The sequence below is a fragment of the Callospermophilus lateralis genome, unplaced genomic scaffold (genome assembly GCF_048772815.1).
Source record: "Callospermophilus lateralis isolate mCalLat2 unplaced genomic scaffold, mCalLat2.hap1 Scaffold_137, whole genome shotgun sequence".
In the NCBI taxonomy this organism is placed as follows: domain Eukaryota; kingdom Metazoa; phylum Chordata; class Mammalia; order Rodentia; family Sciuridae; genus Callospermophilus; species Callospermophilus lateralis.
In genome coordinates this window covers 2,048,431-2,192,609 of record NW_027512527.1, presented here as the reverse complement: position 1 = coordinate 2,192,609, position 144,179 = coordinate 2,048,431, and the positions used below count along the sequence as shown (strand labels likewise).

General features: G+C 37.0%; 1 pseudogene; it reads left to right on the top strand.

Moving 5' to 3' along the window:
* The first annotated feature begins 54,572 nt into the window (after positions 1-54,572).
* Positions 54,573-122,651, top strand: LOC143389235 (uncharacterized; annotated as a pseudogene).
* Positions 122,652-144,179: the final 21,528 nt, after the last annotated feature.

Here is a 144,179-nt window from a genome sequence, read left to right as displayed (position 1 = left end):
CAAGTTACAAGGGATCTTCAGAAGTGTGTGCTGCCTCTAGAGGGATCTTTATTTCATACCTTTTTACAGATGTTTTTTCATGTCGTTAATGGATAGCTTGAAAGCTCAAAATTTATATAGTTTCTGAGAGTTACAATCTTTTCAGACATATATTAATTACCTAAGCTATTGAATATATTGTTTAAAATATTTTCCTATAACATTTGCCAATCATGATTAAGCTTTTATATTTTCACCTCAATCACTAGACTACACAACTGGACTGCAGGTATCTTCATCTATTATTAATTTTTAACTTTAAAACATACCTATAATTATATCATTAACCTTTAACTTTAATGCATACCTATGATTATTGGTAAGATTTCTTACTTCTAAAGTCCCAATATAACACACTTCAAATAGTGAAATCCTATTACTCTCAAGTATCCACTACTATGATAACTTTAGTTTAATTAGCCTCGTATTTATGATTTTTAAATTGCATTCTTAAGAATAAAGTCTTGCAGATTTTATGGTTAGTAGGAATTATGTTTATTTCCCTGAATCCCAGAATCTGGTCTGTAACACGGTCCCAAAATTCTCTCCTTCAGGGTAACTTGTGTTCCCCTTATGAACATTATTTTGAAACTGCATTTCTCCTGCACATAATAGTTTGATAAAGAATGTGACACAACCTGTCCAGTTGATCCAGAAAGGGTGCAAGTAAATTGCTTCTTGGAAAATAAAGCATAGAATCAATGTGTCGGGCCTATTTATTTATTTTTTTTATTGTACTGTGTGTTGAAATCAGAGCTAGTCAACCATCGAGCTACATCACCAGCTCCTTTTTTTATATTTTATTTACATAAAAGACTCATTGATTTGCTTAGTGCCTCACTGATAAGTTGCAGAGGCTGGCTCTAAATTCATAATTCTCCAGCATCACCCTCCCAAGCTGATGGGAGGTATGTGGCATGTGGCACCATGTGCAACCTACAATTTACCCTAAAGGTAATTTAGTTCTTTTACCATGTTCAGTGAAAAATACTACAATGAAAATATAAATGTAGTGTTTTCTATGATGTAATTACTCCAATATTTTTAGATACATACCCAGAATTACTAGTACTGAATCATATGGTATTTCCTTTAACGTATTGAAGAACCTTAATATCATTTTTAAAAATAGCTTTATACAATTTATATTCTCACCAGCATTTTTAAAACTGAGTCTTTATATCCATGCTCATATGTTCTGGAGTACATACTATCTTTCAGATTTTCATTTTTGCTACTAAATATTTTTTATTTGTTTATTTATTTGTCATAGATAAATTACTTTTATTTATTTATTTTTATGTGATTTTGATGGTTAAACACAGTGCCTCCCATGTCTTAGGCAAGCACTCGACAACTAAGGCAGAACCCCATCCCCAATCTTTCAGATTTTTATCATAGGTATTCTGACAAAACTGCACAGGGTGTAGGAAATTTTTCATTTCACTGATGCATTAAATTTCTGATGTAACTGTTTTATATTATAGGCTGTCAAGTAGCCTGAGGAAGAGTGTGCTGTGAATATTTTCTGTGATGAAATAGGAATCGGTGATTTCTAACACATTTTTACACTACTGCTGAAAATTTAATTTTTGAAAGTAATTACAAACAATGTAAATCCAGCTGTTCATAATGTCTGAATATTTGCACAAGCTGAGTCTCTATTGGTTATAGAAATTGGAAGTTAAAGATACACTCCCTGGAACAGAAGTCCCTATTTTTAGATGCTCAGTACATGGAGAAAGTCCTTCTGAAAACAATTGGTAGGCCTGGAATTATGACTGGGGTGAACAAGGGTAGGTCAGGGTTCAGAAAGCGCTCAAATCTTAATGAGTCTATCAGTAGTTTGCTTAATTTCCCCTTTTGTAACTATAATTGAATCGAGAGAGAAGCAATTCTTCCCACAAGAGAAGTTAGCAAAACCACTGGTAAATCTCTTTTTTGGGACAAATTGACATCTTTGATATTGAACTTCACTGCCCTGACTTCAGGTTGTGAAGCAAATGAAAACACACCAAATAGAAGATGACCACTGTGTCCTTTGTATACTTCTATATTATTTCTTCTCTCATCAATGGATAAATTAAGAAGAAAATCACAGAAATTTTTAAAGTCAGCTTATATATGATCTCAATCTTTCTTTATTTAAGGTGACCCCTGACTTTAGGGGGATTTTTTCTCAAATATCTGGCACTTTACTCAACAACTCAAATGCCTAGGTGTATCCCAGCTATTTCCACTCATTTTGATGTAGGTATTGTTTTCAATTGTCCAAAGTATCTAAATCTTAATTTTCCAATGTATCTGAACTTATTGATGACTTTGTCAAAGAATGACCCGTAACATGAGTAGATGTGCCATCAATGTATCAGTAGAGGGAGGGAGGATTAAAAGCCTCATATTCTCCTATATTTCTGTCATGGTCCAGTTGTTGGTGTCCCCCAAAAGCTCACATGTGAGACAATGCATAAAGGTTAGGAGAAGAAATGATTTAGTCATCGCCTTAACCGCATTAGTGAACTAATCCCTGAATGAATTAACTGTGGTAAATGAAGTGATAGTGTGTCCCTGGAGGAAGTGGAAATTGTGGATTTGACTTTGGAGCATAAATTTGTATATTCCCCCCAAACACAGTCTCTCTTTGCTTCATGGTCACCATGTAAGTTTCTTCCCTCTGCTACACCTTTCTGCCATATTCTGCCTCACCTTGAACCCTGAGAAATGGAGCAGTCATCCATAGACTAAGACCTCTGAAACCCTAAGTCTGCAAATAAACTGTTGTTCCTCTACTATTTCTATGGTCAATTTATTTAGTCACAGTGGTGACAAAGACTGATTAAAACAACTTCTAACTTTACCTCATCTGAACATCTGCTTTTTGTGATGAATTTGAATGCAGTACCTTACATATTCTGCAAGCAAACTCTCTGGGAACTGTGACCCAAGCTCAAACACCTAACTTTAAATTGTATTGTATTATCCACTTACTTCTAGTGTTATTTTGGACATGGATAGGCTTAGACTATTCAATTGCTCTTAATGATACAAAAAAATTTACATGTATATGAGTTTATCTTTGTGTTTGGTTCATACTATAACTCCTTGCTCTTCATTATTGTATTAGAGTTTTATAATATACATCAGTGTCACTTATTGATGCTACTAGTTTACTTTCTTCTCTGAAGCAGAGGTTTTGGGGGTATTTCATATATACTTTTCCTCCAAAGTATTTTTTTTTTCTTTAGTCTCTTTCCTTTAAAAGAGAAGCATGCTAAAATCTCTTTGTTAATTTTTTTTCATAGTTGTAGTTATAAATAATATCTTTATTTTATTCATTTTTTTATGTGGTGCTGATGATTGAACTCAGTGCCTCCCATGTGGTAGGTGAGCACAATACCACTGAGAAAAACCCCAGGCCCACATGCTAAAATTTTAATGAAAAATTTTACAAATTATATTCATGGAAAATTGTTTCCTTTCTAATGATGAGTCATATCTAAAGACATGTGTGTAATTGGGCCTTTTGTGTCCTTGTTCAAGTTTTTATTTTCTGATAAATTCTACATATTTTCTTTTAAAACATATATGCACTTGTGTAAAGTAGTATACAAGTGTGACATTTATATCATACTGATGTGGAGTTTTGTCCTGCTGGTTAGGCTGAATGTAGTGTGGACAAAATATGTGTCCACCTTAGAAACCATTTTACTCACACTTTATTATTTGTATCTTCTCATGTGTACATTATCTTTTCCTTCACCTTACAGATCTCCACTATATGGACCATTCAGCTCTACTTTTATATGTATTTTGTCTTAAAAGGGCCATCCGTTTTCTATTTTAATCCTACTGGCGGGTAGAATCCTGTCCTTGAATAGGCACAATTTTTAGCAGAGGCTTCAGCCAGGCGCAGGCCAGAGGTGAGTGCGAGGCCCAGCGTGTAGAAGGGACTCAGGCGCGGCCTCCACTGGAGGAGCGAGTGGCTGCCTACCAAACCAGTGCGGGGTGGGAGAGAGGCTCCTGCTCTCCCCAGAGCAGCGGCTGAGCTGGGCAGGTGACTCCTTCCAGAAGGTGCATTCTTTAAGGGAAACGCTTTGCAGCTGCAGCACAGGTGGGAGGCGGTGAGAGGAGGCAGGACTCGGGAAGTGATAGGGGTGTGTGGGGGTGAAGAGGAGGGTCCAGCCGGGGGCTGAGCCTCCAGGAGGAGGAGGTGGAGAAGAGGCAGAGGACAGCCCTGGCCCATGTCAGCGCCTGGGGCAGAGGGTGAGGGGTGCTGCAGGACCCGGGCTGATGGGAAGGAGCTGCTGCAGGCAGGGCGGCGGTGGCGCGCTTGGTCCGAGCTGGCCAGGCCATGGAGGGGGCGGGGAGGCGGGGCCTTGTCCCCGTGGGGGCGGGGAGTCAGCAGGCCGAGCTGCAGAGGGAACGCGGAGCCAGGGGGCCAGGCCATGGTGCGCAGGGGAGCAAGGGACAAGACTGAGGTGGGGGTGGGGGCAGGGTCTCAGTGTGGGCTGGGAGCTGGTAGGGCCTTGGTAGGGTGGAGAGCCTTGCGGCCTGGCTCCAGTGGGGGGCGGGGAGTCGGGGGCGGGGCCGCGGTGGGAGCAGGGAGCCAGAGGCCCCCTGCCTCGGTGGGGGCGGGGAGGGGGTGGTGGTGGTGGTGGTGGCTGGGAGCTGGCAGGGCCGCGGAGACGGGGCCTGGCCGTCGTGGGGGTGGGGAGCCAGGGGGCCAGGTCGCAGTGGCGGCGGGGAGCCGGGGTCTGGGCCGCTTTGGGGGCGGGGAGCCAGAGGATCGGGTGGTGGAGGGGGCTGAGAGCCCGGGTAGGCCCGCAGAGGGGCCAGGGAGCCGGGGCAGGGCTGCAGTGGGGGCGGGGAGCCAGAGGCCTGGCCCAGATGGGGGCGGGAATCCAGGTGCCTGGACAGGATGGGGGAGGGAATCCAGGTGCCCAATCGCGGTGGGGTCCGGGGTCTGGAGCTTGGTCATGTAGGGGGCAGAGAGCCCGGATCAGTTAAAGGAGGGGGCGGGGAGCCTGGTCCTGGCGGCATTCGGGGCGGGGAGCCGAGTCCTGGTGTGGGAGGGGAGCTAGCAGGGCCACGGTGGGGGAGCAGGGCACGTGCCCAGCAGCCATTAACTCACCGAGGCTCCATCAAAGTCAGCACACTCATTTCCCGTACCTTCTACAAGGCACAGGTCTCCCTGGAGACACAGGACAGGTGACAGGAAGGATCCTGGGGGCAGACACAGTCACCGAGAGGACACAGCGGGCCATCTCAGCCTCACACCACCCACAAACCACAGACTCGGACACCAGTGAGGACCCAACTCACAAGGGTGAGGACACCACCTGGCCAGGACGTCCTGCTGCAAGGCACGTTCCTGCCCAGAGGGGACAGGGGACAGGCCAGTCCCCCTGCCCCACCCCTGGACAGACCCCTCAGGCCAGCAGGGATGACTGGGCAGGCTGGGCCCCCCCCCCCCCCCCCCCGCCTACGGGGAGGCGGGGTCAGAGGGGGGATTCACCACTCCCCGAGCCCAGCAGCCCCTACGCTCAGGAGAGCAGGGGACATGGTGACTCAGGACTGTCACCAGGGAGGGTGACGTGGAAAGGGACAGGCGGCAAAAGAGCCCTGGCAGCAGAGAACAAGGGACAAAGAACAAAGCTAGGGCCCAGGGCTCAGGAGAGGGGACAGTGGAGCCCAGACACAGAGGCCCGAGAACACAGAGCTAGGACCAGGGGCCCAGAGGACACCAAGACGACACAGCGGGCCATCTCAGCCTCACACCACCCACAAACCCCATACTCCACACCAGTGAGGACAGGCAGGTAGGGCAGGAGGCAGCCCCTACAAGGATGTGGGGGAGGGAAAGGCCAGAGGGCACCAGGGGGATTCTGGAGGGAGGGAGGGAAGGGACTGGGAGGTCGCAGGAAGGGGAAGGAAGGGGTACCAGGGTCGGAGGTGGAGGCCAGGGCTGGGTAGGGTACCCCCCCCTCACCTTGGGGACAGGGTCCTTTTATCCTGGGGACCCTACGTAGCCTGGACACCTGCAGCCAGGACTCTGCATCCACCCTAGTTTCCACACTGAGTCCACTTCCCAGCAGGGGCCTGGCCCAGGACTCAGGGGCCCATAACAAAGGTGGAGGCTGGCCTCCCTGGAGCCCTGGAGGCCTCTGGTTCCCAGCTCAGCAGGCCCGGGGCATTTGCATGATGCCACACCCTGGGGGATGCTCATGCAGGAGGTGACCTGCATATATTTGCATATCCCTGGGTAATTAGGCCCAAGGGCTTGGGGGCATCTGGGCTCCCTGTCTCCCAGCAGGCTCTTAGGGCTGCAGCCATATCCTGGGGTGCCCTGGCAGGCAGTTTGACCTGGAAAGATAGACTGTGTGTGTCCCCCACCATGAGGCCACTGTTCACCCCAGGTCTGGGCTAGTGGGTGGAGATCTCCAAAAATGGGGTCTGACCTTTCTCATCCTTCCATGGTTTCTAGAATCTCAGAATAAAGGCTAAAATTCTCCTGTAAACACAAGACCAACCCCTACCAGTCCCTGGTATCCGCTCTCTCTCCATCACCACCCACGGTGGAACTTCTTCCTTGGAGGACCCACTCAGCAGGCTTCTGGTCACCACAGGAGCCTTGCACATGCTACCCCAACGGCAGTCTTGCACTTCCCTCCTCCTGTTCACTCCCTTACAGATGGTTCATCCTTTGGATTCCAGGGAGAGTGCCACTTCCTTGGGAAGCCCTCCCTTTCCTGTCTGACCTCGTGCTCCATTAGGCCTCAGCTCCCTGGTAAGGGAGAAATTATCACGATGACGTGGAGGAGCTCATGCCCACTTCTCCCCCACCAGACTGTCAGACTTCACTCCTCTCCTCACTGCCCTCCTGGGTCCTGCCCTGTACCCAGGGGTCCCAGGCAGGTAGAATGAATGGATGGATGGATGGATGGACAGATGGATGGGTGGATGGACGGACGGATGGGTGGATGGACGGACGGATGGGTGGATGCACACGAGGACCATGGCTGCCAACTCAGGCAGTGCCCAGATCTTCAGACCCTGTCAGCTGGGAACCAGCCACATTACTGTGCATGAGCCTCATCCTGATGACTCCCTGAGGTGGAGGCATGGGATCCTGTGCACCTACAGATGAGGAAGAGACTCCAGGGAGACTCCAGAGTCTAGACCATGCGGTGAGGAATTGGCAGACTGGGAGGCCACCTCAGGGCCATGTGGCCGGTCCCCAGCCCATCTGCGCACATCGCCAGGGCCCTCTGGATGGTGAGTTCACTGGCATGCACACAGCCTCGGCCTCGCTGGGCCACACCCCTGCCTATGTGCACCACCCTGGCCTTCAGTCCTCGTGAGCGCGTGCACACACACACACACACACCAGCACCCAGACTCTCGCTCAGTGATTCACCAACATCTCACCTGCATCCGCTCTCTGTGGCCTCTGGGCCAGGAACAGACAGGGCGGGCTCTGCCAGCCCCCTCGGACTTTCTCCGGGGGACACACACCTGACTGCCACTAACACGAACATCGCTTCCCTAGAGCAAAGCTTTCTGCTCACACAAGAGTGGACAGATGGTCCAGGTGCAGTGTCGCACACCTGTCATTCCAGCAACTCAGGAGGCTGAGGCAGGAGGATGGCTCGTTCAAAGCCAGCCTCAACCACAGCAAAGTGTGAAGCAGCTCAGTGAGACCCTGTCTCTAAACAAAACACAAACCAAGCCTGGGGATGGGGCCCAGTGGTTGAGGGCTCCTGGGTTCAATCCCCTGTACCCCCCACAAAAAAAAGGAAAATGAATGAACAAAGAAGAGTTCACACTGATCCTCCCTGAAGTTCCCCACCCCGCTCCACCCACAACATCCAAAAATGGCCTTAATAGTCATTGCAGCCACATTGATGCAGCACCTACTATGTGCTAGGGACTGCTCTGCATTAAAAACAACCCCATGAGACACACCAGTACCTCCATTTAAGAAAGAAACTGAGGCACAGAGAGGTTAATTAACTTACCCATGGTCACACAGCTCAAAAGAAGCCCAGCAAGGTTTTAAACCCAGGCAACTTGGTTTTCACCCCAGACCCCTCAGACCAAAGACTCAGTAAGTGGGAGGAGAACATCAGACGGATGATCCACCTAGGGCAGGAGAAGACTCGGGTGAGTGGAGCCTTCCATGATACAGACAGTGTCCCCCCCTCGGGGGCTACCTCACCTGGTCCTGAGAGGCCCACTTGGCCTGGGGGGAGAGCAGAGCCCCCTTCCAGCCTGTTGGTTTAAGAGAATATTCACTTACCTGAGCTGCAGAGGAGGCGGGGCCATGTCTTGTCAGAAATCCTTAGAGGTGACCTCATTTTAAGGAAACAAGCCTGTGGCCCATGGTCCGAGATTGATTACGTCAGGGACCAACACAGGCAGCCAGCAGAGGGGACACCACTGCCTGCTCCAAACACGCTGCCTGCCCTTTGTAGAGATGACCCAGAGCAGGGGCATGGGACACGGTCTGGGCACAGACCCGGTGGCTCTCAGCTGACATCCTCCCTGTCTGGGAGCAGCAAAATCATGGTGATTTTCAGGTGCATGGGTGGAAGGCACTGCTTGCTCCGGTCTCAGGGTAGGACAGGGAAGATTTCAGGCCTCATCAGACTATGGGCATAAGCAGGATGGTGGCCGGGAGGGGAGGACATCAAGGGCCTTCATCTCACAGCAGTTTAAGCATTGTTTGTTTAGCCCCTATAGTGCATCATGTGGATGTATCTGGAAATTGGATTTTTAGCATGTGCAAAGGACCTGAGGGAGCAGTGGGCTTGGTCCACTTGAGGCTCTGTGGAGTTGAGACTGGCTGAGCCAGGATGTGCCTGGGGATAGCTGCACCAGATGAGGCAGTTTGGGAGCTGATTAACTTCTTTCCCTTGTGTTCCACCTATCGAAGAAGCAAGGCACAGAGATGAAGCTCTTTCACATTACAGATGAAGAGTCTGCAGGTCAGAGTGGTAAAGGCATTTCCAGGTCCCAAAGGTAATACATGGCAGAGCTGGAATTCTAACCCAGGTCTGCCTCTAGAGCAGTTTACCTGTACCTTCTAGCATGACTTTCTGACAAGTCCAGACCCACCCAAACTCAACCTCCTGTTCCTAGTTTGGAGAGTCCCAGGTACATGAGTCATATAAGGCCCTGATAAGTCCTTCTGCAAAGGAAGTTTCTAATATTTCTTTAACCCAGCACTTCCAACCTTCATTTGAACATGAGATCCTTATAAGTGTGACCAGAATGAAGACATTTCAGAAGTGACCTTGGGAGACACTGGTCTTCCTGATCTTGGGGAAGAGAATTCTGGATATATTTTGGAGACTCAGTAAGATGGTGAAGGCATGGAGAGAGATTCAAAGCACTAAGGGGGCTACTTCAGAGCAGGAAGGGATCCCTAGGAGGACCCTAAGAGGGACTCTGGAGACATTTCCTTCCTCCCTCCAGAGAAAAGAGCCAGGGCCTGTGAGGGGAGGAAAGGGGTTGGAGACTGGACCTGAGATGGGCCATCTTGGTTGGGAGTGAGCTCCCCACCACCAGCAGTGTGCAGTTAGAAACTGTTGCATTACACTGCTGAAGGTCACTTCCTCTAGGATTCTGGGCTTCAGGGAAAGAAAACGCAACCCCAACTCATCCATGCTCAGTCCCCTTTCTCTCCAAAGTGGGCACAAAGAAGCCAGGTGTGGCACCTTCATGACATTAGGAAAATTCTTAGGAATAAGATAGTTACTATGAAAGCTGATGAGCTCTCCACAGTTCAGCACCTCTCTACAGGAATATAGCCAACCCCGTGATTCCAGTGTCACCTCCTGCCATGGACTAGAGGAAACACTCATTTTAAGAAGTATAACAAGAAAAGTGAGTGACAGTCTATTGAAATTTTAAAAAGTGTGTGAGCAGGAGCGGGGCGTGACTGCCTGGAGAGACCCAGAGACAGGAGGAGAGAGGAGCCACATCTGTCCCCTCCATCTCCACTCAACCTGGAGGGCTAAGGATCCTCCGTCGCCCAACAGCTGCGGTTTGGTGTCCCCTCCACCAAGAAGGAGGTCGAAGTAAGAAGGGGTGGGCAGGGGGCAGACCACGGGCCTGGGGTGCCCCGACTCCTAGGTCAGGGTCTCCCCTGGCTGGGCTCTGGTGGCTATGTGGGACTGTCCTGGAAGGGCAGGCTGGGAATCTGGCCAGTGGCGACCAGGGATCCAGGTCCCCTCAGCTTTCCAGCAGGCTGCGGGCTCAGAGACACACATGGACCCCACCTCGTGCCCGCCCCACTGCCACCTGCCCCCCTGGAACTGAGTACAGCCCAGAGTGGGGTGCAGCGGTGTGGGACGGATGTCCACGGAGACTATTCTAGGGAGGACCTGGGGCCACCCCTGTGCCCTCTCCAAGGCGAGGGGCGAAGGGGCTGGGCCCGGGGACTCCCTGGTCACCGACAGGTACAGTGCCCTCGGGATTCTGGGGCCTCCACCGTGACGGCCTCTCACCCTGCCCTCCTAGTGCAGCACACGCGCATGCACGCACACACACACACACACACACACACATGCGCGTGGGCCAGCGCACACTCATGAGGTGGATGTCACCCACCTGAAGTAGCATCAGCGCATGCACAGGAGGGGCTGTCAGGGGGCGGTCCACCTGCAAATGCGCAGACAGTGTGCACCCACCCTGTGATGCATGCACCCCCCACACACACACACAACCATTCCGTCTTATGCACGTGCACACTTATGTGCACACATGGGGACAGACCCTCGTTCTGGCCCGCGTCCCACACTCCCAGACAGGTGCCCGTCCAGCAGTGCCAAACCCACGGAGAGTCATACACGAAGTCACGGTGGCCTCCCCACCTCCCGGGACCCCACCTCGTGGTGCCCCACTCCATGATCAGTGTTTGCACAGCTGTCCTGTGTCCCCTGAGCGCTGGAGGAGCAGGCCACGGGTGGCCTCGATGGAGAATGTCACCCTCTCCAGCCCCTCCTGCCCTGAACCCGCCTTTGTAAACCAGGACAGCACTCAGGGGACCCTGCTGTCCTGCCCTCCTATCTGGCTTCCCTGCCAGGGGCCTGGGCAATGAGTGAGCCTCGGCGTCCCTCCTTGCCCCATCACCCCTGCCCAGGCCCTATCAGTGGGTGTGGGTGGAGAGGACAGGGGTTGCCAATCGGGAGGCCTGTTCTAGAAGCATCTGCCCGTCCCTCCCCTTCCTCTCCACCCGCCCAGCCACTCACATCCGCTGGTGGCCCCACCTCTCAGCCTTTGTCCAGGCTGTTCCCCGCCCCCAACTCACCCCTTAGCATGGACCCTTAGCCTCCCTCTCCAGGAAGCCCTCCCGGTTCTCTTCCCTCGTGGCCTCGAGGCTGCCTGCACCTCTTCCCTGGTCCTCTCTCACCCCAAAATGTCCATTTCTTGCTCCCTGAACATGACCATGGGATGGGGAAGAGTGGAGTCATGGGGAAGGTGTACAGCTGGGCTCCCATCATCCTGGCACCCCCAGAAGTGTGGGGGAGCCCTGGCCAAGTGCTAGACCTCTGTAGATGGACGGTGGACGCTTCTTATCCATTAAGCACATGGCAAGGCTTTAAACTAGGTTGAACTGGCTGTACCTGGACTGCCTCTCAAAAGGTTTCTTGGGGCTTAGAGAGCAGCTCAGTTGCACATGATTCCAGGATTCTTTTTTTTTTTAAGGGGGGCGAGAGAGAGAGAGAAAGAGAATTTTTTAATATTTATTTTTCAGTTTTTCGGTGGACACAACCTCTTTATTTTATTTTTATGTGGTACTGAATATCAAACCCAGCGCCCTGTGCATGCCAGGCGAGCACGTTATTGATTGAGCCACATCCCCAGCCCAATTCCGGGATTCTTACAATCAGCTTTCCTTAATTTCTTAAACTTTTGATTATACTAGATATTTTTTTTGAGAGAAAAATTAATCTTCACAATTCAAAATAACTTCAGGTTTGATGAAATACTCCTTGCCCTGCTCATGGCATTCAGATACATGATCACAGCCTCTTTGCTTTCCTTTGATGTGTTATTTCCTTTTTTTTTCTTCTTACTTTTCTTTGTAGAACTATTTATTGGTAATGAGATTGTTTTATGGAATGTTGTTTTTATTCCTCTTGTTACTGTCAAGAGTGAATATTTCATAACCATTTCTCTCTCTCTCTCTCTCTCTCTTTCTCTCTGTCTCTGGTCATTCTGTAAGTCTCTCTCTCTCTCTCTCTTTCTCTCACTCTCTCTCACACACACACACACACACACACACACACACTAATTTTTTTTTTATTTTGTCTTATCTGACTTTTTCTGAGTTCTAATGTCTTTTTTTTTAAATGTGGTGCTGATTTTCAAAATCAGTGCCTCACACATGCTTGGCAAGCACTCTACCACAAAGCTACAATCCCAGCCCAATCCAACTGTCATGATCTGAGAATTTTAGTATGTTGGCCTGGAAAATTCTGCCATCATAAGTCATATTCTAAGCCTTGTATACAGCAACATAGATTATTTCAGAAGGAGAATTTTAAGACATTCTTTTTGGGGGTGGAGGGCAGGTATGGTGGATACCAGGGATTGAACCCAGAGCCATTGGGCCACTGAACCCACATCCCTAGCCCTATTTTGAATTTTTATTTAGAGACAGGGTCTCGCTGAGTTGCTTAGTGCCTCACTGTTGCTGAGGCTAGCTTTGAGCTCAGGATATTCCTGAATTTTAAGACATTCTTTTAGGAAATTTGCTTATAAAATGTGATAGGTATTGTATTACAAAAAGAAAGAAAAAAGCCTGTGATCAGAATCTGAAGGCTAATTATACATTTAATAACATCAAAGAAAAACAAATGTGAGATAATTTATGCTCTTGTTATATTTTTTCCTATAAAAGTTGAACAACCCATGCTTATCTGTAGCACCATCTTCCATCTTTCTTAAATACAGCATTGATAGTTTCTTATTTTCTGGGTTTCATCATCATAATGAAAGACTATTTATTTGTCTCTCCCACATATATAGTTAAGTCCTATACAATATACTGCAAAATGTATAGATGTACACACACATATATACACATACACACATATGATATCAATTAATTTATAGGATGGTATCTGTATTTATATAATTATTTAAAGATGGAATTTTACTACATTGCACTGGCTGGACTAGAACTCCTGGGCTGAAAGAGTTTTTCTGCCTCTGTCCTCTTAGGAGCTGGGAATGATACATCCTGCACCTGGCATGTGGGATGGTTGCAAATTACTAGTTCAGTCTCTTAATCATTGTTAACATTTCACGCAATATAGTTTGTGTTCCATAAACATGAATTTCTCCCTTAATCTCATCTAATTTTCTTACCTTAATCATTAGATAAAAGACTTTAATTTATTGCCTTGACTGGAGCAAAAAAAGAAACCAAACAGAATTAATCATAATGTTTAGATTTTTATAGTCATTTTATTAATATAGATTATTAAAGCAATTATATCTTTATACACCAAGGATAGCATATTTTTACTGTGAAAGGGGGCAACTGGTTGCTTATACTCTTCAGAGAAAATAGAAACAAAGATTTTGTCTAGATGTGAAACAAAAAAAAAAGACTTAAATGTCTCAATTCAAGGGAGTAGGCAATATAATTTTTTAAACAAATTGTTTTCAGTCTGATTTCATTTGTCATTTTGCTTTTGCCTGGATATTTAATATTTATGGTTTTCATGTTCTAAAACTTTTTTTTCTTATTTTATATTAGTAGAAGGAGCTGTAATTCACATTTTATGGTCACCTACATAGTAGATGAAAGAACTAAGAATTTGAAAAAAATTTCAAATCTTTTAAGGTGGGAAAAATGCTTTCTGGCTTATAGTACTTATTTTTTATATTTTATACACTCTTGTCTTAGTTTCTTCATTTAGTGCAATAAAATTTTATTTTTTAAATCATATAATATTGAATATTTACAACATTGCAAGATACTATGTTTTGGGAGAGAATAGTGCATTTGTTTATAAATCTACTGAGCATAGCAGCTATATAATCTAGTACATAAACTACAAGAATTCCGGTTTTGTATCCTCAAAATAAGCCAAGTTGGAAGCACTTAGTAGAAATTTAATGAATTCTTATTGAATGTATAAATGAAGATTTATGCCCGTGGGGGATTTATAATCTGGTTGGAGATGAGATGAATCATAAACACTTGAAAAATTAAATGAAAGCAAGAAAATAATTACATAGTAATCCTGGCTTAATGAGATTAATTATATAAAGTGTTTAACAGAGTGCCTAATACATAGTAAATATTTGAAGTGCTTATTTTCTTCCCTTTGGAATAAACACTAAAAATTCCATAAAATCATATTTACATGCAGAGATTTGTTTTGTTTTTAAATGATAATAAATGCTCTTGTGTTTCAGAGCGATTACTATGAGCTGAGTGGGCTCGAATTTGAATATTGGTAGAATATGAAAAGAAAAGGTGTTTGGGGAGGATAGCAGGAAGAGGAAAAAGCAAACAGCAAGTCATGGACCTGGAAAAGTTCCGTTCTATCTGAAGATTCATTGCTTCAGTTGAAGCACAGAGTGTGTGTGTAGGGATTATGAAATGTGAGGCTAGGAAGACTAGTTTGGGACAGATTGTGGATATCCTTGTTCTGCTGGGAAGAGTCTGGTGCCGCAGTCTGGCTGGGCACAAATAAGAGCCGCCACAAAGCCTTGTAGATTCAAACAGCCATTCTTTATTCCACAACTCTCACCGGCACTGCCCACACCACATGGGAACCACCCCCTCAGGCAGCAAGAGCCACCTTACTGCCCGAGAGTAAAGGTCAAATATACAATACAATGAATCCAGCATCACAGCAATTATATATAGCTTAACTCAAATCTTCATCTCAATGGTTCGCTGGCTCCACCTTTCAACCATTCCATCTGGTCTGGCAAATGCCAGGCCGTGGCTCTCAATAGGCTGGACTTTATATGCCACCTGAGATTTGTAGGTTTATACTTTATACATAGAGAATGAATGCTTTAAATATAGAAAAGTAGGCCCCTTGAAGAATGCTACTTTAAGGATTAATGTACATATCAAAATAATGTTATTGCTTTATCATCTGTTTAGAACCCCTTTGGAGCCATAAACAACATCATACATTATAGAAGACTTGCCATTTGCATGCATGCTTTCTGAGACCATTTCAAATCCTCATATTTTAACATTGTAAGATTTTTGTTCAAATCTTTACTTGCTCTGACTGTATTTCTATTGAGTCTTATGTTTCTTGTATATGCTACTATTCTACATGTTAATATTCTTTAAAACATTAGTGAATGTTTTATTTTACTTTATGAATTATTTTTGCTCAGGTTGGAGTATTTGGCGAATCAGTTCAATAAATTTTTTTTAAAAATCTCAAACATTTGGTGGACTTGTTCACATTCATAGCTACAAGTTGTTACCAAATGTGATAATCTGTTCCTTTTCAGGTTAAGAGTTATCATTTTTTTAGTCTTTACATTTTTCCTTTTTCCAATATTGGTATTAATAGTTTGACTTTCTTTGGTGGTAATGAGGAAGACATTTTTTATGAAGAAACTCAGGGGGCTGGGGTTGTGTCCCACTGGTAGAGTGCTTGCCTAGCATGTGCAAGCACTGGGTTTGATCCTCAGCACCACATAAAGATAAATAAATAAAATAAAGATAATATATCTAACTGTTAGACCAGGACTCAAGAAAATACCACTGACTCCAATTAAAATCAAATTAAAGCAAGCTTATTATTTCGACTGGCCAGGCTGCCTCTCCCTCCCAAAATGATGGGAACAAGACAGCAACCCCACCTTTCCTACACCCAAGCTTTATAGCCCAGAAAGTTACACAAAAGGGGGGTTACAGATAATAGAACTCTGACAAGCATCACACTAATGGTAGTTTACATTTTTTTTTGTTTGCTGGCCCCAACATCAGAATTTATGAGGACCATTAGAGCCTCAGAGAGGGTTGCTGTCTGGCCAGGGAAGGTCAATATTTGTGAGGTGTCACTAAAGTTTCAGAGAGGGCTGCTATCTGGTCAGAGAGCCAGGCATGGGTGAGTTCAAGGCATAGGCAGGCATTCCAAGCAGGTTCAGAATTTGCAGTAATTTATAGTAAAGCCAAAATTATCTTTTCATGGCTTTGTGGCAAGATGGCTCCCAATTTTAATAAAAGATCAGGTTGGGTCTATCATTCCCCCCTTTTCTTATGTGTCCCTTTCAAATCTTTGATAGGGTAGGGGAAGAGCACTGAGGGAATTTTAATCCTTCAGGTACCAGTCTCCAAATTTTTAGAACACACCCCTAACTGGTCTCCCTGATTTTACCTGACTTAATTAATTACTTATATTGATAGTCTATTTATTTTTGGCTCCATTGTTGTAAGAAGAGAGGCGTCACTCAGTTTGGCTTCTTCTGAGCTGAGAGAGGGTGATGTGAGGGGGCATGGTGTGAGGCACATGAGTTGCCTTTTAGAAATCAGTTGAGGGAAATGAGTTGCCTTTTAGAAGTCAGTTCGGTTTGAAGTCTGGTTGGGGAAGAACAGGTTGTAAAGTCAACTGGGGATGGGTGCTTCTATGAGAGAAACAAAAAACATGAGTACTGAATAAATGTTGCAGCAGCTGGAACATTTATCACTGTATAGAAGTTCCCTCACCAGGCTTTAACATCCCATTATCAGGACTGTAAACTTAACATTTAACTTTTAGTGTTACAGTTGTTCCTCCCCATAAGAAACAGTTTAATAATTTAATGTCATCTGATCTTGCAAAATCCTTTTACTAGTATGACCTCTGTGTCTAATAGAGAAACCTTTAATTCTGTTGCTCAGGGCTGGATAATCATAGTAGCGAACACAAAGTCTACCTGTGTAGGTTAGGAATATCTGTAGGCCTTAAACTAAAAACTTCTGTCTCTGGCAGCTCCTCTTGATAGTCTCTTTTTATAGTTATCAGGCATTTCTGTCTGAGAATCCTTCTTTGTAGCCTCCAGTCTTACTTATTTTGGGAGGCTAACATAAAGTCTATACCTTAAAATATTATTTTTATTATTAATATTATTAATATTACTATTATTATTATTATTTAAAATGCCCAGGAATGGCTGTATTTTGGTTTTAACTGTCTTTGCTAAGTGTTTAAGATGAAGCAGTCAAACTGACTTTTGTTTCTATCTATTGTTAACAGTCAGCTGAGCTTTTATGGGAGTCATTACTGGGGAAATTTGAGAGCAGCTTCTCAGTTTTGCTAGTGCCATTTGCGCTAGGATGAGTCCAGGTCTTGCTTGACCATGTGGCTTCCCTCGGAAGCATCAGGGATGTCTCTCTTCTCTGATGACACTCCTCTTCATCGCAAATGCACTGTTTGGCTTTCTGTTCTCCAGTGGTCTCATTTAACTTTAATTTTAAATTCTAATCTAAAACATCCAGCAAATAAATTTTAACAGTCTTATATTAAGAGTACTGGGCTTTAATGTCTATAACTTTATAATTATTTATCTTTGTATTAATTGGGATCTGTATTATTCTGTCTGTCTTGTAGGGGATGACTTATTATCTTAAATTAACCCATGTTGTGTTCTTAAAGCAACACTTCTGTAAAACACTAACAGGAAATCTTTAGATCACTTATAAGGAAATTACAAAATAAAATTAACAAGAGTGAAAACACTTAGTTCGTTTAATAGCTACCCTGAATTTTTAAACTGAGTGATACATTATATCCCCTGTTTGAGATCCTAGTAATCTTGACAGAAAAAAAAAAAAAAACAACTTTTGAACATAACTTTAAATGAAGTAAAATGTGGCCTACTTCTTTCGTAGTCATTCTCACATGTAATAAGATGGGACACAGAGCCTTATTTCAGGTAAGGCAGGGCTCTTTATAAATCTTAAGTGTTTTAGTTCTAAAGCTGATCTTTGTTTTTTAAATATCATTTTACAAAGATTACATAAATTGTTTGAGGTCACATGAACATTAGGTAACACCATATGATATCACATTTAAAACATGAAATAAAGAAAGGCAGAAAGTTTTTAACCTTTACATAGATTAGGCTCTCATTAACATAAAAATACATTTAAATTGTTCCCCAATGTAAAAAGTAACATAAAACTTTACACATTTATAGATAACATGTAGATAAATCCCCAGTATATTTTACCATACAACTTCAGAACACCAGCTTGATATAATGCTCTTTTAAAGTTTCTACCTTACAGATTTGTATACCTGGAAGATATGAGCACATTAATAGCATTACAATTACATTGATGTTTCTACATTAACCAAGTTTAGCTTTTAAAGAAATGGCAGTACAGTGCTCTAAAATAACAGTTCTTATTTTTGTTTAATTTTTATGGTTGCTTGCTCTAGAAAAAAATAAAACTTAATAAACACAATGTTATGGGTAAACTTATGTTTTAAGAAATTTTTGTCTCTTTAACACATGACTGATTTTTACAATCTTATACAAACTTTAGTACAAACTTATACAGACCTTAGTAAATCAATCAGATATCTAACAAAAGTACTCATTAATGAGTAATTCCATATCAAATTTACTTTACTTATTTATCAAAATATTAGACAAATGTATTGAACAGTGTAAACCATTTTTTTGTTGAAGGAAAAATCCTAGAACAAAGTCATATTAGACATTTTATAGACATTAATATTTTATTAGATTTTTGAACACCTAGAAAAACTTGTAAGCTTAAATTTAAAGACATTTATTTTTATCTGTTTATCCAATTTAAATTGAATCATTTAAATCACGTGAATTAAAGATCTTTGGATCCACTTTTTAAAATTTATTTTTATAAGTGCTCCTTATATATGTTAATTTGTATATCATATATGATATATGGATATATATATATCACACATAACAATAGTAAAGGCCTTGTAGCCTTTCTCAGGTGAAATCTCCATTGCAATATTTCAAAAACTCCACAGTTGGTCAAAGATAGAACTGATCAGAAAAACATTAACATAGGTCTGTAGGATAAAAATGATGAGTTCAAAAAAAAAATAAAAAATACAGAATCTAAGGAAAAAAATAAAGACTCCTAGAAAAAATGACTTTCCAGTAATTAGTAAATACCATACAATTTACCTTTTTTTCCCTTAGGCCTCAGATCAGTCTCCTACTGAGCTTGCAGGCTTCTTTCATTTGCATTTCAACATAAGTCCTGGCTGAGGTCTGGAAAGAGCAGGGAAACACTGCTATTCTGAGCAGACACCTAAGGCCTAAGGCATTTTAACTATAAGTCATAATTTTCAGGTTCAGATGTTGAAAATTATGATACAAGTTTAAGATACAATTCACAAAATTTTATATCTTTACATCTTGTTTTGTCAACAGATACCATACTATGATTTACTATCCTTGTCCAAATTAATGCACTGGTATACACCGTGATATTTTCCCAGGCTACCCAATTCAAAATTGGTGAAAAAAAAAAGACTGAATGATTGGGAAGTTACTTGCCAACTTGGAAGTAGAGTTCTTTAGTTTTCCATCCTAAGTATTTAAGTTCTCTGGCATGAATTATCTGAAATCATAAACTAAACAATTACCTAAACCCAACTTTTAACTGCAAGATTGTGCAATGCTTCAAAAACCCATTCATATACCAGATTGTTACAATAAAACATCATCATTTAGACACACATTCAGCTAAGATAATTCCCAAGAAACAATTTATAATATCAACAGATTATTGCACCTGTCTTAAAGGGCCAGAAACAAAGACACAAGACAGACAGAAAGGAGCTCCAGACTATGGCTGACAGACAGAAGCCTTTAAAATAGAGCAGATAAGAGAAAAATCTCCTACACCACTGGCACCATAGATGTCCCCAGAAGGGGGACAACCTGTAATGTAAAATCACAGAGGGGCAACCTGAAATGTAAAATCAAGGGTCTCCATGGTGACTTTACTGCATTTAGTGTCCCCTTTTTCTTTTTCTCTTTTTTAAGAAGACAGAGGTGGCAAAATCCTTACAGTGCAGGGAAGGAAGGAGGGAATTCCCCAAAGCAACAGGGTTTTGGCAGCTGCTGGGAGTCCCTCAGTCCCTCCTTTTACTGACAGGATTAGCTCCTCTGGTTCGGTTCCATCCCAAGCACCCTCCATCTCCTAACATTTCAGTAGTCAGCTCTCAAAAAGTTCCGGGGGGGGGGTACCAAAATTTGTAACTTAACGTTCAGTTCCTGTCCTTGAAGCCAATTAATGTCAATTTAATAATGAGGACAGGGTTTTGAGAAAAAGAAAAAGGGAGGTTTATTGTTTTGCTAACAAAGGAGAAACACAGGGGACTCTGCCCAAAGGTTGATCTGGAGGGACAAGGGGTTTTAAAGGAGTCTCACTTGTTAACCTGGGAGATATTCAGTTCTTAGATCCCCAGCAGGCATTGCCCTGTGCAGTGGGTGTGCTCCAGGCAGCCAGCTAGGGGCTTCTCTCATCCTGCTTAACAAAGGAGGGTAAAGTTCATCGCATTCCTTAAAACACAGTCCAAAGGGGTGTCAGGCTTACTTGCTTTATTACCCATTTTCACGTTCAATATCCTTAAGTTTTTATCACAGAAATCACACAACAAAATGCACAAAAACAAACAAACAAAAAACATATAGAACACAGAACAAAACACCAGTGCTAAAACAGAAAAACAGAGGAGCAATGAAACGTCTTGCTAAAGCTCTGGGGTAGGAGCGCGTGCAAGCCCGTCGGCACCTCTCTATCCTTCCAGAGGAATTCCCTACAGAACAGAACAGAGGACAGAACGATTTCTCATTACTGTCCTGGACAGGAGTATATGTGAGCCTCGCCAGGCCACCTCTCTGTCATCAGAAGAGATCTCCCTTAACCGGATACCAGATATTATAAAGGCGCCAGTTACCTATGGAGGCCTCCTCGACCAGGTGCTTGCTGATAGTTTTAGTGCAGCAGTTCACTGCAGTGCTCTGGGGATCGAAGGCTCACTCCGAGGCCTTGGAATGTCTCAAGTAGCGCACCCACTATGGTGGCTCTCCAGCCCAGAGCCCTGGAGCGAAGGCCGGCTTTAGAATTTCCAGCAGTCTGGTCTTGTGATCTGGTTGGGCAGGGTCATCTCGCTGGGGCATCCAAAATGTTAGACCAGGACTCAAGAAAAGACCACTGACTCCAATTAATATCAAATTAAAGCAATTTTATTATTTCGACTGGCCAGGCTGCCTTTCCCTCCCAAAATGGCGGGAACAAGACAGCAACCCCACCTTTCCTACAGCTCAGCTTTATAGACCAGAAAGTTACACAAAAGGGGGGTTACAGATAATAGAACTCTGACAAGCATCACACTAATGGTAGTTTACATTTTTTTTTTTTTGCTGGCCCCAACATCAGAATTTATGAGGACCATTAGAGCCTCAGAGAGGGTTGTTGTCTGGCCAGGGAAGGCCAATATTTGTGAGGTGTCACTAAAGTTTCAGAGAGGGCTGCTATCTGGTCAGAGAGCCAGGCATGGGTGAGTTCAAGGCATGGGCAGGCATTCCAAGCAGGTTCAGAATTTGCAGTATTTTAAAGTAAAGCCGAAATTATCTCTTCATGGCTTTGTGGCAAGATGGCTCCCAATTTTAATAAAAGATCAGGTTGGGTCTATCATAACTACAGCTAAAAATAAATATTAAAAAAAAGAAACTCAGGGTTTTAAAAAATAACATTTCTTTTATTAGTTGCTCAAGACAATACAATGATCTTGATATATCATATATTTGATTCAAATAGCGTATGAATTCTCATTTTTCCACGTGTACAAATTGCAGGATCACATTGGTTATACATCCATGTGTATATATACAGCAATCCTAGTGTCAGTTGTATTCTGCTGCTCTCCCTATCCACCCCCTCCTGGCTCCTCCCCTCCCATCACCTCTCTCTACCCATTCTACTGTGACACTTATTTCTCTCTCTCTTTTTTTTATCCCTTCCCCCTCACACCTTCAGATATGTATTTTGTGTAACCATGAGGGTCTCCTTCCATCTTCCATGCAATTCCCCATCTCCCTCCCATTCCTTCCCACTTCTTTTCCTTGTTTCATGGTAATCTTCTTCTCATGCTCTTCCTCCCTACACTGTTTTGAGTCACCTCCCTTATATCAGAGAAGACATTTGGCATTTGTTTTTTAGGGATTATCTAACTTCACTTAGCATAATCTGCTCTAATGCCATCCATTTCCCTGCAAATGCCATGATTTTGTTATTTTTTAGTTCTGAGTAATACTCCATTGTGTATGAATGCCACATTTTTTTATCCATTCATCTGTTGAAGGGCATCTAGGTTGGTTCCACAATCTAGCTATTGTGAATTGTGCTGCTATGAACATTGATGTAGCTTTGTCCCTGTAGTATGCTCTTAGGTACACGTGTACATTGCTGGTGGGACTGCAAATTGGTGCAGCCAATTTGGAGGGCAGTACTTGGAAAGCTGGGAATGGAACCACCGTTTGACCCAGCTATTCCCCTTCTCAGACTATACCCCCCAAAAAACATTTTTAGTAATTGCCTTTGAACTTTGAGATATAAATGAAAAACATTAGGCTGAACTCATGCATTTTTAGTCTTTGAATTAGGCCTTAACCTCTCCATTGCCTTCACAAAATATCTTCTGCATGGGTAACCATGAGCATCATAGTCTGATATACTGAATATGTTTGTAGAATTCTTCCCTTGATTGATATCTTCTTTTCTCACACTTCTTTTTTGTGCCTGTATCTGTGTGTGTGTAGATGTGCATACTATAGGCATCTGGTTTTGTATTTTTTAAATGAAGTTTCTAGCCCCTTGAGCAAACATCAGGAACATTTGTAAAGATTTAATATTTAAGAGAGTAAAATGTGCTGGGGGAACTGATTGGTTGGGAACCTAAGTGAACCTTTTTGAGATTGTAGAAACCTACTGCTGGGTGGTTATTTATATTCTGTCATAAGGCAATGATATGGATATAATTAATTTAGTGGTTTGGGTAGTTGAGGGTTTTCTGTATTGGAAAACCAGTATTTGTTATCAGACATTTGGCGATGGCTTAGTGAAAGAATGCACCACTCTTTCCAATAGCATTTCAGAGGTAATATGTCATCTAAAAACTTCCTACTCTTTTTTGAAAAGGAATGATAGACAAATAAATGTAAACAGTACAGGAATTTTTCTATGCTAGTTACAGAATAAATACCAGGTCAAAAGTTTTTTAAAAGAGCAACAATTCTATATTTGTCTCCAAAATTAAATAGATGTCCCATTGTATTTTATTTGTGTTTGTTTTTATATTCACTGCTTTTGCCTGTAACTGTTTCTATTGTAAGTACATCTATCATATGTCATTTGTACTCATGGTGTATATGACATGTTACATCTACTGGACTGTGAACTGTTTTATTTCTATTGTTAGTCTTTTAATCCCAATGCCAGGAACTGTGCCTAGTACAGAGTAGATGCTTGATTAATATTGAGTTGAATGAATGTGAATATTTGACTGTATCATTTGAATTATCATTTATTAGAAGACTGTACTATCTTATCTTAGCTTTTCTTGTGGACTGGTCATGTACTCAAACCAGATTGGAAATGTGTTATGAGTAGGAACTTGATTTTGTCTTTCCTAAATTCTTCTTTATAACACTTTGGGCTGTAGTGGGTAATAGGTATTCTCAAACATGTGATTGAACTGAAATATGTTGGTAGTTTTTATTTCCTTATCAGGAGATTCCTAAAAACACAGTCATTAATAAGAAATTTGGAAGAGATTCCAAAACCAGTATATATACTTGTCTGTCAGCTTGTGGACTTGTGTAAGACTCCATACTTTCATGGAGTAAAGAGTTATGGTTCTGGGTCCTTGCTTCTGAGTGGCCTACTTGCTTTATTTTGGACTTCTACTTGTGTCACAGATGATGTAAGTCAGTGGCTCTTCAAATGTGGTCTCAGATTAGAACATCACCTAGGTACTTGCTAAAAATGCAGATTTTCCTGCCCCCTCTAGATCTACTAAATCAGAAACTCTGAAGGTGGAGCCCAATCTGTGTTTTAATTAGTCCTCTAGGTAATTTTGATGGTGAAGTCTGATGTCACCATGTGATGTAACTATCTTTAAGAGAGAGGGCTCAAGGCAATGCTTACGTGCTAGAGAAAACCCAACTAGCAGCCTAGATTAAATAGCATAAGTAATTAAAAGGTTTTTAGAGGAAGTTAGGTTTAGTTTACAAGAAGGCATTAAGATGTAAAGCAGGGGCTGGGATTGTGGCTCAGTGGTAGCGTGCTTGTCTAGCACATGTCAGGCAATGGTTTTGATCCTCAGCACCACATAAAATAAATAAAGGTATTATGTTCGTGTATAACTAAAAATTTATTTTAAGAAAGATGTAAAGCAAATTCCTGAAACTTCATTGTATGCTATTTTTTAGATTAAGTAAACCAGATTATGGATTTTTCAAGTATTTCTCTTTTTATGTGTGATTTTGTGTCCAAATTAAAAGATGAGAACTTTAGTTAAGTTTTCTGAACATTAATTTGGATTTTTATAGGGGCAAATGTTCTTTGTCTCCCATAGCAGATGACTGAGAAACAACTGAAAAGTATTCAACACAACTGGCACTTTGTGTGTTTTCTTTTTGAGTATGCTTTCAATGATGTCATTGATTTTGAATTTGAATCCTTTTAAAAAACATTTTTATTTGCTCTAATTAGTTAAATATGACAGCAGAATGCTTTTTAACTCATTGTACACAAATGGAGTACAGCTTCTCTTTTCTCTGACTGTACATGATGTAGAGTCACACTGTTCGTGTAATCATACATGTACATAGGGTAATAATGTCCCTCTCCTTCTACGATTCTTCCCACTCCCATACTCCCTTCCCTTCTCTACCTCCCCTCTACCAAATCCAGAGCTCCTCCATTCTTCCCTATTCCAACTTCATTATAAATCATCATCTGCGTAACAGAAAACATTTGGCCTTTGGTTTTTAGGGATTGGCTTATTTTGCTTAGCATGATATTTTCCAACTCCATCCATTAATCCACAATTGCCATAATTTCATTCTCCTTTAAGGCTGAGTAATATTCCATTATGTATATAAACCACATTTTCTTTATCCATTCATCAGTTGAACGGCACTGATGTTGGTTCCGAAGGTTGTCTATTGTGAGTTGAGCTGCTATAAACATTGATGTGGCTGTGTCACTGTAGGATGCTGATTTTAAGTCCTTTGGGTTTTGGTATAAATTAATTCAAATGTTTTTTAATTTTAGATTACAAGGTAGTTAAAAATTGTGTCAAGTACATTTAAAATATTTTAGTTTATTAGATACAATGCATGCAGATAAGCCTGCTTACGTATGGAAGATTTCTATTCCTTTTACAAGTTGAGTATCCCTTATCTGAATACTTGGGACCAAAAATATTTCAAATTTCAAAATTTTTGATTATGAAATATTTTCATAGACTTTACTGGTTCAACTGTTCTAATAGGAAAATCCAAAGTCCAAAATGTAACATGGAGTGCAAAAGGTTTCAGATTTTTGAGCACTTTGAATTTCATATTTTTGGATTAGGGATGCTCAACCTATATATATTCTTTTGACAAATAATAATTTTTAAAAAATAGTTCTGGCATGATTGTGCACACTTATAATCCTGGTGTGGGAAGCTGAGGAAGGAGGATTGCAAGTTTGAAGTCACCCTCAGCAACTTAGAGGTGCTATAAGCAACCTAAGTGAAACTCTGTCTCAAAATTAAAAAAAAATAAAAAATAAAAAGGGCTGGGGATGTGGTTCAGTGGTTTAGTGTCCTTGGACACAATCCCCAGTACCAAAAATTAAAAAAAAAATTAAATTAAAAATTAGTTTCCTATTTACCTTGTAAACTAAATGGTAAAATACCTACATAATATTGTTTGTCTTTTTTCTAGTGGTTGGGAAATGGAAGATCTAATCTTAGATACACTATGTTAAAAAAAAAAACTTATAAAGCATCCCAGAAGTTTTTTTTTTCAAATATTTATTTAGTTGTAAATGAACACACAGTATCTTTATTTATTTTTATGTGGTGCTAAGGATTGAACCCAGTGCCTCACACATGAGACGCAAGTACTTTACCACTGAGCTACAGCCTCAGACCCCATCCTGGAAGTTTAACACTTAATTTTTTTGAAAATAATTCCAGAAATTTCTTTTGAAAATATATTATTATCATTAGCTGTACTCATACACATAAATGGCAGTATGATGACTTGTGCCTGCTTTTTATTTAAACTCTGGAAAGTTCAGGGGAGAACACGTTTAAAAATATTGAGGTGACATTAGAGCAGCCAGAAGTGAGATTTCTGAAAAAGTAGTCAAAATATAACAATGATATGTCAAGAATTATCCCTTTAAAAAAAGTAGCTGAAATCATCACTTCTGTACTACTCAGTAAGTTTGGAAACCACTTACTCTCTTATTAGAGGTCTCTGTTCTGGAAGGAACTTTATTGTGAAGATGAGAAGGGAGAACTTTGAAGGAACCTTGCAAGCTATTGCATTTTCTGGTAACCTTATATATTAGGTGTATGGTGTAAGCCTTCATTGTGATAGTTTACATAGGTCTTGGACCATCAACTTAGTTCATTTGTGAGAATGCTTTTCCCTTTAGGGATATAATCCAACTAATCTCTTGGTGCTTCTTTTTATTTCTTTCTAAAACTAATGAGTGTAGACAGAAACATCCAAGACAGTCTACAAATTGGTGGGCTTATGAGACTGAATCTGATGAATGAGAATTGTTTGGTTGTAATAGGTTTCAGTTACAACACTCTGCCTATGATGGTACAGCCTTGACAAGGTTGAAGGGGATTGTGCATGTAAAGGTAGGTTTAACTCCAGTTTCTTTGTCTCTCAGTTACCTTGTTACCTATGGAAACATTCATAGTTACTATATACTTGTACATTTTTCTACAGATAATACCTACATGTAGAGACATATGATGTGTTTACCTTTTTCTTTCTATTTTAGAAAGACACCTGAATGATTTTAAACATTGTTCTATGTCTGGCTTTTTTTCATGTACTCTATCATGGGTATTATCCCACCTCAGTGTATATAGAGCCATCTCCTTTGTAATAATTACCTAGTGTTTTTTTGATATCCTATTTTTTCATTATCCTACTTCATTTCTTTTTTTTTCTTTCAGCTTTTTCTTCCATTTCCTTCTCTCCCCTGCCTTTTTAATTAAATAATCCAATACAGACAACAATATAGTGTCATTTATGGAGACGTGTTAGCTGGGATTTAATCTTTATTTTGAAAGGGATTTATATTCACACCAATTACTATGTTTTAGGCACAGGCTATTTTTTCATAAGAAATAGCTTCCTTGTATAGGAACATGTATTTTAAGACTTTTGTTTTTAATTTTCCAGATGTGAAAAACTTAAGAGGGTGACATTATTCTTAAAGAGTCTTCTCTATTCTCACAGGTCTTAGTTCAGGTCCTAATTTTCTTCCAGTTGTACTCTCATAATCTGTTTAACCAGTTACCCATAGATGGACATTTGGATTGTACATAATTTTGTCTTTTTTTCATTATATCATTTCATACTTTTGCAAATATATTTGAAAAAAACACATTCTTTCAAAATTATTGTGTTAAAGAATGTATAAACTTATGGATTTAATGGATATTGTCCACTATAAAGTGAAACTGATATATACATACACAGCATACATATGCGTGCTTCTCAACATACTAGATCATTAAATTAGTGAATTATGGACCTTTATCTGTCTAATAGAAAAAGGGATATAATTACTTTTTTTATTTTTGGCAGTGCTGGGGTTCAAACTGTGATCGTAGCACATACTTGGCATCCATAAACTACTGAGTTCCACCTCCTCACCTTTTCTTTTTTTAAAATGTTTTCTTTTTTAGTTGTAGTTGGACACAGTATCTTTATTTTATTTATTATTTTTATGTGGTGCTGAAATTCAAATCCAGTGCCTCCCATATGCAAAGTGAGTGTTCTATTGCTGAGCCACAACTGCAGCCCACTGATTATACTTTTAATTGACATTTCTCTTACATTTGAGGTTGAAAATGTTTATTAATAAATTTGAGCTTTTTGTATATCTTTCTATTAACATGCCTTCTTGTGTAGTTTTCTTTTGAGTTCTGGATCTTTTTCTTACTGATTTGAAGGTACTCTGTGAAAGTTAAGAAAAAGCAAATTTGTGAACTGTGATATTCTGACTTGTTTTGTTTTGATCTTTGTCAGAAATTGTCTTATTTTTGTATAATAGTTCTTCAGCAACTTTTTAATTGCTGTATAAAAATTTTTAATGAGGTCAAATGTATTTTATAGCTTTGGATTTTGTCTTATTCTCAGAAAGGCATTGCAAATTTTGAAATAATGAAACAAAATAAAACCTCCCTTTTGTACTAATATTTTTAGTGTTAATTAGATTTTTATTTTTTTTTATAATTTAAAAATTTTTATTTTTATAGTGCTGGGGATTAATCCTAGGCCCTTGCATATTCTGATAAACATGCTTTGCTGTTGAATTATACCATCACTCCTGACCCCAATTTTAAAACTTCATCTGGCTTTTGTTTTAATCCTCATTTTCTCCAATGATGTACAGTGCTACCTTGAGCTTATATTAAATTTCTACATTGATTTGAATTTTTGAATTGTCCATATATAAGTGCCATATTTAAAGTTAACTATTGAATTATTGCTTGAAATATTTTAAGACTTTTGAATAATTTTTGGTTATTCTTATTTATTGTTCCATGTGAGGTTTAGAATTATGAATGGTTTTGTTTTCTAAAATTGCTTGTATTTTAATTGATCTCATGTGATATTTAAAGATATATTTAGGGAGAAAATTTTTTGTAATGCCGAGTTTGATTAGGAACATGATATTTATTCTCATTCTTTCATGTCATTTTTTTGTCCCCTAAGCATTAAAAATTTCTTTGTATAACTCTAATTATTAAATTTTCCTGGCATTCATTCATATTATTTGCAAATGGTAACAATATTTCCTCTTTTCTATATTTTCTGTGTTTTCTTGACTAAATTACATTGGCCTGTACCTCTAGCACAATGTTAAATTTTTGTGGTGAAAATAGATATTCTTATTTTGTGTCTTTGGCAGGAATGGTGTTCTGTAATCATGAAGGAGTATCATTAATATTTTGGTTATTCTTAGGTTTGTCTTTTCCACATACTCCCATCTTCTCTGTAGCCATTCTCTTTGATAATTCTGGGACTTTTCTTTTGATTAAATATTTAAATAACCTAGTATGAATTGGTAGGAGGATAGGAAGCAGGTATATGTGGAAATTAGAGGAGTTGTTAGTGGATTGGAGACTGAGTCCCAGTATTGTAGAGTTTTATAGGCTGACACTTCAGAATCATCCAAGATCTATAATGATAGCATAAATACAGAACTAATCAAAGCATATAGAGAAGATAAAATTGATATTTAATGTTATCATTATTTTGATTGATTGAACTGAGTAGATTATTGCATTTATTAAAGCCATTTTAAGAGTATAAAATTCTATGGCAAAGCATACAAATTCACGCTAATATTTACTTTAGACTAAGATTTAATTTTTTCAGCTTTAAGTGCCCGTGTCACTATTCTACTTAGGTAAAATAATTATCTCATTGTAGAAGATGTAATTCCAAAAAACTTAAGCATCATTGAAGTAGAAATAGATACTGTGGATATTTGATGCCTTTTCCTTTGTGTATATAATTGCTTTCACATTAATTTTAATCATTTCAATAAGACACATGCAATTCAATCAATTGAAATATCAATTTTAAGAGCTCATTGGAATGAAAATGAAAACATTACTGTACCTACATCTGGAAGATTATGAGAAGATTGCTAAAATAGATTTTATATTATTGTGGTACTAATAGAAATGAGTCCTTTAAAATAAACAGAATTTAATTGTTTACTCATTAAACTTATTTGGATGATTCTCCTAAATCTTTAGGGATGTGGTAAGGTCATCTATAAATGTAAAGTTCTTGCTTACTTGGAAAAGCAAGTGGAAAACATTGCGGGAAAACATTGTTTTCTGTTTTAGTGGATTCATATAAACGAAATTGGAGGAATACGGAAATATATGAGAATGAATAATAATAGCGTTCCTTGAGGAAACTTAAATAGAGTTCCTCCCTAACTTACAGTTAACATAAATTACTTGAATGACTTAATGTTTACTACATATTTTTAATTCCTTAAGTGGAAATTATTTTAGTTCTACTTAAATTATTTTATTTCTACTTATTTTATTCTACTTAAAAAACTCTGGCTCTTTCTTAGTCTCTCTGTTTTACTGAAGATAAAAGATTTTTTTTTAATAGTTTATTTCCTGTATGTAATTCTTCGGTGGGAAACAGGAAAATGCAGATGTCTCTGGTTTTCTTTTTTTGCCTTTCACTTACTTTTCTCCTGCATATAACAAAGCCTAAAACAGATTTGAGAGGTTGGAAAGTTTTGTTATTTGTAGGGAAGGGTTAGGATAAAATCACTCAAGACAAAGAATTCCTTGTAAAATTTCAATATATGGTTCAACTGAGACTTTTAATTTGGAAGGATATTATAATAGTTCATGTGATTTTGCTCCCCCTATCCCTTTACTCTTTATAAAATAAAGAAACCATCTCAAAAGTTTAAGAGAAAAACCCTGAGCAAACTACTGCACACCTTGCACTTGCTTGCATTGACTGTTTTAGATGATCAGCTCTTAGAGGATCTGGACTATGAGTTGTAACATCCAGTCTGAATTAAACTGCTTATAGGTGTCTTTTTTTAAATCTTTTGTCTCCTTGCAGTCTGTGCTTTTCTTTATTTTTATATATTTTGTGGCAGATATGGAAAAAATCATATATAATTATCCTTTTTTCCAAAGATTCTTTGTTAAACTGAATTTTTAAATATAAGTATTTGGTCTAAATTGAGTTTTGTCTTCTTGTTCCCTACAAAGGCCCAGATCGCTTTTCTTCAGGGGGAAAGAAAAGGTCAAGAAAATTTGAAGAAGGATCTGGTGAGGAGGACCAAAATGTTTGAATATTGTCTTCATCCACTTCAGTGGATGGTCTTTGATTTTGTGTGTGTGTGTGTGTGTGTGTGTGTGTTTATGTGAAATCTAAGGCAGTTCATTGCTTTAGGTAATTAAGTATTTGGTAGTTGATATTGAAATTCTTTATTGTCATTGTCAGTTTTTTCTTTGATTTGTAAATCACTTATTTTTTTAAGTTGGTAAATGGACTATTTGTTAAGCTGCCATAAAATAGCACTTAGATAGTATTATGAATATTGAGACATAAATATTTTTATTAGAACTTGTGTTCATCTTCATATAGGATCATTATATAGTACCAGACCTTTTTTATCTCTTAGTAAAAGAAAATAGTTTTTTTTTCATACTTTGAGAGCTTGGTTGAAAGTTGGATAGATAAAAAGTAAAACATTTTTTTGAAGTATGTAATCTGGGAATTTTTGACATCTTAAGCTTTCTAAATTATAGGTTTAACCAAAGAAAGAATATTAGCATTAATAATGGTAATTTTTTAATAACTACTGTGTTCTAGGCCCTAAAGACTTATAATTAAGTAATTTGTATAGAGAAGCAGAGTTATAGTAGAGCTGAGTTAGGTCCCTCAGGATTGGTTCTAAAAGCTGTATTGTTTACCAGTATAATATACTGTCTTGCAAGGTAGGAGAACTGAAATATACAAATACTGAAGTAACCAGAGTAGGTGCATGGGAGTGTATTCAGACTTGTGAATCACTAAAGTGTATGAAGTGTGATGGTTTCTATGGTAGATGTATGTCTATGCTATACAAGGGGTCACAAAGAAGGGACTGGATATTATCTTGAAGTAGTAAGGAGGGCATTATTAGAGGAGGTGAGGCTTCAATAGCAACATAGATAATAAGAAGGTGCTTGCAAGTTAGGTAAGGTGCAGGAAGTAGAACATGTTTGACCTGGAACAAAGCCTTTTGGTGTATTCAGAAAATTGTAGTCATTGCATGTAAAGAGTAGGGTGTTAGTTGTGATTTCATCACTGATAACATGGTAGGGGAGGTCCAAGTCAGATCATGGAGTTTAGAATACCGAAGAAGAGCTACCTAAGGAGTTCAGACTTTTACCTTACATGTGATAAGAAACATGGAAAATTTTCAGGTTCTTTTTATTCCAAAATGATCTTCAACTAACAGCACATTTAAGTATAATAAATTAAGGAATAAAAAAACATTTCTTCAAGACCTGGAGCTCTAGAATATTTCCAGTGTTTTCCATTCTAAAATTGTTTTCCTAATGCTTAAATGCCAAGAATTAAAAAGAAAATGTTTTTGATTGAGGAAAATTTGAGACCCAACAATAGAAAGACTAGTAACTTTTATGTACATCTCCAAGATTTAACAGATAATGTTTGTCATTCTTGTTTTAGTGTGGTCTATATAAGAGTGCATTCCAGACATCTTGTCATTTTGCCTATAAATACCTAAGAGCTAAGGCATGTGATGTTGTGTTGCTGTGTAGATTTTCTATGTAGTCCCACTTTAATATAAAAATTATTTGAGGGCTCGGGATGTGGCTCAAGTGGTAGTGCACTCGCCTGGCATGCATGCGGCCCGGGTTCAATCCTCAGCACCATATACAAACAAAGATGTCGTGTCTGCAGAAAAAAAATAAATAAATATTTTTTAAAAATTCTCTCTCTCTTAAAAAATTGTTTGAAAACTGAATCTTTATCATTATAGCAATGAATTTATTAAAGTATTCTTTAAAGTGTAATAAAAGTTACAAAATAAGCAAATTTACAGTTAGTTTTTCAAGAATACAAAGTATATAATCCAAGATTTATTCAGAAACATTCATTCTGAGGAACTTCAAATACTATATAAAATACAGTTCTGAAACATTTTTCCAGTGTTGTTTTTCTCCATTCACTGCCACTTTTCTTTTATCTGAATTAATGTAGAATTTACCTGTCTTCCTTGCCTCTAATAGTTCCATTTCCTAGTCCATTTTCCTTATCCACAGGACTCACTTTCTGAAACACAAATGGAATAGTTATGTTATAGCCCTACTTAAAAATATCTAGCTGATTTCAAGGTTATTTTGCAACTAGGTCCTTTCTCTAGTCCCTTCACAGAACTCCATTCCTTCTAATACTAAATACACTGCAAAACTGCTGTTGGACCCACTGTCTATTTTTATAATTCACTTTTATGGTGCTGCTTTTGACAGAAATACCCCCCTCTATTAATTCAATTGTCTCACTAGAAAATTCTTACTGTTCTTTTGAGGCTTATGTGAAATCATTATCTTCTTTTTGATAGCTTTGATACATGACCTTTTATAGAATCAGATAATCCCTTATCTATATTCCTGTAACACTTGATATAACCCTTGTAAGTTCTTATCATAGTGTGCTGTAGTTATTTACATTCCTGTCCCTTAGGCACCTTCTTAATTCCATCCCTACCTGACTGCAAGCAACAGGTTATTCCCAGCACTCAGCACACTGCCTTGCACGTTGTAGGAACTCAGTAATAGTTAATTGCAATTAGTCACTATTTTAGCATCAACATTTAAGATGTTATTGGGTATACTATGTTTTATTTCCAGCACATTATGATAACAGAATTTAACAACAAAGCTAGAATGAAACTTCTTTAGTTTATTATAGTTATCAAACAAGTTTTTTTCAATAAGTGCCAATTGGGGGGAACCTGACTCTTTTGTCAAATATGAGTTGTTAGACATGAAATCTGCTTATTTATCCTGTAGTCAGAGTATAGTGAAGATACTTTGCTACCACAATGAGCTTGAAGTATTAAAACAATGGGAAGCAATATGAGTGAGGAAGTATATTTTAACATTGGCTTTAAAAGTATATTATTAGGCTTAAGGAGAGTTTTGTAAAACATTACTTCATGAATTTAACAAGTCAGTAGAGAGAGCATGATTCAACAGTTCTTTACATATTTTGTCTTTGTATGTGTGGGGCTAGGCATTGAAACTAGCCTTGTGCATGCTTATATAAATTCTTATGAAATGTTGGGTGTCTTTTTGTTTGTTTGTATTGGTACCAGGGATTGAATTGGTACCAGGGATTGAAGTGGTAACAGTGGTTGTATTGGTACCAGGGTGCTTAACCACTGAGCCACATTCCCAGCCCTTTTTATATTTTATTTAGAGACAGGGTCTCACTGAATTGGTTAGGCCTCATTAAATTGCTGGGGCTGGCTTTGAATTTGCAATCCTCCTGCCTCAGCTTCTGTCACTGGGATTATATGTATGTGCCAAGATGCCCAGCAGAATGTTACTTCTTAATGTTATTGTTTTTATTATATTTGTTTTGGAGAATGCTTTCTGTTCCTTCTTGTTAATTGCACTGCTGTTTTTCCTAAGACCACTAGAATGCACTAGAATGCAATATTTTCTGCTTATAAATGTTTTTGTTTCTCTTTTTTTTATTTTTATGTACACATATAAATTCATAAATTTTCTTCTCACTTTATTTTAAAAGCCTTAATATAACCTTTCCTTAGACCATGTAGGTTCAGTTGCTATTTGGGCTCCTACGGAAATAGTATTGCTTTGTCTTATGGTAGATGAAGTATATTTCTGGAAAATCTGAAGAATGACAATGACTTTGAGAATCTTTTTTTACTTTCTGGTAATTGTAAGTCATATTAATTATAAATATTTATTACTTATGATCAACATTATTATAAATATGTTGAAATAGATTTAGAAAAAATTAGTCTGGTGATGATATTTCTCATTAAGAAATATTGGGAATAGAAATCCCCAGTGAACAAAAACAATTGAGCCACAGGAAATAGAAATAACTTGGACCAAACATATTTACTAAAAAAATTTAAAGATAGATACATACATTTAATTAATCAAATAACCACAAAAATAGATACCTTCTGCTTTAGTTTACTGATTTCCATCCCAAGGAAATCATATTAGCTAATGGCTTATCATGTATCTTTCCAAAATATTTTGTACATGTGAAATTCTCTTTCGCACACACAAACACCCCCTCACACACACACCCCTACACCCAAACCACAGACGGAGGCATGTTGTGTATAATATTTTAGATGTTGCATTTTTGCTTAAGCTTAGAGATCAGTTCATATTAGCATATCAATGTTGTTGTTTCTTATTTTCTTATTTCTTCTTAATTGGTTACATGTTATTACAAAACCTTTTATATATATACACATAGGATTAAAGACAGATAAGAAATACTCATGTACCCCGCATTAGTTGTCTATAATTTTTATAGTTTTTTAAGACTCCGCTCTAAATAAAGCTGGCAAGTCAAAAATAAAAAGCTTTGATTTTTCTGCTGTAACTGCATAATCAGTATTATTGCAAAATAATCATGAAAGATTTGAGTAACATATCTGACCAAATTATTTTTATTTCCTTTATATTTTTTGAGTTATAAAACCATTAATATAAATGCTTCAATTATTTTTTCAAATTATTTATTCTAATTTGTTATACATGACAGCAGAATGCATTTCAGTTTATATTACACATATAGAGCACAATTTTTCATGTTTCTGGTTGTACAGAAAGTAGAATCACACCATTTTTGTCTTCATACAGTACTTAGGGTAATGATGTCCATTTCGTTCTACCATCTTTCCTACCCCTACACCCCCTGACTTCCCCTCCATTCCCTTTGTCCTATTTAAAGTTCCTCCATTCCTCCCATGCTTCTTTCCCCATCTCCATTATGGATCAGCCTCCTCCTGTCAGAGAAAATATTTGGCATTTGCATTTGGGGAATTGGTTTACTTCACATAATATTCTCAAACTCCATCCATTTACCTGCAAATACCATGATTTTATTCTTTTTTAATGTTGAGTAATATTCCACTGTATATATATATACACCACAGTTTCTTTATCAGTTCATCTACTGAAGGGTATCTAGGTTGGTTCCCCAATTTTGCTATTGTTAATTGTGTTGCTATAAACATTGATGTGGCTGTGTCCTTGTAGTATGCTGTTTTTAAGTCCTTTGGGTATAAACCGAAGAGTGGGATAACTGGGTCAAATGGTGATTCCATTCCCAGTTTTCCAAGGAATCTCCATACGGCTTTCCATATTGGCTGTACCAATTTGCAGTCCCACCAGCAATGTATGAGTGTGCCTTTTCCCCCACATCCTTGCCAACACTTATTGTTCTTTTTATTCTTAAATAACTGCCATATTGACTGGATTGAGTTGAAATCTTAGTTTTGATTTGCATTTCTCTAATTGATAGAGATGTTGAACATTTTTTCATATATTTGTCGATTGATTGTATATTCTATTCTGCAAAATGTCTCTTCAGTTCCTTGGCCTATTTGTTAATTGGGTTTTATTGGTTTTTTGCTGTTAAGATTTTTGAGTTCTTTATATATCCTGGAGATTAGTGCTCTATCTGATGTGCATGTGATAAAACTTTGGTCTCATTCTGTAGGCTCTCTATTCCCCTCACTGATTGTTTCTTTTGCTGAGAAGATGTTATTGAGTTTGAATTCATCCCATTTATTGATTCTTGATTTTATTTCTTGTGCTATAGGGGTCTTATTATGGAAGTTGGGGCCTAATCTGACGTGATGTAGACTTTGGCCTACTTTTTCTTCTAATAGATGCAGTGTCTCTAGTTTAATTCCTAGGTCCTTGATCTGCATTGAGTTGAGTTTCATGCATGGTGAGAGATAGGGGTTTAATTTTATTTTGTTTCATATGAATTTCCATTTTTCCCAGTACCATTTGTTGAATAGGCTATCTTTTCTCCAACATATATGTTTTTGGCACCTTTGTCTAATATAAAATAACTATAATTATCTGGGTTTGTTTCTGTGTTCTCTATTCCATACCATTGGTCTACAAGTCTGTTTTGGTGCCAATACAATGCAGTTTTTGTTACTATTGCTCTGTAGTATAGTTTAAGAACTGGTATAGTAATGCGACCTGCTTCACTCTTTCTGCTAAGGATTGCTTTAGCTATTATGGGTCTCTTATTTTTCCAGATGAATTTCATGATTGTTTTTTTCTATTTCTGTGAGGAATATCTTGCATATTTTGATTAGGATTGCCTTAAATCTGTATAGTGCTTTTGGTAGTATGGTGATTTTGACAATATTAATTCTGCTTATCCAAGAACAAAGGAGATCTTTCCTTCTTTTAAGGTATTCTTTAATTTCTTCCTTTAGTGTTCTATAGTTTTCATTGTAGAGGTCTTTCACCTCTTTCATTGATTCTCAAGAATTTTATTTAATTTTTTTGAGGTTATTGTAAATGAGCTGGTTTTCCTAGTTTCTGTTTCAGAGGATTTGTCACTGATGTATAGAAATGCCTTTGACTTATGTGTGTTGATTTCATATCCTGTTACTTTGCTGAATTCATTTATTAGTTCTATAAGTTTTCTGATAGAGTTTTTTGGTTCCCCTAGATACAGAATCATGTTGTCAGTGATAGTTTTTGTGTTCTTCTTTTCTTATGTTCATCCCTTTAATTTCTTTTGTCTAATTGCACTGGCTAGAGTTTCAAGAACTACGCTGAATAGAAGTGATGAAAGAGGGCATCCCTGTCTTGTTCCAGTTTTTAGAGGGAATGCTTTCAATTTCTTTCCATTTAGAATGATGTTGGACTGGAGCTTAGTGTAGATAGCTTTTACAATATTGAGGTATGTTCCTGATATTTCTAGTTTTTCTAGTGTTTTGAACATGGGGGTGCTGTATTTGTCAAATATTTTTTCTGCATCTATTGAGGTGATCATATGGTTCCTATCTTTAAGTCTATTGATGTGATGAATTACATTTATTGATTTCCATATGTTTAACCAACCTTGCATCCCCAGGATGAACCCCACTTGATCGTGGTGTACTATTATTTGATATGTTTTTTTTGTATTCAGTTTGCCAGAATTTTAGCATCTATGTTCATTAGAGATATTGGTCTGAATTTTTCTTTCTTTGATATGTCTTTGTCTGGTTTTTAGAATCAGGGTGATATTGGCCTCATAAATGTGTTTGTAAGTGTTCCTTTTTTTTCTATTTCATGAAATAATTAGTTCTTCTTTTAAAGTTTTTGTACAACTCAGCCGTGTATCCATTCTGTCCTTGGCTTTTCTTTGTTGGTAGGCTTCTGATGGTGTCTTCTATTTCATTGCTTGAAATTGATCTGTGTAAATTGTGTATATCATCCACATTCATCATATGACTCTAGATTTTTGTCAATGCCTTTGATATTTTCTGTTTTATTGGAGTACAAATTTTCATAATAATTTCTGATTATCTTCTGTATTCTGTACTGTAGTGTCCATCAAAAAATAATAATAATATAGTCAAATTGGAAATTACTTCCTGTAGTGTCCATCAATAAATAAATAAATGTAATTAATCACATCAATACACTTAAAGATAAGAATTATATGATCATATTTTCTTTTTCATCACAGATGTAATTTGAATTTTCTCCCTCTCTTTTTTAGCATAGCTAACGGTGTATCAATTTATTTTTTCAAAGAAACAACTTTTTGTTTTGTAATTTTTTTTAAAGAGAGAGTGAGAGAGAGGGGGGAAGAGAGAAAGAGAGAATATTTTTAATATTTATGTTTTAGTTTTTGGCAGACACAACATCTTTGTTTGTATGTGGTGCTAAGGATCGAACCCAGTATGCACGCATGCTAGGCGAGCGCGCTACCTCTTGAGCCACATCCCCAGCCCTGTAATTATTTTAATTATTTATTTTGTTTCAATTTCATTGATTTCAGCCCTGATTTTAATTTTTTCTTGTCTTCTACTGCTTTGGTGTTTATTTTTTTTCCGTAGGGCTTTAAAATGTAACGTTAGTTCATTTATTTGACTTTTTCTTCTCCTAAGGAATGAACTTCATGCAATGAACTTTCCTCTTAGTACTGCCTTCATAGTGTCCCAGATTTTTCAATATGTTGTATTAGTGTTCTCATTTACCTCTAAGAATTTTTTAATATTCTCTATGATGTCTTATGCAACCCATTGTTCATTCAATAGCATATTATTTAGTCTCCAGGTGTTGTAGTAGCTTTTATTTTTTATCATTGATTTCTAATTTCATTCCATTATGATCTTATAGAATGCGGGTTAATACTTTTACTTTTTTGTATTTGCTAAGAGTTGCTTGTGGAATAACAGGGTCTATTTTAGAGAAGAATCCATGTGCTGCTGAGAAGAAAGTGTATTTGCTTGTTGAATGAAATATTCAATATATGTCAGTTAAGTCAAAGTTATTGATTGTATTATTGAGTTCTATAGTTTCTTTGTTTAGCTTTTGTTTGGAAGATCTAGGCAGTGGTGAGAGATGTGTTAAAGTTACCCAGAATTATTGTGTTGTGGTTTATTTGAACTTGAGAAGAGTTTGTTTGATGAACGTAGATGCTCCATTGTTTGGGACATATATATTTATAATTGTTATGTCTTGTTGATGTATGGTTCCCTTAAGGAGTATGCAATGTCTTTCTTTATCTCTTTTTTTATTAACTTTGGCTTGAAGTCTATTTTATTTGATATGATTTTTATAAAGAAAAAAATCCTATTTGACCATTTCCTTTTTCTTCCTTCTATAGTATTGCATTTGGTTTTTAAAATTATTGTTGTTTTATTATTATCTCAGTCTTAAAGCAATAAGTATTTATCACTGGCTTCAGTATTTTGGGGAGAAAATAAATCAAAATACATAAATGCATTAATCAGATATGGCCATTTTAAAATTATCCTTTCAAAAATTTCTGTATCTGGGTTATTTTTCTAATCTCGTGGTTAAATCTGACATGGGCAATTCAGATGGGTAAATCTCAGTAACCAGAAATAATGACATTTTGTTAACTTTTAGAAAGACACAGCCTTTTCATTGACAGATCTAAATAAAAGACAAAAAATATCTTGACTAAGAAATATTTTTTCATCACTACTAGAATATTTTATTCAATACTGATGATTTAATACTTTAAATGGTTCACCATAAATATACATGGCAAATTGTACATAATCTAAACTACTATATTTATTTTAAAAACAAAACAAAACTCAATTTTGGGAAAAGTTAATCTTAACACATTTATTTCATAGTCCAACCCCCTTTTTATTGCTTTTGATTTATAGTAAAGTCCAATTTTGAGTCATTAAGAAAATTTGAATACTGTAGAAACTAGAATGTTAGGTGGTTGATTTGAAATTACAGGAAGATATATGATTCCTAGTGCTATTCATTACTTATGATGACACTGATGTTATAACAACAACAAAAAAGGCAGGTGTTTTTGTGATAATGACTTTAACACCATGAAAGACCTTAAGCCTTGAAAATTCTAGGAGTGTTAAGCCAGGACTACCACATAAACTGCTCCTGTTATACAACATAAAGTTCATTTAAATGTGTTTTAAGATGATTGATATTTTTGTCATTTCTTTGTTAGAATCAAATACCACAAGTTGAAATATGGGACAGAATTGAATCAAGGAGATATGAAGCCTCCAAGCTATGATTCTGGTAAGTTAGTTTTAAAGGAAGCTTAAGTAATAAAAAGAAGTTAATGACTAATATTTTGTAGCAACAACATTTATAAATTTAATTCAATTTCTAATCATTTGCATGTTTTTCTGATCTGCTTGTCTGTTGGTGCCACAGTCTCTGGCTGGGCACAAATCATGAGTCACCACACAGCTTGTAGATTCAAACAGCAATTCTTTATTCCCGAACTCACACCGGCCGTCTACAAACACGTTCTGGGGGAATCCACGTTCTCTGCCCAAATCCACTACTTCACCGGGCTTCTGTCTCCCAAAATATACTGTCAGACCCTAAGAACTCAAGAGGAACTCAGCAGCAGGATACGCCCTATTCTAAAGGGGGAACACCCTAATCTCCTATTATGCTAAACCGCCCTATTCTAAAGGGGGAACACCCTAAACACGAATCCGCCCTGGTCCTTGAGCAAGGTCACCTTACATGCAATGTCCTATTTCCATGAGTCCTTCCACTAAAGAAACATGGGGGTACGCTGGCAAGGAAATTGTCATACCTACTTGGCTGATGGCTCCCAGCATGTTGGCAGTAATCATTTTGTATCCTGTAGATAATTTCCCCCCACCTTTCTTCCTTTTCCTTCTTCCTCTTTCTTTTAGTTCCGCATTTTCTGCTTATGTTCTACACTTATTGGAAAGTTTCAGGCTTCATGGGGTAACATGCACCAACTTAACCTTGTCTTTCTGGGTCCTTCTATTATTAATGGAAACTTTGAGATGCACAGTACAAAGTACATGATGCCCTTGAAACCCTGAGAAAGAGTAGGAACTATGATGGTAAGAGATTTCTTTCTCAAAGCACAGGGGAATTCCTAATCCTTTAAACCTGATTTACCGCCTTTGTGGGGGATGGAGGCCAGATCATTCTGTGTGGTTTGGGCTGGAGGTGAAAAGACCACATGGACACAGATTTTCAGAAAGGAGCAGCTGTGGGGTGGGGGGCAGCATGGCTCTGCCACCTCAAGGGTCCTCTTCTGCTCTGGAAGGCAAGAGAGCCAGTGCACCTGGAATCACTTGATTTATAGGGAAAAGCCAACAAAGGACTTTCAATAGAATATTCTACATTGAATAAGGCAGGGGATAAGGTTTTAAGGGAGTTGCCCAGTCCCATTGGGTAACGCTCAAGTCCAGAGCTGAGGCAAATTTATTTGCCAGCTGAAGTTCATGAAGATAATTTGCTTTGAAGGTCATTTATGTACAGCCCAGGCATGTAATTCCAGTCCCACACCCCCTTTACTCAAGTCTGAGACGGGATACTCAGCTCATGTGCAGGCAGCTCCCACAATTACTGCTCAGTTTCACACTGTTTTGGCCTTTCTCATGCGCAGAAAATTCTTTTCTATAAGCAGAACATGTTTTAACAGGTGAAACATTTATCTTTTTATATTATTTCTTCTTTTTCTTTCCCCTACCTTCCTCTTTACCCACCAAATAATAGAAAGTAGCACTTGTAAACAATATAGATATAATTCACTTATTAGTAGATATAAGGGAAAGTGAGAAAAACTGTTCAGAACTTATCACATAGGTGAATTTTTGGCATGATTTCAGATGAAATTCCTCAAATATCTAAGGATTTTTTTCTTCATATTTCAAGTACTGAAAACTGTAATTTATATCACTTGCTGAAATTTGTACTTATGCTAGGAACTTTAAAAACTATAATTATTTTATTATTATTTTTAGTTATACATGATAGTAGAATGTATTTTGACTTATACATATGTGGAGTATAAATTCCCATTCTTGTGGTTGTACATGATGTGGAGTTACACTGGTCATGTATTCATATATGAACATAGGAAAGTTATTTTGGATTCATTCTGCAGTTTTTCTCATTCCTATCTCCCCTCCCTTCTCCCCATTCCCTCCTCCCTTCTCCCAGTCTGGTTAACCTCCACCAAAACCCCCTCCTTGTGAGTCAGCATCTACAGAATGTTCAATCTTTGTTTTTGGAGGGATTGGTTTATTTCGCTTAGCATGATAGCTTCTAGTTCTATCCATTTACCTGCAAATGCCATACTTTTGTTATTCTTTATACCTGAGTAATATTCCACTGTATATATGTACCACATTTTCTTTATCCATTCATCTATTTAAGGGTACCTGGATTGTTTCCATAGCTTAGGTATTGTGAACTGAGCTCTTACAAACATTGATGTGGCCACATCACTATAGTATGCTGATTTGAGGAGTAAAATAACTAGGTCAAATAATGGTTCCATTCCAAGTAAAAACTATAATTCTTAAAATAGTTATTCAGTAAATAAAATATTGTTCTCATGTCACATATGTGTAATTTTAGCTCACAGAAGTGGACACATTTTCCAAATTTCTATTAAATGATGAAGTGTAGAGCTGAATCCAGGTCTACCTGAAAAGAAAACTGATAAGGACTACTTTAATGTCAGAAGAAAGACCAAGAGAGTAGAAACTAACAGAGGAGAGAGTTCCAAAGGAAGGAATGTTTATCACTGCTGATGAATTAATTCCTAGAGGGTAAAGAGTATCTGTCAGATTAGTAGCACACAGAGGTCATTCATTGGGTCACTGAGAATATAATTGGAAGCAGTTAAGAAACAGGTGATGGCAGAATCAGATGTCAGTATAAAATGAAAAACAAATGCAGTCAGCGTTTTAGATGCTTAGCTTATGAAAGTGAGGAAGGACTGAAGGACAACAGCTAAAAGATAACCTGGGGTCAGAGAGACTGTGCGTAGGTGGTTGGGGCAGGGTTCATAAATAAGGAGCCAATAAAAGGGAAAGAGTAGATATACTCAGATTAGGAAGGTATCTGGAAAAAATGACTGGGATTGGATTCTGAACATAATGGCAGACATATTGGAGGAATAACATATTTCTTGTTATTATCTAGAGAGAAACATAGAAAGTCAGGTAACATATTGTAAGTTTGAGTTTCACTTTGGATGGTGGGTATTTGAGGGAATGTGCTCTTGATAGCTTTATGTCCGAGTCATTATCTACAAAGAATTCATCAGACTTTTAAGAAAAGCAGAGAAGGTTTATAATACTGTTTGTGAAGAGGAAGACAAATTCACTAGGAGTTAGTAGCATTGAAAAATACCTAAGGTTTTGGTTAAGTTGTTGTTTTGTTGCAAAAGTCATTTTTCTTTAAAGAAATTTAAATAATAATATGTAAATTATATCTCTAGTACTCATAATGCCTTTGTATAGAACTGTATTTCCATCTGGTATCATTTTTCTCCTCCCTTTAAGACTTCTTTTAACATATTTTGTAATATGGGATGCTGGTAATAAGTTTTTTCAGCTTTTGTATATCTGATAAAAGTTTTATCTTGCTATCATTGTTTCCAATAAGATGTCTGCTATTATGCTTATCTTTGTTCCTCTTTGTATAATGTACCCCGTTTTTTTTGGCTGCTTTTAAGATTTTCTTTTTATCATTGGTTGTAAACAAATTTCTTTGTTTTTTTTAACTGAGGAATAAACCCAGGGCCTTGCATATGCTAGGAAAATCCTGTACCATTGAACAACATCCCAGCCCTTTTATTTTAAGAAAGGGTATCACAAAGTTGCTGAGGCTGGCCTTGAATTTAGGATCCTCCTGCCTTGGCCTTCCAAGTACCTGGGATTATAGGCATGTGCCACCATATGTAGCCAAAAAATGTTTATTATGATGTTCTGTAAAATAAAATAAAAATGTTTATTATGATATAAAAATGTTTACTATGATGTACTGTAGTTCTCTCCACAGTGTTTCTTAAGCTTGGGGTTTAATGAGTTTCTTTGACCAGTGGGTTTATAGTTTTTGTGAAATCTGGAACTTTTTGGTAATTATTTCTTCAGATATTGTCTTTGTTTTTCCTCCCTGTGTTAAAAGCTAGAAACTCATAGAAACTCTTTTATCAAGGCAGTACCTGGGAGAGTCATAAGGTTCATCCCTTTGCTTGCCTTCTCTCAAAGATCACTATCTTTTGGAAAACATTGTTTCATTTGTTTTTGTTTATTTGTGCTAGGGATTAAACCCGTGGATATTTAATCAGAGTCACATCCTGATCCATTTTCATTGTTTTTTTAGAGACAGGGCTTTGCTAAGGACCCACTAAATTTCTGAGACTGATCTCAAACTTGTGACTCTACTACCTTAGTTTCTGAAATTGTAGGTGTGTGCCACTGTGCCCAGCTCATCTGTTTTGTTTCAGGTAGGAGGGTCAATGCAGTCCCTGTTATAGAAACTATACTGGATGTAGCAGTCATGTCATCAAGAAATTAAACTAGTAGCTACTTTATTTATTGATTTATTTTGGTACTGGAGATTGAACACATGTGTACATTACCACTAAGCTATGTTTTCAGTCATTTTTGTTTTGTTTTGAGACAGGATCTCACTAACATACTGAGGTTGGTCTTTAACTTCTGGTCCTTCTGACTTAGCCTTCTGAGTCACCAGGATTATAGGTGTTCTTTATTGTGCCAGAGCTACCTTAAAATTCTTACTTTAATATAAAGCTTCTTTTTAAATTTTGTAGGGCAAAAATGAATCTGATAGTTAATAATTACTTACTAGAAAGGACTACAACTTGGCCTACCATGTAAGAATAAGAGTAATTTGTCTTTTAAGAGAATATTAGTGCATTATTTTTTAACTGGTCTTAACTTACTTTCTATTAAGGCATAATTTTTAAGGGATAATTTCTGTACAGTAAAATTTATCATCCTTAGTGTCTTCACAAATACATAGTTTTATAACTATTATTGTTTGTAGTCAACCCTTCCTTCCCCACTAATCTACTGGCAACCACTAAACTATTTTTTTATTTTTATACTTTGGCCTTTTCCAGAATCATGAATTTAAGAATCTTATAGAATATAGCCTTTTTTGGGGGGGGGGGGGTTTGCTGGGGATTGAACCCTGGATCTCATGCATGCTAGGTAAGCGCTCTACCACTGAGCAAAATCCCTAGTCCAGAATATAGCCTTTTTTTGATCTGGTTTAACTCACTTCACATAATGCATTTGAGATTCATCCATGTTGGTTGGCTATCAGTTGTTCATTCCTTGTTCTTATTGAGTTTATGTACCATACTTACACAACATCATTAGCTGCCAAAGTAGTCAGTTGAGTATATCTGAGGATGGCATAGAAAGGATTTAGGCCTCTTCTGATGGGAGACTAAATGACCACAACATTTCTTTTCACATCTGAAAATTTTAAAACCTTAAAGTGTCAGTGTACATGCTCTTACTTGGCAAGTACAAGTTATTCAGTAGACTGAAGTGAATAAATTGTAACATAATTATGTTATGAGTAGTTCCTGAATTGCAAAATTTTTTAATTTGTAAGAATTGAAAGAGAAGGAGCTGGGCTAGTGGCACATGCTTATATTCCCAGCTACTCAAAGAGACTGAGGCAGGAGGAGTGCAAATTTGGGGCCAGCCCCAGCAATGTAGCAAGACCCTGTCCAAAAATTTAAAAATAAAAGGGGCTGGGGACAAAGCTCAGTGGTAGAGTACCCCTGGATTCAATCCCCAGTACCAATAAACAAACAAACAAACATATAAATAAATAAATAAATAAATAGAGATAGATAGATAATGTATATGTATTTTAACATACATTTGGGAGCACAATAAGAATGCACTAAATGCTTAATTTTAGAAAATATGAAACAATTTCTTGTTCCCTCCTGTGTCTCCTCTTGAAAAAGATTTTATAAAGACCAGCAATTTCTTCATTTTATGAAGGACTGATAAAAAAAAATATATGATTTTTTTTTTAATACTGTGAATGTTGAACCATTGTCTGGTGCGGAACTTTTTAGTTTAGGTTTCTCATAGAGAAATTCTTTTTATTAATTCTTCTGAAAGGATTCAGTTTGTACATAATGATGAATTTAAGCTTTAAAAGTTAAAAGAGGTTTAAAATTTAAACAATGTCTTTGAAAGAATACTTGAACTTTTCATTTAATAACTTGCAAAGGAAACATATTTGGATTGAGGTTATTTCTTAGTACATCTGCTCTTTATAAAATTAGATTTTTGGTCTCATTTCTAAATATTTTGTCTGGTTATAATGTGATATCTAATACTTATATTTGACTCTCACTCTGTATGACTTGATTGGATAGGTCTTGGTTCTAGAGCAAAATTCTCAGGCTAGCTAAAAGTGAAAATGTCTTTATATTCTACTACTCTAAAGGGAATCCAGTAGCATTAATTAATATGTGTTAGAAGTTTGTTATGGAAATTTGAATTAAAAACTCCTTTGGAGTGGGTGTACTGGGGATTGAATACAGGGGCACTCAACCACTGAGCAAAATCCCCAGTCCTGTTTTGTATTTTATTTAAAGACAGGGTCTCACTGAGTTGCTTAGTGCCTCACCGTTGCTGAGGCTGGCTTTGAATTTGTGATCCTCCTGCCTAAGCCTCCTGAGCCACTGGGATTACAGGCATGTACCACCACACCCAGTTAAAAACATTTTAATTGTCCTAAAACATACATAAATATTTACTGGATATTTATTAATTGAGATGCCCTCTAATATGTAAAACAAGTCAGTTTTATTATGACAATGTATTTCAGATGAAAGTAATGAAACAGAGGTGCAGCTACAACAGAACAGCAAGTTGATGTGGAAGCAAGGTCGACAACTACTCAGACAGTAAGTATCTCGTGGCCAATCTTATCAATAGTCGAGGATGAGAAGCATTATTTTCATGAGATTGTTTTCCTTTTGTATTTTCAATTCAAAAGAATAAGTTTATTTCTTATTTTATTACTGCTTTGAAAAAGCTTAATTGAATTGCTGTTTAATTTTCATATTAAACACTTTTCCCCTTTTTGTTTTTGTTTTGTGGTACTGGGGAATTGAACCCAGGAATGCATTAGCACTGAGCTACATTCCTAGTCCTTTTTTATTTTGAGACAGGTTCTTGCTAAATTATAGAGACTGGCCTCAAACTTTTGATCCTCCTGCTTCATTTTCCTGAGTTGCTGCAATTACAGGCATGTACCACAGCACTCTTCCCTTGGAATAGATTTTATATAATTTAAAGAATTATTTGCCCTTATTTTTCCTACTGCATCATCTGTGCAAGCAGATACATATATTTCAATATAGGTCTAATCAGAATTTGCATGCATTTTTTGTTAATTTAAAAAAATTTAAGTAATTTGTTGAGATTAAATTCTGAGATTTTGAAAATTCTGCATAGCATAAGCTTTCTCCTGTATAATGTGTATCTGAGACTATACAGAGGAAACAGTTCAGTTAAGGTTTTGGTGTCAAGTAGTAGACTATACCATCTCAGTGCTTGGTCCTTGTATACCACCTTTGAAACAGGTATTCAAATTTTATGCCAAGGTAAAATGAAATATGCTGCCTGTTTGAGACTTTTGGGTTTGCTTCCAAAATGAAAAAATGCTAGTTATTCCTTTTGACTTAAGGAAGATAATGTCACAACATCTCTTCATATTTATTGTTTATTTAGACAAAATTAGAAAATAATAAATCCTTACTAATATTTAAGTGAATTTTTATTAGTGTCCTCACTTTGGTCTGAAGTATGACTTAGGTATTTTGAATTTTAAAATAGGCAATTTTTCTTAAAATGCTGACTTTTTAAAAGTGATTTCAAAATGATGTATCCAAGATATACTTTAAAACCTTAAGAAGACCTATAATCATCTTAGAAAAGGGTGACATTTTATGAGTTACAAAGTAACTATTAGCCTGTTTACTTATGGCCATGTGGTTTTGTTGCCAAAGTGAGGTACACATCAAATATTATTGCTAAAAATAGAAAAATACATTTTTTGTAGTAGTCTGTAAGAACAACTGATTAAATTCAGGAAAGTTGGAAGTTTATTATTTTAATCAAAACTTTCTATATATATTCATTAGGGTTGAAAAATGAGCATCTTGGTTTGGTAAGATACACTTATTCCATTTGATCACATATCTTTGTGAAATCTTTCTGCTCTAATAACTTTTTTTTAAAGAGAGAGTGAGAGAGAGGGAGAGAGAGAGAGAGAGAGTTTCAACATTTTTTTTTTTTTTTTTAGTATTTGGCGGACACAACATCCTTGTTTGTATGTGGTGCTGAGGATCAAACCCGGGCCGCAAGCATGCCAGGCGAGCGCGTGACCGCTTGAGCCACATCCCCAGCCCTCTAATAACTTTTGAAACCAAATCTTCAAATAAACTGAACAAATAAACTATCTTGTCAACCTTTGTTTTCTTTTGTCCAGTAGATTCCATATCAACATATACTAATGCCTAATATTTTTCTACTGTTTATTAATGGCATTTGCCCTTTCCATGGTCCTGCCCCTGCCATTTGGTCTTTTTTTTGATTAACTTTGGTGTTAAATGGTAATCAAGGGCTGGGATTGTCGCTCAGCGGTAGAAAGTTTGCCTAGCACATGTGAGACCTGGGTTCCATCCTCAGCAACACATTAAGAAAAAATAAACAAATAAAATAAAGGTGCTGTGTCCAACTACAACTAAAAAGAATTTAAAAAAAATAGGTATTCAAGTGCTGTCTGTATGCCAGAGACAGTATTAGTTGTGTCTGTTTTTAAGGAAAGAAAACTCAGGTTTGGGAAAATTAAAGTTATAGGGCAAATAAGTGACAGAAATAGATGTGAGACCTAGGTCTAACTCTCACAATAAAGCCTGTGCTCTTTTTTTCTGTGCTGCTGCCTTTCTGCAACATGCACGAATTCACATACGTACCCTCTATCCCACAATTTTATTGTGGTTTATTTTTTATTTTTGAGTTATTTAAGCATAGATTTTTCTGTTCTACAGAAGTGACTTTTGGGAAAATACTATATTCTTATATGATGTGGAGGAAACCATATGTACTGAAAACATTCTCTCCAGATCTCAAACAATTGATGTGTGACTGGGGTTATAGCACAGTGGTAGAGCACTTGCCTAGCATGTGTGATTCCAAGCACCACATAAAACTAAATAAACTAAATGAAGGTATTGTGTCCATCTACAACTAAAAATATATTTTTAAAAAAACAGTTGATCCATGACAATTTACATTTGAAATATAAAAAAGTTGCAATCACTCTTATAAAATAGTAATTTGGTAGAATTTGGTAGTGAACTTGCTCTGATCCTGCAGAAAGAATGTGCCATGAAATATTGAGATACAGTTTCTGCGTAGTATAAATGTAATTAATGGTGTATTGTAGAATTGATTTTTCTCAGTGACTATAGAGGCTGGTACTGCAGGAGACCATTCCATCTGCACCTGGAATATTATTGACAAGTCTTAACTAGGATAGTGCTCCTAGGTCTTATGTATGCAGTGTATTAGAAGAATTGCTTTTATTTACACATTAAATTTTAGAATACTGATTCCTGTATGACTGAATTGTAAGGATCCTCTTCACACAGGTATCTTCAGGAGGTGGGTTACACAGATAATATTCTAGATGTGAAATCTAAATGAGTACAAGCTTTGCTGGGCTTTTCAAGTGATATCACTGACAGGGAAGATGACAAAAATCAGGATTCAGTTACAAATGGCACAGAGGCTGAAGTTAAAGAAACAGCAATGATTGGGTTAGTATTTTGTCTGGGAAGTATTTTAGTTGTAACTTAGTTCATATTTAATATTTTTGAATTTGAAATATTACTTTTAGGTGGGATTTGGAAATAAGTTAAAGTTTCATTTGGTTAGAAGGCAACACAGGGTTTGAAGTTAGCATTTGAGACTATTTAGTTCAAGAATGTAATTTCATATTTAGGCTATTTTATTTGCTTGAAATTTATTTAATATAAGATTTTTTTAATATCTTGAAGCTCAGTCACCTACTATTAGAACCTCATAGAATATTTTGATTTGAAATGCAGTGGTAATCTATAAGAATGGAATTTCATTATAAGTGACCCAGAAATCATAAAAATACCTCACAATTCTTTAGAAGAAACTTTTTTAACCACTTTTGTTTATGTAATAATTCTGTAACTCATCTTTTCTTTGATGTAAAATATCTACTTTAAATATACATATTTTTAGATTGAAAAATTTAATAATTTGAAATATTTTTCTTATTGAACATATTATTATTATACAGTTGTATATAATTCTAGTTAAAAGAACACTAACAGTTCAATAAATTCATTGTTCTTTATTGGAAAAAAATTTGCTATGATTTTTTCTCTTTTAAAAAACTATTATTTTATTTACTTATTTATTTTTATTTGGTGCTGAGGCTCAAACCCAGCACTTCACACATGCTAGGGGAGTACTGAGCCACAACCCTTGCCTCTGCAATCATTCTTAGTTGAATAAAAAGCCTAAGATTCTCTGAAAGTCTTAATTACGATGGTATTACATTTTAACCCATATTTAGGCTAGTAGAATGGTTTCAATTGAATGCTATAAATTTTCTAATGAGAACAAATTTCCTGTTATTTGGAATATAAACTAAAATTATAAGATTAGGTAAAGACATAAGATAGGAATTTTATAAAAAATACGTCTTTGGAACTTTCTTAAAAGTATTCATTAATAATTAAGAATCTATTGGGGCTGGGATTGTGGCTTAGTGGTAGAGCGCTTGATCACACATGCAAGGTTCTGGTTCCTCAGCACCACATATCAACAAATAAATAAATAAATTTTAAAAAAGAATGTATTAACTTGTATTTACAAATAAAAGTATGGATTTTTTTCTCTGTAGACATAGATCATATAGGTATTATTGTTTTTGTTTTTACCTTTTACATGAACCTAAGTCATTAAGTTAACTTAGGTAATATAAATATTTTTAGGGATGGTAATGCATACTTTTACAAAACCTTCAGTAATGACTTTCAGAGGAGATGTCTCCATTGTCTATTTTGTGTTTACCTCTCTTTTAAACTGAAAAGGATGTTAGTCTGAATTTGTCAGATTTCTGTAGACAAAGAGAAAAGGAGGAAAAAAATCAAAATCATAGCTCTCAGCAGATTTGAAATTGAAGATTTAGCTATTTTTTAAAATTTCCCTATACTTGTGACTATAGTCCATCCCCCCCTCCCCAAAAATGCCTTCTCATCTAAAACATTTTCTGATGAACTAGAGAGAAAACATTCTGTTGTGGCCCTTAGGAAAGTGTTAACTAAATTTATTTTGAGGGAGCTATGTTCAAGCCTTATATTTGAAAATTTAGTCATTTATAAAAGATTCATGGTTTATTCATTGGCAGAGTCAAATCTTACAATAATATCAATTTGACTAGTATATTGTTTTCAATAACTTTATTTGTACATTTGAGCTTTTTACCTCCTTAGCTAACAGTTCAACAAAAGATTCCATCAGAGAAAAATGACATATTCACTAGTTACTTAGTTATAAAAACTCATGTAATAAGTTAATTGAAGAGTTGCAGAAAGAAATACATAGGGGAAAAAGGTGGCAGAGATAATGAGAGAAATATTTTCAAAAATACATTAAGGTTGATATAATGATCAAAGTAAATGTGAATCTTGAGAGGGAGTTCTTTTCAGAAGATTATCACTAATTTTTTTTTTGTTCATTTGGTATTAGAGTGCTTTTATACACTGATCTATGTCTGTAGTCCTTTTTATTTTGATACAGGTTCTTGCTAAGTTGCTTAGGGCCTTCCTTCTTGAGAAGGATCTTCTTGCTCAGCCTTGATCTTCTTGCTCAGCCTTCCAAATTGCTAGAATTAAAATTGTGTACCACCATGTGAGGCACAATCCTAGCTATTAAGATAATTGAGCCAGGTGTGTTGGCACTGTAATACCAGCGACTCAGGAGGCTGAGACAGGAGAATCACAAGTTCAAGGCCAGTCTCAGCATCTTAGTAAGATTCTGTCTCCAAATAAAAAATTTTAAAAGGGCTGTGAATGTGACTTAATGGTTAAGTGCCCCCAGGTTTGATCCCAGGTACAAAAATTTTTATGATTTTAAAGTACTTTCAAATGAATAGCCACTTCTTATATTGCTTTCTAAATTCATAGAATTGTAATAGATGAGAATCAATGTCATTTGAGACTCATAATATAATATAATATAATATAATATAATATAATATAATATAAATGTAAGTTAGTAAAACTTATCCTGAGTTAATTTTATGTTGAGGTTAAAAAGAGTAACTGAGCATGATTATTTGTGTTTTAAACCAGAAAATCTGAGTTAATAGATTCTGCTTCTGTGCTGGATAATTTCAAATTCCTTGAAAGTGCAGCTGCTGATTTCAGTGATGAAGATGAAGATGATGATATTGATGGAAGAGAGAAAAGTGTCATTGATACTTCAACAGTGAGTTACATAATTCAGATAATATATATTTTAAGGACTACGTTTACTTTAAAAATAATTCATGTGGGGTTAGGGATATAGCTCAGTTGCTAGAGTGCTTGCCTTGCAGGCAAAAAGCCCTGGGTTCAATCCCCAGCACCATCTCTCTCTCTCTCTCTCACATACACACACACACACACACACACACACCAAAAAAAAAAAAATCATGCTCTTTAATATAAACCTTTTACTTTTTTGTGAGAAATTAGAAAGAGCTTTGGTATAGATTTCAAATTCAAGAATGCTTTTAATATTATAGCTTTGCCTTAAAAGCCCTCACTTGAATTTTTATTAACGTATTGAATATGATAATTTTTATAGAGCTGATGAATATAAGGAAAATGATATGGGCTGAGATTGTGGCTCAGTGTTAGAGCACCTGCCTAGCATGTGTGAGGTCCTGGACTCGATCCTCAGCACCACATAAAAATAAATAAATAAAATAAAGATATTGTGTCTAACAACAACTAAAAAATAAAATATTTTAAAAAAAGAAAATGATAAACATGTGTTATAGCAGTCTAGTGTTACAATATTATTACAATGTAATTGGCTGCTATAAAACAATAGAACTGGCATATAATCCATTATGGTGCCTAACATCAGCTCTGATGCAGTTTTTGTCTCTCTTGTGAGTTGCTTTAGTAGGTCAGGCCTACAGACTTCTAAAACTCTTCTATTACATTTCTTCAAATTGTTCGCAACAACTTTTCACTCCCAGTTGCAATCCCCACCTTCCACCCCCCCTTTTTTCCCTAGGAGAGAAAGCCTTTGAGCATTTTCCATAGGCAAAAAAAATGAGTAACCACCCTAGGCAACTTCTCTTGGGCTGACATATTTCCGAGCTGAAACTGATTTATATGTGAAGGAGGAGGAAGGAGATGAAGGAAGAACACAAGGAAAAAATACTAAGAGTCACACAGGGAGTGTGTGTGCTGAAAACGCGACTCCTCCGCCAACAGAAAAGGGCTACAGGGACATTGTGCAGCACTCAGTGCCACACTGCGCTATGCAGGGAGGGCAGCAGGGGTGAACTCACGAGGGGGCTTGCGCAGGGCACCGCCACCTTGGGGCGAGGGCGGGTCACCCAGCTCAAGCCCACCCGCCACACTTGTGGGTCTGTGCTGGGCGGGGATGCAATCCTGCCCTCATCCGCTCCCCACCCAGGAAATCCAACCTCACCCACAGCTGGCTAAGCGCAGGGAGGGGAAGGGAGCGGGAACCGGGGCACGGGGCATCCTCCCTGGGCGGTGGCTGCAGTCCTCCCGGGGAGCCCTCTCTCCTAGGAAAAGTCTCAGCCAAACTTTGTTCACCTCAGCCAGCGCCAAGGAGGCCGCTCGGATCAGGTGGGAGTGGGCCCGAAGCTGGCGGCTATACCTTCGCAGAGGCCCACTTAGTACTGGGTGATGGAGTCGCCATTGAGCGGGGAAGGATGACACAGGGAAGCCCCCAGTTGCAGGCTCCCTGGAGCCCAAAGGCGCCGCCGCAGCTCTCCTTCCTCTGCCTGGCGCATATGTAGCAGCAGCCGCACATGCCCTGCACAATGCTCCCCGGGCAGCTCCTGGGCTCCTCACACTTAGACTTGTCGCAGGGCAGGCAGACCAGCGCCCGGGTGCCAGAGCGCGTCAGCAGCAGCAGCAGCCCCAGTACCGAGACCAGGAGGTGCCTGCAGCCGGCCAGCCCCCTGCCCCCCGCCACCAAGTACATCCTCCTGCGCCACGGCCTCCTCCTCACAGCCTGGCCAGGAGCCCTGCGGGCGCCCTCCCCAGCACGGGGCACACGCGCCGCCGCCGCACCCGAAGCCCTCGGGGCCCCAGGGCGCGTCTCCCCTCGTGGGGCAAGGTCCCCCAGAGCCCACTAGCGTTGGCGCCAGAGGCAGCGGTGGCTTCCCCTCCTCCTCCTCCCAGAAGGAAAGGAGGAAAAAAAAATTTCCTCCTGGCAGCTCTGGTTCAACCCAAACTTCTGGCGGCGGCTGTGGCTGCGCTCCGCTCCAGCCCGGGTTGGTGGCGCCTCTTTCTTCTCCTCTTCCTAGTGGGCGGCAGGGCGGCAGCGCAGCCTCCAGGCCTGGTCCCCATCTCCCAAGCCGCCAAGTGGGCGCGGTGGCGCAGCAGAAGGTTTGCAGTGTCCTCTCTGTGCGTGCGTGCGCGGCTCTTTCAGGCGCTTGTTTATGGTTCCAGCCTCTGAGGCTAGGGCTGCGCCCTCCCCCATCCTACCTCATCCCCCAGACCTCGCACCCCCGCGCCCTGCGCCTCTCATTGACGGCCCCCCACCCCTCTTGGCCCAGCCGGCCCCCTCCCCCACCTCCTCCTCCTACCAGGGAGGCGGGGCCTTCCTCCCTCTAATGCCTCCTCCTCTTTTCCCCCCTTCTCCTCTTCCTCCCGGAGCCTACCCTGTGGCTGCGCTACTGCTCTGACCCACGCACCGCAAATGCGGCTGTGTCTCAGCTTGCCTTGGATAGGTGCACACCCAGAGAACTGGGAGAATTGCTGCGACTGGAGCGCCCGCCAGCACAGTGGCCACCACTGCTAGCCTAGGAGCACCCGGGCCAGAAGGCTACACCAGTGCCAGGCAGTTTTGAGATCTGAGACCCCAGAATCTCCTTGCCAGGGGATTGCTGTAATCTCCGCTGGGCACCAGCTGAAGCGAACCCCAGGAAAGGGAAACAAAAGCATGGAAGCTCTGCAAACTGGACAAGAATCCATCTTCCACTGGAGCTGGGAGTAGACTTTGTAAAAGATCATGTAATGGAGTCTCGGGAAGCTCCAGAGGTCTCCAGCGAAGCTGCTGGTGAATTAATTAAGTGCTTTAAATGATCTAGTGTAGCAGTAATTCACTTGCAGGTCAGCATGGGAAAAGAAAGAAGAAGCAGAGCAAGCAAAGCAGCAGCAGAAAAAAAATCCTTTATTGTATACAAGCAATCTTTTTGTAGTATTGTGAACAAAGAAGGCAACCTTCCAACAGCAATAAATCAGGTCTTTCAGCTAATATACATACATACATAGTATACAGAAGTTTTACTTTCTAATCAGAAGTGACCCGCTTCTCATACCTAATATACTGTCAGCCTGGAGCATGCCAATCTCTTCTCTTGTTAAGAACAGATAATAAACTTTTTCTTAGCGCCATTCTAGCCCACTTGGCAGAACATCCCGTTTGCAGGCATGTCCTCCGAAGGACAGCAGACACCTAGTTTTCAAGCATGCCTGCTGTTACCTCTCTATACCTTGACAGAATATCCCATTTGCAGGCAGACTCCATCAAGGACAGTAATAGTAAAACAGTCACATCTGATTCTCTACAGTCTAGGTAAATATTCCACCAGGGTTGGGAGGACTGTTGGGGATGAATGTAGTTAAAGTTGAATTTTAACTGTCCACTTCATGTTTTGTCACTCTGCTGTCTGTGCCAAGGGTGGGGTGACTGGAAAGTAACAGCTAAATCCTTGTCCCTGGAGTAGGACCAAATCCTGGATTATTACAAGTCTTGACCTGGGGCGAGACCCATAGTTGCATGCATCATCAATGTCATCTGACATCTGACATTGCCTTTTTTGTTTCCCAAGTTTACAGACAAAAGTGATGGGTTCTTTTTCTTTTCTTTTTCAAAAAACGTACTGTGTGTGTATTAATAAAGAAGATGTGTGGTAGAATGGTCTCTGTGATGAAACAGGTGAAGAAGCTACTGAAAATATGCAAAGTGCATGGTGTGGAGATTGTTTCTCTTCTGTGGCTGGCAGAAAAGGTTCTTGCAGTGATGTGTCTATAATTGATGGGATGAGAACCAATGATTGTTCTGGAAGTTACCCACCATCCACAGGAGGATGTGTACTAGGGTAACTAAAATTAATGAACTCATAGAAAGTGACTTGGATCAGTATGGAGATGGGGTGTCTGCTCTTGTGGCAAGTATAAAGTGGGCGTGGATGGTGACCCTCTAATTCAAGATGGTCTGGCAGCAGAAACCTGGTGGACAAGTGGATTCTGAAAATCCTGACTAATGATCCAAAAGTTAATAGAAGCAGTGTAAAGAGGAAGGAAACAAAGATACCTTTGAAATCTTCTGTTTGTGGAGCAAATTTATACTTATGATTAATATTTTGGTTTAACCACATTAATCCTCAAACAAAAATCCAAAGTTACCTGTGGAATATTCCCCCATTTCTGCCATCAGAAAACTATAAGCATGTCTTCAATCTCATTCCTTTATTCTGAAGAGAGGAAAGGACTCACTAATCTCTAGTCTATAGTCTCTTATCACTGATTATTAGGCAGTCACAGGGAATTTGTTCAACATTGAAAAGGGAGAGGAAGTACCATATCTTCCAGGAGAGTTTAAAGGGCTGTGGAGGAGAATTCATTTCCAGGGATATTGTAGAGACAATTCCTGCAATGGTGTAGGGTTCAGGTTAGATGATCTTCAAAGACCCTCATACCCTAGGGTCCCATAATAGGTATTAAGTGGTAAAATCATTTAAAACATGCCAGGTTTTCTACTAGCAAAACTAAAAAATAAAACACACAACTCTGTTAAATACTAAGTTGTTTCTTGTAACCCAAAATGTACCCACACTTCTCTATGGGATTTGCCAACAAACTGTCATCATTGTACTGTGTTAAAAGGCTGCTTTCACTCTTGGAGAGGAGGTTTTCTGTATTTCTGTCTAAATTCAAGTGTAAATACATTATTAAAATGTAGCAAAAACATGTAGGACTCAACAGGAAAAACCAAGGTCAGATGATGGAAAAAAAAGGCAAATGTGAGAGAGCCACTATCATTTAAAAAAGGGTGGTAATGATTATTGCCAAAGTTTTGCTTTTTTTTTTGTTTGTGATTTTCCTCTTTTAAAATCAATGTATTAAGGATTGAGACAGCTACAGATTGAGCACAGGAAAGGGAAAATATGGAGGTCAATATCTATCCTTAATGGGCCTTCAGAGACGGAATCACCTGTAAAGTAGATAGACACAATATGAGAAAGGCTGACTTCTCAAAGAAATTCTCGTCAAGCTTAGCAAGGACTAAAGAGAGTCTTAAGACTAAGATGGATGTATGAGCACAAAAGAATCAAGTTACACATGATTCTTTTTTGCCATAGAATTCATAGTTATAGAAGCAATGGAGAAAAGATTTCTTGAAGTTTCCTAGTGGCAAATGAGAAATCTGCAAGGATATGGCAGCTCATTTGAAACAGTATGTGAATGAGGAGCTTAGTTAAGCTCTTTTCTTCTCTGCGATTCTGTAGAGACCAGAAGCTGAGGCTTAAAGACAAAATGTTTCCCTCATCTTCAGAAGCCAGAATAGGGGTACAGAAAGAAGTTGGGTGAGCCCAATATAACGACAATAGGATGTCATATGAGAAATGGACTGGGAAAAGTTACATGGATCCTGAATGGCATGTACATCTAACAATTAGAGCCTTGCATAGAAAGTGGCTTAATGCCTCTTTCTTTAGGAAGCCTCCTTGAGTTCATTCTCTTCTCTGTTTGACAATATTTTGTAAGTACCTCTGCTTACAGCATTTATGATTTTATTTGATCAGTAGTTCTTTAAGTAACCCTGAACCCAGTTAGGCTGTCAGCTCATTGGAGTGGGTGGAATTTAAGAATGCATGATGCATGAATGAATTAGTTGAAAGGGAAGAGAGGGAAGAATTAAATAGAAAAAGATGTTTGGATATTTTTTGTGTGGCCCTTTTCTTGGTTGTAGAAAATACCCCTAAAATTAAGCACTTAAAAGGGATGCTTGGGGCAGGAGGGAGTCTTCCAAACTGGGAAAAAAACAGTCTCAAAGGAAAAGGAATTAGAATGTATTTCTGATCGAGGTCTGGAAGAAGAGAGTGTCTGCCCCCTATTGACCACTGGGCATGTTGGAGGGAGAAGATTAATATACTTGAAAAAGTCTGGAAATCAAAGTGTCTAGTAGAAATGAGAAAGCACTAGACAGAATGCTGGTATTAGAGCCTTCCTCCCAGATACAATGTCTATTCTAACCTTTTGACTGGAATCACACTCTTTGGGATGTGCATACTATTTATATTTTCCTGAAATGAAAAATGTAGAAGTTGTTTTTTGAGTTGGATACAAGAATTATTATAGTGTAGTTGCACAAAAGAAAAAGTTTCATCATTTTATAAAAATGTGTCATACATTTTAGAAGAAATCAGGACAATGGGTCTGGCTCTTTCTGCCTCTTTCTGCCACATCTCTCTGGTCCCCATAGCTGGGATCACTTACATAGACTCACACCTAATCTAGGCCTTGGCCATTTCATGACATAAGTGAAACCCTAAATCTATGGGCTCAGCTATCTAATTTTGGTATCTGGATCTGGTACTTGGGCTGTGCTATCACCATCTAGTACTTCATATTTACTAAATGGATCTTTTCTTATCTACTCTACCAGTGAATGGTAACTGTTCCAGAGATACTAGAAGAGTAACAAGGCCTGGACATAAAACACAGATTCTCTGCAAGGTTTAGCCTAGGGAACACACACACACACACACACACACACACACTGCCCCCTTACTCCAAACAAGTTATTTATGCATTCTGCATTCATTTTCTCCTCTATAAAGCGGACCTAAGAATAGCAAAATTAAAGGGTATTGCATAAATCAAAGATTGTTCCCTATTTTGTTACTTGTTAGAGTTCTTCTGATTGTCCTCTTGTTTTTTTATGCTTGGGTGGGAATCTCTGATATGTGATATCTTAGCATCCATTCCTCTGAAACATCTGCCTGCCCAGAAACTTGCTGTTTTTTCTTCTTAGGATCTTCTGTTGGTCCTGCTTTGGCAATCTGTCTAATATAGGGGTTTTAATCTTTGGGATATTTTCTGGATCTCATTTGAAAAAACAATAATTTATGATGATAAAAATAAGTAATAGCTAACATTTAGAAAAAGCATCTTAACTGCGAGTCAATTCATGAAACACTTCAAATGGGTTATTTTAATTAATCTACAGAATACCCCTTTAAGTCCAAAGCCTTATATTATCTCCAGTGTCTTATGTTGTCTTCATTTTACAGTTGAAGAATCAGAGGCACAGAAGGTTGTACATATGGATATCAGTTTTGGAACTCAGTCCTGTTCAGCACCGCATAAAAATAAATCAATAAATTAAAGATATTGTGTCCATTTACAACTAAAAAATATTTTTAAAAAAGCTATGGTGCATTTCCAATAAATCTTCACATACTTGTTCAATTATTTTCTTTGATAAATTCTTAAAGTGAAATTACTGGTGGGTCAAAAGTTATGTACATTTTGGCATGCATTGTCAGACTGCCCTCCACAAACACACATTCCCTCAAACACTTAGGGAAAGTTCTCATCTTCCCAGCTTGACGGCCCTTCATGTTAAAAACCTCTTTCGGTTGCTTTAAAAGCATCTTACATTGTAGAGCTTTTTACCATTTTTGTCAACTTTTAAGAAATCATTTTCACATTCATTATTCCATTAGATCTTTTAAAATGTTCAGCATTAGAAGGTTTTAGTTATGGATTATCAAATGTTTCAACCTTACAAATGATCAAATCATGTAACCTGGCAAATTGTATACTCTACAGTTTTTTAAGGGAAAGCGTTAGGTATTTAATTAAAATTTTCTCCTAAGAAGGAATGCTTTTATAAAACTGAACTTATATAATTGGATGAATTATTGAAATCCTTTTCTAAAGGTGAGGCTATTTCAGGTCAGATGGACTGAAAGATTTTTTTTTTTTGGGGGGGGGAGGATAGCTAGAAAAAGCAAGAGCAAGAAAGTTGAGATGAGAGAACCCAGCCAGGCATTGCAATGGAGAGGAGAAAGTTCCACTTAAGTACAATTCTACCTACCTCTCTGTCTTCTGTGTTCAACTCCTTTTCTCCTTCATGTCTTCAATAACCGGAAGATTCATAGCTCTAAATTGCAACCATTCTTCCTCCCAATCTATATGGCATCTATGTCAATAAATACAATCAAATTTATTTCAACCATGACATCATTGCTCAAATGTACTTATAATGTTTGTTTGGGAATTGAATTGGGTAGTCCTTTGAAGAAACAAGCCTTATTGTTTGTCATATCTAACCCAATGTACTATAACTCAGGCAGATTATCTTCTTTCTTCACCAGACAAGGCTCTATTCTCTTGTCATCTTTACCAATTTCATCCTCAAAGGAAGCTTTGCATCTGTTGGAAATATTGAAAGGAACCAAAACATGTTAAAAAAATAGCAAAAGAAGAGTTAGGGAAAAAAAAGGTAGACATTGAGAGTATTCATGTGAAAAGCATACAGCTTTTCCAACTGCTGACAAGTAGACCTGATCTGAATGTAAATTCTCATATGATAATATTCTTTAGAATGCTAAGGCTTTGCATTCATTCCTACATATGCTGCAATTACTTTGTCATTGAGATGAGGATTCATTACCTATTTTCTGGTAGGAAATGGTAGGTCTCACCATTATGCCTGTTCCTTCTCTTCAATCTGGACATACATCTAACCAGCATTTACCAGCTTCCTTGTAGGTTTTTCTGGAGTCATGAAATGTGCAGGGAAACAATGGGGGATCTTCTATATGCCTGATATCAAAAGCCTCTCCACCATTCTGCATTCTCTGATATTCCATTTCTGCTGGCTGACCAGGCCTTCCAAAGAGAACTCTAAAGCACTAGAAGATTCTAAATCCACTAGATAGATGAATCCTGGATCCCTGAACAACTGCATATATTGGACTTCCCACATAAATACACACATTCACATATACCTCATTGAATCTCACTGGACTCTAATTTGAGTGAGAAATTAAGCAGTGTAAAATGTCATGAGATTTGGGGCTTCTTTATTACAGTACTGAGTCTGTCTATCCTAACATAATATTTTAGCTTACACAAAAATGGCCTTTACTGTTTATTCAGAGCCAATCGTTTGTTTATATCCTTATACAAAATGCAATTTTGGCGTGTGTTTACAACTAACTTACACTTGTTGATTGTTTGTGTAATGAATATATAATTCTTAGGCTACCAATCTTGACATTCAAAATATTTTCAATGTTATCAAATTACAATGAGATCCAGAAGTGTATTAGTACTGATTATGGGAAATTAGAATAAATAATATCAAAACTTTCCACTTACTCAAGTGGGAAAACTATCATCTTTATTATGCTGCCCTGTAAGTTATATTTCCCGAGCCTCCACACTCTTACACATCTCTGATGGTGGATATTGGGAGTAACCAAGATCCTGTGTACTTAAAGAAAAATGAGATTCTTCAAATTCTTATTTTTCTTTTTTTTTACAAGTCTTTCGGAGTCTTTTTTCTTCCTTTCTAAGTCTCCATTGTAGTACTACTATGTGATTTCCCCTTTGACACCTTCTCTACTCTTTCCATTGCATCAAGATCTGCAGATTTATTGTGGACTATAAATAAGCACCTCTTTCTACTTATCATGTGAACTTTAGGAATATTGTAACATTTTTATATGGGAAGCTAAGGTCATCAGACCTATATTCCTTATAATTAACAGCTTAATATTTCTTAATCACCTTACAGGCTATATTTGTTTTGCTTCAACAGCTTTTTCAAGCTCAAACTAAAGCTCATACAACAAATCAAGCTCATTACCCAAAGTTACTAGAGTGTTATAACTGTTTAAATGACTATTGGCAAGAGGAAAAATGGAAGATTGATTATGTATATTGTTATAGGTTATCAATCGAAGAGTCAGGATTTGGGTATCTGATTTCAGAGCACAAGCTTTCCATCAAACCTAAAAAATTATAATGTTTTATTTAAACAAATAGAAAATTATAGATAGTGTTGTTTTGATATTATTTATTCTAAATGAGTATATATATATATACTCATTTCCTAAGAATGTTGACATTCCCAAAAAAAATTTTTGGAACTGGCCTTTGATCCAATTATAAATCTACTAGAAAATTAGACTTGTTAGGTTCCTAGCCTGGTTTTGTTTTTTAAAAAACCATTAGCTTAGTAAAAAAAATAGTTCCTTCCAGCAACAAAATTGATGAATATTGTCCCTCACGGAAATATACAAAATCAGTTAATTCCCAAAAGAAGAAATAGAAATGACAAATAAACATACAAAAATAGTTTAAGCAAATATAGTCAAAGATATGCAAATTATAACAAGAAAAAAATTTCATCTATTAGATTGACAAAAACGTTAATGGTTGTCAATATCCAGGACTGGCAAGGCTGGAGACAACAAGGACTTTCATGAATTATTGATAGTACTACAACACAGTTCCTTTTTTTCTGGAAAGCAGTTTGGCAACATATATGAAGTTTTAGCTGGATATATTCCTGATCCAGATATCATACTTTTGTGGGGCAGATGGTTCCGGGGATTGAACTCAGGGGCACTTGACCACTGAGACACATCCCTAGCCCTATTTTTTTGTTTTTTTTTTTTTGTATTTTAATTAGATACAGAATATCACTGAGTTACTTAGTGCCTCACCTTTACTGAGGCTGGCTTTGGACTCAGGATCCTCCTTCTTTGGCCTCCTGAGCCACTGGGATAATAGGCATGTGCCTCAAAACCCAGCTCAGATACCACAAATTTTTATTGTATCTGGAAAGATATTTATGATACATTGTTGATTTTTTTAAAAAAGGAATAGTATGATAATAATGATGGTAGAATCTCATTTTATTTATATTTATACTTAACTTCATATTCTATCACTGTACACAAAAATATCATATATAAATAAAATTCTGGAAAAAATGTTCACACACATATGATCTACATTGGCACAGGTTGCAATAATTTTTAACTGTTTTTAAGACATGAAACATATTCACAAATGAAGTGAACTTGCCATGTCTGAAGACAAGCTTTCATTATGTGAAATGTAGATCAGCCTCAAAAGAGAATTTACAAAATTGTTTTATAATATAATGGAAAGAAGATCTCCAAATGGTGAAGGCATTCAAGTGCTCAATATTTGAAGGTGTAATTCTGAACGGTTTGTTAACAAAATCGTCATACTGGTCTTATTGTTGTACCTCATTTGTTCTGTTTATTTACATCAGTTTTCATTAACAAAATTTGAGAACTGAGCCCCAAAGAAATTCACTCACTCAGTGTATGAACAGGCAGTAATTTCTTTAGCTTTGGCATGCATTAGTAAATGAAAACATATTTTTACTTGATTGACCAAGCTCAGGAATCTGCAAGTCTGCTAACATAGCATTATGTGGATGGTGCCCTGAATAATACCATGTGCCTTGTTGCAAAAGCTGAAGATGTACTTGTGGAATTTATTTTATTCCGATTTATGAGGACTGCTGAACACAAATAGATTATTGTAGTGTCTGTGATTAATGGCTGCATGCACTTCATAAATCATTTGATGCAATGTCTGAATGAATTTTACTTGCAAAATCAGTTTCAATCAGCCTGGCTTGAAGACTAGGTAAAGCAGAAGGAGCTGTCCAGTTGTGGGAGGTATCAAGGTGGAGCAGTAGTGAGCACTACATCCAGTTTATATCTCCAGTTATCAGTACTTTGGAAGAGTGAATACACAGCACATTAATTAAATCTGAAGATGGAATTGGAAATGACACAAATGCTGAGAAGGCCAGGGAAATGATACAAATTGGCCTGAAATGATAAGTGGGGGGTGGAATAAAGGCAAAAAAATGTGACAGATTTGTCTGTGTGCACACTTATACTTGCATGAATCTGCGAGTGCTTTGAAAAGTTAATTGATTTTATAACTCCTTTAAAATCCCAAATATCATATAAAATCTATTTGGGAATAATGAATATTTTAAAAAGTGACTGCATGGTTTTATTCCAAGATCAATAATATTCAGCATTTGTTTTTAAAATAATGATTTTATGGCTTTTTCAATACATAGATAACACATATTCATCACGAAAGAATCAGAAGCCATAGATCAGCAACAATAAAAATATTCTTTAGATTTTCAATGGGGTGTATATTCATATAAACAAAAATGAGAAAATGAAATCATGTTGCATATTTAATTTGGTATCCAGCTTTGTGTTGTTGTGATTATTGTTTTATTTTTTCTTTGTTTTTTCAGTACTGAGAATTGAACCCAAGGTCTTTCATATGCTGGGCAAGCATCCACCAATGAATGACACCCTGCCAGCCCTTTTCTTAAATACATTTTTTAGTTTTTGATTGGTCTTTGTTTTATTTATTTGTTTATATGTGATGCTGAGAACGTGCTAAGTGAGCGCTCCATCACTAAACTACAACCCCAACCCCACCAACCCTTTTATTTCTCTCTCTCTAAGTGTATATGTGTGTGTATGTATGTGTGTGTATATATATATATATATATATATATATATATATATATATATATAGAGAGAGAGAGAGAGAGAGAGAGAGAGAGAGAGAGAAATGGGTTGATGGGTCTTTATTGTTATTTATTTATATGCGGGGCTGAGAATCAAACCCAGTGCCTCACACATGCTAGGCAAGCATAGAGTGCTTGCCTACAATTGAGCTACAACTCCAGGCCCACTAAACCTTTTTTTCAATATTTTTATTGGTGCTTTAGAATTGCACATAATGGTGAGATTCATTGTTACATACTCATACATGCAGACAACATAACAACATAATTTGGCCATTATAATTCCCCAGTATTTTTCAATATATTTCAGTCAATATCATTCTCCTTCCACCTTTCCCCTAGTCCACTCCTATACTGATCTCCCTCAATTCTTCTATTTTCATGAGATCCCCTCATTTTCTTCTCCTCTTTCCACATAAGATAGAAAACACAGGAGCCTTTGCTTTGTGAGTTTGGCTTGTGTCACTTAACATAATGTTTTCAAGTTCCATCCATTTTTCTGCAAATGACATAATTTCATTCATAAAGGCTGAATAAAACTCCATTGTTTATACATATCACATTTACATTCTACCTTTTTAGATAGCCATTGAGTAACCAGTCTGGTGTCAGGTACAGTTTCTCAATGAACAAGGCAGACAAGCCTCTGCTTTTATGGAGCTTATACTGAAATGATTGGAGCATAAATCAGCAAAGAAAAAAGTCTTATTGGTACTAAATACTTTACATGCAATTAAAATGAAGAGTGTGAGGGTCATCCCAGATAGACTGAATGGCTGTGTTAGAAGGGGTCAGGAGAGAGCATTTTTTAATAGGTAATATTTAAGCTGAAATAGGAATGAGCAGAAGTGAGCCATCAAGTATGAGGTCAGAGTCTTTCTGGCAAGGGGAACAGCTAATGCCAAGCCCTAGGCTGAGGACAAGCCTGGGAGACAGGAGGACATTAGGATGGTGGTAGAAGAAGAGGGATGGTGAAGAATACAGGAGAGCCAGACTTAGTGAGGAAGGGGCAAAGTCAATGGGTTGGAAGTCTTAATAAATTGCTGATGCAAAGGAAATCTCAGAGCAGTGAACTGTCAGAATAGAGAGACATGAGCAGAGAAGAGTATGCTTGAAACTGAGATTATAGAGGAGCTATAGTTATTGGTGATGATGAGGTTAAGCATAGGAACCAGTGAGTGAAGAAATTGTGATGGAGAAATAGATCATTGGATGACCAAAGTTCATTAAGAAAAAATATTTTGTACAGCTTTCTTTACTTTCTTTAGATATATTTCATAGTTAACCTACATAAACACATTTTAAAAAATTAATACAATTCTCTAGCTAAAATACAAGAATAATTAAAAGAAAACACTTTTAAAATTTTATGTATTTCAATATTTAAGTGCTTAGATACAATTACATTAGACGTAAAAGTAGACATACAGTAGACATATGCTTGCACCTGTGCATAGTATCTCCTGTGAATTTAACAGCTAAAAATACAGATTAATTCAGGTGTGTTATGATGGTGACTTAACTAGCATTGCTTCAAGTGATACACATACATTTCTAAAATGGCAAAGACCTACTTCCAACAACTCATTGTATAGTTCTGAATTTTAAAAAAGAACAGTCTTCTATTTATTGGATACTTCTATTCCTGAAAAGTGCCATATTAAAACTTCACAAATCCTGTAATCTCAGTGGCTGGGGATGCTGAGGCAGGAGGATTGTGAGTTCAAAGCCAGCCTTAGCAAAAGAGAGATGCTAAGCAACTCAGTGAGACACTGTCTCTAATAAAATACAAAATAGAACTGGGGATGTGGCCTAATGGTTGAGTGCCCCCGAGTTCAATCCCTAGTACCACCACCACCAACAACAACAGAAATGTCAAAAATACTTTGTGTTTCTATGTTAAACATAATTAGGTTCAAGGATAAAATGGCTATAAACAATTCTTTTTAGCAACACGAAAAAATCCAGCACATTAAATAATGGTGCAGGACATAAGATGAGTCTTTGTTTCAGGGACTGGCCAGTATAGCGTAGGAAGCATATGGTCTGTGTATTCTGCCAACTGAGGAGCATCATCTTCCTACAATCATTGTGCCCACAGAAAATGACCCATAGATTTTTGAAAGCTGATATGTGGGTCCACCCACAGAGTCTATTTAACTGGTTTAAAGCAAGGCTTAGTTCAATTGCTGGTCTAGGAGAGGCCCAGCTGAGTGCGGGGAGAGAACTGTTTATATTAAAATATAGACTCCTTGCATCAAGGCCATCAAGAATGGTGGTACAGGGCTGGGGATGTGGCTCAAGCGGTAACGCGCTTGCCTAGCATATGCGGGGCACTGGGTTCGATCCTCAGCACCACATAAAAATAAAATAAAGATGTTGTGTCCACTGAAAACTGAAAAAAATATTAGAAAATTCTCTCTCTCTTCTCTCTTTAAAAAAAGAAAAAAAAAAAAAAGGAATGATGATATAGTTTGTACACTGCATAGTCCCAGAGGGAAAAACTAGTCAAATGACTATTTTTGTCTCTCAAATAAAAATCATAAGCTTGCTGGGTGGCTCAAGTGAAATTACATGTGAAAATATCATATTCATATTTTAGGTAACAATTTTTTAATTGTTATGTTTTTCTCTTCATAGACCAATAAGATTTATTGCATATATTAAAATTAAGCCTTATAAGGTATTTTAAATTAAAAAAATTATATAATCATGAACTCACAACCTGCACACCATTCTTTTGTCTTTTTCTAAGAAACCCTATCCTATCATAAGTCGGAATACAACAAACTCTGAGGTACTCAAAAGAAACAAGAAACTTCTTGAGTTAGAAAGATACTGGAGATTGAAAACGCTCTTAGAAAAATAATAAGCATGCTTCCATATTAGGATAATCATAGATGTGAAAATACTGTTACAGAGAAATTGGAATTGATTATTTAATATTACAGACTAGTTCTTTTGTTCACAAAATGGCTCTCTGACTTATAAAGGAGTTTACTTTATGCACTTTTATAAAGCTTCCTTATTGCAGTGATAAAGTGACTTGACGTACAACAATATTCCTTGAGGCATAGTTCTTAAAATCTGAATATTCTTTTGATGGTATTTATTGAGTTTCTACAATGTGTCCCTTACTGTGCTGGGCTCTGGGTATCTCAATTAAGACCAGACACTACCTCTGGCCAAGAACAACTTCCAGTGTGAGAAGACAATGTGTGAAGTGTGAATTCAAACACAATACCAGAAGTAAGGAATTTAGAGTTGTGATTGAGGTGTCCAGAAGACAGTGCATATAATTGAGCCTGGAGGAGGTGGCAAGGGTCTTACCAAGGAGATGGCAGTTCAATTGAGTCTTGAGTAGTACACATTTTCCCAGGGAAAAAGTAAGGAGAGGAGCAATCCAGCAAGAGGAAATAGCAAGCACATAGGGACTGAGGTCTGACAACTGAAGGGCTACATGAGACTAGAAAGTGAATTGGCAGAGGTGTGGTGCTGGGGTGAGGGGAGCAATAACCATGAAATTAGCTACAGCCTGTGGAGGCCTTTGGATGTTATGCTAAGGAGTTTGGATTCGATCCTGCAGAAAACTAGAAATCCACAGGAAATTTTAGGCAGAGGGCGATATCAATTTTGTTTGTTAGGGAAGCAACTGGGAGCCATGTGGAAGTGGGACAGCAAGGGAAAAGACAGATGACAGAGGGAAGTTTGGAGCCCTGTGTTAGTGGCATTATGCCCTGGTGGCTTTCATGTGTAAATTTCACCCTCTGCAGTCAGGTCAGGAGCTGTGGGCAGAAAGTAGGTTGAAAATGAAGCTTAAAGTTGACTTTTAAAGGCAGCAGGTAAGAGACTGAACCTAGAAGAGAGAGTAAATGCAGGAATGAGCTACCAATATGGACTTCAGTGTAGAGCAGTCAGTAGAGGTTGGAATCCGGAACCTAACCTAGGAGAAACAAAGTGGGAGGGATAGGAAACCATGGAAAAGAAATCTAAGATACAGGATGTGGGAGGGGGGGAAGGCATTAGACACAAGGTCAGGGTATGAAGAGTGGCACCAGATAAAAGACATGCCAGGGTTTCTCCAACTTTACTCAGTATCACAATCACCTGGAGGCTTTGGAAAATACAGCCCCCAAGATGATTATTCGGTCAAGGTCTGGAACAGCGTCTAACAATTGGCATTTCTGAAAGTTTCTGAAACAGAAACTTGATACTGCAGGTCCATGGACTAAATTTAAAGTAATGAGGTTCTGAGGGTGCTTCCAGCCCTACAATAACCTGAGTTGTCTACAAGATTTAAAAACATTTGAAACTTCAGGTGTAGGCAGTCAGTTACTAGAGAGAGGTCTGAATCTGTGGAGAAAGGCCAGTTCTGACAGATCAAATACACAGTCTGGGAGGCAGACCAGGAAGGTGGGCAGCTGTCCATGAAGACTAAACGAGACGTGATTTAAATTGTTTTTTCTTTTTTGTTCCTTTTCTCTGCAGGTAGCACCTACAAAATGGGACTAATGGTTGTGCAAGAAGTGAGAGAAAGAGGCAGGCCTGTGCAAGCACTGTGCTAGAAACTGTCTCTGAAACTGGATCTGTCAGGCTAGACCTGGGGTTTCTGCTCACCCTATCCTTCATTGCTCAGGCCGCCATCCAGGAGCATCCAGGGATCCCTGGGACCAAAGATCTCAGCCTCATTGTGAAGCTCACACTTTTTTCTGGGACCTTCTTCAAATGGGACTGAAAGATTCTGTTGCACTATTAAAAAGGAAAAATAAAAACATAGGTGCAGATAATCAAATTCTTGAGTTGATTAAATTGTCATGCATCTTTTTTTTAAAACAGTTTAGAGATTTTTTTAATATATATATATATATATATATAATATATATATATATATTAAATATATATATTAAATATATATATATATATATATTAAATATATATATATGTATATATATAATATATATGTGTATATATATATATTAGTTATCAGCGGTCACAATATCTTTTGTTTGTATGTGGTGCTGAGGATCGAACCTGGGCTGCACGCATGCCAGGCGAGCGTGCTACCACTTGAGCCACATCCCCATCCCTGTCATGCATCTTTTAATATGACAGACTGAAGAGGCTTCTAGAAACTAGGCCATATTTTCTGGAGAAATGCCAGTAATCATACAGTATGAATGAATATACAAGCGAGATGTTAATGCTCAACAATTTTTCTTATTCCTTTTTCTTTTCTTTTTTTTTTTAACTTAAGCTGTGAAGGTAACAGTAACACTGAAGCAATAACCAGTACAACTCAGGCAACAGATGGCAATTTGCTTAAATTGCAAGATGGGTTTGAAATTGGAATTGATTAAAATACTGATGCCTATAGTAGATGAAAAGAGTTGATTCATTTTTTGAGATCCTTCAAATATGGAAATTATTAATCAGCAAGTCTGCTGGTTTATCACTAGGTATTAGCATGTTACAAACACCAAATTCCTCCAACATTATTACCTATGTGACATAAATCCCTTTGGTTGCATAAGAAAATAAACACTCAATTTCCACATCATGAATAAACATAAAAGGTAATCAAGGCAACAGGGCAACTTGAACAGCATGGTTTACGTTCTAGTTACTTGCTATAAATTTATTGACTGACTGACTGACTGACTGACTGGATGAATGAGCACCAAAGAGCACCAAAGCAGAAAATGGAGGGAACTGTCAGCCTGGCACTAGACCAGTACAATAAAAAATGGTTAAATATTCACTGTTGGATACAGAGTTCCAAATTGAGGGGATGTTAGAAGGACAGGAGACATGGAGAAGGAAGAGGGATAGGAAAGTATAGAGACTGGATTATTGGTCAGGAGGGACCTGGGAGACTGGAAGAGGACCACTAGAGAGAATTGGATGACTGAAATCCTGATGAAAAACACTCCAGCAAAGTAACTCTTCAGACAAGGAATGGATTAAAATCAACATTGACATAAACAAGCTCTTGGTTCTAATTATTTGGCAAGTAACTGCTGCAAATCTCAAAGAACTTGTGTGGGCGAGGGTGGATCTGTGGTTTCTGGAGTCTACTCAAGTCATCTCAAAGGCTGTTAGACAAACACTAGGTGATGGAAAATCCAAAATGTTGGGGATACCAATTAATTCAACAGGGTTCAAGGTACAAATATTTTGCTTGACACAATGGTGAGTGATGCGTAATTCATATCCTCAATCTGTATTGTGAGAACATAAATGTTTAGAAATAATTATATAATAGGGTAAACTCTGATAAGTGCCCAGAAATATGAGAATGATTCAGAATATCCATCCATTTATTTTTTAAAAAAATGTTTTCAATTCAGTAGTATTAGTATATTCACAAAGTTGTACAATTATCACCACTATACATTCCACAATATTTTTATCACTCAAAGAGAAACCCCCTCTCTTTCTAATCCCGGATAACTCTAATCCATTTTTCCATCTCTATGGAATTTCCCTATTTTCAGTTGATGTCTCAAAATAAACTGGCCGTAAATGTAGGGTTTCTTTCTGGACTCTGGATTTGTTCCAAGGATCTTTATGTCTATTATTACAACAGTATCTCACTGTTGATTTCTGTAGCTTCACAATAAGTTTTGAAGGCAGGAAATTTCAGCTATCCAACTATGATATTTTTCAGATTCTTTTGGTTATTCTGAGTCTCTTACATTTCCATCTATACTTCATTTGACATTGTTAATTTCTGCAATATATATATATATATATATATATATATATATATATATATATATATATACACACACACACATACTGGAAACTTGATAGGGATTCCATTAATCTGTAGATCAATTTAGGGATCCATTTTGTCTTAACAATATTAACATTTCAACTCGTGGGATGTCTTTCTACTTATTTGAATCTTCATTTATTTCATTAATATTTTATAGTTTTCAGAGTATATGTTTAAATTTATTTTTAACAAACTATCCCTAGGTATTTTATTCCTTTTGGTACTATTAAAATGGAATTCTTGAAATTTTATTTTCAGATTATCTATTAAAACTAGTATATAAAAATATAATTGACATTTGTATGTTGATCTGATATTCTTCAGTTTGGCTGAAGTACAAACATCCTGAAGCATCCCAGAGGAATTGTATATGGTTCTTGGACCAGAACAGATCCAGAGGGTAAGCAATAATTTTCTCAGTACATTATAAATGTCTTAGTATCCAACTTCCCCTGTACCAGGAGTAGAGATGAGTAACTACATAGGTCCACTCCAAGGAAGGGTAAAAGACCCAGTGAGGATTCTTGGGATTGAATTCTGACATAAATCTGGAAGAATCCATCTACAAAAGATATTGGTTCTTTGAAATCTATTGGGTTGAATACAGTGCTTTTGTTTCACACTGTGGCTTTAATATTCTAGATTTGGAAAAAAAACCCAATTTCTCTCAATTATAAGAATCACTGTTTCTTTCCACTCAGTGGCTTCTACCGGCTGCTCAAGTATTAAATATTAATTCTCTCTGTGATTTAACAATGAGTGTATATGCAGCCAGATAGTTGCTGTATTGGAATCAAAACCAATGAACAACTCAGCTTGCTCACAGCTTATGAATAAGTAGGAAGAAAAAGGACTCCTTTACAAATGCTCAAACACATGCACCTTCTTGGCCACTCTTGCTTTTAAGAAGTTCTGGAGACCACTAGGTGTCGCTCTGTACAGATCCCTACGTTTGATGCAAAGGACTCTGTTCCTTGGCAAAGCTGTTCTCCTTTGCTTCGTGAGACTGACTGTAGATGATGGGTGTAATTTAGATCTGGAAGAAAACTCTCTGGGATTCCTGCCCTTCATGTCCATTTTCAATTCTCTTGATTTCCTGGCTAAGAACGTATTGGGTAGCGAGGCACACCCTGCCAGGTCTAGTCTCCTAGATTCCCCAGCTCCTCCAGGCAGAGCAAGCTTTAAGAGAGGGAGCCACCTTCATGGGGAGATTTGAAGCTATGACATCAAGACTTTCTTCTGCTTCAAATATTTGCTTTATTACTGGGTATTTCCTACCAGGTGGAAGGTTGTCCAGCAAGATCTGCCCCTGGGCTAGGAACACTATAAGTTAAACATATTGTTATTTAGATGTATATGTAACCTGGTGCTCCTCAACATCACATTAACATTAAATTGAGGGCCTGGGGATGTCGCTCAAGCGGTAGCCTGCTCGCCTGTCATGCGTGAGGCCCAGGTTCGATCCTCAGAACCACATACAAATAAAGATGTTGTGTCCGCCAAAAAATAAAAAATAAATATTAAAAATTCTCTCTCTCTCTCTCTCTCTCTCTCTCTCTCTCTCTCTCTCTCTCTTGCTCTATCTCTCTTACTCTCTCTTTAAAAAGTTAACATTAAATTGAGTTATTTAAATATATTAAGTTAAAATGATATTATCTACCTGTCTCTTTGAAAGGCACAGAATACAGATTTAAGAGTGTAAGTTTCAGTTAATAAAAAGGCAAGCCTGCCAGGGATGTGGGGAAATATAAGTCTGGGGTGTTAAATTCTCACAATGTATATCATAAAATTCAAGATGGTTGATAGAACTACAGAGTCAGAATAATATTTTTTTAAAAAAGAAAGTAATATATGGCAGTATTAAAATATTAAATTCATAAAACTTAATAAGCACAATGCCAGTGGATATGAGGAAACAGTCTTCTTTAGAGTTAGAGCAAATACCACAATCATTTTCTAGTAAAAAAGGTAACTGAGAGATGGGTGAGGGAGTGTATACCTGTAATCCCAGTGACTTGGGAGACTGAGGCAGGAGGACCACAAGTTCAAGGCCAGCCTTAGCAACTTAGTGAGATCCTGTTTCAAAATAAAAAGCAAAAAGGGCTGAAAGTGTAGCTAAGTAGTAGAGTGCCCTTGAGTTCAATTCCAGGTATTGCCCCCTCCCAACACTTTGACAAATTATACACTGCATTATTTGGGAGACTGATATGGTGTCATGAATCCCACTACAATATATAATTTAAATGCTTCAATAAAAATTAAAATTAAAAACTCCAATGTACCAGAGTAACACTCAACTAAAGAACATCTTCAGCCCTGATTTGGTAGTAGTGTATATTAAAATTAAAGCAAATTGTGTCATACTTGAAAAAAAGAAAACCCACAATTGCCTTTCAAAAAGAGAAAGAGGGAACTGAGAACTATGATCCCATCACTGGTTTAATTCATTTGATGTATTAATAATTTGAATGGATTACAAATCTAAACTGAATGTTTAAGTTAGATTTGCCTAGAACCCAAAGGTTTAATCTGTAACCTCAATAGATATCAATATTGTATATTAAGAATATTTGAATGTGAAGTATTATATAAAGTACTTTATTCACATTATCATATTAAATCTCCATAATAACCTATCACTTAGTATTTTATGTTAAATTTATTGATAAGAAATTGAAACACAAATGGGTGAAGTAAGTTTCCCTAAAAGACATTCTAATAAGAGGTAGGGCAGGATCTAATCTCAGATTGGAGGTTTCTCAGGGTCAGAGACCTTAACCACAGTGATTATTACAATTCAAAAAATTCTTTATAGTTTTCAAAATGTGTACAGCATTTATTTGTGGACAATATCCTGTTAATCCTGAGAGCAGGGAGAGTAGACATGACTTCCTCATCTTACAAATGTGAATCTAGAAGTTTGAGGAATAAAGAGACTTGCCCAAGGTCATGGAGTCAGAACTCAGATGGAGGCCTAATTCTATTAAGCAGTCTTGCTCCAAAGATTAGACATATAGTTAGCAGGGCAATGTAACAGCAGGCAGAGGGAATTCTAAGTAGAATAAAGACAAATGGTGTCAATCTTGCAACTTTACTGACTATTTAAAACCTGAACAGCCTTTGGTCAAGGGGAAGTGATGGTAGTTAGAATTATTAAAATCTGCATGACTTGATTTAATTAATTCTTATATTATTTAATTGCATATGGTTTGGACTCTCAAATACATTAATTTGTGCAAATCTGGATTCTTGTAAGCACACCTGATTACCTATGTAATCATCTTTATGCCCGAGAACTGCCTATTCATCCACAGCGATTGGATTAACCTCCTGTTATGGTTTAGCTATTAGGTTTCTTCCATCCCTCCACCTTAAGCTCATGTGTTAAACAATGCAAAAATGTTCAGAGGTGACCCGATTATGAGAACTGTGATCCCATCACTGGATTAATTTATTTGATGTATTAATAGTTTGAATGGAATACTAGGTGATAACTGTCAGCAGATGGGGTATGACTGGAGGGAGTAGGACACTGGGGGTGTGGCCTTGGACTTTATCTTGTTCCTGACTCCTTGAGCTCTCTCTTTCTCACTACTTCCTGTCTATCATCAGCTGAGCAGCTTTGCTTTGTCATGCCCTTCCACCATGATGTTCTATCTCATCTTAGGCCCAAAGCCATGTAGTCAATGGACCATGAACTAAACCATGAATCTGTGAGCCCCAAATAAACTTCTGCTCCTTTAAGTATTTTGTTATAGTGACACACTCCTACATGTGATGCTCTCTCATCCTCTCCCAACCAGAATTGAAGAGAACAGGATCCATGACCAATTCAATTAATTTCTATGTGTGGATAGAATGGCAGACCATGTAAAAATGGAGGATCATTGGAAATGTGTGAGTTAGAGACTGAATTGAGAAACAGGAAAAATAGATATTAGAAAATTTAAAAAAATGAATCAATGAGGCAAGCAGAGATGAAAAATAAAAAAGAACACTTTTCTGGACTCCTAATGCATTTCCAGTTTCTTGTCTCACTTCCATCAGGATGCCTGATCCTTTTCTGGCCATTTGGCTAGAGATGGGTTTGGCTATTTATGTAGCAAGGTGTACTGAGCCAACTTCCCATTTCAGTTGGTTATTGTCTTCGTTTTTCCCTTTGGAGTTTGCCATGGTTTGAATGTTTTTTGTCCATCCCCCAATTCAATGTTGAGACCTAATCCTCGATGAGAAAAAATTTAAAAGGTGGGCCTTTGTGATGGTGATTAAATTATGAGGCCTTATGAATGGAATTAATATCCTTGTAACAGAGACCCTAGAGAAGTAGCTATTGCCTTTCACCATGCAAGGCACAGTGAAGGTACCATATATGAGAAGATGTGTCCTCACTGGTCAACAAATCTGTTGGTGCATTGATCTTTGACTTTCTAGCCTCAAGAACTTTCAGATAAATTTTGTTGATTCTAAGATATTCAGTTTATAGTATTTTGTTATAGCAACCTCAGAGATAAGGGGGGTGGGGAGTGGAAAGAGCAGGCCCAGAGAAGATGTATGGTGGTCATAACTGAAGTCACAGCCTTGCAGTTGATGGTCATTGTACAAATACAAAAAAAAACAGGCAATTCCTTGGGACAACTATGGATAGAAAAATGAACAGAAGTCATGACAGAACTCACTTGGCTGGAAAAGGGAAGGTTTTTTTTTATTTTTTATTTATTTTTTTATCCATAAAGAATAAGCACATTGTACTTCTTTTCTGTTTTTCTTTTTTCAAATTTTTTTTTAGTTGTATATGGACCCGATATCTTTATTTATTTATTTCTATGTGGTGCTGAGGCTCGAACCTAGCGCCTCACACATGCGAGGCAGGTGCTGAGCTATAGCGCCAGCCCTGTTTTTCCTTTTTTTTTAAGTTACTATGGCTAGCATTGGGCTTCACTATGGCTTCCTCCTAGGTGCTTTTTTTTTCTTTTTGTACCAGGGATTGAACTCAGGGATACTTAACCACGGAGGCACTTCCTAGCCCTTTTTTGTATTTTACTTAGAGACAGGGTCTCACTGAGTTGTTTAGGGATTCACTAATTTGCTGAGGCTGATTTTGAACTCATGATCCTCCTGCCTCAAGCCTCCTGAGCTACTGGATTACAGGTGTGCACAACCACACCTGGACTCCTAGATTCTTTTCTATGTATTATAATAAATTTAGCTATGAAGTGTCAAGAGAGTGTAATGATGTAACTAACATTTATATAGTGCTTTACCTTAGAAAATGCTTTGACTCATTTTTTTTGCTTTTTTTAAATTTTATTCATCTTTCATACATTTTATTCATGTGAGTTATGCTTTTCCATTTTTACCCCAAATACAACTTGCAGAATCACACCAGTAATACATTCACAATGTTTACATAATGCCATATTAGTGACTGTTGTATTCTGCTGTCTTTCCTATCCCCTACTATCCCCCCTCCTCTCCCCTCCCATCTTCCCTCTCTACCTCATCTGTTGTTGTTCCATTCTCTGCCTCCCCCCATTTCCCCTCACAACCTCATATATGTGATTTCGTATAACGATGTGGTTTTCCTTCCATTTCCATGCAATTTCCCTTCCCTCTCCCTTTCCCTCCCTTCATTCATCTCAGTTTAATGTTAATCTTTTCCTCATGCTCTTTCCCCCTGTTCAGTTCTTAGTTGCTCTCCTTAAATCAAAGAAGACATTTGGCATTTGTTTTTTAAGGATTGGCTAGCTTCACTTAGCATAATCTGCTCTAATGCCATCCATTTCCCTGCAAATTCCATGATTTTGTCATTTTTTAGTGCTGCATAATACTCCATTGTGTATAGATGCCACATTTTTTTATCCATTCATCTATTGAAGGGCATCTAGGTTGGTTCCACAGTCTAGCTATTGTGAATTGTGCTGCTATGATCATTGATGTGGCAGTGTCCCTATAGTATGCTCTTTTAAGGTTCTCAGGGAATAGTCTGAGGAGGGCGATAGCTGGGTCAAATGGTGGTTCCATTCCCAGCTTTCCCAGGAATCTCCATACTGCTTTCCATACTGGCCGCACCAATTTGCAGTCCCATCAGCAATGTACAAGTTTACCCTTTTCCCCACAACCTTGCCAGCACTTATTGTTGTTTGACTTCCTAATGGCTGCCAGTCTTACTGGAGTGAGATGGTATCTTAGGGTGGTTTTGATTTGCATTTCTCTGACTGCTAGAGATGGTGAGCACTTTTTCATGTACTTATTGATTGATTGTATGTCCTCTTCTGAGAAGTGTCTGTTCAGGTCCTTGGCCCATTTGTTGATTGGGTTATTTGTTATCTTATTGTTTAATTTTTTGAGTTCTTTGTATATTCTGGAAATTAGGGCTCTATCTGAAGTGTGGGGAGTAAATATTTGTTCCCAGGATGTAGGCTTCCTATTTACTTCTCTTATTGTTTCTCTTGCTGAGAAAAAACTTTTTAGTTTAAGTAAGTCCCATTTGTTTATTCTTGTTATTAACTCTTGGGCTATGGGCGTCCTATTAAGGAATTTGGAGCCTGACCCCACAATATGTAGATCGGAGCCAACTTTTTCTTCTATCAGGTGCAGGGTCTCTGATTTGATATCAAGCTCCTTGATCCATTTTGAGTTAACTTTTGTGCATGGCGAAAGAAAGGGATTCAGTTTCATTTTGTTGCATATGGATTTTCAATTTTCCCAGCACCATTTATTGAAGATGCTATCCTTCCTCCATTGCATGTTTTTAGCCCCTTTATCAAATATAAGAAAGTTGTAATTTTGTGGATTGGTTTCTGTGTCCTCTATTCTGTACCATTGATCCACCTGCCTGTTTTGGTACCAGTACCACGCTGTTTTTGTTACTATTGCTCTGTAGTACAGTTTGAACTCTGGTATCGCTATACCTCCAGATTCACACTTCTGCTTAGAATTGTTTTTGCTATTCTGGGTTTTTTGTTATTCCATATAAATTTCATGATTGCTTTATCTATTTCTACAAGAAATGCCGTTGGGATTTTGATTGGCATCGCATTAAACCTGTAGAGAACTTTGGGTAATATCGCCATTTTGATAATGTTAGTTCTGCCTATCCATGAACAGGGTACATTTTTCCATCTTCTAAGATCTTCTTCTATCTCTCTCTTTAGGGTTCTATAGTTTTCATTGTATAAATCTTTCACCTCTTTTGTTAGGTTGATTCCCAAATATTTTATTTTTTTTGAGGATATTGTGAATGGAATGGTTTTTCTCATTTCCATTTCAGAAGTTTGTTGCTGATATACAGGAATGCCTTTGATTTATGCGTGTTGATTTTATATCCTGCCACTTTGCTGAATTCATTTATTAACTCTAGCAGTTTCTTTGTAGACCCTTTTAGGTCTGTTAAGTATATTAACATGTCATTCGCAAATAGCGATAATTTAAGTTCTTCTTTTCCTATTTTTCTGCCTTTAATTTCTTTTGTCTGTCTGATTGCTCTGGCTAGTATTTCAAGAACTAAATTGAATAGAAGTGGTGAGAGAGGGCATCCCTGTCTAGTTCCAGATTTTAGAGGGAATGCCTTCAGTTTTTCTCCATTTAGAATGATGTTAGCCTGAGGCTTAGCATATATAGCTTTTACAATGTTGAGGTAAGTTCCTGTTATCCCTAGTTTTTCTAGTGTTTTGAACATAAAGGGATGCTGTACTTTGTCAAATGCTTTTTCTGCATCTATTGAGATGATCATATGGTTCTTATCCTTAAGTCTATTGATGTGGTGAATAACATTTATTGATTTTCGTATATTGAACCAGCCTTGCATCCCAGGGATGAATCCTACTTGATCATGGTGTAAAATTTTTTTGATGTGCTTTTGCATTTGATTCGCCAGGATTTTATTGAGAATTTTTGCATCTAAGTTCATTAGAGATATTGGTCTATAGTTTTCTTTCTTTGAAGTGTCTTTGTCTGGTTTTGGGATCAGGGTTATGTTGGCCTCATAGAATGAATTTGGAAGAGCTCCTTCTTTTTCTATTTCTTGAAATAGCTTGAAAAGTATTGGTATTAATTCTTCTTTGAAGGTATTGTAGAACTCTGCTGTATACCCATCTGGTCCCGGGCTTTTCTTAGTTGGTAGTCTTTTGATGGCCTCTTCAATTTCTTCTTTTGTTATTGGTCTGTTTAAATTGTGAGTGTCTTTCTGACTCAATCTGGGCAGATCATATGATTTAAGAAATTTATTGATATCTTCACTATCTTCTATTTTATTGGAATATAGGGTTTCAAAATACTTTTTAATTATCTTCTGTATTTCTGTAGTTTCTGTTGTGATATTGCCTTTTTCAACCCGTATGTTAGTAATTTGCGTTCTCTCTCTTCTTCTCTTCGTTAGCATGGCAAAGGGTCTGTCGATCTTATTTATTTTTTCAAAGAACCAACTTTTAGTTTTATCAATTTTTCAATGTTTTTTTTTTGTTTCAATTTTGTTGATTTCCACTCTGATTTTAATTATTTCTTGTCTTCTGCTATATTTGCTGTTGTTTTGTTCTTCTTTTTCTAAGGTTTTAAGATGTAGTGTGAGTTCATTTATTTGTTGCTTTTTTCTTTTTTGAGGAATGAACTCCAGGAAATAAATTTCCCTCTTAAAACTGCTTTCATTGTGTTCCATAGATTCTGGTATGTTGTGTCTGTATTGTTGTTTATCTCTAGGAATTTTTTTATTTCCTCCTTTATATCTTCTGTAACCCATTGATCATTCAGTAACATATTGTTCATTTTCCAGGTGATGCAGGATTTTTCCTTCCTTCTTTTATCATTGATTTCAAGTTTCATTCCATTATGGTCAGATATGGTACATGGTATTATCTCCACACCTTTATATTTACTGAGAGTCACCCTATGGCATAATATATGGTCTATCTTTGAGTAGGATCCATGTGCTGCTGAGAAGAATGTGTATCCACTTGATGACGGTTGATATATTCTATATATGTCAGTTAAGTCTAGGTTATTGATTGTATTATTGAGTTTTATAGTTTCTTTGTTCAGCTTTTGTCTAGAGGATCTATCCAATGGTGAGAGTGGTGTGTTGAAGTCCCCCATAATAATTGTGTTGTGGTCTATTTGACTCTTGAACTTGAGGAGAGTTTGTTTTATGAACGTTGCAGCACCATTGTTTGGTGCATACAAATTGATAATTGTTATGTCTTGATGGTGGATGGTTCCTTTTAATAGTATATAGTGTCCTTCTTTATCCCTTTTGATTACCTTAGGTTTGAAGTTTGCTTTATTCGATATGAGAATGGCCACTCCTGCTTGCTTCCAAGGGCCATGTGAGTGGTATGATTTTTCCCAACCTTTCACCTTCAGTCTATGTATGTCTTTTCCTATCATGTGAGTCTCCTGAAGGCAGCATATTGTTGGATTTGTTTTTTTTAATCCAGGTTACTAGCCTATGTCTCTTGATTGGTGAATTTAAGCCATTAACATTTAAGGTTACAATTGAAATATGGTTTGTACTTCCAGTCATGTTTATTTATTTATTTATTTTAGATTGGTTAGTTTTCCCTCTTTGGTTATTTTTCTCCCCCTTTACTGAGATACCTCCCACTGTTAGTTTTGGGCGCTATTTTTCAATTCCTCTTCTTGTAATATTTTGCTCAACATACTTTGAAGTGCTGGTTTTCTAGCTGCGGATTCTTTAGCTTTTGTTTATTGTGAAATATTTTAATTTCATTGTCAAATCTGAAGCTTAGTTTTGCTGGATACAGTATTCTTGGTTGGAATCCATTATTTTTCAGTGTTTGAAATACGTTGTTCCAGGATCTTCTCGCTTTCAAAGTCTGTGATGAAAAATCAGTCGTTAACCTAATTGGTTTACCCCTAAATGTAATCTGCCTCCTTTCTCTCGTAGCTTTTAGTATTCTCTCCTTGTCCTGTATGTTAGCTATCTTCATAATTATGTGTCTTGGAGTTGGTCTATTATGGTTTTGGATGTTTGGGGTCCTGTAAGCTTCCAGGATTTGGCAATCCATTCTATCTTTCATCTCTGGGAAGTTTTCTAGTATTATCTCTCTTAGTATGCTATCCATTCCTTTGTACTGATTCTCTGTGCCTTCTTCTATCCCAATGACTCTCAGATTTGGTCTTTTGATGAGGTCCCATATCTCTTGGATAGATTGCTCATGAGATTTCAGCATCTTTTCTGTGTTGACTATATTCTTTTCAATTTGATAAACTTTGTCTTCATTATCTGATGTTCTGACTTCTACTTGATCTAGTCTGTTTGTAATATTCTCATTAGCGCTTTTAATCTGATTTACGGTTTCTTGCATTTCTATGATTGCAGCTTGATTTTTTTTAACACCTCTATCTCCTGATAAAGCTCATTTTGCGGATTGAATTTGTGTGGTTAGTTCCTCTTCAAAATATACTTTCAATGCTTGGATTTGCTGTCTCATGTCTTCTCTAATATTCCGTTCCATCTGAATTAGGTATGCCTTGATTTCTTTCCCTGTCCATGTTTCTGATTCTTCTAGGTCCTCTTGTATATTTAGGTTGTCCTCTATTGTTTGTAACCCTTTTTTCCCATGTTTTTTCATATTGTTCACGTTGCTTTCCAGTTCTGTTTGACTGCTTAGTAACTGCTTTCTCCTATACATTTGTTTTGGCTTTGTATATCTCTGTTGTCTCTCTTTTGTGGTGGGAGATTATGCCTAGAAATGTTGGGCTTTGTTGTACTTTAAAGCTGATTCATTCAATTCATATAAGGCTTCTAGGTTCTGTATGCATATAATGTTTTGCTGTTTGTTCTTAGGACTATATGTTTAGGTTGGGTGCTCTGGTGGTACGATGGTTAGTATGTCTTGGCTACTTTAGAAGATTGCTCCACTGAAGGTGGATACTACCAGGCAATTGGATCAGGGTGTTGGTAGTAGCTAGGTATTTACGAGTCTTATAGACAGCCTCGAGACATTCACCTATTTGCATTTAGACAATTACACGCAATGGAAGATGTAATGCTTGGGATGAGAGTTGGGGGTTAGGGGAATGAGGGTGCTGCTAAAAAAAGAAAAAGGGATAGAGGGAGAGATAGATTAGAGGGGAATGAAAAGAACAATAAAACTTGAAATGGGATAGAAAGAGAGAAGGAAAAGGGGAGAAAGGAACAGGGAGAGAAGAAGGAGAGAATAAAATATCAACAACAGCAACAAAACAAAAAAAACAAAAAAAACCAACAACAACAAAAAAAATTAAAGTCTTAGAGATCCACCTTCCTCTCTTCCAGTAGGCTGTGCTGTGCCCTCCAAGTGGAGCGTCTGCTCTCTACCTGCTGAGAGCTATCTCTGTAGAGCGTCTCCTGGGGGTCTCTCAGACTTGTCAGTCCAGAGCCATTTCACTTCTCCAGCTCTTAACCCCCTTTCTCCTGTCAGTCTACCAGCCAGGTCCTGTTCCCCAGAAGTGACTCCCCCAAGGTCTAGTTACACTTGCAGCCCCACCTCGTGTCCCTTTTAAGCCCCAGTGCTGTGGTAAACTGGTGGCTAAGGCCTCGGGATTTGCTGCTGGTGATATGTGGGGCTTGGGGTCTGGGATCCCCTCTGCTTCCCTACGGACACGACCGCTGAGAAGTCAATAAAGTTTCCTGGCTGCTTGCATCAGTATGGGGAGTCACGCACCTGCTAAAGTGGATTCTGCTGGGAAGGAATTCCGCCGGCGGAATTCCGATGACGTCACCTCTCTGCTATGGCGGGCCCCAGGCTCCTTGCCGGAGTGTCCGAGGGGAGGGGTGGGACTGGTCCAGCCTGGTTTGCCTCAGCTTCTGGCTTGTGGAGGTTTGGCTAAAGACTTCTTCCTGCCAAGCTGTGTCTCGGCGTCTAGCAGGACCCAGTCACTTTGGCTGCGGGCGGGTGGACGGATCTGCAGCTGTGCCCGCGGTGCGTGGATTGTGGTTGTTGGATTTGGAATTCCGCGTCTCTGGCAGGGTCCCGTTCATCTGGGTCACACAGACGCTTCAAAAAAATTCTAGTAGCTCCCGGGCGGTCTCTCTTCAGTGAAATTTTGCTAGGAGGATCTCCGTTGGTAGAATCCAAGAGTTATCCTTGCGACTTTATGATCCCATCACTTTGAGTGGATTAAAAGCGCAGCCTCTCTGCCTGCCGCCATGTTGGATCCTTTACTTTGACTTATTAATACTTTACACTGCTATGTTTTATGGTACCCACTGTGTACCATGTGCCCTGTTAAGGCTTTGTGTATAACAGCCGACTTCCACAACCGTATCCAGTGGGAGGCATTTTATCCTTAACTTACAATTCAGAAAACTGAAGTTCAGTGAGCTGAAATGATCTGCCTGTAAATATTCAGGCAGCAGGGTTCGAACCATGCTTTGGAGCCACAGTTTGCACTCTTTTTGCCCAATGAGATTAAGTTCCTCCTTCCTTCATTTCACTTTATTCATCCATACAGATGAGAGGTAATCACTTCCATAAAAATATACATGATTAGGTCAAAGTAATGTCAAGTAAAGTATTCAAAAATAATTGAGAACTATAAAATGGAAGTACATACTGACATAATGAAGTCAAATGTGAAAGTATCGGATCAATTCCATCCAATTTCTCTGGCAGAGATGAGAAATGAGTCTATCATCAATTTTAATTTAATTTCACTATTTAACAAATTTAACAAATACTTATTGAATTCCTGTCTGTTCCATGCCAGATATTGTGCTAGACATAGGAGATTGAAGTTGATATGACATGACATTCATACTTCTAATGGGCTCACAAAACAGTGGGGAGCCCAATTTATAAACAATCTGATACCGTCACTAAAGGGTACTGAGGGACGTATATATGAGTACAATAGAAACTCAAGTAAAATGTGTGTAAAATGTCATTTTTGCTGTACAAGGACACTGAAAATATTGCAAAAGAGGTGGAAATTGAGCTGAAATGTTAAGGATGCAAATAATTTGCTAGGTATACAAGGAAGTTAGCATTAAAAAGATCACTGCCTGTTCTATTTGCTTTGAAAATTCGTGTGAAGAAGATACAAGAATTTTCAGAGCCAGTTTCTCTTGGGATTTGTGAACCCATTTTCTTGTAGTGAACATGGACTAGAACAGGGAGTCGAGCTGCACTGGGAAGTTCTAACTCTGCTGCTGTAGAATTTCCTCTCCTGAACTTAGATATCTAGCTCTTTTTTTTCTTTTTGGGTACCAGGGATTGACCTCAGGGGCACTCTTTCACTGAGCCACAAAGGGTTCCCCAGAGGGAGAGGAATTAAGCATGAAGGTAATTTTGCTGTCTTGCAAGAGTCCTCGATGCAATCTAAAGTGTTCTGTGAGACCTATTTTGCCCTAAAATATTCCTTTTTTCTTTCTCTTTTTTCTTTCATGCAGCACTGAAGATTGAACCCAGGTCTCTCTCGTACATGGTAGGAAAGCACTCTCCCATGGAGCTACATCCCCAGACATTAAAAAAAATTATATCAAGACAGAGTCTCATTAAGTTACTCAGGCTGACCTTGAAATTGCCATTCTCCTGCCTTAGCCTCCCAAGCAGCTAGAATTACAGGTGTCTCCCACCAGAGTGGCTAAATATTTCTTTTTTTTTGTAAGTAAATGTTTATTAGATAAAATTGTTAGCAGCAGAAAAGCAGGTCCTAATCATTTATTACACTCAGTACAATCTCCTTTTTTGTTCTTCCTCATGCTTCAACCACACCTTCCACAGAATGCTCTCTTTGTGCAGAGAAACAATACCTTGAAGGCATAACTAAGAGTCACCAGGCCAACTGATCATCCAAGGGCAACTCCAGGCCTGACCCTAACCCTGAGCACCCTTCTGAAAGGCAGAGGATGCAGAGTTCCCTGGATCTTACACCTTGATCACAGGGAGGGGACTACTTCACACAGTTCACATCTGTCAAATCCCGTGATCTTTCTGATGAAATGCCCGCTGAGCACCCCAGATCAGTAAAATAATTGGATTTAAATAACAATTAGATTTTTGAAAAGAACAGCAAAGACTCAACAATCTCTACAAAGGAAAGAATTTCTGTCTGGCCTACAGCTATATTTAAAATGCTGCTGCCAAAGATGAGGGCTCTGTAGGATGAGTAAATATCACACTGCCAGCAGAGGTATTCAAATAAGTTACAAGCATTGTGAAAGCAAATGTTTTGGACACAAGCCTGCCTAATACAATAATTTATTTTTATTTTTATTTTTTGAGGGTAAGAATAGGATTTATTGAAGAATAAAAACAGGAAGAGTACTCTCCATTTGTGAGAGGGGAACCAGTGAGAGGTTTCTGTCCCCCTGTGCTAGTGTAGGGGAGTGAACAGCACTCGGGTTAATGCTATTATTCTGTACTAATGCCATTTAGGCTTTGAACAAAATACCAATTCTGCTGATCCAAACTTACGATAATTAGAGTGAGCACACCTACTAATGCTATTACTTAGCCCTAAATCCCATTCACGTTTTCCTTACTTCCATTTTCTTTTTGCCTCTTTTTTTAATTTATTTATTTTATTTTTTTATTGTTGGTTGTTCAAAACATTAAATAGTTCTTGATATATCATATTTCACACTTTGATTCAAGTGGGTTATGAACTCCCATTTTTACCCCTTATACAGATTGCAGAATCACATCAGTTACACTTCCATTGATTTATATATTGCCATACTATTGTCTGTTGTATTCTGCTGCCTTTCCTATCCTTTACTATCCCCCCTCCCCTCCCCTCCCCTCCCCTCTTCTCTCTCTACCCCCTCTACTGCAGTTCATATCTCCCCCTTGTATTATTTTTCCCTTTCCCCTCGCTTCCTCTTGTATGTAATTTTGTATAACCCTGAGGGTCTCCTTCCATTTCCATGCAATTTCCCTTCTCCCTCCCTTTCCCTCCCACCTCTCATCCCTGTTCAATGTTAATCTTCTTCTCATGCTCTTCGTCCCTACTCTGTTCTTAGTTACTCTCTTTGGGTAGCCGACTCTGTTAGTTGTAACGTCACTTGGGTTCTCTGAGAAGTGAATGCTAAAATGAAAGCAGGAATGAAAGAGATTTATTGAGCCATGATTGCTGATGGGGCAGGGGAAGAATAAAGTTTGAGAAAGATAAGAAGGGAAAGGAAGCAGGATGGGACAGGAGAAGGTTTGCTCACCATGTAGAACAGACAATGTCTCTGTTGACCCAATAGGAAGCTAGAGACTATCCTTTACTAAGTAGACACTTCTGTATGCATTGTGGAATGATTACCACAATCAGGCAGTTAACATATCCATCTCCTCCCATAGTTATTATTGGTGTGTCCACACCACTGTGGACAGCTGCTGGCTGGCCGTTGCTGGGAAAGAGCATGGCCTAAGCAATAAAACTGAAGCAGAGCCTGGAAGCATTAAAAGCCAGAGCCTATTAGCTGATTTCACTCTCCACAACAGAAAGGCAAGTGCTTTCCTGGAGGAAATTCTAAGACTGACCAGGCTTGGTGGTGCATGCCTGTAATCCCAGCAATTCAGGAAGCTGAGGAGGATGATCACAAGTTCAATTTCAGCCTCAGCAACTTAATGAGACCCTATCTCAAAATAAAAAATTTTTTAAAAGAGGATGGGGATGTACCTCAGTGTTAGAGCACCTCTGGATTTAATCCCCAATTCTGGAAGAAAGAAAGAAAATTCAAGATGGACTTGCAAGGCATAAGACACTTCTAAAAATCAAGAAATTAGTGGGATGATAAAAAGAGCTGCCTAAAAGGTATATAGGAGGACTGACAACAGTAATTAAAGGAGAGGATCAGGACAACTCTTGATTGACAGGGGAACCCAAAATACTGTCAAAAGCTGAAGGGAGTGAAGGCAAGGCAGAAGCAGGAATGGCAACTCTAATGTTGAGCAATCTGATCCCAGACTGGAGACCAGGCCTTGCTCCATTTCATAAGAATCTAATGGTCATTTCCTAATCTCTGCATATTGCAGCTGTCTCTTATGTATTATGCGTAAATATAAGGGTTTGGAAATAAAAAGCAAGAGTCAAATTGTGACAACCTATTAAATCCCAATATGCCACTAGTTACACAGAAAAATGCCTGAAAACAACATGGGTTATGATACAGACACTGCTTTTGAAAACAAATTCCAGGGTGCCAGGTAACAGATTTTAGCTCCAAGTTTCTTAGAAACTATCATTAGACTCGGCTAGCTGAATTAGAGGTGAATTAGAGCCTTTTAAAGATTCTGGATTCTGTTTTCACCTTTAACTATGTTTATAAAGCTTTTGGATTTCACAACTTTGGACATAATAGACTGTGTACACTTTTGTGGCATATACTTGGAATGAGAGTTTCAACCAGAATTGTTTTTGACTGATTTGTCAATTTTAGAGTTTAATGCAAATGAATCCTGTCTCACAACTCACTTTTTTGATAAAGAAATTCTTTTTGTGGTTTTCAACTTGAATATCGCACATCTAATTTCTAAAGATTTTTTTTAAATAAAACCTACAAACAATTATTTTTTTTTTACATGGAAGCCAGTACCAAGAAAAGATTAATTCAATCCAGATGTAAAAATATATGTGAATTTTAAATTTGGATGATCTCAACAAGTTTTATTTTTGTTGGGGCTGGGGATGTGGCTCAAGCGGTAGCACGCTCGCCTGGCATGTGTGAGCCCGGGTTCGATCCTCAGCACCACATACAAAAAAAGATGTTGTGTCTGCCGAAAACTAAATAAAACAAATATTTAAACAAAGTTTTATTTTTGTTGATGAGGTTACCTGGTTCCTAGATGGCACTTACAAACTATCCCTTAGGTTGTATTCTGAATTGATAACCAAATTCATGGGCATTCTCTAGAAGAATTTTACTGTGGTATTAAGTCTTTAAAAGGTAGAAAGTGGAGATGATTTTTTTCTATTATTCATTAATACATACTTCATAATGCTCTAGTTTGGTACATGAAGCCTGTTTCTCAAGTGGGGAAATAAGTTATTTAATATTTTGTATTCTGGTGGGCAAGGTACAGAGACTTTCTTTTTTATTTGTGCAATTTCAACTTTTTTTCTTTTACAGAAGAAAAAAGTTTTAGTCTTCATTGGAATTCTGCTGCAATACAGTTTGTAGTTTCATGTGAAGCAATTGGTTCGTATATGAAGGCCCTCAATCCTCTATGCCCCTTTTACCCCTGAAAACAAACAACAAACACAACTTATAAGAAAACTTCAGTATATATTTTAAACTGTATTCCTAACATTGGAATTTTAAGTGGTATTTGTGGCATACTTACAGTTACATATTTTTAGGAAGTCTTTGTATGATTATATATATATTATATTATATATATTAATTACATATTTTGAGAACTTGCTACATTGTGATTGTGTGTAAAACAGAAGGAGGAATAGGAGAAATGTAGGGAAGGAATTTATGATAATGAAATTTTAGTTAAAATATATCCTTCCTAAACCTAAGCAAAGAAAATTGTATTGTGGGCCTCTGTGGTTAAACTTCAATGTATGGGGTAGTCTTTTTAAATTGTACCTTATCCTGAGGTAAAGACTTCGGGTGGGGATACAACAATAAGTAAAAACAAGTTAAAGAGATAATTTGAGATGAAGAAGGAAATAGAATACTGGGAATTGGGTTGCAAAAAATAATTTAAACTTAAAAGGATAAGTGTTTTAAACAAGGCTGAGGTAGGGAGAACTTTAAATTTAGATGTGGGAATTAAATTAGTTGAGGAAAAAGACTAAATGATTGGAATTGAGCTGCCTATATGCATGGAATATGTCTGCTGGTTGATATTTGCCTTGGAAACATTGTCTTCCTCAGTATTGTGTTGAATCACTAGTTTGATGTTAAATAATGTACAGAGACTGGGTGCTTCTTTCTGTCCCCTATGTCTACAAAAAGCCTGTTTCTGTTTCAAAGATTGGGGACACATTTTGTCTAAGAGCTTATGTTGAAATAAATACAAATATTTAATTAGTCCCCCAGCACTTGAGGAAACTGCCAATGTTTCTCTCTTATGCTGTGGGACAAAAGGGACTCTACAGCAGTAACAGCTGAAGTTATTATAAAGTTTTGAGTAAAACTGAGCAATCTGTATTTCTCATAATCTTATGTAATTTAGTGTATGATTATTTCTGCTGCAAGTTTGTATACTATCAGTTTTTATGTGAATTATATTGAGCAATCAGTTAGTATACCATATTGATGAAAGATGGAATACAGAATAATGAAATGACATAGAATTAATTGATCTGACAATTTTTTATTTACCTTATCAAGATAAAAAAAAATCTTCTAAATAAATTCCCAGATGAACCCACTATAGACCTAAGGAGAAGGCAGTTCTTTTCTGAACATACCTTTGAGTTTTATAGCATTTTCTTCAAAGAAAAGATACTTTAAATAATTAGCATAGAATTGTTTTGTTACAAGAATGTACAATGTATATAAATGAGATTATACCAGTTACCCAGATTCAATACCTGCTTATTACAGTTATTTTATGCTTACTTTTATTTTTTTCTGTGCTTTTTCTAATTCTCCAAGTAGACCATATCTTTTCTTGTATATTTACTTTTTGGTGAGGTCATATTTACTTGTCTTGAATGTCACAGATATTAATTATACAGTTTTGAAAAAATATAATGATAAAAACCTCCACTGTTTTTAAAAAAACATAATATTTACATGATCCCAATAAAACTATATTCTCTTACATGCAAATTTTATTTTCAGAAACATGTTAGTGTAATGGGTTTTTAACCATAATTTTATTTTGCTTGTCATTATGCAATATAATTTTAAATACAGCTGATTAACTATACAGTATCTGTGAGAGTCAGTAAGCATGTGTACTTCAGTAATGTGTTCTTTTGTATTGATGACTGTTTTTTTTTTATTTTATGGATGCACTACAAATTGCTTATGTCAACATTCAAGGACTTTTGAGTCATTTCTTATTTTGAACCATTAGCACTACTGGTTTCATCACTATTCTTTAACAGAAAACTATTCCACTCAACTTCTTTCCTAGTGTTACAATGAAACTGCATTTTTTTACTGGATGATATGAGAATTATAATTCCCATATTATCATTTCAATTTAATTAGAGTTAATATTATATGAGTTAACTAAATACAAAATAAATACCTTAACAAAGACTTTATTTTATTGTATACTTTTTGCAACTATTATAAATGTTTATCTAAAAATTATACAAAACAAAATACACTGCATGGTTTTTGTACAAAAAAATTAAAGATCATTATATAACAAAGAAGAAAAAGTATTGATCATAAGATTGCTAACATTTGCCAGCCACGGTGGTACACACCTATAAGTTTAGTGTCTTTTGAGGTTGAGGCAGAAGGATTACAAGTCCAAATACTGCCTTTGTTACTTAACAAAGATCTAAGCCATTCAGCAAAACTCTGCATCTAATAAAAATATAAAAAATGGCTGGGGAGCTCATGATGTGGTTTAGTGCTTATATGTTCCTAGGGTCAATCAATGCTACAAAAAAATCTATATTACAAAATTTTGAAGTGTGATAAAACTTTGATTATGATATAAGATGTACAGAATTTCCTAGATAACACAGATAAATTATGATGTATTGTTTATGACATTTTTGCTACAATATTAGTAGATATGTTGTTTTTGGTAAATTTTCATTGTTATGTGCCATATAGTCTAAAGTATAAAATTCCAATGTCATTATTTATAGGCTGAGATATCATGAAAACAAAACATATATTATTTTTATACTGATTCTTTTATGTTTTACAGAGTACTTTGCTCTAAGCTTTTTAAAGTTTAAGAAAAATGAATTCAAGTATGGTTTCAAAGTCACTAAAAACTACATAATAAAAAGTATAGAGATCACTTAACAACCCTGGTGACAACTCTAAAATGTTTTAAAGATGAAAAAAAACAGTTTTATGTGGATAGACTGATTTTAAGTCTTGATTCTATTTTTTATCTACATGATGAAAACACACTTTAGAGAACATTCAGCCAGAAATTCACCACATTGTACACATTAATCAGAAGCCCAAGTGCATATGTTTTGTTGGCTTTTTCATTTTATCTATTTTTCCTATTTTTAGTCATTTCAATTTTGGTAATCTTGAAAATATCTAATTTTCAAGTTCCATTATTTTTGCTTTTGGGGAAAGGACAAAATTAAGAAAGCAAGAGACCTAAAGAAGTTACTTTGTAAGTACCTTATTTTCACCATATCGAAAACATTGGTGCAAATCTCACAAACCTAGAATTCATGGAAAATAAAAAAAAGACCATCAAACAAACACACATACACCTACTAAGAAAAATAAATGAAAGAAATGTGAACCAACAAATTTTCTGTTTTCAATTAATTATAATAGAGAAGACATAAAGAAATCAACAAATATTCAAATATAAAAAGAACATCTTTGATCAGGAAATTTGTCAGAATAAGTCCTACACTATGGTACACTGAAAATAATAAAATATATTCAAATTTATTTAATAACAAATTATTTTACAAAAAAATAAATAATGAGAAATTGTAAGGACAGAGAGAATACTTTCACATGTCACACCACATAGATCGCTGAAGTTAAGGGGAAAAAAATTAAAATACTGAAAGTGTGGTGTGATTCTGCACCTCTACTCTGGTACTCCAAGATTGTGATTTTTTTTAACTACTTGAGCTCCTCTGTTTAACTTTAACTTTCTTTTAACAGTGATTGTGAAGTCTAAACAAAAATATTTATTACTAAACATAATTATTTGTCAGTGGCATATCTTTGATGTTTATAATCTATTTATGTGCTTGAGACCTCTAAAGAAATTTTAAATAAAGCCTGCTTACTGAAGTGTTTGTAAGCATAATGTAGTTTTTAAGGTTTTGCTTTTTTAAAATGAGCAAAACTTAATTGAAAAGAGAAATCTAACCTCATTCAAATCTTATAAAAATAAAAATCCAAATTCTATGAAGATAAAGATCTCACCAGTAGTTTTTACAATTTCTGAAAAAAATCTAAACTTGAACTGGTAAACCAATAAAATAATGTTCATAGTAGTCTCTAGATTTCAAGTTCTTGTTACTGACTTCAGCAAGTTTGATGCCAAAGGCCATGCTAGTACCACTGCACAATTTATCATTTTCCATGTTTTCATGCAGGGAATTGGAACAAGGGCTACCACAGAGCTATACTTCAGCCTCTAATTATAACTTATAAAATATATCCTGTGCATTTTAGCTAATATTGTTTTATACATCATTGGTAGTTTCTAGTTTCTTTTTTTAAGAATTATTTACAGCATGTAAAATTTATTTTTATTAGGCATATAAACTTACAATGCTATTAAAATAACATATAAGAAGATGAATCATAAAAGAAAATAATTGGAGAGTACAAAGGCAGCTCTTAAAAGTATTCATTCTTAAATCAGATTTAGTATTAATTTTATATAATAAAATTATCCAATTAGTGCTCTAATTTTTCAGTGTTCTACTATTCTCTTTCTCCTGCACAGAGCAGCTTCTCAGGCTCCTGACAATAAATCAGCTTCTTATCCTGGGTGTGTGTTCAATCACTCTTGTGTCACATTTCTTTTAAGTATATGCATTCTAAACATGGCATCAAATCTTTGAAAAACAATCTCTACAAATATCACTAGACCATATTCCCAAGTTGGGGCTCTGATCCCCACAATGCTAATGATGACTGTGAGGCCAGTGTTTCCAAGACATCTGCAGAACACACCAACAATGCAGGTCTGAGAAGCAGCTCACATAGGAACCACTTTCTCAGATTATTGTTACAGACCTTTGTGATCTTCTGTGTTAGGAGCACATCATACATGTGATATAGCACTTTCTGATTATTTGTCCCCAAGCATCCTGCAAAGGATCTGCTTACTCCTCTGCAGTTTCCTCTGGTAGCATCAAGGCTCAGGAATGTATAATTTTGGTGAAAGATTAGCACATTAACATGTTTTGTTACAATTTGTTCTCATCAGTGATGTTAGTGTGTACTCTCACCTCCACACCTCTTTAACTCACAGCACTGACACATATTGCACATCACATCCATAAGACCAAGATCAGCAAAAGAGATCCAGCTGGGAGCTGTCTATCACTAATGGTGATAGTGTCCTCATGTCAGCAACAAGAACATTTTTTTCTGAAGACTTAGTGATAAGTCATAAGTATGGAAATATATTTCTAAGACTCTTTTGTATTTAAATTGCCTGAAATAGAAACAACAAAAACACAGAGGAAGAAAGAAATTTTTTTTAGAAAATTGAAGCATTAAATGCTTACATATTCAAGCCACAGCTTGAATGAGCTTGACCTGCCTCCCAGACCTGCAGGAGTAGAAGAAATTAGTCAAACATTCCTCCTGGTTAGTACAAGGAAGAAGAGCAAGGTCAGCCATCCACTGCACACCGAGGGTGTTTCAGGAGTCATTAGAGTAACTCTGAAGGTATATACCATCAAGGTGACAGGTGTCCCAGAAAATTGCATACCTATGGGTCATTATCATATCATACTGTTGTTGTTTATTGGGTTTATCCAGGGAGGAATCCAGGAAATAGAAAGGGGAAACTCTGAGGCACACTCTCAGAATGGTACAGAGATTGCCCCAGGGTTCCCAGGCCCACACTGTCATCAGTGTAGGGCTTGCTCTCATGTGAAAATTTTTCTGGAGTCACAGGATCCCAGTAAGGTTTTACATTGGTTTTTTTGCAAGGTGATTTCTTCAACCAGGCCAGCAGATGATTGTTTAGTGTCTCAAGCCAAGAAAGATGAACTGTTTCTTGAATAAAATAACTTAGACCTGTTTCTAATTAAACTGATGTGATCCTACAAGCAAAAAAAAAGCAAAAAACAGGATGTCAGAAAAATATCTATGTTTTTTAAGAAGGGTTACTTGAGCAGCAGAAGAATAAGGTTCAAAAGCCTTCCACCTACAGATACAATTTCTCAGGTTATCAGACCAATTTGTGCCATTTTAATGAAGCAACTAAAGACTTCTAATTTGAAAAGAAAGAAAGAAAGAAAGAAAGAAAGAAAGAAAGAAAGGAAGGAAGGAAGGAAGGAAGGAAGGAAGAAAGAAAGAAAGAAAGAAAGAAAGAAAGAAAGAAAGAAAGAAAGAAAGAAAGAAAGAAAAAAGAAAGAAAGAAAGAAAGATAAGGGAGAACTCAGGAGTCTCTTCATACACACAGTGTGTGCTTATATTTCCTGGTACAGCTGTTAGGTTCAAATTGATTGTGTCACTTTCATCACACATGACCAAGTCTGGAGCTGCCCATCTTAAAACTTCACAAAAGTAGCAGCAGAATTAATGTAGTAAAATAAGTTAGAAGTAGATGTATATTGTCATCACTTATGTGATATAACATAGCTTCAAAGAAAACCAGTTGTGTTTTCCAATTTTTCTAGATACTTAATACAAATAAAATATTGATAAATTGATGTTTGATATAATGTTGAAAGACAAGTAGATAATATTTTGAAATTTCAAAATATTGCACAATCATCCACACACAGCTCTGAGATTCTTCAGGTGAGCTTCTTGAATGGGCAGAGTCTGCACACTGAGCTTAAACCTTTTGGGACATTAAGACACATAGTTTGTAGTGGGACACTTGGTGGCCAGTACACTATAGTAAAGAGTTGCAGAAAAATCTGTAGCTGTTGGTGTCTGCTCTTATGTAAAGCATGGTAAGATGAGTGTCTGCTGCTCAGTATTTTCTTGTTTCACCTGGGCGTCATCATGTTGTTGAGCTTGGCAGTGCCAGGCTCTGTGCCTGTTACCAGACAACTTCAACCAGTCCACCACTGCTGCTCTTTACTCTAACTCCACAGGATTATCTTCCCTTTGCCACAAGGGGTGGGTTTCTTCCAGCACCATAGAATGTGGCTACAGGGTTTAGTCTTTATATAATTATCCTGAATTATTTCTAAATAGCACAGAATGATAGAAATGCTATGCAAAGAAGTGAGTTTTCTCCTCTATTATCTTCTATGAGACCAAGTAGGTGGAACAGTCAATGACAGTTAATTAAGTTAAAAGGTCTAAAACTGGAATCCTGAGAAGTCCGGTGTGCTGGCCCTCAGGTGCACACCCTGGACCCATTTCACTGCCCTGTCAAAACTGGGCATGGTGGAGTATAACAAAGCCAGTTAATGGAAATAATGAGGCAGAGAATGCAGAAAAAGAGCTGCATTTTATTTAGATTGAGCTGGCTCTTGGGTGGATTGCCGCCCTGGGCCTTTCAGAGAGCTGTAGGCATGGCATGACCCCACTAACCCTGGGAAAGGGAAGGCTCCAGGCATCCAGGATGGGAACACTGCCTGGGTTGGGAGGACTGAAGACATTAGATCCCAGGGTCTGAAGTCCTCTATCTAGATCTTGTGGTAGCCACAGAGCCTATTCAGGGAGTCTGGCATTAAAGGGAAACCACCCCATCACAAAAGACTTAAAAAGAAAGTGAGGGTTAGGTTTGGGTAGGCTTAAGGGTAAGGATTGCGGGGTTTGTCTAGGACTAGAGAATTAACATGAGATTATTAGAGTTTGAGTTACTGTTGGTGCCAGAGAGGGTTAAGCTCTATGTGTGGACAGTGGCAGTGTTAGAATTAGGGCTTGGGCTAAGGTGTATGTTTGGGGAAGGTTTGGGTTAGATGATTCTATACACCACTAAACCACTGAGTGTTAACTTTACCCATAAGGTCCTTGGAGAGGAGCAGAACTTCTCCTGGGCCCCTGTCTCTGTAGAAGCTGCTGTAGCTCAGAACTGAGGTCAGCCTGAAACAAAGGAAGAAAGATGGAAGAAACAGCTGTGTAATCTGCCTATGGGCAGAGAAGGAAGCTAGAGGTGTTTTAGACTGCCTTAGGTTATATTTTTGCAGGGCTTATTATTGAATCCCTAAGGTTCATTATCAGAGTATTTTGTTGTTGTTGATTGTGTGTATCCAGAGAGAAATCCAGGAAACAGAAAGGGAAAACTCTGAGACACACTCTCAGAATGGTACAGAGAATGCCCCAGGGTTCCCAGGCCCTGAGCCACACTGGGTCATTAGGGGGAGGTCTAATGCCACCTTATCACTTGCGTTTATTCATGCTTCAGTTGCTTATTTTCTAAGTGTTAATATATTTAAACAGTATTGAGAACTGTATGTAGTAAACTCTTACATGACTCAGATGCAAATACGACATTTCTATAGAAGAGGAAACACAGGTGAGTACAGTGCAGTTTAAAATGTTTTCTTCACCTCAACTGTTTTTCATGTGCTGGTATTTATCTTTTCTTAAAACCCATGGTCTTGAGACCATTCCCTGGCTGTCACTGTACCTTAAAGATAATATTTACAGGAGGATTTTGGTGGCTTCTGTTTTGGCCTTTTGGCCCAAGGGCACATGTATGACCAGTCAAGTTCTCTGTGCAGGTGTAAATGGCCATCCAGGACCTGGTATTTTATGACTTTGCTGTTTTCTGTCCCTGGGCCACAGCAGTGCTTGGTCTGCTCAAGTATTAGCATCTTAAGAAGGACCCCAAACTCAAATTTTCTCCTGTCTTTGATTTACTTTCTCTTCTTTTTTTTCTGAATTTCCACTTTCAGTGATGTCAAAGATAAATAGCCAGACAAAAGATTATGGAGCGGGAAGAGATTTTATTCAGTAACTATTTATACTAGAAGAAGGAGTTGAGCTTTCTTTTCACCTGTGAAGAGGTGATTTGGGATTTTTCAAAGGGAGAATGAGGGAGATCAAGCATATGACTTTGGAAGTCAGTGATGTGCAAAAAGATAAAATGATCATTGGTGTGGGTGTGTCCAGACCAGTGGTGCTGGTAGTAGGGTCTTTGGCTCTGCCTGCATAGACTGCAGATGGTTTTTTCTTCTGTATGGTTGTATTTGAGAGGAGTTACTCTCAGCTCTGAGCAGGGCCTTCCTGAAGCACATATTTTCCAGTCTAAGTCCACTTAATATGGTCTTAAAAAGGGAGGTCAGAGGGTCATGGACAGGGGTGGGTTAGGGCATTTTTGGTTCTCTGTCAGCCCTTAGTTTTCCTCAGGCAGACAATAAGAGAAAGTGTGGAGGTAGTGTCCTTCTGGGGTCACCCCAAGGATACAGCATCAAAGCTATGTTAGATTAGCTTGGTTGGGTTTATGGAGATGTGGAAGTGGGTAGATGGGGTGCTGTTGGCATCAACCTAAGGACAGCTTCAAAGCTTGGCAAGATAAGATTGGTGGCCCCTCTTAGTGGAAAGGTTTAGATGAAAATATTATGACCAGAGTTTTGCATTTCTCAGTGAGTTTCTTTTTGACTGTGTGTTCATGTATTCAAGTGTATGTTCTTATTAATTTGTTTGTGTGACTGTGCATATTTCATATGCATGTGTCCGTGTGTGTGTGAATTTATATGATTGTGTTCAAATGTTCATATATCTGTGTTCATAAGTGTGTTTGTGAGTGTGCATGTTCATGACTGTGTGCATGGGTTGTGCATAAGTTCAAGAGTGTGTATGGTGGTGTGTGCATGTGTTCATGTGCCTGTGTTTATGAATGTGTGTGCTGCTTACTCAATACAAATTTTAGAAAGGATGCTAAATGTGCCTGAGTAGTATGGCACAGCTTTCTTTAATCAACTAAAACAATAAAATAATAATAATATTAAAAGACAGAAGTATAGTTCTTTGTTTTCAAATTTAAATGACACCTTTATAAAAAATGGAAAAAACTTAAATGCAATTTATATTTATGATATCATACCATTAAAGAGTACAAACTTAAGTAAAAACTTGGGAAAAAAAAATTTCCTCACATATGACAAAATGTATGTCTCACATATGAAAAAGGAGGAAAAGAAGCTAAGGCAAGAAGATTCCAAGTTTAAAGCTAGTCTTAGCAACTCATCCAGATGATAAGAAAATTAGAGACCCTGTCCCCCCAAAAATAAAATATAAAGAGCAGGGAATGTTGCAGAGTAGTTAAGCATCCCTGATTTTAAAACTGGTCACCAAAAAAGTAGAAAAAAATAAAAAGAATGTCAAAAACAGAAACTCCTAATAAAAAGAAGGTATGGGCTATTCATGGTGGCACAATCTTATATTCCAAGCAGCTCAGGATATTCGGGAAGGAGAATTGTGAGTTTGTACACAGTCACAGAAATTTAGTGAGGCCCTAAGCAATTAAGTGAAACCATGTATCAAAAGAAAATGTTAAAAAAAGAAGATGTAGTATGTTGTTCAGTGGTTAAATGCCTCTGATTTTATTCTGCATACCAATAAAAGGGAGAAGACTTCAATTGCCACTTTTTAAAGAAAAACATAAGTATTCAATAATTATATATATCTCAAAAGCTTTAGAAATTGGAAAATGCCAAATAAAATTATATCTGTGAGACAGAATTAAAAAGTATCAGTAAACACATGAAGCAAATAAATTATCAAGAACAAAACAGAGAGTAAAATTTATTAATTCTATAAAGAAACTGGCTATCAAAAACACACCTTTATTTCCCAGAAGAAGCATATGCTTATGAAAATTACTGCATATCTGAAACATAATAACATATAAGGATATGGCAGTATTTGTTCAAACAGATAAAATTCAGGACATGCAGAAAAGGCAAATTACATTGAGAAAGATATAAGGAGGATAGGTTGAGAAAGACAAAAAGATTAGTGTGAGAAAAATAATTTCCAGATGCATTTTTATCATAATACATCCAGTTTGACAAATACATAAGTCATCACATAAGTATATGTAGATGTAACAAACATGTGATATTTTGCGTACATGCATATTTAAATATAGGTAGTTTGATAAAATAAAAATAGAAAAAAGAACCTAAAAGACTTGACCAAACACATCATTGTTTAGATGATAACAGTCATCATTAACAAGATGCAAAATTTCCTCTAAATCTACAATATCACCTCATTTAAAGGGTAATATATTTTACTTTTAATTGATGAAGTGGCCAGAGCAAAAATTTTAAAATTCATCTGGAATGTTATACATGAAATCATCCCCAAAATTTTAAAGTAAAAGAAAAACTTATTTTACAATAATAAAACCCAAGGAATCATAATACAAACCAAAGTCCATAGATTAATGTATAAGTATGTAAAACTTTATGTATATTTAATAGAAATTGAAAGGCCAAAATAAATTTAAACACCTCAAGAAAAATATCACATGTGAATGGTTGACCTGGTCAAATCTAAAGAATGATCAACTAGGGGACAGAATTCAATGTAATATTTTGTGTATACAACCTGCAAAGCACTGGGTTAAAATTTCAGCCCAACTATAGAATGCATATCTTAAGTGAGGTCAATGTTTGGAATATAAATGAATAAGAGTTTCTGACTCTCCATTCATGGATACATTAAAAGCAAATATTGTTTAAGTTCCTCAAAAGTAAAAAAAAATAGTTGAGAGATTTATATAAACTGCAAAGCTATGAAAATATCTGCCACTTGATGATTTTATAAAGCTATGGTAGACTTGGGTCTCAGTCCAGCCTTAGGCAATGTGCTATGTAATTGGAAAATAATTACCAACAGCCAGTGTCACCCTGAGAAGGGGAAGATTGAGACTCTCTCTCTCTCTCTCTCTCTCTCTCTCTCTCTCTCTCTATATATATATATATATATATATATATATATATATATATATATATATATTACCCTACCTTTAAATAGTTTTCTCAGCTTTAGATCTTAATTTTGCTCATGCTGAAAAAGGATCTTCACATTCATAAGTCCTAACAATACAAACAATTTGATAGTTATCCATGAGCCTGCAAGGTCATCCTTGGTCTTAAAAACCCTGGGATAAGGACAGAGAAGTTAAATCACAAATAATTTGGTTTATGCATTTATGGGTGTTAAGCACACAAAGAGCTCCAGTCTCCCACTTGCCCTTCTAAAAATTCCATGACAGCCAATTTTGTCCCAGTAGGAAAATTTTTCTTCATTTACTGCTTTAATCACTTAACATCTTCCATTCAATGGAAGAAACTAATTACCTCAAATATATTAAAAAAAAGAAATGAAAAAAAAACACTCTTTGAAAGAAAGATAGGAGGCTTAGGCATGAGCACCCCAAAAAGAAAGTCATTACAAATGCTGAAGTTCTGGGAATAAAGATTTCTGATCTTAGAAAAATCTCCCCCAGATCACAAACTATTGGTTTTCAATTAGTTTGCAAATATCTCAATGGGCTGCTAAAATTCCAAGAAGTAGTTCATAGAAAAGGTTAGAAAGAATATATATTTTTTAATTCCCCAAAATGATTTCCACACATTCTCTCTGTGGCTACTTGACAGAATGGACTCTTTAAACTTCCATGACAGATTTTATGCACAAGTCAAACAGTGGACACTTGTATAGTGAGCACAGGTTTTACAGTGGCTTTTGTCACCAGGCATGGTTGCAATATGCCTATAATCGCAGCAGCTTGAAAAGTTGGGGCAGAAGGACCTTGAGAACTTTGAGCCTTAGAAAAAGCGAGGCATTAAGCAACTCTGTGAGACCTTGTCTCTAAATAAAATACAACATAGCACTGGGGATGTGGCTCAATGGTTGAGTGCCCCTGAGTTAAATCCCCAGTGCCTACCCCCCAAAAGAGAGATAATAGTTTTGTCAATAATCTAATAAATGCTAACAACTTATTAGAATCAAGAAACCATGGGTATGAGAAAAATGAAACCCTTGCACACTATTAGTGAAAAATGTAAGTTTAGGAAAGTCATCTGGAAATTAATGTAAACTCCTTGAACTATTTGAAACAGAACTAACATATAACATGGTTAAATTAATTCTGAGTATATATTCAAGGAGTTCACATGAGTAAGTCAAAGAAATGACTGCATTCCCATTATCATGTAGCAGTATTGCCAATAGTCAAAGAAAAAATAATGACTTAAATTCAGGGTGTCTCAGGAGATTTCTTTCAGTTCAGGGCATCCAACTACTCCCCAGATAATCTTGATATTATATTTTAGACTGCTTCATCTTGGGAAGAGAGGACAAAAAGATTCAAATGGGCTATACACTTCAAAACTATAAAGACATGATAGCTGTAGATACCTCAGAAACCACTGAGAAAGTATGTGACATGAGGACCTAACATCCTGTGAAGTTTCCAATGGGGAATCCCTGCTTAAATATATTCCAGTAAGGGATCTGTTTCTATGGAAGAAAAAGAGAGAACAAGAATGAGCATATTAAAACAAAGTATCAAGTCATTCTGTCTCTGTCTCTGTCTCTGTCTCTCTCTCTCTGTCTCTCTCTCTCTCCTCATATTAAATTCTCACAAATCAGATGATAAAATCACATATACCGTGCCACCTAAGACTTGGGTTATGGTTCAGAGGTAGCATGTTCACCTAGTGTATGTGAGGCACAGGGTTTGATCTTCAGCACCACATAAAAGTAAAATAGAGATATGTGTCCACCTATAACTAAAAATTAAAATGAATATTATATAAACAGTGCCATATAGTGTTACAAAATAATAGTTATGAAATAATGAGTCTATTTGAAATATGAGAAACAGTTTATTATGTTTTGCCGTAATAAAGTTGTCATTGGGATTGTGAACAGAAAAATAAAAATAGAGGATTACATTGTAAGACCTTCAAAAGATATCACTAAAGAAATGTCCAGCATTCTGAATTTAAGGTCCTGCTTCCCAGAAATGTAGAAAGCTCAGGAGAAAAAAGACATTCAGTCACCTATATGTCAGCAACACTTTAATGCAGAGAAAAAAAAAACATTACATCTGGATTTTGAATTCTCTCCTGAAGATCATGCCAATTAGTACCACAAAGTCTGAGATGTCAGGCTTACAGATCAAAGCTGTACACATATGCTTCAGGCCATACCTGAAGATGCCAGGATTGGATAGGATAGAATGTCTGGATTTACAGGTGCTGCTGTATTTCTCACTAAATTGGCCAGAGGAGACTTGAGAATGAACTTTTTCATAGGAAGATTTATTTTTGCATGTACTGGAGACTTTGCTCAGCTGTTCACATCTACAAAAACCACTCCCAGCCATAGAAATTGCTGTTTGAAATTATTTCAAATGGTCTTCCTTTCTAGTGTACAGATAGAGTCTCAAACCATGCACAGTAACTATTGTCTGGCTTTCAGGGTGCTTTGCATTCTCCCTATAGATTTTTCATCATCTGGGTGAAAGCAGAACCTGAGTTAACTGAGCATTGAGAAGGAAGCCTAGAAATAGGTCTGAAAGAACAACAAGCTTCAGAAATAAAAACTCGATCAGATAGTTTAAGCCATACCTTTTGTACTGATCATAGGTTATACTGAACAATTAGCACCTGATTGGGAACTTCTTCCCTCATAGTCTGTTTCCACTTAGCCTTCTATCCAAATGATAGTAGATGGCATCAACTTCAGGAATGATTGAGGCTATAATTAGTAAAGATAGGCAGGTTCCTGGGTGCATTTACTCTACATTTTTTTTTAGGTGATGACAATTGAGTACAGAAGCAGCTTTTTTTAAAGGCAAGTTTTTCCTAAAGTGTTGGAGTCTAGCTGGCAGTAGAATCTTTACATTTAGCCTTTCATATAGGATAATATCACTGTATTAATTACATGCATACATATTGTTCATTATTGGAAACCATACAATGGCCATTTTTTGTTTTTCATTTAACTTTTCTGATCTATTTTCTGAAAAGGCAGTTTGAGCTCTCAACTGGGAAGCATTCCCTTAATGTCCAATAAAAATTATATGTTAGTCACAGGGGTAGTTTTAAATTATTTAGTGTATGCAATAAAAAAATAAAAGACATAGTTGAAATTTATTATAATCACAAAGCTGAATATATCAAAATTACTATTATTATGTGACAAATATAAAATTTCTGATGAAGAATATATAAGTATTTAGAAGTACATCCTCACAACTCCTTCTATTTTAAGCCACCAGCACATCTTAGTTAATAGTGGTCACATTTCATTTTGAGAGCTGTGGTTCCCCTGGCCTTTGGGAGTCAAAGAGCCTGGACACCTGCATCCCATATAAGAGGTATGCAATACACTTTTTAATCAATGCTTTTCAACAAAACCAAACAGCAAGAGTGGCACTTCCCTGAGAAACAGAAGGAAGATCAAACAAGACAGGGTCCAAAAGATAATGATTTTTTTCTATCAGGTTCTAGAAAGAGATTTATTCAAATTTCAGATGTAAGACAGCAGAAAAGGGAAGAAAGAATCTCAAAAGTTTGAGGTCTCATTTCAGTATATCTTTTTATAACCTTGATTCTAAAACTTAAATATATGAAAGACAAACATATTATTTTGAAACTTAGCCTTAGACCTAATGCCTAGGCTGTGATATTGTTTCCTCACATGATATGAGGTACTGTGAGAGTTTTAGTTAATCTAATCTGTACATGTCTTCATAAGTTAATAGCATCTCAATAAATGTCCATAATTAACCTATGGGAAAAAAAGAAAAGAAAAACAACACCAATAAGGCAACAGCTGTTTTCCACAGAATTTTATAAAAATATGTGACAGAATCTTGATTTCCAATTATAATTGGTGGATGAGTCATTCTACATCTTATTAGATCATTATTGGGCTGGTTTAGTAATTCATGCTGGGTATATCTGTTTTTTTTCCTGCTATAAATAGTTTTAGCTGATGACTACTGCACTTTAGAGGGTTAGCTATCATCCTCACCAGGGGCACCTAGATTCTCTGCTTCGATGACTCGTTCTCTAATGTGGGCTTGTTATTTTGGACATAGAAGGGTTTGAAAAGCAAAATCAAAAGAAATCAAGACCTTTCGATTGTAGGTACCATAGCATTCAATTTCATCTTTACAGGTTCATATGAGTCAAAATAAATTTTAAAAAATGCCAGGCACAGTGGTGCATGACTGTAATCCAAGTGGCTCAGGAGTCTTAGGCAGAAGGGTTGTTAAAAATGAGCCTCACCAATGTTGAGGAATTAAGAAACTCAGTGAGACCTTGTCTATAATGAAAGACAAAATAGGGCTGGGGATGTGGCTCAGTAGCCAAGTGCTACTGACTTCAATCCTTGGTACTCGAATGCCCCAAAGAAGAAAAGAAAGAAACATTAGATATAAGAACTTGGAAACTGATTCTACATTTTAATAGGTAAAGATAAAAAATACATTTTCTTGTTTATAAATACAGAAAAGAAGGAAGAATCGATGATATCATGCACTCTATATCATTCTATCTTATTTTATACAAGAAACGGTTTGAAAAAAAAGAAATATCTTCAAATATCCACAGCTATTAACAAGACAAGGTAGAATTCAGAATCAATTTTTCATGATTCCAAATTCCAAATATTTCCTCTAGACCACATACTACATGCAAATTTTCTTACTCTCTGAGGTTTTGAATAAGAACATACCAAAAAAGCAGGATCTGTGTAAATATTGTGTATATCACCAGTGGAAATATAGTACTCAAGAGTGTACTTCTGAAGCTTTTAGAAAGGACTTGGGATAATTTGAATAATGGCAGATGTCTCAAATTAGAAAACACTTAATCAAAAATACATTTTTAATTTCTTGCCATGTGAGAATATGAAAATACTACAATGCATTCCAGAGGCATGGTGATAAAATATTCTATGAAAATGCTAGAAAGAAAATACTTCATCTGCATCCCAAAAGTCCTAAAAATGAAAACTTGAAAACCCATAATAGACAATGTACTCTCACTTGTGTACAAAGAACTTTTAAACAAGATACCAAAGAATACATTAGAACTCTCTGATGAGATTGTTATCTGGGCTTTTCTATATAAGAACATGAAGCTACATGGAATTTGTGTCAATAAAAAAAGATTTCTAATAGACATAAATGGAAAATACTTTCCATGATTATGATATATATGCATTGATAAAGCACCACATTACATTTAATTTCAAGAATTATTCTAAATATCTAATAGAGAGAAATCCAAATATGAGTTATAGTGAAAAAAACCATGAATGGAAAACAAATAATAATTAAAAAAAAATTCTAAGAGCAACCTGATGTAACCCTAATGTATCCTAATTACTAACACTTATGTTAATAAGTGAGAATAATTACTAATAATGCAGGTGAACAATATTTCATCTTTATAAAATATTTAAACTAACCAAGCATGGTTACACAAACCTAAAATTATAGTGGCTCAAGAGGATGAGGAGAAAATAATAAGTTCAAAAATAACATTAGTAACTAAGTAAGGTTGTAAGCAACAATGAGAAATTTTGTCTCTAAATAAATATAAAAAGATATGGGGATGTGGAACAGTGATGCAGTGCCCCTTGGTTCAATCTCAGGTATAAGAAAAAAAAGGGGTTTTTTTTGTTTTGTTTTTCATTTTGTTTTTATCTTATTTTCCCTAAAAATGTGTGCTTCAGTATTTCTCATTAGTTGTTCCTGTTCATGTCTCATAAAATTAAGTAAAATTTTTCTGTTGCTACATCATGTACCTTACTTAAATTGACATATCCTATCACATTAAGCATAATAATTATTTAAATATTTAGATAGTATGTATACAAATAAAATCAGACAACATAACAATTAAAAAATTGGAAGTTTATAAGTAAATTCCACACCTCTGATAAATTTAATTTTGACAATATTTTCAGAAAAATTAAATAGAGAATAAGTAGTGTCTTCCTTAAGCAAGATTGATATAAATGCATATTTATATTTCAAGTAATGGTATTAGATTTTACATGAGATTATGTACAATATTTAACATGAAATGTATCCTTACACTAGAATATGAGTTAAAACTATAATAAATTAAGAAAAATTCAATTACATATTTATAAATCAAATTTAGCTGTGGAGTTTTGGTTATGCTTCCAAAAAAAAAAAAAAAAGAAATTGGACTTGAAAAAACTTCTGTAAAAAAACAACCTCACCATGAAAGTGAAGACATAATTATTAAGTTTTTTCCCCCAAAGAACTATCTGTCTCAGTTTTTACCTTGGCTAGAGGGCAGTTAATTCTCCTTATTGAGAAGCTGTTTGAGACCACAGCCCAAACAATTTTCTTGTTTGACTCTCACACTCCAGTGTCAAAATGCACCATTCATAATTACTCTACAAAAGGGACTAATCCATTTAAAAAAATTATACATCCAAGAAATGTATAATTAAGATGTATAATTAATATAATTAAGCTGTCAATGATAAGCCCTAAAATGTAAATAATTTCATAGTACTTGACATTTAAAAATTCCTTCCTCAGTTCTAAATTGTTTTTGTTATGCCTTTAAATTAACCATTATGTCTTTATTTTTTTCAGTATTCTTTTTTTCCTTTTGCCTATCCAAATGCATCTCTCTTATATTATGTAAACAAAAATTATTAACGTTTGCAAAAAATACCCTAAAATGAATGAACACAGAAAATAAAAAATATATCAAATATGAATAAAATTGAAAAATTTATGCCTCTTTGATACATAAGTAAAGTTACCGTTTTTTTCTTTTGGTAAAAAAAGAATTTTTAGATGAATAGTCACTTACCTCTGAAATTTACCTAAAGTACCTGGAAATATGTTGAGACTGTAATTAATTTAGGAATATTTATTGCTGAACTATTCATAAGAACCAAAAGTTAAAATCAATGCTAGGTAAGTAGATAAATAAAAAACTGTAAATCCCAAAAGTAGAATATTACTCAGTGGGCTGGAGATGTGGCTCAAGAGGTAGCGCACTCGCCTGGCATGCGTGTGGCCTGGGTTCTGATCCTCAGCACCACATACAAACAAAGATGTGTCTGCCAAAAACTAAAAAAGTAAATATAAAAAATTCTCTCTCTCTCTCTCTCTCTCTCTCTCTCTCTCTCTCTCTCTCTCTCTGTAACTTCTCTCTTTAAAAAAAAGAATATTACTCAGCAATATTATCTTTGTGTCTCACACATGCTAGGAAAGCACTCTACCTCTGAGTTATAATCCTAGCCATATTGAGAAAGTAATTTTATGAGAGCACTAAATGTTACAAACCATCAACTAAGTGACAGTAAGAAGAAAAAATATAATATGTTTTAAAATTACTATTATATGTAATTTTCTGAACCAGTAGATTCATGAAGTCAAAAAACAGATTAGTCATTACTAAAAGTTGTGTGAAAAAGAAACAAAGGAAAAACTGCTAGTGAGCACTAATTTCTTTCCACCTCAAATAGTTTTGGCAACTAAATTTTGGGTATTTAGTATATTTACATAATAAAAAAATTACACCCTGAAAATATTTATAAAGTTAATTTTAAGTTCACATGTGCTTTGCAGGAATCAATAGATGAGTAATTTACACAATGCATAAAGCATGCAACATCCCAGCCAGTAAAATAGGAAAATAAAAATGTCACTGCTTACTCTTCAAAAAAAATCACTGAGTTTTCACTATGAGATCCATATACATTTATGTGAATATACTGTGTTTTTTTTGTTTGTTTTTTCCTTTTTGCTTTATAATTCCTGGTAAATATAAAAGAAAACTATGTCTATACATCAACGATTATTGTAAAGTTGTCAAGTTTTTAATATACTTATGTAAATAAATATGTATTGTGTGTGTGTGTGTGTGTGTGTGTGTATGTGTGTGTTTTCACTGATTGAAATCAAACCCAAGATTTGCACAAGCATGACAGGTATTTCATTGTTTTGCCACAACCTATGTACAAAAGTGCATTTTTAATCTTGGTCCTCTCTCTTTCTCTCTCTCTCTCTCTCTCTCTCTCTCTCTCTCTCTCTCATATTTCTTCTCTCTCTCTCTCCCTGTATCTCTTTCTCTCTCTCTCTGTCCCTAAGTCACTCTTTGTCTTTCTCTTACTCTCTTACTCTCTCTCTCTGTTTTGTAGTTTTGAAACACAGGTGAAACCCAGGGTTTTTTTTTTTTTTTTTTACTACTGAAGTACATCCCTAGTTCTTTTGATTTTTTAAATAGTGAAAGAGGGTTTTTTTTTCTTAAGTTAATTAGGCTGGCCTCCAATTTAAGATGCCCCTGTCTCAGCCCCCAGTCCTGGCATTACAAGCATGACTTATCATATCTGTCTATTTATCTTTTTTTGGAAAGATATCTAATGCCAATTTTTAACTTTTTATTGTATATATTTCTTATTGTTAAAATAAACTTTTATTATGTTCTAATTAACATTCTGTTACTACTCTAATGATTATTGTTTCTGTTTTATGAGTGAACAAAAATTCCAAATGATTTACCACTATCATCTATGACCTTACCATGTGCTTTCTTGTATTACACATTTATTTTAGAGGGAGAGTCTGATCTATACCTTCTCCTACCTTCTGGTGGCTTACTGCCAATCTTTGATATTTCTTGACTTGTAGAATCACTATTCTTATTTCTGCCTCTGTCTTCACATGGTATTTATCTTGTTTGAGGCTCTGTGTCCAAATTTTCATTTCGTAAAAGGAAACAGTCATATTGGATAAATAGTTCACTCTAGTGTGTCCTCATCTCAGCTGATGGCATCTGCATCTACCCACTTCCCAGATAAATTTATATCTAGGTGTGAACTTTAACACGTGAATTTTAAGGAAACAATATCTTGATGCATAACATCAAGAATGACATCTACAGCTACTTATGAACTACCTGAAACAGGACCCTGCACACAGTGCTTGGTACTTAATACAAATAAAGAAATAGATAAATGAATAACTCTTTGTGAGTTCCAACAAAGAAGTACATGTTTTGGGGTATTTTGGTTTTGATGGTCACTACTGAACATGAAACACTACTGAAAAGAGAAATTGATGTTTTGAAAAGCTTTCTGAGGCTGTTTCCTGAAAGATCACGGCCCCCTTGCATTCTGATCACAACATAAAGCTATGCATTTGAAGTTGAAACGCTATAAATTGCATTTTGTTTTATCTTTCAAAATGTCACATTTACTTAAAAAAAGATTTTAGTGTCATATAAGAGTCCCTGAGTAATTTGATTTATAGGAAAGGGAGACCAGAGAGAACCAACTATATTATAATTAATTACATATGCAATGGTAAACTAAATTTAGGTACACAATTATAAGTCTAATCACACCCTGCAAAGGTTGTAAACTGTATGCCTGGACTGAGGAAGGAGCCCTCTGCTCAGCTCAGGTGCTCAGATACTCTCAGTGGACTCCTCAAGACATCAAAGCCCTGCATGCAAAGAAAAAACCTCAGAACACTGTCTTAGAAGCATGCAGTATTCCTTCCCAGGAGCTAGGTTATGCCACTCAGACTCTCCAGGACTCAGCCACCCTGCAGGGAATATGAACATGAACAGGACAGCTGTGTGGAAAAGATGGGCAGCATGTGCAGAACCAGCAAACACTTGCATCATGAAGCAGGGGACATAAAAACAACTTTGTTGTCACTTCAACAAGCCAAATGTAACTGTGTTGGGTTGCTATTGCTGCTTAAATGTAAGTGAGGTCTGGAAGTTAGTGGATTTGGGGAGCTTTCTATGTACTTGAGTCAAATAACATGCTGGGTTCTTTTGTCAGTTCTGAAACAATTAGCTCTATGGACATATGTTGGATAGCAACTGCCCATATTCTGTAGGACACTTAGAGCACTAGCTGAAGATAGGGATTCATATATAAATGATGATGGTAAAGATATAAAGATATATAGATGAGCTTTAGAGATATATAGATATATATGATAAATAGTTCACATATGCATATGTGTTTGCATATGTATATGGGTGTGTGTACATGTCTCTATATAAATAGAATATCAGAAGCCACTTTGCTTATATCTCAAATTGCCAATGGAATACAACTTCCAAGTGTATGAAGCAGGTTGCTGGGGTTGTTCTGAAGTGTACATAGCAAAGTTCATCAACAGACACCCCCTCCACACACACACACACACACACACACACACTGTGTCATTTCCATTTTCAAAATGAATGCATGTGCCTGTGTGTGTGCACATGCCCATACTTTCTACAAAGCTATAGAGCAGTGCAAAGAATAATGGCTGGGGAGTTCATGAGTGCCATTCATGCCATCAATGAAAAATGGATGGAATAATTTCAACTACCCAAAGTTTGAGCACAAAATGAATGGGATCATGGGGAAGTACCATATAAAACTATTAAAAAACTAGAATAAAACTCATGAGCCTCACAGGTCAGCAAAGGTAACAAACAACTGAGGGGAAATGTTGCAGGCCACCTGTGTTCATCCAGGTGGAGATGTGACTGAGGCCCAGACCCTGCAGACAGTCTGCACAGATCCCCAGTATGCATTCAGCTGCTGCTGCTCTGCAGCTGTATTGAAATTGTGTTATTGGCTGTGGTCTATAGCATTTTCCTACAGAAAATGTGACTAGATTAAGTTCCTCTTCAGTGCCTCACACTAGGTCTTTCTATACCATTTCCTCTTTATAGGACACTCATTCTCTGACACAATCTTCAAGGAAAGAAACTTGGTTTGTTTATTCACAATTAGAGGTTGGAGAAAGAACAGAAAGTGCTTTGTCAGGCACAATGATCTTCAAAATTAAATCTGCAAGTAAGAGTGCACAGGAGACTCTCTCACCAGCATCTTTTAAACACCCACTTGCCCCATGCCCATATAATCACATCTTTTCCCCTGAAATTGGACTAACAATGGTTCCATATTATATGGAAATCTGGAAAGCAGCAACTCACAATATGACAAAAGGAAGCTGGTGACTGCTCATCTTGAGACACTTAAGGAGCAAGTCCTTCTCTCCTGTTCCCTTTGTCCACCCCTCCCCCACACACTCACCTTTAGCACTAAATTCTTCACCAACACTACATGAAATAGACTCCCCATGGAACCATTATGGCTACCTTGTAAAAAGTCTTTATAGAACAGGGGCTCAATTTGTAATCTGGGTAGTTATAGAGAAACTGTAAGTCATTCAAAAATGTTAGCATTTCTGATTTCTGCTCCACACACTGTAGACCTAGGGCCACATATTTTCCAACTTAGGAGATAAAATTACAGTCTCTCCTTGAGTGCCAAACAGCTACATGGCTGTGGAAAAATCTCTTTATTGGTGTGGATCACAATTTCTTTTCTTTCTTAAAGAGAAAGAAAGAGAGAGAGACACAGAGTTTTATATTTTTTTTTAGTTTTTGGTGGACACAACATCTTTATTTGTATGTGGTGCTGAGGATTGAACCCAGGCTGCATGCATGCCAGGCGAGCATGCTACCACTTGAACCACATCTCCAGCCCCTCACAGTTTTTATCAATAAGTGACTGATTTGAAATATGTCTAGATATGTATATACATAAACATATATGAGAGGGAAAGAATATGGAAATTTGAGTTTTACATACTATGTTAATTCCATTGTATCAGATACATAAGGTGTATAGTTTTATGGCTAACACAGAATTGCCATAGAACTACACTTATTGTGCTACATATAATTATCTGTTTTACAAGAATCATGTAAGAAAACCCAGATATTTAAAACTGCAAATACACAGAATGACATTTTAATGAATTTAAAATGCAATACCCCTCAAGGTCATTATTAACTAATTTTTTAATTTATTAGTGAATCTTAAAGTACTAGTAAATGGAAATCTGAAACATTTTTGTTATTAGGCTTTTTGATACTTTTTAAAAAGTGCATGCATGCATGTGAGATTACAAATTCAGGCAGTTGAACATCTGAACATTGTCCTATTATGTTTACATTTCACCAATTTTGATTGGACCTTAACATGTCTTCTCAACTTTGGTAGGGCATAAACACCACAAAATTAAAGTCCACATCTGGATCACAACTAGTAGCATTAAGTTTATAAGTATTCTTTAAATCTCCAGTGAATAGTCATTATAAAACTAATATAGAATTATGGTTCATCTGATTAATGGTTCAGATTCATTTACAGCCCCCCATAACAACCTCATATTTTAATTGTTTTCAAACTGAAAATTAAAAGTGACCTTTATATTTTTCAGCCAAGACTTCTCAAGAAACAGGCCAAATTTTCTATGGCAACCTAGGTAAGACTAATCAAACCCAAACAGGTGTAAGGAGGACAGAACCACAGAGGAACCCCCAAACATTATAACACAAAAGGATGGAAGCACCCTTCTGTTAGCACACACTGGATTGAAGACCTCATGGATTTGAGATGTGACTTATGGGAGAACTTAAAAGTACTTTATGAACACAGATATCCATTTCTCTATAAAGGTCATGCCAAGATTTTCAGAGCATTGCCACAAACTCCTGGAGCAATTATTTCAGCAGCTTAATGTCTGCAACTTAGTGATGTTAATATTTCAATATATTAAAAAATACTAAAAAATTTTGTTCCACATCAGTTTGAGACCATTTTAATTGCATTAGTCACAGATTTTCCTAAGAATACCTGGAAATCTGGGTCAAATTAAACCAAGATAGTATGTAGCTAAGAATTATAAGAACATATTTTCATGTCCACTAACCCTTTTATTTTGCTATCATGTTTTTGCTGTTGATGAATCAAGTAATTGGTATCCCAGGCCTGGGAATATAGGTTAAGCACTCCTGGGTTTGATCCCCAGTATCAAAAAAATTTCTGCAATTTTAATTTATAAATTTTTATTAAAATTGCATGAGAGGGTTGGGATATAGCTCAGTTGGTAGAGTGCTTTTTTCACAGGCACAAGGCTCTGGGTGCAATCCCCAGCACCACAAAAAAATATTAAAACTTGCATTAACACTTGACATATTTCAATATATTAAAAAAATGCTAAAAAAATTTTGTTCCACATCAGTTTGAAACCATTTTAATTGCATTAGTCACAGATTTTCCTAAGATTACCTGGAAATTGGAGTCAAATTAAACCAAGATATTATGCAGCTAAGAAGTATAAGAACATATTTCCATGTTCAAATAGAGCTCATGGTATTTCTTCTGTGACTTTCTTCTGATCTTTGTGCATTCTTTTATTTCTTAGTAGTATAGTCAAAATAGGAAGAGGGTGTGGATGTGCATGTGGAGGGGGAGGCCGGGTAGGGAGGGCAGGGGAGAATGGGCCCTGCCTTGTTTCTGTGGCTCAGAGAACTTCCGAGGACGACTATAGTGCCATTTCTAAATGAACAACACATGACTCTTATTTTCACCTCTTCTCTGCCCTCTCTTCAGGTTTCCTATGTACTTCAAGCGCCTGCTCCCTGTGGTACAAAACCCTGGTGTGTGTTACTCCAGCCCCCTGGAGCCGTTTTGCTTTCCTAAGAGAGGAGCCATTAACTCCTGCAGGGTCTGTGCAAGGAGCTGTTGGTGTCCCCATAGCAGCAGTCAGTGACAGCTCATCTGGGTTTCATCAGCTTTCTGGGGCAGCGTCAACAAGTGTCGCACCTACTGCAGAAACAGCTCTCAAGTTTCATCACAGTGATGCTCAAAAATATTCTCCAGCTTCGGCAATGACCTAGTTCATTCAAGGGCAGGGAAAAAATGCTCTTCTTCCAGAACTTGCCCGGGCACAGAGTTTTCCTCTTAGGAATACAGACTCAAAATTGTGCTCCCAGTTTTTGGAAAAGACCTTGAATTTGAATCCCTGTCCCAGAAACCGTGTCATCCGATCAATGTCTCAGATACTGCCTGGGAAGCCCACCACGCAGCCAGCCCTCCAATAACATCTCTTGGACAAACAATACTGAAAAGTAAGTATAGAGACTGGTTCTTACTGAAGGGATGGCTGTGCTTTAAATACATAATTATTTAGCAGACTGCTTCCTTAAGAACTAAAACAAGATAAAGCAAGGGGTATCTGGGTGGGACGCTGGGACATATCACAGTTTTAATGTGGCCAAATTCTCTTGGTCTGGTAGTTTAAGTCCACTCTGACCTTTCTTTTATTTTTATTTTTCTTTCTTTTTTTTTTTTTTGAAAATAATGATTATTTTAAAATGTTTTTTTTTTTAATTTTGGCTTGACAATAATTAAAATAGTTTCTTTCAAATTGTGTCTGTCTTAACAACTAGAAAAAACAGAGGATAACTCAAAGGAGTGGTCTGTAGGGGCTTTGCAAAGTAACATGAAAAATTGAGACAGTTATCTGGGTAATTCTGGCCCCAGATACTTCTGCCTAATATAAATGAGTATTTTAGTCAAAGGTTATTCCTCTTCCTTGGATTATCTGAACGATTGAAAATTTGAAAATTTGCCCTATCTGGAGGACACAGCAGTAGTTTTTCTGATAACAGGTAATGCAAGTTGCTGAAAAGATCTCTGATTATTTCAGAATAGCTCGATGGCTCATGCAAACATTCATCCAGTTGTTAAGTAGGTTTTTTTTTTAATGTAAGGCAAAAGGTCAGTAAAAAAGTGCCTGCTGTTAAAAGGCACCACCATCATGTTACATTTTAATCAACACATCTAAACTTTAGAGCCACTGATTAAGGGGGTCAGTTACAGAAATCTGACAATCATTTAAAAATAGATAAAAGCAAGAACAGCATTTAGAATTGCTTCTGCTTGAATTATTTCCTTTCCTCAACCTTCCCCTTGTGCAAAGGTAGCCCTCATTTTTGAAGAACAATTAATCAGGAATGGTAGTCATTCTTAGTGCTCTGAAGGCATATGGTTTATTTCACAAAGAATGGGCCTGTCTGCTCTGAGCCTTCTCAGTTGAAACCCAGGATGTTGAGAGCTACCTTCTGAATCAGCAACTCTACAAATCCTGTACTAAAAGGTGCTGATGGCCAATAGATATATTCATATCTTGGAAACCAGGATTTGAAATCAACTAAATGTCTTCAGGCTCCCAAATAATATTCCTCTTTTAAAGTTTATATAAAACACTTGATCAAAATTTGAGGATGCTTTTAGGTAGGGCAGAATTCCTGTTTTTATCACCTGACACCCTCCCACCCCCCAAAAAAGAGACATTAGTTTTTTACAGCTCCATGCACACTTACATGTAGCTCTCAGCCTATGTGCAAGGGGAGGGCCATTGTGAGTAGTCTCATTTGGATAGAGCTGGGAACAAGAGGAGCCCAGGCATCACAGTCAACTTCTGAGTCCAACACAGTTTTTCCAAACATCTGAACCCCAGTTTTTTCATCTGTAAAGTGAAGAAAATGACATCCACTTTACCATAATTGATGTGTGATTAGATGAGTAAGTATATCTAACATATCTGCCATATCTGAGTTTCTCAACAAAAGTTAGTTCATCACCTTTGTTCATTCAAAGCTTCTTTCTTTCTTGTTGCTAAGACTTCAGGATATGATCATAATAGTAACTCTATGAAGTAATAGAAACTATACCTTAGAGATATTGGTATAGGGTGATTAAACAAACAACATGAAAAATTAGACTGAGGAAAATTCTGTATTTGGAAATAGTGCATTTGGAAATAAAATTAATTTTAAAAAAGAACTATGTTTTGGAATGCATCTAATAAATAAGAAAAACATTTTACAGAAAATCATTGGCCATATGTTTACTATCTAAAAAGAGAGGTAGAGATTTATCTACTTCATCTTAGACTAATTTTATCTAGCAATACCATATTTAGATATGAGTGTTTGAGAATGGATAGGAATGGAAGACGGAGTGAATCTATATATAAGGTGATGTCTGTTTGAGCTACTGACTGGTTCACATGGAAATGCCAAAAAGAAAAACTGGGATTGGAGAAATGTAAAAAACTTGGGAGAAAATGATGTCATCTAGGGGCTAGAAAAAAATGAGGGCATAAATACCCAGCCTACACAAGAGAAAAGAACATTTTAAAAAGTTTAGAGACTTTATTAGGATTTCTGCAGATGTGCGTCCTCCTGGCATGGTCTAAAAGCGCACAACCAATCAGGGCATTGGACCTCAGATTGAAGAGAAAGACAGCAGGTTAAAGAGAGGCTCAGTCCTGGAAAGCTCAGGGCTGGACACCCTGCACCTATCTCTCAAGGGCCAAACTTTGCATGGCTCCTAATGACACATCTGGGGGGGCACCAGTCACCTCCATCTTCAATTGATCCTCACTCAGCTCTTAGATAACCAGGCTCATTTTCCCCCCTCAATCCTGGTCTAAGACATTTTCCTGAGTCCAGTTATTCTCACACTTTCAAGTGCATTCATTTAAAGTGAATGTTGTTAAAATACCAGTTGCTGGGCTCCACCCATCAGAGTCTCTGATTCTGAGGACCCCAAGAATTTGCATTTTTCCTGGTGATGCTGATGGTGAGATGCCCTGCTTCAGACATTTCTTTGGCCTGCAGTTCCTCAAGAAAACCTGCTTATGCTTCTTATTTTCAATTACTGAACTTGCCCTTCTTCTCAGAGACACCCAGGTCACTGATACAATATGCTAGTGCTGTAGTGAACACAAAAGAAAAATCAATTGGTATCCTGCAGGCAAACCCATTACAGTATGGCTGTGTATGAGGGATGCTTGGTGTGGGGACCATACACCCTGATAAGCAGTCCATTACTTGAAGGAGGCTACTTTTTCCAAATGAAGATATAAGGGAAATCTTTAAAGGAAGCGAGCATTTGAACTTGGGCATTTATTTGAAAACAGGTGGAATTTGAACAGATGGAGGAGATCCTTTTATGTAAAGGAAACAAGAAAATATAGACAAAAACATGAAGGACAGAAAGATAATGAGTGTGGAGATGGGAGATTAGTTTGGTGGGTCCTGGCCTTTCCCAGCTCTCAGCACTTTCTTGGGGGAAGCATTCTTTAATTAAGCCAGCTTTGTTTCTATTTCCCTTTAAGTCATGTACTTCTGATTATATTTTTCTTTTCTTTTTCATTTCTTTTAGGTTTGTTTCCTAAAAGTGTAGCATAGCTGAATTTAATTTTTATAACCTACTGAGAACCTTGTTTTTTTAACAGATATTTTATGTATTTTTCTTAGGTAAACACTTCAGAATACAATTATTGGTTCTTATGGTAATATAAGAAACAACCACACTGTTTTCTCCAAAAGGTTTTATCATTTTACATTATTGGCAATATGAGAAAGTTCTGACTAGTTCACATCTCAGCCACTGGTACTGCTCTTCTCAAATTTTTAATTTAAGCTATTTTAATGAGTATACAACATTATCTTATTATTGTACTGATTTTTATTTTGTTGATATCTAATGAGGTTAAACACCTTTTCCTGTACTACATGAGCTATTTATAATCCATTTCAGTCTATTCTATAATTAAGAGAGCTTCATTAATGAGCTGCAAGAGTTCTTTATGTGTTCTGGTTATAAGCCATTTTTCAAGTACATTCTTTATGAAATGCAAAGGACTGCCTTTATACTTTCATACAGACTTGTACATAAATGCTTATGTAGTTAGAATAACTCTTATCTGAAAATTTGGGGATCAGAAGAATTTCAAAAAAAATTTTTTTAAGTTGGAATATTTTTATAGACTTTACCAGTAGAGAGTCAGTAACCTAAAAATCCAAATCTGAAATGCTCCAAGATTCCAAACTTTTTGAGCATTATATTGGCATTCAATAAATTTTGGATTTTGGAACATTCAGGTTTTGGAAATTTTGATTAAGGATACTCAGCCCATAACAGCTTTAGTTAATAGCCCCAAATTGGAAACAGATGTTCATCAAGTAATGAATTAACAAATATGTGATATGTCTATGTGGTGGAATACTATTGAGTAGAAAAGAGAGTAAAGTACCGCATATGTAAAAATAATATATATGTATCTCAGATACATGATGCTAATAGGCCAGACACAAAAGAATACCAACTGTGTGATTCCATTTACTGCTCAGATTAGTACATCAGAAATGCTAGAAAAGACATTTAATCTATGGGGACAAATGGGTAGACAGGTTGCCTAAAGCTTAGGGTGGGTTATAATGGACCTGCATGCAGTAGAAGGGAACTGTTTGGGATGATATATGTATTCTGTATTTTTTTGTTCTAATTATTTCTACATGCCAGGAGAATGCATTTTGGTGTAATGTACACAAATGGAGCACAAATGCTCATTCCTCTGGCTATACACAATGCAGAATCACACAAGTTGAACAATCATCCTATATATATATGGTAAGAATGTCTTACTCTACCATTTTTTCCACTCTCATTCCTCCACCCCTCCTTTGATTCCCCCTACAGAAACCAAAGTTTCTTCATTCTTCCCTATTCCTTCCACCCATGGATTAGCATCTGATTATTAGAGAAAACATGTAGCCTTTGGTTTTCAGGATTTGCTTATTTTGCTTAGCATGATATTCTCCAGGTTCATCCATTTACAAGCAAATGCCATAATTTTATTCTTCTTTAAGTATGAGTAATATGTATATGTAATGCATCTATCTATCTATCTATCTATCTATCTATCTATCTATCTATCTATCTATCCATCCATCTATCTATCCATCCATCCATTCATCTATCTATCTAGATATCTAGATATCTCATTTTTTTATCCATTCATCTGTCATATGACACCTAGGTTGGTTCCACAATTTAGCTACTGTGAATTGAGCTTCTATAAACATTGATGTGGCTGAATCACTGTAATTTGCTGATTTTAAGTCCTTTGGGTATGAAGCAAGGAGTGGGATAGCTGTGTGTCAAATGCTCATTCTATTTTAAGTTTTCTAAAAAATCACCATACTACTTTCTATAATGTTTGTACCAGTTTGCAGTCCCACCAACAATGTATGAGTATGCCTTTTATTTCCACACCCATTTTAACATATGGTTGCTTGTATTCTTGTTAATTACCATTCTGGCTGGAGGGAAATGGAATCTTAGAGTAGTTTTGATTTGAATTTCCCTTATTGCTAGAGATGTTGAACATTTTTTCATTTGTTTGTTGATGGATTGTATTTCTTCTTCTGTGACATGACTATTCAGTTCCTTAGGCCATTTATTGATAGGATTATGATGATGATGGTGGTGGTGATGATGGTGGTGATGATGATGATGATGATGATTTTTGCTGTTAATATTTTTGAGTTCTTTAAATATCCTGGAGATTAGTTCTTATCCTGAAGTGCATGTGGTAATGATTTTTTCATTATGTAGACTCTCCCTTCTTATTGTTGATTTTTTTTCTCTTTTCTTTTTTTTTGCTGAGAAAAAGCTTTTTAGTTTGTATTTTCAGTTTGTATTTGTATTAATCTCTTTAATATGGCAGTGATTACATGAGTGTATAAATTTGTGTAAACCATTAAAAAGTATACTTAATATTTGTGTGTGTTTGTGCATTACTGTTTGTGAATTATTCCATAGTAGCATTACTAAAAAAATTCCTTGTCCTCATATTTCAAAAGTGATTTTACCAGCAAAAGATTTACTTCTGTTTAAAGTTAGAAGGCATTATGTAAAGACTGAAACTTAGTTGACCTAAAAAATCCATGTGGATACATCAGTGTTAATATAAACTTTACATGAATTAAATACCCTTAAACAAGGAAAAGGTAAATGAATTCTTCACATACATACTAGCCTATGAATCAGTGTATTGGAATGCGACTCAGACATCCTGAGAATGCATTGCTAGATTGATATTTGGTAGTTCTATTGACACTGAGAAGCTTCCAATTAATGTGAAATAATTGCAAATAATCTGTTCTTGGTTTTATTGTTCTTTTTCTGATTAGTGAGTTGAATTTTATTCCATTTTTTTAGTGTGGAAACATGTGTGGAACATATACCAGTGTTTCTGAGAGTCTCTTCTTTCTTTTAGAAGCAGAATCCCTAGAATTTAGTGTAAATACCATGTAGAGCCTGTGCTTCTCAGCTTCTCTTGAAGCAGGGGTGGAGGTGTGATCAATGAGAAAGGAATAGTAATGTGAGTAGGGTCACAGTAGGTCACATTAGGACTATTTCATAATCATTTTTGGTCAAGTCATACTTTTTGGGGGGAGGAGGTATGGAGATTGAACTCAGGGGCACTGGGTCACTGAGCCATATCCCAGCATTATTTTGTATTATATTTAGAGACAGGGTCTCAGAGAGTTGCTTACCACCTTGTTTTTCATGAGGCTGGTTTTGAACTCGGGATTCTCCTCTCTCTGCCTCCTGAGCTGCTGGGATTACAGGCAAGTGCCACTGCACCTGGCTAGTTAGATATTTTTAATGTTGTAATTTTAAGATGCTAAATATGCTATTCAACTTTCCTATAATTATTTGTGTCTGAGCAAAGGTTTAAAGTTATCCGTGATTACTTCCATAAAGTTTGTTATATGTGTCAGTTTTTGTTTTAATGTATACTTTAATGTTATTTTTTTGCCAATATCTCAATTGAGGATTATGCCTTTTATCTGAATAAGATAACTCTCTTCATGATTTTTAACATGTGCTTTGCGTATTGTTTCAGTTGATATTTATATTGCCAGCTTTGTTTCTATTTCCCTTTAAATCATGTACTTCTGATTATATTTTCCTTTTCTTTTTCATTTCTTTTAGGTTTGTTTCCTAAAAGTGTAGCACAGTTAAATTTAATTTTTATAACCTACTGAGAACCTTGTTTTTTAACAGATATTTTATGCATTTGTATTTTTTTGTCAAAATTAATTTCATTAATCTTGTTTTAAGTCCTTCTTGGTTTTCATTGTTTTTAAGTGTTTTGCTATTCAATATAAAGCTTTGTTTAATTTAGTTTTGATTTTTTAAAACATAGCCTTTAAAAATTGGCTAAGAATTCTTTTTTTAATTTTTTAAAAAGTCAAAGTCTGTATAATACCTATGGTTCTTGGTAAGTCAAGAATCGGGGGCTCCCGGCTACAGGTGCTCTGCCTACAACCCCTCTGACCCAGCCTCCGTGTCTCCCTGGCCAGGCCTCAGCTTCAGCCTCTCTTGTGGCCCAGGGAACCCACAGGCAGCGGAGCCTCCAGCAGAGCTTCTGGTGCCCAGGAGGGGACAGGGCGGGAGGTGGAGAAAGAGGAAGCCTGCGAGCAAGCAGAGCGGGAGGAGAAGGAGGACGTCCCCAGCTACCTCTTACTGGAGCGGTCAGTGCTGCTGGTTGGCTCAGGCGGGGCGGACCGAATGGTGACTCAGAGATGCGAGAGGCTGCAGCTGGATGCGACTCCAGACAGTTGGGCCTCTCCTTCGGCCCTCGGGGCCACCACCGCAGGCCCCGGTGGTGCTGTCTGCAGACAAGGCCAGGTCTCTTGTTGTTCAACTGCTGCTGCTGCAGCCTGTGTTGTCACAAGCTTTGGCTGCGCCCTCCAGAGCCCTACACTGCGCTGAGCACTTGGGGATCTTGGTGGCTTGTGGGATTGCGCCACGCCCTATTGCGTGCTGGAGCTCCCCTCAGGCCCTAGTGCACTGCAGGAGTCCTGCAGGCGAGGATGGTTCTAGGGCGCCATCGCCTCAAGGTGCCAACAACAGCAATGATGGACCCAAGCCAGAGCAGCTGCAGGCGTTGATGACCCCCACCGCCTTCTGCAACAGTTCTTGCTGCTGGGAAACCTCATGAAGGAAGCATGAGGAGACTCCAGGGAGCCTTCCCTTAGGTTTCGGCCACCAGCCCCATGGGTGCCTCTGGGCCCGGTGGCAGATGCAGCGGACCAACCCCGTTGCTTGCAGACCTCGAGCACCTTGCTCTGACCCTGTCCACCCTGGAGAAGAAAGAGAATGCCACTGCTTAGAACTTGGCTTTCTGCCCCCATCAACCCTGATTTGAAGCCTCGCCTCTACTCCTGGGAGCGACAGCCTAGGTGCATGGAAAGCTTGGAAAAATTTTAAGCCCAGAAGTGGAACCAGCAGGGCAGTGATGTCCAAGAACTTAAAGTATGGTGAGATGCAGGGACTAAGGCATGTCCGCATGACCGTGTCCTATGAGAATTTCCCCATCAACCCTGGGCCAAGGACCTGGGATAAACTGGGGCACCTATGGCAGCTACTTGCATCCACTTGTACTAGACCTATCACTTGTGGGCATCCTGTGCTTGGATTGTTTAAAGAAAGGGCTGGAAAGGGCGGGAATCGTGAGAGCTTTCTAACAATTCTTGAAAACGAGTGATAAGGATACATTTTCTCCTTACTTTCCGGTGGAGGAGCTTACTGAAAACGGTGCTATAATTGCTGTGCAGAGAAATTCTGGGTTGAAAAATGTAAAATCTTGGCATTGGGTGGGTTGGCATCGCCTCCTTTCTTCCACTTAATCAATGACAGGAGGAGGTGGGAGAGGAGAACTCCACTTAGGGAATGAGAGGGAGGTGCATAATTTTGAAGGTTGGGAGATTTAAATTTGATTGTGGACTTTTACATGAATTGACCTTGCCACCCGTGGTTAAAGGTCATATTTATGCTCTGAGTGAGAAGCAGTGGGGTTCCTGAAAAAGCTAACTCATCCTTGGTGTCTTTTTCTCTCCAAGAAGAGCTCTGACTTGCTTTGCCACCACTTGGAGCCTCCTGATGACACACAGGCTGGGAGGGATGTGTGAGAAGAGTTGCTTTTTCTGTGTTTCTTCTTTCCAGAACTCCTTCTCTTGCAAGGCTACTCATGGCCATGTTGCTAGCTTTCTTAGAAAAGGTCATAAGGTCATAAACAATCTCTTCTCCTCTCAGCCAACCTTTCTTACTCTGCCCTTTCTGTGGGGTTGGAGGAAGGCCCTCAATGGCTTTCTACTCTGTTCTGGCCCTCTGGAGTGGTGGGCCTGAGCCTCTGCTCTTCCTCATGCACAGTTATTTTTCTCCTGCCTGCCAGCTCTTCTTTGTGAGTGACTGAAAGTTTTTAAAATATAACTCTCCTCTAGAAGAAACCACTGGCTTTACCCTTATAAAATTTGATGGTGCTTTAGTAAGGTGCCACCCCCAAACTTGAAGGGTAGCTGAACCAGTTTTTAAAGATTCAATGGCTTCTTCATCCTCCAGATGTAGCTATTGACCATACACTTGCATCGGAGTGTCTGAACCTGTGGTGGTCCTGATTTATGTGATTTCTTAATTAAAATGTCTGCTGAATAAATTTTATTTTTGTTTTGGAAAAAAATCAGATGATATTTATTGATGTTCATGATCTAATGAGCAAATTTATGTTTTACTTATCTCCTCAGTTTTCATTAATATGATCTGAGGATTTATCTCAGATTATTATTAAATTGCTTTTTAAATAACATATCATTTTTACTAACTTTTATGTCAGCTTATAGATTATGAAAATCCTAAGGTTGTCACAGCCTTAAATAATTTGGCACTTTTCTAATTATATATCAAAATGATCCTTAATAAACTCACTAAAATATACACTTAGTATTACTCATCATTTTGTTGATCTATTCCCATTTATCATCAAAAAATAGCTATTTTTCTTTCCCTGTTGCTCACCTTCAAGGCATTTGTTTGCTCACTAGATCACAAGGAAGAAGTATAAAAAGTCAGATTTTTAAATTTAAATATCAAATTTTACATTTTATATTTTCTATAGCAAAGTGTAGCACCTAGAATACATTCGGCATCATTGTATTAATGGATTTTGTGTTAGTGAATTTTATGACAGTTAAGTTAGTGAACTTGTAAGCTTGTTTTCTAAGCTATGCCTGTCAGTTGTTATATCAGGTTACATATGGCCTGATATTTACATTTCTGAATATTTGTTTTAAAATCAAAGCCATTCTCCTGCTGCTTTGAGTCTCTGATAGACTGTCATGTGACCTCTACAAGTGAGCATCAGCTTCATTCTATCTATATAATAAAGGTGCTTGAGTGGGACTTCTTCAGTTTTTCAGAACTTAGTTGAGGACCATTTGGGGGAACAGGGTCTTAGTGGACATGAAGGCTATTTTGAAACAGTGGGGAAGAAGTCAGTAGCAGTTGCTAGGGATAATATCTTTTAGAAACCAATGTTGTTGCTAAGTTATTGGAAGTCTTTTCTGTCTCAGTTCTTATTAATATTTTTTAGTTGTATATGGACATAATATCTTTTTTCAAAATATTTAAATTTTAGTTTTAGTTGTACAAAATACCATTATTTTATTCATTTATTTTTATGTGGTGCTAAGGATGGAACCGAGGGTCCTGCACATGCTAGGTGAGCACTCTACCAGTGAGCCACAAACCCACCCCCCATGGACACAATATCTTTATTTCATTTTTATGTGGTGCTAAGGATCAAACCCAGTGTCTCACATGTGCTGGACGAGCAGGGTTGTAGCAAATCCATGCCATGTTGTCTTGAGTTGAGGCCTGTGGTTCTCCCAGGCCTGAGCCAGGGGAGTATTCTGTTTTCCCACAGTGTCAATAGTCCACTCACTGGGGGCCACCCAGTCCCTTCCCACCCTGTGTGCTGTCTGGGGCTCCCTGGTTCCTTCTGTCACTGCTGTTCTGAACCAGCCCCATCTACCTTCAGAGTCTCTGCCTGACTCTCACTCACTCTCTGGACCTAATCCCCACTCTCCCTCCAGCTACCAGAGGGCAGCAGTGAGAGTCCTTTCTAAAGGTAGAGCTTCATTTTTTTCCTTCCTCTGGGCTCCTGGCCCCCTCCCTCCATCCATGTTAACAGCCCCCAGGGGTCAGCACATGGCTTCACTTCACTCTGCAAACAGGCCACTGGTGTGCCTCCAATATGAAGGAGGATGTGCTTCTAGATGACACTTGGGCATTAGTGAAGGCCATCAAGGTCTCAGGCTGGGGGTTGAGCCTGTCTTAGGACAGCTCAGGGCTTCATCAATGGCCCCAAATTAAGGTATCATGTTCTGCTCCAGCCTGGCTTGAGGACAAAACAAGGCCACTACAGCTATCATTTATGGCTTTCCATGGAAGCTTTCAGATGAAATTTGTGTTGCCTTTAGCTTGAGTTATAGGGAAAGGGGAGCAAAAAGCCAGCCTGTTATTGCAGGTGGAATGTAAGTTTAAGTGACAGTAAAGAGAAAAGGTGCAGTCTTAAACTTCTTATAAATCAATTTTCAAGAGGTTCAAACTCCTACATATAAGATAAAGAAGAAGCCAGTCCCTGAGGAAAACAGAGCATGGTGAGATTCACAGTTATTTTAATTTCTTTCCAACATTTGTAAGTAAATAAGAGTTTAAGTCTGGCCTTGGACTTTCCTTAAGTTATGGAGAAGGTAAAATGGGAAGCTCAAGTCCAGCTCTGGTGTGCTAAAGATGACATGGTTACACATTGAAAGGAGAAACACGTGTGACCAGTAGCAAAATTTTTTTCCTTTTTGGTTTCATAGGCCAGGAACCCAGAGGAAGGAAAAAAATGAAGCCCTCCCAGAAAGGATTCTCACTACTGCCCTCAGGTAACATGAGTGCATATGCATTTAAATACATACGCATATAAATTACTTAAAAATTTCTCCAATTGAAATCATACGTGATTGTCTTAGTCAGTTTTCTGTTACTATATTAGAGTACTTGAGACTGGGTGATTTAAAAAGAATGGACATTATTCTGGCCCATGGTTCTGAGAAAATAGCATGGTTTTGACACCTGTTCATCTTCTGGTGCAGGCCTCCTGATGCTGTAATTCATGGCAAACTCTGGAAGGGCAAGTGGGTGCACCCAGAGAAGGAAAGGAAACTCAGCTCCTCTTTCTCTTAGAGAAGGTGAGAATCATTTGTGATGCTCCCCCCACAAAGTAAGAACCTCCCACAAGGCTCCAATGCCCAATACTGCCTTATGGTAAAGGTAAGGTTCCACATAGAAACTTCTGAGGGACACACTCAAGCAGTCATGATGACCAATTATAACTTGGTTTTTATATTTCATGACACATTGTGGACATCTCTCACGAGTATTAGTGACTCATTCAGTGTTTTGAACTTGTCTACAATAATAAATCTGGAAAACAAATAAAATATATAAATCAAATGTCCATATGTGTTTAACATTTAATGGATCATATTTGGTCACTGGGAGTAATTGTTGTGACATCTATTTTTATAAAAATGGCATATTCTAATTCTTATAACTTTATTTATAATAAGTGAATATATTATAAGTATATTTTTATATTGTAAGTTTCAAAAGATCCATATTATCATGGAATAAATAACTTTAAAAATTGTATTAGAGTTGGCTCAGTGGCACAGGCTTGTCATCCCAGTGGATGTGGAGGCTGAGGCAGGAGTATTGGTAGTTCAATGCCAGCCTCATTAACTTGGTGATGTCATGAGCAACAATTTAATCCTGTCAAAAAAAAAAAACACAAAAAAACAAGAAAGAAAGAAAAGCGGAGCTAGACACGGTGGCACACACCTGTAATCTGAGTGGCTCAGGATGCTGAGGTGGAAGATTATGAGTTCTTGATCAGCATCAATAATGGTGATGAAATAAGCAAATTAGTGAGACTCTGTCTCTAAATAAAATACAAAATGGGTTTGGTGATGTTGTTCAGTGGTGGAGTATCCAAGAGTTCAATCGCAGAAGGGCCAAATAAAATAAATAAATAAATAAAAGGTGCTGGGGATGATGCTGGGCCTGTGGTTCAGTGGTAGCAAAATTTCATGGCATGTGTGAGGCACTGGGTTTGATTCTCAGAACCACATATAAATAAACAAAATAAAGATCTATCAACAATGAAAAAATATTTTTAAAAAATAGGGATGTATCTCAGTGGGTAACCACCCAAATGCATTCACCCTCTACCCTCTATCCACCTGGGATGCCCACCCCAAAGCTTATGAAAGAACAATATCTCAGCCTGCCACCTATCCAGCAGTTCTTCTTTAACAGCCCATCAGAACCCAATCCTCACTTGATGCCCATCTTTTTATGCCACCCTGTGACTATACACTGGGCCTGCACTAAGCCAACCCAGCACAATTGGTTGCTAAGGTCCAGGTGGAGGTATCCCTCATTCATTCCACTAGGACTTTATATTTTTAAAAATGGGTTGCTAATAATTCAAAATGACAGGTTTATGGCTAAAAGTACAGCTCAGTAGTAAACAAGTTTCACATGTGCCTGGCTCTGGTTTCCAACTCCAGCACCTTAAAAAAGCCAGGCAGGACTGATGGCACATGCCTCTTATCCCAGTGACTATAGAGGCAGAGGCAGGAGGCTCATAAGTCTAAGGACAGCTTTAGCAATGTAGTGAGGCCCTAAAAATCTTAGAGAGACACTGTCTCTAAAATATAAAAAGGCTTGGGGATGGGTTTTCAGTGCTTAAGCAATCCTAGATTCAGTCCCCACAACCAAATATAAAACCAAACCCAAACTAAAAGTGAAAACAAACTGTATTCCCCAAAATCCTTTGCAGGTAGGGGTCTCTATGATTCTGTGCTGGCCAATGAAATAGCATTGGAAGCCACTGGTCCTCTCGCTCTTTGTTTTTTTTTCTTCTTCCTTTCCTCCTGATTGCTGTATTGAATGGATGGCAGAATGAAAAACAGAAAGGGTCCTGGGGCATGATGGCATGGCTGGATAGTCATAGAAGGTAAGACTACCAACCACTGGGCTTTTTGATTGCAATGATTTTCCTCCTTGTTCTACTTTCTGTTCATTGTCCTCAGGTTCAGGAATAATATAGGCCCAAAGAACCAGCCATCTTTGTCACCAATTGCTTTTCGGGTCTCTGGAGATGGAAGGAAAGTACAACACAAAACATCTACAGTACCTAATCTGAGCCCTTGGAGTAGAGTTAGGCCTGAGTCATCTCCAGGACCCCTCACCTGCCCCAGAATGTTCACAGAGCGTATCTTTCCTCTTGATGCCAACAATCAAGTCCAAAATCTCAGGGCTCTCATGGCTCTCCTGAGAACTGTTCCACAACAGGCTGACACTGGTCCCAATCTCAATTCCTTCACTGATGGGCCATTGGGAAAGTGATTTTAAGCACACCTTACTGTTCCCATTTTTGAAGTGGGTCTTCTCCAAAAAAGACTTGAAAATAAATGAGCACAGAAGGAAGAAGCCAGGTTCCAAGGACTGAAGATAAACCCTGACTCCAGAGAAACCCAGGATCTGAAAAGATGTCCAATTAAAATGAGTTGGCAGATAAAGTATAGACCTTAACATAAAGCAATAACCTGACAGCAAAATATCAGGTGTGGGCATGGACATATGTGTGAGAGACTGACTTTTCACAGCTTCCACAACAGGTAAAAATGAATGCTAAATTTGTAATACATAACATAAGAAAAAGGAACCACATTTTTTCTAACTTTCCTCTTTTTCTTTCTTTTCTTTTTCTTTCTTTTTTTTTTTGTACAAGGGTTTGAAATTAGGGGTACATAACCACTGAGCCTCATCCTCAGGTTTTTTAATGTTTTTTTTTTAACTTTTGAGATACACTGTTAATCACAATATTGAGGTATTCTTATATCAAACAAGCCATACTAGAAAGGTTCCAGAGCTAGAGAGAAAAACCTGCAATCCCAGAGTGTAAAATATGTCAGTGGAGGATGAGCCATGTGGACAGAATGCAGAGGATCAAATGGGTGGAGTGGGCATTGCTCTGAAGAACAGTGCAGGCAAGAGGCCAGGTGCTGGGTGGAGCCTATGAAAAAAAGTAGAGAGGACCTAGTGAGGCTTAGTTGTTTGGCAGAGCTGGTGAGGCAGAGTCAGGCTGAGTGAGTGGAGCCCAACCCATAAGAACAGTGGGCGAGCAGAAGACAGGGGAAGCACGTTGGAGGCAGCATCCCACCCAGGACCCCTTAGGTGAGCACAGCCTAGGAACCAGGAGGTGCACTGATGCAGGAGCAGAGGACATTGTGGGTGCATTCACAGGAGGCAAAGGGAGTCAGAAGAGGCATCTGGTAATTCTGTCAGAAGTCACTGTTGACCCAGTGGGGAAGAAGTGTCTTTGGGCTCTGAGATAGAAATGTGACCTCAGGGTCTGCTCCACAAGGGGCCTCAGTTTCCCCTCTTACACACTGAGGCAAGGGAGGGAGGATGAAGATGCTACAGCACAGCCTTTCTTGGTTCTCCCCTCTAATGGGATTCTGTGTACTTTCCATATTTTCAGATTGATTGGGTTCCATGGGGTTTCTGGAAGGAATCCTGGGGATATCTCCTGAGACACTTTGTTTTTGAGGAACAACAATTTTTCTGGCATGTTCATAGAGACTTCTCTTGGTGTCTGCTGTTTACATACTGAGACCCTGAAGTCCAGAGAGGGTAAGCCTGTGATGCAGTCATCACTTGCTGGAGCCTGATGTGGATCCCACAGTCCCCTTCGCTCACTCACTCACAGGCAGGGGTTTCCTAGCACCTGGGCAATGAAAAAAGCATTGATGGGGAAAGAGGCCTTGACCCTTTCCAGGGGCAACTTGGGGAATCTCCCTACATCTGTAAAGTAGGACATGAAGTGATGCCTGCCTCTCAGACTGGTGTAAGGCCAAGCCCCAGCTTCATGATTCTCTAAAAGGCAGTTTGGCATGGATGGGGCAGGGGGTCTATTTTGACAGTATTATCATTTCATATTTTTTTCTTTTAAACATTTATTTTTTACTTGTAGGTGGACACAATACATTTATTTTATTTTTATGTGATGGTGAGGCTTGAACCCAAATCCTCATACATAATAGGCAAACACTCTACCTCTAGGCAAAACCACAGCCTTCATTTAGTTTTATATATGGAAACATAACCCCTTGAACACATACAAAGGTTTATCAAAGCAAAAAAACATTTTTCAACCACTGTGCTTTACTGCCCCCTGGGGCAGCCCTAAAGAGTAGCAATGATCTCTTTCCAAATTGAAATTTGGCATATAGAAAATTGGAAATCTTTACAAAGCCAGAAAGAACAGTGTGACCTGCCCAATGAAACTCTTACCCAGCCTCAATAATTTTCAATAATTTATCAATTCTTTCTATTCCTCTATCTCCAACAGAATTCCTGCATCATTTCCAAATAAACCTCAGGCACTCTGTCACTTAATCTTTAAGTATTTTACTAGGCATCTTTCAAAAACAATTCCATTATCAAGCTGAATCTCTTCATAATTCCTGAATACCAACCAAGATGCAATTTAAGTATAAAGATACCTAATTGTCTCAAAGAGATTTTTTTATCACTTAAAAACCAAGAAAGTTTATCTTTATCTCTTGTGATTTTCTAGGCAACCTCAGCAGATCGATGGTCCAGAAGATTGGTGTGACGGTTCTATAGAACAAATGGGAAGAAGAAAAACAACAGGGCAAAGAACAAAACTCTCTCTCTCTCTCTCTCTCTCTCTCTCTCTGTGTGTGTGTGTGTGTGTGTGTGTGTGTGTTTGTGTGTGTGTGTGTTTAAATTCCAAGATTAAAGGTTTTTTATTCTTCCAGGTACAAAATATACATACACCAATAATAATGACATAAGGAAAAAAGTTCTATATTCTATGTCTTTTTAATTATAGAACAATTTTATCTCACCAGAATATTAACAATGGACAAATAGGCCTGACTTAAGAGAAGGGAGGGAACCAGGAGCGGAGACCTGACCAAGATTTTGCCCTGAGGTAGACTAGGCCAGTGTGGAAGGTGGCTGTAAGTGACATCATGAGGACTGGCAGAGTGAAGCAGAACAACAAAAAAAAACAATGTACCAAAGGAAACCTTAGCTCAGTTGGCTAAAGTTTTTGTTCAAAGTTAAGTGACATGAATATCTTCAGGAAGTGCAACACTCCTCCCTACAGAAAACTCAATATTCATACTTCGGGAAATATCACCTTCTGGTTTTCTTTTCATGCCCCAAATATTTCTTAAAGATCTTTTATCAATGCTTTTGTCCTCACAGCTGGTTTCCAAGCTCTCTTCTTTCTGCTCATCACCTTTTATAATTTTCATTTTCCTCCCTAAATAATCCTATCACTCAGTTTTTAAATTTTGGTAAAATATGCGTAACTTTATTTATTTGATTATTTTGTTACAATTCTGACCACTTTTAAGTGTCCTTCCTGTGGCATTAAGATTTTTTAAATTGTTGTGCAAACATTGCCTCCATCGATCTTCAGAATTTTGTTGTCTTCCCCAACTAAAACTCTTTACCAATTAAACACTAGGTTTACTCCTTTCCCCTCCCTTCTACCCCACTAAATTAAGAGTTTTTACTGTGTTGGGCACCATTTTGAATTTTTTACATATATGAACCAATTTAATTTTCTTAAAAATTTAAGAGGTATTACTATCATTTTTTTCTACAGATTAGGTCCCAAACAAAGAAGTTGTATGAATCCCTATAATTTTATAACCAATTGTATTATTAGGCCCAAATATTTTCTTCACCCTCCACTTCACTCTTCACTGCCCTATGACTACTAACAAAAGTGGGGGGTTCTCTCATACCTCATGGACATCAGGGTCTGTGTGATACTTCGGTCAACAGAATGTGAGCAGAAGTGACATCTGCACTGTCCAAGTAGTAGCTTTGACTCATGTTGTAAATTTATCAGCATTCTTTTCCCTTAAAAAAACCTGAGATGGATGTTTTCTTTTTAGACTTGGTTCTAGAATAAAAAAAGATATTGGACAAAGCCAAATCTGATTCCATGACCTTTATATAAAGTAATTATTTTTGGAATTTATCTTATTATCACATTTGATAATCTATTTAGAGAAATTAAAAATTCTTTTAGCACAGATATTGTAAATTATAAGGAAGACATTAAAATTACAGGTCAAGAAATATTCCAACTGATCTTAAGCAAGTCAAAAATATAAACCCAGTCATAGAACAATAATTTAAACATTAAGCAACCTTTTCATTTTTAAAATTCATTATTGTAGAATATTTATAAGGAGAGAGTAAACAAAAGTAAGAATAATTTCATTGTGAAAATGAGTGTATATTTGAGAGAATTTTTTAAGACCTTTTAATCTAATTACTAAAAGGTATTTGTTTGGTAAATTTCTAATGGCATGCTGCAAATACTTGTGAGAATTATGAGACCATAACCTTAAAATAAATGAATCTCTGAACTGTTTCTGTTTCATGAAGAATCCAAGGGAAACCTTCTAATTCCTAACTCTGCGGTTGAAATTTTAAATTTTCTGCATCTCTATCCTGAAGTATTGCCCTAGCTCATAATTGGTCTTCTTATTTCTACTCATCCCACCTACAGTTCATTTTCAACACTGTAGCCCCAATTTCTCTGATATATAAATTAGAGAATACAATTCCACAACTCAACCCTTCAATAATCTCCATTTCACTCCAAACCAAAGTCTTTCTCACAATCTACAAGGTTATACACACCCTGACTCTTTCTGTCCTTGTCTCCATTCATGCCCCTACTACCTCTCTCTGCTCCAGTCAAGCTGGCCTCTTTGCTATGCCAGGAACATCTCTTCCTCATCATTTGGTGTGTGCTGTTGATTTCCTCAATACTTTGTAATCCATATTGCTTTCTAGTGCACCAAAATATGTTTCAGTCCTTTCTCAAAAGCACAGATAACCCTTTACAGACCACCCTCCCAAACCATTTCCTAGTCTCCTTACCAGGTTTATTTTTTAATAGCACTTGTTACCATCTAAAATAGTCTATGTATCCCACCCACCCACTTGCAATCTCATTTCCCTAAAATATAAGATCTACAAGAATAAGATGTGTTGTCAATGATGTTCAATGCAATCTCTCAAACTTGGCTAATGCTAATATTCATTCTTGAATAAATGTTTTTGCTTGAGATTCAAGGAGTTAAAAATATTTTCTTCACTTGATTAAAAAATTTATATTTTAAGTGAATAGAGATATCAACTTCAGATAGCATAATTACTGTGAGAGTTGTAAGATAGATAAAAATAAATACAGAGCTGTTAAGAGACAAAATAATATGGAAACATGAGTGGCGAATAAGTCTTTTAAACCGTCATAACAGAATTTATCAAGTCAAGGGCCCTGTAACCTGGAGTGTATAATGTGATGGGCCAAGTGTATGCTGAGCCTTATGCTGAGCCCTAGGGTATACCATGCATGTCTTTCCAAATAGTCACCTTAACCCAAAGATATGAGATTTTGCTTAAAACGGGCCACTGGAAGATAAGTTCTAATTGTTCTTGAATGTTTTCTGTATTAGGGAGATATTTTTTTGGAAAGATTAGAGGGACACTTCTTTAGCACCACCTATGTTTTAGAGCTGAATTGGATTTACTTCATTAAATGTTTATTTGATTACTTACTAAGTGCCACAGTATGGCTGCAGCAAAATAACCAGGGGGTGACGAGGAACTGGTGTACAGTAATACAGCAGGAGTGGGAGCCATTTATTGTTGGACAGGAGTGGTATATATACATTCCACACAGCTTATCTTAATTAACATAAACTAGATACAGCAGTTAAATAATAAGGAATCTCCACACTTAATGGCTTGCTGGTGCCATCTCACAAACCACTCCCTCTGGCAAAATGCCAGGCACCATCCTGACTTGTTTACAGACTCTAACATTTCCCCCTTTTGTTTAATTTAAATAACGACCATAGTGGTTTTTACACAAACACCATAAATAAACTGCTACAAGCAGAAGGGGAGGATACAAAATGCCAAAATATCAAGCCAATTGATGGATCCATGCAAGAAGCCCTTGGAAAAATTATACGAGCAATGACACCATTAGCAAAGATACCGAGTTACAATTTGTTGTAGATTACAGTTTGTTGTCTCAGTCCAGGTAAAGCATTGTCTCAATAGATTAACTCACAGTCCAGGTAAGTAACAGTCCAGGTGAGTTCTGCAGGCAGCTAGCTTGATCCAAAGTCTCGTCTGGTTCTCAGCAACACTGGAAATTCTTCCACCTTTGTCTTTACTGGCACTGGGACAAAAGCAGGAACTCTGGATGGCTAAAGAAAATCCTGTAGTATTCCAGCAGGCGCTAAGAAAAAAAAAAACCTTCTAAACAATTTAGTACATTATCTCAAGGTTTTTTTTATATTTGAAATAAGCCTTAATAGTGCTCTTTACTCATCAGCTTCCAGGTGTGGGAGAACCATTGTAGCTTAGTTATTGGCATTGAAAATGACCAAACATCAGGGATGCTTGTAGCGTCTTCTGCCAGCTGTAGTGTCCAGGGCAGCCCCAGATGGCCCTGGGGAGTGTCCCGGACTCAAACTGCTTCCAGGCACAGGGAGCAAGAACCCACGAGACTGTGCCTCCAGGTCAGGTTTGGATTTGGGCTCTAGCAGTGGCGTCCCACTGCCTGAGTCGGGGGTGGGGAAGAGCCCACTGCTGATGCTTGGAAAGTCCTTGCTACGCCATGACCGGCTCGTGCACGTGGCAGCCTCCGAGCGGCTCCACACATACTCTAGTAATGAAAAGTATTTAGTAGTAGCCTTTTGTAATTCTTTTTTTTGATAATCCTTCCTCCTCTAAACTTTTTTCTTCTTTCTGACTATAATTCTTGAGCTTCCATCAACACATGCCCTAACTGCTCTTGGTTCCACTGGGGTGCCTTCTTCCCTTAGTAATTTATTTAACACTCTTTCCATATTTTCATCACAAAGACAATACAATACACCAAGACAAAACAAGACACAAACATACTGCATCAATCTTCTCCATTTTCTCAAAATGGCCATTTTTCCTCTCACCCTATCTGCCTAGGGACGAGCAGATTTGCTCCCATCCTATCTAGGGACAGGCAGCTTTGTTTTCATCACTTACGCCCGAGTGTCCCGGGGCTCCCAGTATGGGACACCACCTGCTGCAGTCTGGCTACAGCAAAATAACCGGGGGGGGGGGGGTAATGAGAAACATGTGTACATTGATACAGCAGGAGTGGGAGCCATTTATTGTAGGACAGGAGCGGTATATATATATACATTCCACACAGCTTATCTTAATTAACATAAACTAGATACAGCAGTCAACCAATACGAAATCTCCACACTTAATGGCACGCTGGCACCACCTCACAAACCCCTCCCTCTGGCAAAATGCTAGGTGCCATACTGACTTGTTTACAGACTCTACTAACTAAGGGCAAGAAAACCATTACTGAATTTGCTAGGTTTCTTTTATTACTTCACTTCCTTGTATAGCATTTGTTAAGGATAGATTGGCTCTAATTTATCAAGTTCCTAGAACAATGTCATACACATACTAAGCAATAAATGTTTAATTTATCCTTCCATATCTGTCTGCCTTTCTATAGTAGGATCCCTATGTTTCAAACAAATATTTTCACTTTCTCAGTATTATATTTCTTACTGTTGATGTATAGAACTGCATAGAAATCTTTTATTATTTGTAATTTTACATGGCAAAATAGGGACTTCGTTGTGATGTTCAATGCTTTCAGGCTTATAAGAAAGTTTGAAAACTATAGAGTAGGCAAGAAAATCTAATAAAAGTCAAAGACCATAAATATTTTATATAGTTGGGGCTTTAACATCCTGATGTCAACATGGCAATGGTGGAAACCCTGTGCCAAGAACATCATCTAGATAAATCTTAACCCCCCCCAAAATTCTTTCAGCCAGTTTGACATAAAAGAGTAAGTATAGAAAATAAAGATAAATTCTCTGAGTTCCAGCTTTGTTACTCTAACCATATTACTTTGGGTAAGATATTTAATCTTCCTATGACTTGATGTCCCTATCTGAGGGAGATTAATGTTTATACATCATAGGATTTCACTGAGTAAATATCTGTACACATTCTAAAGAGTGTCTGCATGTAATATGTTAATAAGTAGACTTGGCATTCACAGACTCTTATGACTCCCAAATTACCAGATAAGGTTCTTGTTGGCCTTTTGTAATATTAACAGTAATTGTATTATAATATCTCTATGTTTTGTACTGGAGTATAAATTAACACATTTTTATGGTGACTCTTGTTGATAAATGTCTCACCAAAGCACCAACATTCTTTCTTTGATTTTTAATGAGGTCTTAGTTTTAAGCAGAGGCAAAAGAAAGCAAATAGAATTGAGACACCCAAGCAAATTAATTTTAATAATTATTTTAAATCTATTAATTTTTTTTGCTTTTTTCACATATCATGATAATTAAATTTTAAAAGTCATTTCAAGAATAATGTTAAATAATCTTCACAAAAGTAATTATTGATTTATAGAAATAGAAACACAATCTTTGCATTTACACTTCAGTGAGTCTCACTAACTGTTGGAGAATCTGTTCATTAAGGTCATTGTCTTGATGTATATTGACTCTGAGAGACAGTGCAGGAATTCTCATGGCTGGTTAATGTACCTGAAATGAACAGATTGACTCCGCCATGCCCTATTCATTTTCCATGAAGAGATTCATTACAAGGTGCATAGTTTATGCTTCTTCATTTTACAGGGATGAAAAGTAGATCATCACCTAAATTTGATGCAATGTATCTTAATTTTAACTCATTGTGAATAATTCGTTCATTTTCTTCTCCATAGTAGCTGTAAGTCTATACCACTTAAACTATTTCAATAAAAATCATCCAAAAATATTCATAGCAATTATGCACATATTGTAAGCAATGGGGGTGGGGAAAGGTTTCTCATGCCATCATAGTGCTAAGAGGTGCTCTGCCAGTACTGAATCCTTTTGGAGAATTTCCATTTTCCATTCATATTTTCATGTTCAGTTACAGCAACCTGACCATTTAAAAAATCACATATTCAAATTATGAGTTGAGGCATTTTAACTGGTTCCTGGTATATATTAATTTCATTAGAAAGCTCTGGGTAAATGTCAGTGGCTATGCACCTAAGATCACAGTGCAAGAAAGAAGATGAGCTCATTCCCAGGGTGAGGTCATAGGGCTGTTTGTCAAAAGCCCTTCTTCTGCTACAGACTGAATGTCATCCTTTTCTTCTTTGAAGTAAGGTGTGACAATGTGATTTGATTTGGCAAAAGCAAAGGGACAAAAATACCTGAAAAAAGTGATAAGTTTCTTCTTGTTGATAACTTTAGAAACTTCACATGTTTGTACTTTCTCTGAGGGAGAACAAAGGATATGTGGAAGCACATAGATAGCTATCTTTCTCCAACCCACACTGGAGAGTCCAGCCTGAGCAATAATTTAATCTGCATTGGTAAAATCACTAAGATATTAGGGGCATGGCTAGAATGAGTTGTTTGACTTGTTGAAGCACAAACTTGTTGTTTATAATAATATTACATAATAATATACATAAGTATATATAATATATTCAAAATTATTATAGTATATAATTGTATATATAATAATAATTATGTAGTGATGATGTTATACTTGAAATATGATACATAATAGAGTTTACTATTGAGATACAAGTAGTTTCTAGAATGCATTTTTTTCACTAATTGCATTAATGAAATTACTACTATTACTACTGCTACTCAACAGTATTAATTTTTTTACAATTCTTCTTATATGCCACATCCTTTTCTAAGCATTTTACATGTATCCTATGAAGAGGGTTTCCCTAATTTAAGAGATTAAGTGATTGAAGTATAAACAATTGAAGTAGTTTGTCCAAAATTACACTCGAAATGATTGGTAGAAATGAGATTTTTATCCCAGGTGTCTGACTCAAGTGTGTACTTTTTAAAACTGTAATGTACTGCTCTTCAATTATTATTCACAGTTAATTTCTTTCAAATATCTTAAATAAAATAACCTGGTCTGACATGAACCCCAGGCTTTTGCTAAAATATGAAGTCAAATAGAAGCAAATGACACAGAAAACATTATGCATCATGTATTTAGTTTCTGCCTAAATTTACCTTCATTGTGAAAAAATTATAGTTAAAGGAAGAGGATTAAACATGATAAATTTTGTGTAAGTTTTTTTTCAGCAGGGACCTGGTGGTCTCCAGAGCAGAGTCAGTGACAGTTCTCTGGGTCCCACACCCCTAAGGAGTGAGAACAGCTAATTTAGAAAATGAAAGTCTATAATTAGCTAATTAACAGCAGGACTGTGAATCTTTTCAGGTTAAAGACAAGCTGTGATATTCTGGCATGCAGCTACATGCTGCTGCAGTTCTATAAGGACATATGACCCAGAGAAACCATTTGGTTTTAAGTCCACGTTTTACCTGTTAAATGAGTTCCCATTCACTGGCTGTGTGAATTTTAGCAAGTTACTTAACTTCTTAAGCCACCGAAACCTGATCTTCAAACTCTAGACAATAATGCTACCTCAGGATCAATGTGGAATTAAGTGAGATAACGGTGGCAAAGCGTTGGACACTTCCAGGCGTGTTACTAGCTATTGGAGGATTTATAAGGACAGTGTTAAAAGGTGCTTGAGAATACATCTGTGTTTAGATACTTTTTCTAAGACACACTCCCACTTTATCAAGTTAAGTTATGAAGGTTATATGCTACTTCCACTTTCCCCACAATTTTACTTTGCTCTTGACTACCTACTAAATGCCATAGTAAGAAAACCACATCTATCTTGCTCTTAGAATCTTTTTATGGGAAATGCTATTGTTTGCTAATAAAGAATTTAATTTATATTAACTTGAATTAAATTACTAACTATACATTTTATAGTTTTCACATCTCAAAGAAAATTAGTGAATCTCAGTTTCATGAGATAAAGATAATTACACATAAATGTTGCAAATAAATATATGAATAAATCGCACAAAACCCTACAAAACCTGATCAAAAAAAGTCCTTTTAATAATACATCTGTAGCCAGGGTTGGTGGTGCATTCCTGTAATCCCAGCAACGTGGGAGGCTGAAGCAGGAGGGTTGCGAGTTCAAAGCCAGCCTTAGTAGCTTAGTAAGACCCTCCATGACTTAGGGACATCATTTCAAAATAAAAATTAAATAGGCTATAGATGTGGCTTGGAAGTTAAGTGCCTCTGGGTTCAATCACTGGTACAGAAAGAAAAAAAAAAGAAAAGAAAAAGAAACCAAACAAAACCAAAAACCTTCTGTAGCTTTCTGAAAACTTACTTCCTCCACATTATTACTGAACCTCATTTCTTTCAGGTTCCTGAAACTTAGCTATATGCCAGATTTGTAGTATGTCATCATTAGGCAATTATATATTTGTGACCATCTGCTAACAGCCCTCCCTCTCTAGGAGTCTCAAAGTCCAGCCTGACTCTGTCATCTCTCTGTTCAGCCTCCCCCCACTCCTACTTAGTACTTCCATGTTACTCCACAAATTTTCTCTTTTCTTTCAAGATAATTGATCCTTGAAAAAAACCCTTTTGGAGGTAAATGTAATCACCTCTCAATTCACAGGGAAAAATGAGCCCCTAAAATGTCTCTAATTAATGTTAAAATTTTCAAATCCCATAAAATGCATGCAATTACTCACTAGTGAACATTAGATATCCTAGCCCAACTCATATTTTTATCCATTGAATATGCTCTAATATAGCTCATATTGTTATTTTCTTAGTCTTTTTTGTAGTGTTTCTACATGACAACCTATAGCATCGATAGCTCTGATAAATAAAATATATGTGTAATATACACACAATTAAATTAACAAATATATTCTTGTAATGGTAAATGCAGAAAAATGAATAAAATACTATTAATTGATAGAAGATAATGAAACACAAGTATACTGAAAAAAAGTTAATATGGACAATGATATAATATCACTACAACAAAATAAATAACAGACCAATATTAGAAAAAAAAAGAAAGAAAAGAAAAGAAAGAACCCCCAAAGTCAAAATTGGACGTTTAGGTAAAATTCTTAAATCTCCAATTATCTTGTCTCAACTGATATACTTGGATATCTGACATTTGAAATGCAAGACACTTGCAAAAATGTTTTCTTGACTCATGTTAGAAAGTTATATATTGAGTACATCTGTACATTTTGTCATTGTTTAAACACAAACAGAATTTTCATGACCTGCTCCTTTTCAAGGAGCTTATTAATTGATTACAGGATGTTTAAAGAAGTAAAATTTTCTGAAAGATCAACAGGAGTACCACTATTTCAAACAGCAGCAGGGTCAATTCTGGATATTGGGCCCATTCCTCATAGTCAAACTTAAAACATACAGGCCTTTTGTTATAATGAGCTCAATATGCAGAAATGGTACTTCCACAATGCTTCCATGATTCCTACAGTTTTTCAACTTTTCCATTCACTACCTAAATGTGTATTGAAGAAATAAACTCTACACTGGCTTTAGAAACCCTATAGCTTCCTAAGTATTTCTTCTCTAAGTAAAGCACTAAAATTAAGGGACTATGGATATGTGGCCAAAGTAACATTGCTAGAGCAAATCCTAGAACCTAGGTAGTCCATCAGATTATGCTGTTTCCTCCAACATGTGAAATTTGTGTGGAGACATTACACTATTTAGAGAAAAGCAGATTTGAAGAAGAGATATCTATATATTTTTACTTAATTTTTCTTGTGAACTAATTGTGAAGTGTGTTATTTGCATATTTTTATAATGTACAGAATGTGAACTATGACAATGGCAATATGCTAATGGTGCTACCATGAACACTGAATCAAATTTACATGATTACAAAATGTCAAAAGGTGGTATTTTTAGAACACATTTTTATATTTCTGGGAAGTTCCTTAAAATAAGTTTTCTCTGGCAGTCAGTTTTCTCTGGCAGTCACAGAGCACACTGAGCTGATAGTCAAGGATCAGGTGCTGCTACAGTCCTAACCAAAATACCAGAGAAAGACTGAAGAGACTTGTCAAGTTACTAAAAATTTGAGATCCATCTTTTCTGAATAAAAGTCAAATAGAAGTTAAGCATGATTTATAATTTATTATGTCCTTGAATGATTGTTTGTAAAAATAAGATTCTTTAAAAATGAATAATAAATATACCATTCCAGTTTCAGAAAAGCATTTTTATCATAAGTAATGTTACTAAATAAAACAAAATCATATTTCAAGTATTATTTTCTTATATACAGGAAATTATTTATATCATTTCAAACTTTCTTCTAAGTTACTATCTATGGGTTTGTACCATGGAAACAATTTATCTGATTTTCTGTGTGTTTGGACTGCCCTGGGCCTTTTAAGTAGACACTTTGTTTACCCAGATTTCCTAGTTTTTTAACAGAATTCAACAATATGGCAATGTCTGTGGATATTTCCTGTAGTCACAATGTATCAATTCAGGAAACACATTATTTGATAAATAGTGAGTTAAAATAAGAACATTACTACTAATTCCTTTGTAAGAAGTCATCACTTTTTAAAAGGACCATTATGGTGTGATGCAATGAGGCATGCTTAGAAATTATTTATATTCTCATGAATATTGAGACTATTAATGGTGATGCATGTGAAGTCATGAAATAGAGCCTGTTGTTCACTCTATTTCTTTTCTTAAAAATAAATATAAAAATATAAAATATAAAAATATAAAAATATTTCCTTTATCTCAGGGTATAGTGTGGGTCCTTTGAAATGGCATTATGAAGTTAGACATTACTATGAAATTTAATTAAATTTATAATATTTTAGTTGATAGAATTCAATAAATGATGAAAAAGGGAGGAAATGTTTTGAATAAAAATGTTTTCTTGTTTGGACAAATGGTTTGGGGTACAAAGATATGTGCATGTTATCACAGTCTTAAACCATGTATGTATGTATGTATGTATGTATGCATCTATCTATCTAGTTTCTTTAAAATTCAACAATTGCTGAGGATCAAGAGCATTTCTATTTCTTTTAAAATTTTCTTCATTTATTAAATTTTGTTGAATTTTTTAATATTTATTATCTAGTTGTAGTTGGACACAATGTATTTATTTATTTATTTATTTATTTATTTATTTATTTTTATGTGGTGCTGAGGATAGAACCCAGGACCTCTCATGTGCTACGCAAACATTCTACCACTGAGCAATAACCCTAGCCCCTTGTAGAAATTTTAATAGCATATAATTGAAAATATTTAAATTAAATTCCTATAATTGCTTGTTAAAATTAGCAAACAATAATGCTGTATCTAATGCTTCATATAAGTTGGCTAAAAATTACAATAAAATTATTCAACAGTTCCAATTTCTATTAGTAATTTAAAATGAACAAGAAGATAAAAGTCTTCGTATAGTAACAATGGTTTTCACAATTTCATACTTGAAGTACCCTGTGTTATTAGAACTAAAGGAACTTATTTTCAACCAGATACTCCATATAACCAGTTATTTTATATAGTGACAATTAATCTCTTTAACTTGAAAACTTTGTAGAAGCACTGCATAGTAAATCATTATGTAGTATCTAAATTCATCAAAATTAGATTGAATAAATTTACATGTTACTCAGAGACTGACCTTAATTAGAAACTTTGGACATTCTGCTAAAAAAGATTGGTTGAAAAACTCCATTGATTCTATAGTTGCAAATTTTCCTGGATATAATCCATTCATCTTTGTGACAATAAGACTTTTTTTGAAACAATGGTAAGGTTATAGTAAAACTGGAGAAATTAATCTATTTAGCATTTTAAAGTAAACTGTATTTTTAAAGTATTTTTTTCTTAGGGGAGATACATCAAAATTTTCTTCTAGCAGTACCAACTTGGTTTGGTTTCAAAAAAATTCTGAACAGGGCAATCAACTCAAAGGTAGGAAAATAATATGCTTATAATACAACAAAAAGAGTCACCTAACTCTCTGTATAATGAAGATGCTATAAATTAGATTGAACTAGTTTTCAGAAATATGACCTTTCAATAAAAGTTTATATAACCTTTTCCTCTTTGTTGTAATTTCTTACATTGTTTAATCAAAACAGAGGAAATAAAGCAGAGTGGAAAGTTGGGTTTTTGTGGAAAAACAAGGAGTATAATTTTTTCAATGAACAGATGGTATGCAAAGTATTTTTTCCAAGTGAAAAAAAAGAGTTTCCCAGAAATCTGGGAGTCTGAGGCAGAAGAATTCCAAGTTCAAGGCCAGCCTGGGAAACTTAATCTATTAAGAGTCTAGGATAATTATTTTTCAGATTATACTCTCAAGCATTGAATACACCATGTCAATATTCATCAAAAATACAATTTCAATGTATTGGAATTAATACATCCAATTACATATCCAACATGTACATGATACATCATATTTAATGACTCATATTGTAACTGCAAAAGTAAAAGATGAACACCGATTTTAAGCGCTGGAATGTTGCAAGAATTTGATAATATTTTAATAATTTTGTCTTTAATGTTAATTTGATGCAATAAAAGTGCATGCTTTAAGAATAAATTGGTGTTAA